At 40.1% G+C, this 104,964-nt stretch overlaps 3 protein-coding genes across 5 annotated transcripts; all 3 read left to right on the forward strand.

Annotated features, from left to right (window-relative positions):
- The first annotated feature begins 18,142 nt into the window (after positions 1–18,142).
- On the forward strand, positions 18,143–24,084 carry CNEP1R1 (CTD nuclear envelope phosphatase 1 regulatory subunit 1). 2 transcript variants are annotated; one of them, XR_014226779.1, is made up of 7 exons: positions 18,143–18,252; positions 20,427–20,498; positions 21,833–21,906; positions 22,239–22,348; positions 22,483–22,537; positions 22,811–22,911; positions 23,336–24,084. XR_014226779.1 is itself a non-coding variant. In XM_082289853.1 (6 exons), exons 1-6 carry the CDS (start codon positions 18,228–18,230, stop codon positions 22,850–22,852), a joined length of 378 nt encoding a protein of 125 aa, XP_082145979.1. In that variant the 5' UTR covers positions 18,143–18,227; the 3' UTR covers positions 22,853–24,084. The 2 variants fall into 2 exon arrangements, 1 of the variants encoding a protein (XP_082145979.1); XM_082289853.1 differs by having other exon boundaries at positions 22,811–24,084.
- On the forward strand, positions 23,914–42,815 carry HEATR3 (HEAT repeat containing 3). Of its 2 annotated transcripts, XM_082289852.1 has the most exons (16): positions 23,914–24,011; positions 24,128–24,293; positions 25,982–26,154; positions 26,675–26,762; positions 27,610–27,722; positions 29,445–29,554; positions 30,331–30,471; positions 31,198–31,481; positions 31,742–31,832; positions 34,794–34,951; positions 35,969–36,051; positions 36,309–36,445; positions 39,139–39,227; positions 40,029–40,172; positions 40,275–40,451; positions 41,351–42,815. In XM_082289852.1, the coding sequence occupies exons 3-16, from the start codon at positions 26,003–26,005 to the stop codon at positions 41,468–41,470; spliced, it is 1,887 nt and encodes a 628-aa protein (XP_082145978.1). In that variant the 5' UTR covers positions 23,914–24,011; positions 24,128–24,293; positions 25,982–26,002; the 3' UTR covers positions 41,471–42,815. The 2 variants fall into 2 exon arrangements, with proteins under 2 accessions (XP_082145978.1, XP_082145977.1); XM_082289851.1 differs by lacking the exons at positions 23,914–24,011; positions 24,128–24,293 and adding an exon at positions 24,514–24,645.
- Positions 42,816–47,895: 5,080 nt separating this feature from the next.
- Positions 47,896–89,780, forward strand: TENT4B (terminal nucleotidyltransferase 4B). Its single transcript, XM_082289842.1, has 12 exons — positions 47,896–48,526; positions 68,896–69,019; positions 74,802–74,848; positions 77,599–77,719; positions 78,686–78,793; positions 80,759–80,887; positions 82,165–82,378; positions 82,689–82,815; positions 82,916–83,019; positions 84,706–84,893; positions 85,461–85,625; positions 86,867–89,780. Exons 1-12 carry the CDS (start codon positions 47,982–47,984, stop codon positions 87,044–87,046), a joined length of 2,052 nt encoding a protein of 683 aa, XP_082145968.1. The 5' UTR covers positions 47,896–47,981; the 3' UTR covers positions 87,047–89,780.
- Positions 89,781–104,964: the final 15,184 nt, after the last annotated feature.

Below are 104,964 nucleotides of genomic sequence, written 5' to 3' on the forward strand. Positions count from 1 at the left end.
TGAAGAGATATTAAGAAGCTGCTAAGACATCAAAGTAGCTTAAGTACTGTCAAGCCAACACTACATAATTTCATTCATAACAGACTTGAGAATGGAATTTTTCTTCCCTCTACACGTTCCACTTACCTCCCCAATATTGTTACACCCCATTAAACACTATAAAAGGATTATAAGGAAAAAGTACCAAAGAGGAAAATACCCAATAAAACATGTACTTTTACAAACATAAGTAGGAAGTTTACAACACACAAATGAGCCCAAAAGAAAGGATAAGAGATTTAGGCTTGCACCATTTATTCAGCCCACAAACCAAGAAAAACCAAGCACGTGAAAATTTCTTCACACAAGAGGAAACAGCATCCTGCCTGGTACCCATAGAACACTCTCATCTTTAGTAAAACTCATTAAAACAAAAAACCAAACTAAAAACACAGTAAAGAACTTATGCCCAACCCTATGTAGCACAGGTAACTACAAAAAAACAGTTTGAGAAAGAATGCAGAATTAGGAAATGCTTAAAAGAACAGTATCTAAAAGCATTAAAATAATTAATCCTCAAGCTTCCATCATCATGCACTCAGACACTAAAGCAACAGCCCTTATCACTCAGCAATTAACAAGCCAACCACTATTTGTTTTTTTCAATACATCTGTTGCAAAGACAATTTAGACAGTAAAGACAGTTTACTGCTGCCCTACCACAGTCTCCTTAGTCATGCTCTGCAGTTGGAAAACATGAGAAATCACCTTCATAAACCAATAACTCTTCTTTCTCAATGCCACAGCTCATGTGAGAGTTTGAAGGGGACTGAGCAGACACGTTTTCCCACAGCCCACCCAGGATTCATACTGTGCCTGGGCTCCACAAGGCACAGAAACAGCCCACTGCTTACACACAGCCTTTCAACAACAAGCATAAGCAAAACTGCTTTAACTGAAGCTTGCTTTTGCAGCTTGCAGATTACTTTAGACAAATGTATCATGAAGAAGATCTTACCTGCAGCAGGGTCCTCCTCCTGGCACACTGCAGCAGCAGGCAGCCTTCAAGGTGGAGTGGGTGAGCTGCCCACCCCTGGCAAAACACTCACCTGCCCATCACTGGCTGCCAGCTGGTGAGGCAGCAGGATAAAAAAAAGACAGGCAAAGGGAGCAGTGCACTTTCCTCCCCAGTCTGCAGTGGGTAGAGAGCATGCCACCTGCATTTTGTCCATGGAAATAAAAGGCAAAGTGAGGGCACTGGTTCCTCCCTCTTGGTTGGGTTGCAGCAGCTACAAGGCTCTCTGTGTCACTTTGATCTGCTCCAGCAGGAGACCAGCTTCAGATGCCTCTTTGCCCTCCATGTTTTGTGCTCAATTCCCAGGCTCCTGGTGAAGGGCTAGGAGTGAGAGCTGTTTTCCTCCTCAGCAGCTCCGACCATCAAGGTGCAGCACAGCTGCTAGCTGGGGAACTGGGCAGCCTCTGGCTTCCTTCACTCCTCGTCCTGCCTCTGTCAGGTGTATGGCACCAGGGCAAGCATCAGGCTGAGATGCAGCTAGGATGTTGGTACACTGCAAAAAAGTTCTAGGCTCCAAAACACACATTTTAAACAAGGAAGTCACTTTCTCCTGCGTTGGTTACTCAAAGTTTAGCAGGCCTTTGCAGAGGGACTACAGTTCAACAACATTTTCATTTAGTAGAGATACAATATTTGAGTTCAGAAGCAGGTCAGAATAGCACTGATGTTTGTCTGAAAAATATTTTAAATACAAGTTTTCTGTCAGAAAAGTAAATCCTGCTAAAGATGTAAGAGGGCAAGATGAGAAATACAGTGCCTTTAAAATATATCACCACGTGAGACCTGAGGAACTGTAAATCAATGGCACTACCAGCAATATGAAGAGCAGTCGATAATTCAAGCACTCTGGGCCGTATGTCAGCCTTAACTATAGATGAAAGTTATCTTTTCTTTTTCTACTTGATCACTGGAGCAGGGTTCTGGTTAAAATCTCATCTGGTATGTTTTCTTCTTGGTAAAACATGTTGTAGGCCTCAAGTGACTCCTGCCCAGCTAAGCAGTTCGGAAAACAAACAGCAGATTGATCAAAGGATGTGTTGAGAGTCATTTTCTGCCCACAGCAGCCCTCCTGTGGGCCCTGATGCCGGCCAGACTTCGGGTTTATTCCCATCCTAAGGTGTAACACAAAGGTTTGAAGAGAGACAATGGAGAAAGTTTGTCGTCTCCACCCCGGCCTCAGCCAGGCGGCTGTTCTGCACAGCCCCACACTCCACACACAGCCAGCGGCTCTGAGGGGAGCAGAGGCACCTCAACAAACTCACAGGTGACTCAAGAATGAGCAGCAAAAGCAGCCAAGTGGGAATTTGGTCTCTCTGCTTTCCACAAGGAGAGGTCTAAGGCTGTTTGTGTTGGAGCCCTCCCACTCCTGGGCAGAGGAGATGACCCCATGGCAGACAGCGCTGTGTGTCCACCTCCCTCACACCATGCCTCCACCATTGGGGCACTTCTTCCCCAAGGGAAGCACTGCCAGCTGTTCCAAAATGCAGTAGGACTTAAATATTTACTTGTTCAAGGCTCAGTTTACCTTTTCTTTCTCTTTACTCACCTGTACGGTGCTGCACATCACTTTCTTCTTCCACAATTCCTAGCACTGTGAATGTCTAAGGACCACTGCCCTTTTAAGCAATTTTAAAAGAGTACACCTCACCCAAACATCTCATCAAAGGACAAACAAGCATTTTTATTTATCTAATAATGATTAAGACTACAGTGAGAATCTGAAAATAGCAGGACAACAAAACAAGTACATACACTGCTCAGAAGTTTCCTCAGGAAAATAAATTCAAAGTTTACAATTCACTTAGATGATAACATTCTGCAAGGCTTGGGTTTGTCTGTTTGTTTGTTTGACTTGGCTGGTTTGTGTGGGATTTTTTTCTGTATTTAAATGATTGACGTTTCAAACATGATTTCCTTTGTTCACAGGTGTGCTGAGTTTAGTTTTACGCTAATTTCATGTCCAAACAGTTACTGAATTTAATCTAATTTCCTTGAAAAGTAAGCACCCACAGAAGTGCCCCACTTGTGTCCAAATGTAGGTATAAACTGGTTTTGCATTTTTTAGCGCCTTTAAATTGCCTATTCAGATGTGAAATCAGAGGCCCAAGCTGACTCCTAAAATGACATATTATTCCTTTTCTCTTTTACACGTCTCATTTCCATTCTTCACAGTGCAGGTATGTATGTCTTTCACTGTATTTCCTTGGGATACTTGGTTTTAGCACCTTCCTCAGGACACAGAAGGATTAGTGTTTACCAAGGTGCCACTCACAGCTGGAGGCCACTGCAGGGCCAGCCGGGCCCAATCAATCCCTGTGTGCCAGAGCAGCATCTCAACTTCCCACTCCCCGCCTTTGGAAAGAGAAATTCTACACCATGACAGCTAACTCTTTAGCAAAGTTCACCTCAAACCCTCAACCTCAAGTGTTAAAAAAGAAAAGCCCTTAAATGATACAAGTTATTACATTTAATCCCTTTGGGGGAAGTGGGGAATGATTTTGTGATTAAGGACCTACTGTGGGGCTCAAGAGAATTAGTTCAATTCCAGACTCTGAAACAAGCTTCCAGGTTCCCCTGGGAAAGCCTATGCAATCTTCTATCTCACATGGACACCAGCAGGGCAATTTATAAGTGTGTGCAGCCCTCAGACATTGTAGTACCAGCAGCTAAATAAATTCATAGTTAGGAGTTAGGTGAGGTTCAATAATTTTGAGGACTAGTTATCATCCAATGAGGGCACTACCATTAGACTATAACTTACCACAAATAATTCTTAAAAATTGATATTAGAGTCTTGAAAAATAGTAAGTTACATTATTACTTTCTTCTGGGCTGACAGGTAGTTCCTAAGGGTTTAGTTAATGTATCAATGAAAATGATGAATGAGTGAAAAAAGCTGCAAGATAAAAATAAATTGGCAGGTCGTACAGAAAGACACCACTTAGTTCTCAAGCACAGGACTATTTTCTATGGTTTGCACTGCAGAGAAATTTTGTTCCACTAAGATTTATAGCTGGTATTGCTTCTTGGCAAAAAAGTAAATTTATGAATTGATTTAATTCATAGAATGAACGAATTTAATAATGAAAAGTCATCTGACAACATGAGTTGTGATAGAGCAACTCCAGCAAGCACTATCGGAAAAACTTGATACTGAAGTCACTGTGTAACATTCTAGACAGTGAAATGCTCCACTACACAATGCACAGTGATGATATTAGACAGTCTGTCTTTCAAGAAGAACAAAAATGTTTAATTACTCTGATATACTAATAAGAACACATACTAGTCATGTTCTTTGCTGTTCACTACCAGTGGAAATTTTCTCCCACTATTATGAAAAACAGCTGTCACACTCCAGAAATATAGAGCAAAAGCTACTTCACATTTTTTAAGACATTCCAATAATTTTAAAATTTCACTCCTTTCTGAAAAGGTGCTGTGCCTATTATGGTTGCAAGTAATACTTATGATGTATTTAATGCATTACAGAAGTTGCTTTCAGTAACTTGACATATACTTGCCATACTTCTACACTATTTTCTGTATGAAAGTAATTGTCTCTCTCAGAAGTTGGAAAAATCCACATAAAATTTCAAGATCAGCATTGCTGGCATGTTTGTTTATGTTCAATCTATAAACGATATTTTAATCAAGTATTTTTGCAGAGCATCTGCCATTTATTTTGCATGTATTAAGTCCAAGTATACTTGGTATTTGCATAGTATGGATGTTAAAGATGTTTAAATCTGATATTTGATTGAATGTATGTAACTACAAATCAAGGCAGTTCTTCACATTAGCTTACTTGACTGCTTTTCTAACTACAATTATTTCAATTGTTTTCCTTAGTTTTCCCACTGTTTTAATTTTAATTTATAATGGAAATTAAAGCAGCTGAAAACACAAAAATACCCAATCCCAAGCATGTTAATGAGACTGATATAAAACTGCCAAACTGTTTCAAACTATCAGTTTACAGGCGAGCAGTTCGCACCAACAATTCTTGGTCAATCTCTTCACCTTCATCTCTCTAAGGTAAAATGCAGAAACAACTGAGGGACTTTCCATGAATTAAGAGAAATTCCATCCATCCTATGCAACATGCAGAGAAAGCCAGCCCATTCCTTTGGGTTTCCAGCCCAAAACCTGCCCATTCCAATCTGAATAGTCAGATGAAGTTCAAACCCAAGCTGAAATCGGTGGCAACTGTGTAAAACACACAACTTTATTCTGTGACTGCTTACAACTTCTAATTTAAAATTACAAAGGTACAACAGTGACATTCATGAACATTTGTTTTAATGGAAAAACCATTTTAAATTTTTCATTTCTCACAGGTGACAGAGGGTGTGATGGTGGTTACAGAACTTCCACTATTGCCAGTGCTGTCAGCAGTGTTCTCTTGGCTAAAGCTCCCTGTTGGTGCTGTACTGGTTTAACACAAATGGCTGTGACAAAATATAACAAATACTGTAAGACAGTTGTAGTTTCTATATTTGGTCATCCTCCCCACATCTGCTTACATCTAAAAATCAATCCCCTCTTTTATCAGTGAAAGGTTAATTGCCACCTCAGTGTTTCATTTTATTGTATTATCAAACCTAATGATTTGCTATAAACTTTGGTGTGTTCCATGTCCTTGTGGTGTCCCACCCTGAAAGGGAAAAAATCAGGCAGTTGCATGGATGCCCATGGTTGGACAGGAATGACAAAGATCAGAGGGACCACAAAAACTCACAAAGTTTTATTAGTAAATTAAATGCTTGGCATGAAAACTGGTTATTTAGTCCCTTCTAGTATAAACACACTGTGGTGGATTTTTGAATAAGGGGTAGAGAGGAAGGAAGGAAGGAAGGAAGGAATTCGGAAGGAAGGAAGGAAGGAAGGAATTCAGAAGGAAGGAAGGAAGGAAGGAATTTGGAAGGAAGGAATTCGGAAGGAAGGAAGGAAGGAAGGAATTTGGAAGGAAGGAATTCGGAAGGAATTCGGAAGGAATTCGGAAGGAAGGAAGGAAGGAAGGAAGGAAGGAAGGAAGGGAGGGAGGAAGGGAGGAAGGAAGGAAGGAAGGAAGGAAGGAAGGAAGGAAGGAAGGAAGGAAGGAAGGAAGGAAGGAAGGAAGGAAGGAAGGAAGGAAGGAAGGAAGGAAGGAAGGAAGGAAGGAAGGAAGGAAGGAAGGAAGGAAGGAAGGAAGGAAGGAAGGAAGGAAGGAAGGAAGGAAGGAAGGAAGGAAGGAAGGAAGGAAGGAAGAAAAGGAGTATCTAATTATTTTCCATGTAGAAACAGTACCTTTCAGGCTGACACAGGCTTGAAGAAAAATGGTTTTGTTTTCATTATTTAAATTCTATTAAGTTCTCCAGGTAGAAGAGATGTGTCATTGTCAGCATCAGGTTCTAACTAGAATTGATTTACAGTTATTAAACCAAACAGCTACAGGGCTTTGTCACTCACCTGGTGGCAAAAGGCCAGGTGTCCCTCCAAGCTGTCGCCATTTTGCAGGTTGATGTCAAGAACATCCCAGAAGTCCAAACCTTTTAGCAGGTGCTAAAAGAAGAGGTCAAGAATTATTCTTTGCATCTGACAGTCCTGTTTGGAAATAGTTTTTGCATTTTGTCAACTGTTTTGAAACAAACAGTAAAATCTACCTTTGCTTGCACAGGACACTCTTTTAACTGTGAGGGTCTAAAACCATCAGGCTTAAGAAATGTCTGAAAACAGGTAACTGAAAGCAGGTCTAGAAATGAGCACTGCAGCCAAAGCAGTGGCACCACACCCCTACAGCTGCAAACACCTTGGCCTCTCTCATTCAGTGTCCTACTTTGAAAGATGTAGAGGCGCTGAGCCACCAGTCCAACCCTCCTGTAGGTATTAACGACGGAGCACACTGACCTGCAGTGTTACTAATCATAGCATGAGCACACTACAAAGTCAAACTCTCTGATATTAATGTTAACCTGCACACACAAGTTAAAACAAACTGACAAATGAAGCGCAATTGGTATGAAAAGTTAAAGCCAGATTTTATTTCATGACAAACAGATGTCATCTGAGGCTGGTTCTAAGCAAGGATTTAATCCATGACCATAATGTAGGTCACTAGTTTTGATAGAGTTTGTGCCTAGTATTCATCCAAGGAATCAGACTCAGCACATCAATAGCTGTCAAGAGTGTACGTGTAGCTTCTTTTCACACCAGCATTTAATAAAAGAAAATAATCCCATTAAGCAGATGTTACAATATTTTTTGCTGACTTCCCCATCATTTTCAATCATTCAAGCAGTATTTAATTTACAACAAAACACTATACTCTAATCCTATGCATCCAAGAATATTCATGTTTAAAACCTGAACCGCCCTCACCGTTTCTGCTGCCCTTTTGGTTTCCCATGAGCTTCAGAAACTCAAAAGAATTGCAACCAACTTGGTAACTAAAAAAGAAAGCTTTGTAGAATGGGAAAAGTTCACAACAGGGGAGGAAAAAAAGCCTTTCTAAAATAGCCAGGTGTTCACCTCAACCCATACCAACTTCAAACAGATGCAAGGACAGTAGCTGAATCTGATTTCAGACTAAGGACATGAAAGATGAGCTTTATGTTCTTGTGCTTTTATAATGTTAGAACGAATTCATTTTTAGATAAAGAATAGTATACTCCCCTACTCTCCAATTCTTTCACATAAAATTTGCTCTGAAAATAGCATGGCTGAGTTCCACTCTTTCAAATATTATTTGATCACTGCCAAATATTTGCAAGTTCAGATTTTTCCATATCTCACCCATCTACTTGATTGCAGTTCATGTAGTATCTACTATGTTTTGTTCTACTTCTATGAGTAAATGTACTGTGGCAAGTGATCAAGTCAGTCATAGAAACAAAATTAATTACTTTGAAATACAAAACTGAAAGAGTGCTGGAAGAAGAACCCCTGACAGCCTTTCACCCAAATCAAGGCTTAACCTTAGGAAGGGATGACTGGCCTATGACAGCAATACTGCTTGGCAGCAGAGGAGTGAAGGTGTGCTTAAGGTGTGGATGGCAATGCTTGCCTGTGGCCTTGCATCCTCATCAGATTGTGTCTTCAGGTGAAGGATGAGTTTGTTCAATAAGGCTTAGTCTAAATGAACAGAAGTGGTGAGCAACTCTTCAAAAGAAATTAGGAGCACAAGTAGAAGCCTGCAAGAATATCACTATCCTCTTATCCCCTTATCACTCTCCCCTTATCACAAGGAGACCCAAGAATTTTCTGTAGAGTAGTTCTACAGACAAAATGACACAGATATTCCAAGTCTATAATTTACATGTGCGGTTGGGTGGGGACTTTTTTTGAGGTATTCTGCTGAATTTTAAACTTTTAAATCAAAATAAGTTTATGTACCACTATATTATTGAATCCTGTTAAACCAAGAGTTGCATTTTATTTTAATGGATAACTAACTGATGATTTTGATGATCAGTAACTTAAATGCATTTCTGCGTGCAATGCTATTACAACTTAAATCCTCAACAGCATTAGCAGATGATCAAACACTTTGCAACCATAACCTGTGAGAGAGCAATTCCCCATTAGGGACATGTGTATATGTCCTTAGAACATGTCTAATTTCGTGAAGAATATCTGCACATACTGCAGGATCCACATGTCCATTAATAGACACACCAGCATTTTTCACACAAGCCTATGATCTCTAGTGCCTATCACTTATTTACAGATTATTTCTTACATATATGTAAGCTTACATCAGATTTAAAAGATGCTCACAGTTGTATTTTAGAGGGAAAAAATTAATATCTTCTATTATCTCTCTTCTGGTAGTTGCAGGGTCTCTTTCTGGCTTCAACTCCAACCAATCCAAGTATTTTCCTGCTTGTAACAGAAATAAGTCTAATGTCCAGAGGCACACTGCACATCTCACAGTTCCCACTGTAGGCAGTCACCTACCAGATCAGCTGTCTTGTGTGAAACGCTGGTACACCCCTGTTGCTCACACTCAGAAAATCTGTTCCCAAAAGCTTTAACTATGAGAGCCAGTGCATCCTGCACAGGCACATTATGATGTACTACAGAGAAGAGAGAGATGGCTTTATCAAACTGGTGTTCTCATCGACTTTGCACTTCTCCAGACAGAAGGAAAAATAAAGCTGCTAAGTCTGTGCAATATAACAGAGTGAAATGTTTAAAGCCTTCAGTTCAGTATTGACACAGCACTCCTGTAGCTGCAGAGGTTAATTTTGATTTAGAACCAGTAAATGAACTTCATTTGAAATACAAATGAAAAGCTGTAATTTCTCCTTCCCACTGTCAAATCATTATTGATCAGTTTTAACTTTAGATCATGAATAAGATAAAGATTCCCAATTCCACACAAAGACTTTTACAAACATCTACACCCGAAATAATAGGATTTGTACAGATTTTTTTCTTAATTTCAGAGTATTTTTAACTGAAGAACAGGGCAGTTACTTTCGCTCCAGGAGAAACTGCATTTTTATTATTGTGTTCCTGATACATGAAAATATGTGAAATTTGTAAATTTACAATAAAAAGTTCTGAAACAAATAGAGACAAATCTCAAGAAGCATTTTTATTTATTTACATAGAATCAGCACAAGAAAATGAAATTATAACTATGCAGCTGCTATATAACTTCCTATCATTTAATTATTACATGTGAGTTTGTTACATGCATTTTATGCCATGTAAGCAGCAATCCAGGACAGACATTTAATAACTACATGTATTATGCATTATTAGAAATTAATTCAGGGAATTATTTCAAAGCTGTCTCATTTTAACTAGGTCAAATTCTGTTACCCAGAAGTGCAATGAATCTGTGTTTAAAATTTAAATGGGTTGAAAGAAATTTAAACTGCAGTTCTAAATTGGAGAATATTTTAAGCAACATCTCTCAACCAACCTAAACTTTCTCTGGACAGAATAATGAAGTCTGATTACAGGGCAAGAGGAAAATGCTGTGTTGAGCTGTTCAAGAATACAAAACAGTCATTTAACTCCTTGGAGTGCAGGTATAGATCTGACTTACGTGAGATATGTTATTTTCACCTCATGTTCATGTTCTTGTAAGTGATTGCCTGTAATTCTAGAATAATCCCCTGAAGAAAAGAGAAGCTGGTTATATAAAAGTCTGTGTCACTGTTTCCCATTGCTATGCTGTTGCCATCTTGTATGTGCCAGAAGCCACAAGTACCAAGTCCTATGCTGAGGTGTGAGAAACCCACAGAACAATGTATTCTTTTGATCAGAAACAGCTTCCACAAAATTGGGAAGTAATTGTGATTTCTATTTTAAGCTATGCAAAAAATTTTGTATTTGTTTTAGTAGGAAGCTGTAATATACATCAGGAAGATTTTTAGTTAATGATTCCTACTTGATCACATTTTAGTGCTAGAGTAAAAAACTATTAAAATTATTTATATTTATAATCGGATTCTATCTCATCACCCTAGTATAATGGGAAATATTCAGCTGAAAAGAATATTGTCTATTATGAACTATTACACTGACATTACTGTAATTTTGTGAGTAGCCTGGTTTTTTGCAAAAAAATACTGAAGATAGCACAAAAATTAAGACTACCAATACATACGTTCTGAGGATTGATGCTGAACACTATCCTTTAAGAATTTTACTGATAACTTGATTTTAGTCACTTAACTTGGAAGATTACATTTCTTAGCAATGTGGAGAGATGAAAGTCACAAATTCCATTTGGTTCACCAACAAAAATGTTTGTTAACATTGATCCTGAAATTATGAGTGGGACAGTAGATAGTCAAGGAAGAACTAATATTTTATATACTGGAATACACCTACTTTTTTAAGCAGTTCTAAAAGTGTTTCATCTACATAATAAAGCCACATATTTGGCTTAAAACAACTGAAAAGAAATTAATTTCTCAGCTTCGCTATTTAATTGTTTAAAAAAATTATAAGTCAATTTACAACCTGCTCCAATTATCCCACATGATCTTTGCATTTCAGACACATTAACCAACCCAGCTGAAGCAGCTGTAGTTCTATCTGGATTTCTGTGCCTAAACATTTCAATAGGTCACTAAACTGTGATAGTGGCAGAGAACTTCTAACTCTCATTTGAAGAGATTATGTACCACAACAAATGTGCAACACTCCATGCACCAAAACAGAGAATCTCTGGGGTAGTTCCAGTCATGACTATCAGAAGGAGATACATCAAATATGGAAGTCAGTGAAGAGGAAATGAATTAAATATTGCAAAAAATGTTGCCTCAGAGATGCATAAGAAATTTTAAAACTAGCTAGAAGTTTTAAGGTGATTCAGAAACATTAAATAGGCATGATCTTCAAACATTATCTACATATTTGCAGGGTCACACTTCTGAACTAGGTTATACCTACCTATGTAATTACCATCTCTGTAATAGAATTAGCCAAAAAACCCCCAACAAACCCTTAATAGAAACCTCCTTTTGCTCCTTGCTGGTGACAGCAATGACAGTCAGAAGGTGTCTCATTCTTTCTGCATCTTTTGGTAAAACTGCATATATAGCTTCTCTCTACAATCACCCCTAGTGCAGTCATCTGCAACCAAGTGAAAAATCAATTAAGGAGCAGCACAGACTGCAAAACTATATTAGAACATCACCAAGTTTCACTACTTTACTGTTTAACAATACTGCTAAAAATTATAAAAATAGTTCTTTAAAGCAAGGGGTTTTTCCCCTGCTTTTCTTTTTTCCTGAGGATATTTGTCACACATGCAAAAAATGCATAAGAAACATGGTTAAACTTGGCTGCAAACTTCTCAGAACTATTCTACTGAGAGCAGCCCATTCATCTATTCCAATCCACAGAGCATTACTTTTACAGCATTCTCTCCGAGACTTTCTTCCATTTTGATGCTGGGACTCAAATCTCACTCCAGGTGAAGGCAGTGAGACTAGGAAAAGCCACCAGCCTACAGCCAGACACTAGAGACTAACCAGGAATATTTCTCACTTGTGTTACAGAACATCTTTCCTAAATACTTTTAAATCCATGTTGAAAAAATACCCACAATAGACAGACACCAATGTAGGATTCATCAGAAATGAGCTTCCTTGCCTATCTCCAACATAAGCCACCTTCCAATTTTTTGGGGACCTGCAAAATATACACACAGCATACCAAAGGCCAAAAGGACAAGCATATTTATACAGTTCTATTCAGGCAATATTTGCATAATGAGTCTACATCACTATTTGGCTAAGCTACTATTATTACTAAAGACTATTAAATATGATTATTTGCTTAAGCTTCTCTTACCTTGATTTAAAGGTACAGTGAATTTTGTAAGGATTTCTACTAGAAAAGGTAAGAAATATGAGTTTGGGTATATGTTACCAGAAAAGACTTTTAAAAGGTAGACAAATCCAGACTGATAAAATAAGCATATTTAATAGATTTTCACTCTACATTTGTTTTGTAAAGAGTGTCATATCAACTAGAAGCAATGTACTATTTTTCCTTCACCACTCTTCATTAACAAACTCTAGGGAGATGTGAAAAGGTCAGATTTCCTTCTTTGGGTTTGCGTAAATTACTGAATGCCTTATAACACACTTAGAGCAGCTCAGTCAGCTCCTCCTGACATTGCTTAAATAAAATCTAAAGAAGTACAGTGACATCACAACAGTCACAGCAAAAATTTGCAGCCACAGTGGGACATTTTAAGCCAAACTTTCTGCTTACACAAGATGCTTCTAAAGCTTTTGCTACATCCATTTTTCCCTTAAGTAAAGAGGTACTGAAAAGTGTACAGCAGCAAGTGCCTTCATTAAGCATCAGCATCTAGAAGTAACTTTTGCATTAAGGAAATAGAAATTTAAGGGAAAATATAACCCCCTTTGCATTCCAGCTGGACCTCAGAGATCAGAGGGGCTGGGTGTGACCGGGCTTGATTTCTGCTTAGAACCAATTCAGTGCTATGGGTCTGGCTGAGTTCAGTAAGAACTTCCATGATTACAGATTCATAAATAGTACAGTTTATTGAAGCAACAGGAAAGTGGGTTCAGGATTGCCAGTTATAAGGGCACTAACAATGGATTTTGTTTTTTAAAGGTGCTGATAACCTGAGTACAAATAATTAAATATAAAGAATCCATTTGGGTTCTGTATTTATCTAGAAACAGTGTTTTTTCCTCAGAAGATGATTAACCAAAAACCTCACGGGAAATTATCTCCCACTTCTCTGGTATAGCTGCAATACTACAGAGAGAAAAGCAAGGGAAGTTTACTTAACAGAGGGATTGCCATGTTATTTCAGAATATGCCCTTCTAGAAGCAGGTATGGGATGGAGCTATGTGAGATAAAAGCTGTAACCAGATTTGTGTGCTTGTGGTTATTTTGCTGGTTTTTAATAAGAAGCACTTACTAGCCTGGAAGGGATGACTGCTCTGCAAAAGTAGTATCAAACTTTAACCCTACAGGACAAGCAGACAACTGAATGCAAACAACCCTCACAGCAGCTGCTGTGAATAGGATCTCAGGCTGAACAAACAAATGCCCAAAACCATGGTTGGAAACAACAAGAAATACAACAAGAAATACAGCATATCCTGGCAAGCCTGCAGTGTACATGGCTCATCATTTCAAAAGCCAACAAACCTCCTACTCCTGTGTCTGGCACAAGGCAGGCTGTGAGCAGAGCAGTTCAAACAAATGATTAGATGCCAGCTCTCAGGAAGCTGCCAGAGGAATGCAGCTGTTCCAGCACCACAACCTGTCCCACTGTGCTCTGCACCCATCACAGCTGCTGAGAACACCTAAGGGCTGCCCCACTCAGAGGTGGCAGCTGCCAGGCAGGGAGGGAGATGGGGACATACCCACAGGGAATGATCAGGCACACAGGAACAGTGGCCCCATCACCTCTCAAGGTCTGTCTGCCCACAGCACAGACATGACACGGCTACCTCCAAAAGAAATGAAACTAATCCAGCTTCTAGTCTTGGCTTCTCTACATTGTTAGTAACAAACAGTTTGGTTTTCCTAAGAGCCTGTATTGTTATGGTGCAATGTCTTTGGCATAAATCTAAGATTTCAAAGAAAAATGTCCTTGTTCTAAACATTTCACTTTCAACCTGAAAGTCAGTAAAAGAAGACAATGTTGTCACTCTATTTTCATACCAGAAGTGACATTTGAAGGACTAAAGCAGTCTGAAAACAAAGGAAAATCAGATTAATACATCTGTTCCCTGACAGCTTTTAGAAAACCAAATACAATGTGTAGGAGAACATAGGGAATAAGAGGCTGAGAAGACTACTGGGGATTTAAATGGGAAGGACTAGAAAATGGAAAAGCTGAATACATATGGTTCAAGACTGAGCCAGAATCCATATCCTAATTTTAAAAAGTGACAAAAAAGTGAACAAGAAGTTGATGAGGGAGTTTCTTGTGCTAAGTGTAAGTAAATTTGGCAGAAAATAAATCCCCTTGCATTCCAGTTGGTCCTCAGTTATCAGAGGGGCTCGGAGTGGCAGGGCCTAATTTCTGAGTAAAAGCCAATTCAGCACAGTAAGTAAGTAACAGAAATGCACAGCCAGTTCAGCAGTACAAGTTCATAAGAAGTATCATGGTCTGATTCACAAATAGAAAATTACTGAAACATCAGAAATGCAGATTCTTATTGGTTTGCTGGCAGCGATTCGATTTCTCGCTCAGAAACTGATGTGCCTCTCGTGTGACAAATGTGTAAAGAAAAACAATACGCTAAATAAGGAATTAAGTTATCCTGAATGAAAGAAGTCTGTCTTCTGAAGTGTTATGACTGTGAAGTTTTACCACCCCTGCTGTAAGTACCTAGAAGTATATAAAAACCTCACTCCAGTTGCAGAAAAAGAGCAAAGGAACACAAATTAGCTTTTCAGACTACCAAAATTCAAACAGTTATAGCCTCTCTCTTATATAAACCATAACTTATATTCAGTGTGGCAGAACAAGTTTCATACTACAATTCTAAGAAGTGAAAATGAATCTTCTATTACATCAAGCCACACAAACAAAATCTGTATTTCTACACTGTACTTATATTGTGTAGAGATGATCCTCTGGACTTCGTTCAGATGTCTTACAAAAGGCATTCTCTTTTCTACAGAATATGCATCTTCCAGGATAAACTTTAAAATATTTTCTATAGGCCTGCTACAAAAAAAAAAAAAAAAAAAAAAAAAAAAAAAAAAAAAAAGTAATGGAGTTTTCTGATCAGATTTTTTTGTTGTTGTTGTCTAAACCAAGAAGTCCTGAATATGGATCCTCTGGCAGAAAAACCCCAGCACTACTGTAGATAAGTAAAAGACTTTTCAGAGAAAATGAGATAGAATAAAGAAAAAAAGGACAGTCTCTTGATAAGATTTAAGCATTTAAACACTATCCTTGTATCATTAAATGCAAGTTAGGATTATACTCTTCAAACTTGGAAGGCAGTTACTACAGTAAACAGATTTATAAAAATACAGGATTAGTAAATTCAAAAATCCTGAATATGCAACAGCCTTAAACATCACCACAGTATCTCTGAAATAACATGTTGCCTCAAGAGGGAGGGATTGTTCAGAGGAAAATGAGTAGGAGAAAGGATACGTAGACTAAAAAATGCAGAAGGCTGGAAAAGCAATCAAACTAAGAAACAAGTGACCCATCCTAATTATCTCTGATAGCAGATGCTGCCAACAGATGCTCTCACATTATGTTCCAAGTACAGCTGTGAGAACCAGAAATAGATACTAAAAATGCTAAACCCAGGAAAATGCATCCCTTGCACCTTCGAGAAGAGATACTTGAGGTAGCACTCTAAACTGGCAAAGCATGGTTCTTCCAATCACCTCAGCATTGTGAAGCAATCCAAATGTACACTGAGCCCTTTTCCTTAAGCTGTTAATTTTAAGGCTTCACAGGCGTTGGCAGAAAAAGGTATCAAGGATTATTAACCGATGCACTAACCCTAAGAAACAGTTTATTCAAGTTATAGTTGTAGTGTGATGACAGTTACATTGTCTTGCCTCATTTATCTTGGCCAGTCAACAGAATTGTACAGAAGGCAGTAAAATCTATTTGGGGGAAAAAAACAACCCAAAACATTTTTAACTGTCCAAGAAGCTTTACATTAGAAACAATAAAAGAATTATAATTTACTTAAGTATCTCAAGGGTTATAGCTCTTGCAATTTTTTTTCCTAATGTAGGTTCAGCCTCTAAGTGTCACAAATCATCAAAGTTTGAATAAAAAAGAGCTTTACGAGATCTGTATCTGTTCAGATATAAACCTAATAGCTGGAGCAACATAAAAGACCAGAGGAGATCTGTACATCAGCAAGCTCACAGAAGTATAAATAGCCTAATACAAATTACAACTTTCTGATCCTTTCAGGATACTGGAAATCTACAAGGGCTATGCAGAGAACTGCACATTTCAGAGCAGCATCCAGTTTCTTGGGGTCTGATTAATTTAAGGTTCTACAAACTGCAAGAGTACAGTTTTAGTAACGAAGAAAACATCTACTTCGCACACTCTGGTCTTTTGGTTCAGTGAAACACTCCAGTGCTAGCATCTGTTATAGTCTTTGTCAACAGCCAGAAAAAACACCACTGAGGTGTTCAGCCTTTCCACATAGCAGACATAATTCCAACCACCAACAAGAAACATTAGTGTTTCTTCTAGTTTTTACACTGGCAAAACTGGTGTAAACTAACTAGGCAAAACTATGAGCTGGACTCGAACACTATTAAGAAAATAATAGGCCATCACTTACATTCAATGAGCCATCACCAAAGCAAAAGTAATGTATGAATTTCTAGAAAACACAATTTTTTGTAATTATGCTTAAACCAATGACAGCAAAATTACTATAAATCATATTTTCATGATTTCTCTAGGTTCCTTTTAAGAAACAGAAGGAGAGAAATTACACCACATTCCAACTCCTGAGAGCACTGCAGCTCCTCTGCTTTAAGCAACACAAAATTCTTACTGGACTACAAAATGCAATCCAGGCTCCAGTACCAGTTAGCTGAAAACAGATGGCAGTGCAGAGAGCCCGGGTCCCTGGAGAGCTCACTAATCGTGTCACTCGGTAACTCAGAAAGCTTTCATTTAGAAAACAGACCAGTTCAGTTACCTCTGCAGCCCAGCTGGGCCAGCAGCAGGCAGGGCTGTGGGGTTATGATGGCTGATCCCTGTATGTTCAATGGGACACTTAAAACGGGCAAAGAAACCCGACCTTTCAGCACCAGTTTTGGATGGCCACTATTTCAGCAGCTGCCATCCAGTACACGATTGCTACCACTGGAGCACAGCCGGGACGAGCAGCGCTACCACTGGCAGCACAGCAGGGACACCATCACTGTTGCTGTCCCTATCCAAAGGCCATCCCTCTGGTGCCACACCGCTCCTGCGGCAATAAACCCAAGGGACGAAGGGTAAGGGGTGATGTGTGGAAACACCTGGCACCCCTTCTCCTAACACAGATACAGACCGCACACCCAGAGGCAGATGGTCTTCATGGCCCAGTGCCATCCTCCTGAATAGAAACCCCGATGAACTGAAATTGCTTGTGTAGGATATTCAGCCTACTGCTTGTGCTTGTAGCTTGCCTGGCCCTACTGGGGAGATCATAGGTCAGTCTTAGTGGACCTGTTTTCAAAAGCAGCCTTTAAATCTGTGCCCTGAAATGCTCTCACAAGCAGCCGGGTGAGCAGCCTGGCTGTGCCGGAGCGCTGTCTGGTGACTGCAAGTGGGAGGGGTGTAGAAAAGCCTCCAAGTGAACAAGCCTAGAAGTTGACCCTGGGCTGTCTGGAAGGAATAATATTGTATCTTTTCTAGCTTTTATTTTCTGCCGAGACGCTTATATTGAACAGCTCCCTCAAGTCATGCGAGAGTCTTAGGACGCGCAAAAAAAAGAAAAAAACCCGCGAAGCTGCTGTTCAATAAATAAAGGTCAACACGCCGCCCTGAGCCGGCCGGCCGCGCCCCTTCCCTGCCGGTAGCCAATGCGAGGCGCGCTTGCTGCGGGCGGCGCGGCGGGCGAGTAGCGCGGGGCGTTGTTGCGGGGCCGGGCCGGCGGGGCGGTGCGCGGGGCCGCGGGGGAACGGCCCGTGCTCGGTGCTCCGCCCGGTGCGCGCCGCTCCGCCCGCCCGCCCGCCATGAACTCCCTGGACCAGGCTGAGGGTGAGTGCGGCCGCTCGGAGCGAGCCCGGAGCTGCTTCTTCGGCGAGCCGGGAGCTGCCGGCTCTGCGCCCGGGCTGCCCGAGCGCGCTGCCCCATCCCTGTGGAGCGGGACGAAGCGGCCGCGGGAGGCCTCGGCTCCCTCTGCACCGCGCTCCCGGCGCTCCTCCTCGGCCCAGACAGGCGAGCTGGGGCGGGGTTCCGGGGCCACCTCGGCGTCCCGCGCTCGGGGCGGGCTGCGCTGCTCCCCGGCCGGCCCGGAGAGCAGGGCCCGCGGGAGGGCCTGTGCTGAGGGGCTGCTGCCTGCCCTGGGAGAAGGGAGTGCTTGCGGTTCCTTTCGGTGCCGCTGCTCGGCTGTAGCTGATGAAAATCATCTTGTGCTCTGGGAGCTCCTTCCCCGCTCAGGGTTTTTTGCGTGAGACGCGTTTCTTTCAGCTCTTGAGCCCCACTAGGCGTTACACTGTGCCAGGGCTCCTCTTGCGTTTGAAGAACGCGACCTCAAATAGCCGCTTCTTGTCTGGAGACACTTGATGGTTTGCGTTACTAGTTCTTTGAAGTTACAGCTTACAGGATGTCAGAACCCTGAAAGGAGTTTGTAGTGTCCAAAGACTGGTAGAGATTTTAAAAATGCACCTGTGTTTCGGAATTAGCAGGTGTTTTGTAGCTGGTACTAGAAGTAGGCAACGTCGACAGAAAGCGATAGTCCGGCGTTGTCACGGCTTTGTTGCTGTGCTTGTACAAGCTGAGGGATCCCAGAAGCGTGCCCTGCTAGTCGCAGCTGCCAAAGGGATCAACTCAGAGAAGGTTCTCAGAATGTGCGTAGCTGAAAATAAGTTAAAACTTCAATTTTCTTTTTTTCTGGAAAGAGTTTTTTTCATTTTTTGTTTCAGTGATATCTGCGTTACATGAATGTTTTCTTGAGAGCTTTGTTGTCAATAGCCTGATTTAATGCCTTCAGGGTGCTGTTTCTCAAAGAGCAGGTTTTTATATGGTGCCTTGTGTTCCCCCTCTCGTTTCAGTGACTAGTTGGAGGGGCTTGTGCTAGTCAGGGAACTGTTAATTAGCTGTAATTGCCGGCAGTGGTTTAACTTCCCCAGAAGGGAAGTGGAGGACAGGCCATTAACTACTGTGTTCTTGGCAGTAATTAAGACTAGTTAGCTGTTCTGTGGCTGAAGTCAAGATATAGTAATCTTCCCCCATAAATTCACCTGCAAACCACTTAGGAATAAATTCACAGTTTAGAAGACTGCTTTTGTAGTGATCATAATAGATTTATTTCTTCTAAGCTTATTCTTCATTTGCTTTATTGTGATAACTAATATAGTAATAGTTGGAAGTTGAAGTTCCACATTGATACTGATGGAGACTTTAGCTGAAAGTTAAGTTGATCCTAACTGAAACTTAACTCTAGGTAGAATTCTAGTTTTGACTGGAATGTTGTCAGATATTGACCTTGTTGAACAGAAGTGTAAATCTAACCTGGACTTAAGGTGAAACAGCTCCTTGGAGACAATTAGGAGTATCAACTTGAAATGGATTTAGCAGTAATTTCAGTGGAAAAACCATGGGAAAATGATGGTAATAAGAAGAAAGATCTATCTAAAAAAAAGAAAGTTATTGGAGTAAGATTATTGGACTAGTGTTTGCTGTGGGATTTTTTGCGTATGTGTGTGCATATATATCATGACACACAAAGTTTCTACAAAACAAAGTAAACAAAGCCACATTACTACAAATAATTCCTTGAACAGAAGCAAATGGCCAACTTTTTAAAAAAAATTGCCATTATATTGATTATAGGACTTAATGGTTTCCTGATATACTTCAAAATGTGATACTTTCTTTCTGTTTTCAGAGGCAATTTAAGCTACTATAAATCTTAACTCAGTATTTACAAAGATGTCTGAAATAGTGTGATTTCTCAACTGTATTGATTTTTCTTTTTTGTAAGTGGGAATGTTTCTTGCATTTAGATTAACACTGTACTTTCTACCTGAAGTTGAGTAAAGCTACTATGACTGGGCTTTCATTGCATATAAATGATCATTGCATTGGTTTTCTCTGCCTGTTTAAGAATTGGGTGTGCATGGGGGAAAAGTGAATTCTTTTTATCTTCTACTTTGAAGTTTTACTAAGTAGATGAAGATCTAATTATGTTTGATATACATCCTCCCCAGATCTCAAAGCTTTTGAAAGAAGACTTACTGAATACATTGCATGTTTGCAACCAGCTACAGGACGTTGGAGAAGTAAGTTTGATGTTCAAAGCAATAAATAGGATTCTGTCTTTCAAGCTTGTTAGATTTACCAGTGTGTATCTTCTATTTAGGTTTGCCAAAGAAAAATGTGTATTTAGATTTGCTTTAAAATTTGTGGCACACATTCAAACACTCTGCAACAAGTTAATACAGGATAATAAACTAATACTTTAGCCAGAGTTAGAAAAATGAGGTTAAGATTGAATTGGCTCAAAGCTGAATTATTCTGGAAATAGCTGGAACAATAAGTTGTGCTTGTTGCTGTTTTATTCTGGTTTTTATTTTGTTGAAGTTTTTTTCTTCAAGGCTCAGACTTTCCAGACAGTTGTTACAATTATGTAAACTAAATATGATCAGGTGAGATAGTCCCTGTAAAACTGAAGGTGAAAAAGTTACAGCAGTGTGCCATAAAGGCAGCTGTTGTGACAGGAAAGTTTGAAGGAGAGGAAAAGGCAAAAAATACCACAGAAATGTTGCCAGCTTTGGGATTAGTACCCTGTGGTAGAAACACACAACTTTGTTTTGTTTTGAGACTTTGCTGGTTTTTACCCACTCAAAGAATACAGACTTTTTTAGAACACATAAAATAGTATCTTTTCTCCTGAGAGGTCAATTTTGAATGAAGAAACTGAAGGAATGGCTACTTAAAAAGCAAAACCACCACCTCAAACCCCTTTCTTTCTGAGCAATCAGGGTGCAAGCAAATATTTATTTGTAGTTCTGCTAAATTTGCACATGCCTGCTTTAGGAGTGCATTTGGCTTCCAAAATTGCTATTTTCTGTCAGTTATAATTTAAAAAAAATACTGGAAACTTTTAAGCATATTTAAATGAGGTTTGCATAACCTGTATTGTATTCAGTGACTCACGTTTTTTCCCAAACTGCTTGTTTTGTAATTCACATAAAAGAGGAACTTTCTATTTTAATTAGAATGGGGTGTGTAGCCAGTGTTAACTTTTTGTCCTGTTATCCTGAAAAGAAAGTATTTATATGATGTAGAGAAGAAGCTTTATGCTTTTGTTAGATCGTTTTCAACTTTCTTTTGAAAAGATAACTTTGGTTTCTTCAAAGGACTAGGATGTTTTTACTTGACAGAATTTAGATTTTCATATGTACTTTTTCTGTCCAGGAAGCTTGTACAGAATCCTTAGGGCTTCCCATATTAGAAGTTTCTTTGCATATTTTCATTTCTGCTTTCCAATTAGAAGCTTTTCCTCCTTCAGAAGTGAGAAAAGAAATATATGTTTGAGTTGCTGCTGAAAAATAAATGCGTTTAAATATGAGTGAGGTATACTGTTTGTGACTCTCATTCTTTTCTTCATCAGTGATTTTGATAGTGGTATCAGTCTGCACAGCAACTGGGGCTTGGAACTGGTTAATAGACCCAGAGACACAAAAGGTAAGGTCAGGCTAATGCCAAATGTGGTGTGTTCCATAGCTTGGTGCTGCAGTCAAGTGGTGTATTGAAAACTGAAAGGCTAAACATGGTTCTCACATGAAACTGGGAGATGATTTTTAGTAAAGCTCTCAAGCTGTCTGGAATTGTTGTGGAATGTGTCCTGGGATAATGTCTGCCAAAATACTGTACCCTGAATGCTTATCTAAAGAATTGTTCACAAGTACTTGGAAATGGCTAGGAGCAGTATTTTATTTTTAGTTAAGCGACCTAGGCAGTGACTTTCTGTGTGTTTTAGAAAGTATGCAGTGGGACTAATCTGATTTCTTTCCTAGGTATCATTTTTCACATCACTTTGGAATCACCCATTTTTCACAATTAGCTGTATTACCCTAATAGGCTTGTTCTTTGCTGGAATACATAAAAGAGTGGTGGCACCATCAATGTATCCTTTGATAATGTTTGTCAGGTTACAGGTGTAGTTACTGCAGTTGTTGAAGCCTATGCCAATACTGCTTTTTAATTGTTGCTTACTGTGTGTTCAAGTGTTAGCTGCTTTCCTTGACACAATCCACACAGTATAGCAGCCCGATGTCGAACTGTTCTGGCAGAATATAATATGTCCTGTGATGATGTAAGTGTTAGTGCTTCATTGCCTAAACCTTGTTTGTGTAAAAAAAAAAAAAAAAAAAAAAAAAAAAAAGGAAATAATTAAAAAAGACACAGAGTTTGTTTTTCTGAACAGCACTTGTATATACCTCAGCAAATTCTGTGTCTGTAAAACTGGAATGTGGAATACTTAGTACTGTTTTGTGTATTGTTTTGCACTCTCCATAACATTGAAGTGTAATTGTTTGGTTCAACTTTCAGGGTTTAAACTTTATTTATTTTGTTTTCTGTCTTGCAGACTGGAAAATTAATTTTGAAACCTAGGCCTCATGTTCAATAAGGGCTGTCTTCCTTCATTTTTTTCCACTGCCATGGAAACCAAAAATGACCTTTTTTAAGGTAGTATGACAGCAAAAAATCAAATGGGACTGGTTGTCACTGCCTGGGAGTAAAAGTCTTAACACAGTTGACAGTGAAAGTGTGCAATATTACTTTCTTGAATATTTATCCAAATTCTTTGTTATCATATTATCAGTGCTTTTGCTACTTCTGATTACCTCTTTTTCAGTATTTGTGTCACTTTTTTACTTCAGCTAGAACAGAACATACAGGTGAAGTATGTTAATTGGCAATGAAGTTGAACTTGAAAATGAAACCTCATTTGTGTTACATGTCTTTGTAAGCTATTGTAAATAGCAGATTGATGCCAATGTTCAGGAAAAAAGTAATACCTGGTCTGTGGATTTTCTTGTTCTCATGAAGAGTATTGAAAGGAATGTTTGCCATTCTCCTGATGTTTTATTAGCACACTTCCTCATTACAGCTGTCCTTGTCTCCTGGTCACTCTTTTTGGAACTGGTTTAAAGGCTCACAGGAAGACTGACTGTTTGTGCTGGAGAAAACTGGTCTTACTGTCTAAGAACTTCGCAAATACATCAAGGATCACATTTGTCAAGTTGTGTATATAGTGCACCAGCCACTTTCCTTGTGGTCATACGTAGTTCCTTGTTTGATCTGGTTCAAAACACTTAATTTTAAGATTTTAATTTTTTTAAAATTGTCTTAAATATGCTTGTATCTTCCCAGTTGTAAGGTTGTACTGTATCTAAAGTCCACCCAACCAGTCTGAGTGGATTTTTATGCTGTGATAGTCAGAATATGAAACTAGTATTGCAAATGTATAACTTCAGATTTGGGGAAGAAAATCTAGAGTGCCACAATAAAATAACAAGATTTGTTATTCAGAATGTTAACAACAAGGTGTGGATGATATATGCATAAAGTGTAACTTTTGAATAGCTAAAACTGTCGAGTTTTAAGAGTTTAAGTTGTTCAAGGTGCCTTTTTAAATGTTTTGGACTCTTTAAATTGACTCTAACTGCAAAGCTCTTGCAACTTCAGTAACCCCTACTACAGGGTAGACTGGCTTTTAAAGGCAGCCTATTGATGTAACTTTGTCGGTTGAAACTCCAAGAATTGTCTTCTGGATTTTTTTTCCAGTAAGTCTTCTGCCCATCCATTATTTTTAACTGCTGTATATTTTGTAGGTAAATGTGTATAAAATAAAATCTTTGTATAAACAGGTGTTATCTTCTTTTGTACTGTGCAAATACAGATCTCCACTGAACACAGAAGAACTTCAGAAAATACATAGCTGCACTCTGTAACTTTCATACCGGACCAACATTTCCTGTATTTGATGTGGTTCTTAAAATCTAAGATACTGACACCAGAGAGGAAACCCCTTCCAGGTTTCCATCCTCCAGGTCAATCCCGCCTCTGTAAGTGCCCTTAGAGGAAATTGTTTCTATTGATAATTATCTTGTTTGAGTTGTAGACCTGGGGAAGCATCCGCAGTAGGCGCGGTGTCCTCGCTCGGGTGGGATGCGAGGGTCGGAGCGCGGTTTGTCCGGCGGTGCGGCCGGGCTGCGGCAGGGCGGGGTGTGCGGAGCGGGGCGGGCGCGGCGCCTGCGCGGGGCCGCACACGTGGGCGCGCCGGCGCCGAGCGCAGCCATGGGCAAGAGCCGGGCGCGGCGGTTCCGCAGGGCGCCCCGAGCCCCCGCCGACCCCGCGCAGCAGCGCGACGGCGAGCGCGGCCCCGAGGAGGAGGCGGCGGCGGAGCTGCTGGAGAAGGTGCGCACGGGGCCGAGCGGCGGGCGCGGGCGGGCTCGGCGTGAGCCCCGCTGCGGACCGGGGCAACGGCGGGGGCTGCGGGTCCGGACGTGGGGGGGCGAGGCCTCGGCTTCCCCCGCGGCGGTGCCGGCGAGGGCCCGGGCGCGGTCCCGCCCCCGGCGGGAAGGAGCCGAGCGGCCGCGCAGGACCGCCCCTCCCTCCCCTCCCGCCGTGTCGCTCCCCCGGCGTCACGGCCGCGCGGCCCGGCGGGGCGGCACCGGCACCGCCCGCGCTCCGTGCAGGGCGGCGGAGCTCCGTGTCCCTCGTCCCTGCGGGGGTTGCCACGGAGTTCTTGCAGGGCTTGGGCTCGGTCTCCCCGTCCGGAGACTTCTACAGGTGGCCAGAGCCATGAGTCCAAGAGCCACACGTAAAGAGTAACCAGTAGAAAATGCTGAAGAAGACGGCTTGGCCACTTGTAGGCCATAGTCCTGGCTTAAATACTGCAGATGGAAGCTGGTGTAAACCTCCTTCTACAGGTGTGACTTAAGAATCAGAAGCAAAAATCCGTTTTCCTTTAAGTAATTAAATCCCCTTTGTTCACTTTGCCCAGCCGAATTCATTGAACAAATCACAGCTTGGTTATTCTTCTGGACTAACCTGTTTAGGAGAGAGAGGGGAAGAGAGAGTAAATAAAGGTACAGGTGAGGGTGAGCTGAGACACCTTTTTTAATGGAGGCAGGATCTGATGTTACCACTCTTCTGTTCTGCTGTTCAGCAGATGTTTATCTCTTCTGTTAGGTTTTCAACAAACTCTGTGACCTTCTACGATATGTGCTTCTGCTCTGTTATTATTTTTACAATTTGTAATTCTTGTATCTCACCTAAAACTCTGTTACAGCACAAGTGAACATTGTCTTGGGCACATAGAAAACATCTTGCTGTTAAGCAGGTGCTTTTAATCTAAAGGCTATAATGTTTTTTCTTATCTTTTGATTCTTCAACTTTTCTTTATGGTGGTATGTGTTGTGTCTGTGATACTTTGATGATATTTCCTCCCCACCACTTTTGTCCTTTTTTTAATACACGGTAATTGAGGTCTCACCATTGCCAGCTAGTGTCAAATCTGTGTCTGGACTATGGCTGTCTTGTTAAAAATATCCAGAATAGTATTTATCTAGTCATACAGTTAAGACACATAACCCAGGCAAGGATTTATAAACTTTCATGGAAATTAAAAGCTCTTGCTTCCATTCAGGAGCAGTAAAATAGGAGTGCTGGCCCTGATCAATCTTTTCACTCAGTATAACTTTCCAGCTCCCTTTACCCTCGCTGTGGTGTGTGCCCTGTGTCTCTGCAGCTGCAGCATCCGAGTGCTGAAATGAGAGAGTATGCCTGTGCCAGTATTTCCAAGCTGTTGCAGCAGAAGCACGTCATCCCAGCCTTTGTGCAGAGGGACGTGGTGCGCTGTTTGGGGCCATTGCTGATGGATCACAGTTTAGCTGTTCGGGAGACAGCTGCAGGAGCTCTCCGGTAAGCCCTTGTTACTGCGCAGGTAGAATGAGGGGATCCTGGCACCGGGGAGAAACAGTGGGGTTCTGCTGGTGGCAGCTGTGAACTTGAGTGCCAGCCTCTCTTGCTTTAATTCTGGTCTGGGTAGCTATGCCCATGTCAGCTGAAGTGTGTGGGACCGGGGCTCTTCTTGCTCTGTGAGCCTTTAATGTCAGGAGCAGGCTTTACACTAGAAACGTATGGCTTTATGAGGAAATATAGAGAACTTGAGTGCAGTTTGTATGACATTTTGTATCATGATGTTTTAGTACAGATAAGCTTTCTAGTTATGCTTGATGAGTAAATGAAAATAATTTTTTTTTTCTAACACCGAAGTTAGTGTTAGGGAGGTAGAAGACTAAAGCTACTAATTAAACAAATTGATTTTAAAACAAAAAGTACCATAACCTTTAGAGAAGAATATCAAATGCATGGGGTTTTTGAAACATTCTTGGAAAGTATTGTATCTCATCCAAAGCATTAATTTTTTTGGTTTCCCCAGAAATCTAAGCGCTTGTGGAGGATTTGATGTCTGTGATGATATGGTGACAAATGACATCATGACACCCCTGGTTGCACTTTTGAAAGAGGTGTGTATATTTTTATTTTGATTTTAAACCTGATCTAAGCATTGAATTATCCCATATACAAAACTAGTTCTATTTTTGTAGCTATTATTAAAATAAGATACTTGAAAGAATGTTTCAATAGGTTTAGTGGTACAAAAGTTATTCCAGAGATTTCTAACCACTACCTTCTGCCTCTTGGCCAGCTAACTTGTGTCCATGGTGAGGTTTGCTGCCTAGGATGATTTTTGAGTGAAAGTTCTGGAGATTTTGTGTTTGTAATGTCAGTCAAGACAAGTTTATTCTGTCAGTGAGAATCCAGGTCCTTTGTGTATGTTGCAACATTATTCTAGTAACGTTTTTTTCTGGTAAGCAGTTTTGTCTAAATGGATGTTTGGGTTTACAGTCGGGTAATTATTGTAGAATAACCCGTACTGAATTGGTATTCTTTGTTTGGTCCAGGTGTTGCACTGCAGTTTGGAAATTGCATTGAGTTCTCTTACCTGCTGTCTTTGTATGAGCAACCTTGTGCAATACCATCATTTTCTGTATGTTTCTTCTCCATTTTAAAATATGAGTAATGGCATTACTATAAAGCACAGTAAGGTATTAGCTGAATTAATCTTTGTGGTTAGAAAGAACTGTTGGCAACTGCAGACAGCCTATTAGCAAGAAACAGAACTTCCAAGTTGTAAAATTCCCAGGTATTTTTTTTTAGTTAGAAAGTTTTCATAGAGAAAGGAAACTAGTCAGGTTTTTTGGTAATAAACTCATGATGAGAGGATCTCTTCACTCACTGCTGCTAATATTTTAAAGTTTTTCTTCTCTTCGTGGCTTGTTTTCCAATCCTGGTTCTTTTGTTTGGTTGTAGTGCAGCACTGGACTAGATGCTAACCAGCTCTCTCCAAAGAAATGCAGAGGAATGAACAAAAATTATATTGAAGACATAGCCAATGAGGCTATTAATTTGCTGTGGAATATATGGTAAGTGCTGTGTAAACACTGGCATTTTAGCTAAATTAAATTGTTCCTGAAAAGGAGTGTGCTAATTGAGGCAGAAAAGAAGTTACTGTCCTGGCATGGGAAGATGCATTCATTTGCTGATTCTGATTGTGTTGCTCCTACCTGTACCTTGCTCTAATAATGGTGAGCCCTCATTTCATCTGAAATAAAAGTTTATCTTCTAGTGTAGATTTTTTTTTTTAAGTGAAGGATTCTAAAAGAGGGGTTGGTCATTAGTTTTAGAAGAGTAACAAATTTTTTTTCTACTGGTTCTTCATCCTGGGTTCTGATCCTGTTTTCTGAACATGTTCTGTCATACTCTGTTGTACAGTTTGGGTTGTGGCATCTTGAATTTATTTCCTGTAGATCCATATCATGGTACAAGAAATGGAGAAAATGAAATTCTGATCAGTGGACTCCAGTGCTCTAGGAATATGAGGAGTTTTTATACTAATCCCTCTGTCTGCAGGTCATCCCAAAAATTAACTGTTTGGGGCAACTGTCCCTTAGTTACTGAGGCACTGATAAAAATGTACTTATTATGTGAGAAAATAATGTAAATTGTTCTATTAGTAGTTTACATTGGAAGCATCAGGTGAAGGAAGAGAAATGGCAATACTGTTTATACAGAAATGACTATAAACATTGAAGTGATACAAATCTGTTCCAAAAGTTCTGCTTGAGCTTTGTGTTGTTTCTCTTCATTTTTTCCCATTATACACTTTGCATACAGGATTTTGTTCAGTGCTGTACAGTGCCGGAGTGGGAACTACCTCTGTGCCTGTGTGATATGGCTGCTGGCTTGAGGCCTTGTTTCTAAACTGGGATACTTATTTTTTAGGGATTAGAATCTAGAACAGCAGATAAACTGCTTGTTCAGCATCTTGCACAGAATGCATGACCCTTTGTAACTCTGACTCAACAATGTCGTGTGTTCATTTTTTTTTGGCTTTTGTAGTCAGTGCTTGAGAACAGGAAGTATGATCATTAAGTGTGAATGTAAATCACTTCTGGATTTTGAACTTTGTGGCAATGAATGTGAACTGCTTATTTTGTTGCTAAGTTTAGTACTGATAAAATTAGGGCTGGCATTGATGCTGAGACATAATATTTTCAAAAGTAAATTTTTGAAGACCCTTATAGCTAGTTAGCTCCTGTGCTTTTTTAGTTTGAATTAGGCTTATATCAATGTATCAGTTTAAAAGAGAGAGTAGCTGTGAGAACTTGAAGAAACACAAATCCCACTGTTAGATAGTGAAAGTAAATGCGTTTCTGAATGGTAAGAGCAGTCATTTTGTGGAGTGAGTGAATACTGATGTGAGAGGCAGTGGGTTTATGGGTGAAGTCTCCTGTGGCTGCAGGAAACCCTGGGCTGGCTTGCAGCCCACAGCTCTGAGCTGCCATTCACCCTCCAGCGGGAGACTGTAGTTAGGCTCCCAAATAACTTTGAACGCTCTGTGTAAGGAAGCAGCTGGCACAAGATAACTTTCCTCAAAAGTGTCCAGGGTTTTGCAGCTTCTCTTTCAGCATCTTGTATAGAGTTGATCATAACCTCAGTAATGAAGGATAGCTCTTTGACTAATGCATAATTCTTAGGTATTTTTTTTTAATGTGAGTAATAACAAGTATGGGGTGCTTAAAACGTTGCTATAGTATTTTTTTTTTTCCTGGAAAAGTGTTTGACTGATCTTTTTCATACATTAGTGAATGCAACAATACTGCCCTATACATATTCAATAAAGAAGGATGTCTGGAGGCTGTGTTACATTACATGAAGAAATTTGCCACAAATGTGGATCTGGCTATTTCAGTAGGTAAGTGGTGAAAAAGAAAAGAGAAGGGTTTAAAGATACCTTTTTTTTTTTTTTTTTTTTTTTTACTATATGAATGTAACACTGATATTACATTCATTGCATAATGGACCTGCTTTAGCATTGCTTAACTTTGCACTGAGTATAAGACTTTAAATCCATTTTTGAACAGCATGTAATGAAGAAGTTGACGTCTGTTGTGCTTGTTTTCAGTCCAAAGGAGAATAGCTTATTGGTGCTTACATGGGAAGAAAAATTTTGTGGGAAGAGGGCTTTAGAGGGAGGCTATGTTTTTCATTTTGTTTTCATGTTTTGGTAATGGAGGGTTTAATTTGTTGAGCAGAGGAGATAGTCCTTCTAAAAGAACCCCAAACAATTCCAATCACTTTCAACGTGGTTTTATCAGTATTATTGTTATTACAGGTTTATAATGGTGATACAGGTGTGTGTGCTTCCAACATTTTTTTATGTTATCCATTGTCAGTATACAATGGAGAAATTTAATTATGAGTAGCTGAAATTAATACAACCAATTCCATGGCTGATGTGGTATTGCCCTCACCTGTTTTATGTACAGGTTTGCCACAGAATGTCTTCTAATCCGAAACACAGCTTGTGAAGGACAGTGTCAGACCATTACAACATAATGCTGCATGACTTTTTTTTCCTGCGTTAGCATTTCATGACTCCAGCTTTCAGGAAGATAATGTTTTCTCATTAGCAGAGCAAAAGCTGCTATTGGGTTTGTTAATTATGTTTGCTCTTGTTGTTTGCTGCAGCAAACTGCTTGCAGGCAGTGACGGAAGATAATCCAGATCTTCTTTCTTCATTTAACGCTTCTGCACAACAAGTACTGGAAACAGTGATGTTGTGTCCAGAGAGCACCATGAAGCACATCCTTCTGAGAACACTGATAGCAGGTACAGTTCTCAAGGGGGTTCATTGCCTTGGGATGGGTAGCATGGCAGGTAAAGGAGGCTGGGAAGGACAGAAGGCTTAGTCTTCTCTGTTATGATCTGGACGTCTGATTGTCAAGGCCTGTACATATGGTTTGTGAGGTTATATCTACCTTTTGGAACTGCAAATAGGTATTTGCAACTAGTTTTAAAACTCCTAAATGCTTGATTCTGATTTCAGCCCCTGCTCAGTGTGATAGCCCACTTTAACTGCTCATTTGGTTTTCAACAATGAAATGAATCAGTAAGTGGTACAGGAGTTGTTTTGATCTTAATAGGTGTAGATTTTTTTACCTCAGATTCTCCACCTTGAATTTTTGTTACCTCAGATGCTTATCTATGATGATTTTTGATGCTGGAGTGTAATAAATTAATTTTGAGAATCCTTAGAAAATTATTCTTGCAAGTGGATTTATTGTCTCAGGTGCAGAGTGACACCAAGGTCACTCCACATAAATATTCTGTAAATACTGACTCGAGCTTAAGATGTGGGCATAACAATTCTTACAGATGAATATATGAAATGTTATAAAAAAATACAAATCTGTAGAGAAAAGACTTGAACATTTGTAGTGAATGTAAGCACTGAGTATTTTAAGTAGTGGAGGCTGTGTCCTTACAAAATGGCTATTACAGAGCTGGGAATTGAGCACTTTAATAATTTATATAATTTGGTTATGTCATATTTAGGCACTATCTGGAATATAAAGGATACCATTCCACCAGGCAGCCTGGGAAGCACGGTTAATGCAATCCTGAAGATATTTTCAGAATCATTGGCAATAGATGCTGGTGAAACAATTATTCATATGAATGAAGCTGAAAAAAACAGGTTAAAATTTGCTGTGGAAGCAGAAGCTGAGGAAAACATGAATGATATTACAGAAAACTGTGTTTTGAGTGAAGATGATAACATGGAAGAAATACCAAAAGGAAAACTCAGAAGAGAAAATGACGTTTCGGATTTACTTCCGGTAAGTGTGGCTGCTGGCTTTTGGACAACTTTAGTGCAAGTGGCATTCCTCGAGAATAAAATTTCCTCTGGAACATTCAACAAAAAGATGGTAGATAACACCACTTGGATTTGTGTTTTGGATTTTTTTTTCAAGTTTGGGTGTAGACTGAGAAGAGGAAATGACTGGACTGTATTTTTAACTGACAGCTTGGATACTTTAAATGGCTCTTAAATGTTGTTTTCCAAAATCAAATTTGGTTCATGTTTTTAATTTTTTAGTCTGATAAGTGGGAACTGAAAGAAGTGACAGCTTTACTGACGGCTCAGCAGACTGCTCTGGAAATCATTGTTAATATGTGCTGCAGTGAAGGTTTGTAGGAGTCTTGTTCATTGCAAGTGTTGTGGTGTGTTTTGTTTCTGATTAGATCACATTTAGTTTGTTGTTTGGTCATCTGGGTTTTTGAGGGTGAACGCCCGTGGGCATGTTGTCCCTGATATCCTCATCTGGGGACAGAGTAGGTTGTCATTTCTATATCTAATTTAAGTGGTTTTTTCCTTCATTTAAGTGGCTTATGTTGCTTAATTTATTTTTTTTTTATGATACTGCATGTTTCAACATTTAAGAACAAACAAAAAAGCACTCATACCTAGAGATATTTCTTAAAGTGTTACGGCAAAATCTTTGTTCAGTTAGAGTGTGGTCTGACTGTTCTTTTGATGCAAGACGTGTGCCAATCTGATTGCAGGATGGGGGCATCAATTTTTTTAAACCAGATAAATCTTGTAGCTTTGATTTAGTTTTAGTAATACAAGTGTTGCAAAATTAGGAGTAGGGACAGCTTTTGCATGCAATTCTGGCAACAATGTAGATCTAGGCTTCCAGAGTTCTGCCTTTATGAGCTTTTTAGGAGGAGGAGGGAAAGAGAGGCTGTTACTTGGAGGGGAGTAGGGTATAGATATTCTGTATCTTTTATGAACTCTGAAACTCAGTTGTGATCGCTTTTCTTCTAATCTTCAGGAAAACAAATGAGAGATTATCAAATTCTATTTTAAAAAGCCAACAAACAAACTAGACTAATCCCCTAAACCTTCCAAAACCTTAAAATTTTGATTGCTATTATAGTATTAGCCTTATGCAGGAGTAGCTGTGTAGAAAGTAACTGAGTAAGACTTTCAGGTTCTAATAAAATCCACAGTAATACCCAGTTATTCCCAATGGTGACTTTTTTTCTCTTACAGCACAAGGAAATTCTGCACCTAGTGTATGAAGCTCCTTTCATAACTGCATTTCTCATCTAATGAGCTGTAATTCATAAGCTTTCCCCTTTAATTGGAAAATCTCTTGTGGATAAGCTGCATATTCTGCCATTCACTCAGTGTAATGTAAGATTGATTGTGTTGTATTTCACTACAGTATTTTACCCATTCATGGGCAGACAGAAACAGTCTCTAGAAATTAGGAGATTCCAGAGGCAGCTGTTCATTTAATTTTCAAATTATTTGAGGACTAAAATAGCTTTAGCCATTATGCTGAGTTCATAAAAACACTCAGCTTGCAACAGAACTGAGAGAAATAACCAGGCTGGCAAGAGATGTGTTTTACTGAACACTGCCCAGTGTTTGGGAAGAAGCAGAGTGCTCCCCTTTGATGGGCACCTGGACAAGAAGTCAAGAGACTCCACCACTGCTGTCCAGTCTGTAGTTCTTGGGTTACCAGTGCTAGGTGAGATGGGATTGCTGCTGGAAGTGCCTCTCTGTTTCCCAGAACATTACAAGGAGCCTGATCATAGTTATGGGCCAGTGTTCTAGATCCCAGTTCCTGCTCTGCCCTGTTCACTCTCTGTCAACATATGACAACTGCTGTCTTTGTTGCTGGATTGCAATGTCAGCTCTTATTGTTATCAGTTAGGTTTCAAGGGATATTTTTTGCTTTCTTTGTTTTCTAAAGATGCAAAAGGAATTTTTTTAGAAGAGGCAAGAGACTGAAAGGGGGATGACTGCTTTGTTTTCATGTTTCTTGCTGCAATGATTTGGTAAAGCATGAAAGACAACCATTTTCTCATGCAAAGGCTATTAACACCAGCATTATGGCTGTAGAATTAATTGGCTATTACCATAAGGTAACAGAAGATGCCTGTGTGGTCAAGTTGCCACATTTTGATGAGTTACTTTGCATCAGATAAACCACAGCCATCACCTTCAAATAAATTCTTAAACTTGCACAGTACAAGTGAAATGCGCTCATTTGGATCTTTCTTGCTGTATTTTTAGTGAATTTACCTTTTGCCACAGAAGTGTGTGGCTGTTCCTGTAGTTACTACAGGACCTACATCTCATGAGAACCTGTGTTGTCAGACAAAATTACTTGGGGGTGAATATGATATTTTTTTGTCACAATAGTTAAATATCCTGACCTATGTACACAGAGCTTTCATCTGTTAGATAGGAGGATCAGTCCAACTTGTAGACTTAGGACTTGGGTAAACACTAGTTAAAATGTAACCAGATTTAAAGAAACTTCAGATAAATGAGTGTGAACTCTGTGGATGTAGATATATGGGTTTAAATATAAATTACGATGATTGTAGTTTGTGCTTGTCAGCCCAAGTCTCCCTTTAGCTGTGGACAGATGATTCACTTTACAGTGATCCCCTTTCACCATATCTGCCCGTACAGATCTGCTAGTAGAATAAGTCATGCAAGTATAGCCTAGTTCAGGTTTAAGATTATAAACCTAGTTTAATTTGTGTGAACTATGTTGCCTGAAATGACTATCAGAGTTTGTTTGGCTTTCTTTGCTGTCATCATTTCTTTTCAACTAGCCTTGCTGTGGAGATAGTAACATCTTCATCCAGCCCAGTTACTGCCCAGGCAGAGGACATCTGTCTGTGGCCTCAGTATTACCAGAGGAAACAATTGCCTTAAACTGACTGCAGTTAGTAAATAAGTGAAGTTAAACTGGTGTATTTGCATGCTAGAATCAACCTCAGAAAGTGAAATGGTACAATGCAACTTAATATCTTAGTAAATCTTTATGAAATGTTTATTCTATACCTTTTTTTGATATTTTCAAACAATGCATTGTTAATATCAGAGATTAACATGCCCACGTATGAAGAATATTTGTGTCTCAGTGAATATAAAATATTTTTTAATAAAATATTTAGAAATGTGGCTTAATGGCACTTGGTTTGTGAGGAGCTTGTTAGAGCCCAAGAGCTTCAAGATTGCTAATCCAAGAAGTGGAGGAGCCATGTTCATTTGGGAAGTAGGATACCTGTTGCATGAGGGCTATTATGTTACATTTACAAGTCTTGTCATGTGTTCTCAGATCCTTCCGATGACGAGTGGGAGGAGCTCTCCAGCAGTGATGAGAGTGACTTGTTCATGGAAAACTCATACAACGAGGGGAGTGGGCTGCTGCTGTCACCCCTGTGCCTCTCTGATGAGGTTAACTCAGCATTTCTGAACAACCTCATTCCAAAGAAGGTATTGTCTTCTATTTTATTTCCAGCACATGGTACAGTCCGTGCCCTTGTTCCTGCTTTCTATCCCAGGTTAGGCAAACAAATTATCCCAATTGACCTTGAGGAATGGAGTATTTTTTAAAATGAGTTTGGCCCCACTTTTTTGGCCTAGAGGTGGTACATCTTTGCATGACCTAAATAATTTCCTCATGTAAGTGGGAATAGAGGGGTCATGTGTGTCAAAAATCTGGTAGGGGTTTTTTTTCATTTTTTTTTTTTTCCCCAAATACAAATGTTGTTATTCCTTGATTTGGACATGAAAAAGATTACCCGTAGAAAGAAAGGAAACTTGGCTGAAGCATGACAGCCAGGTTTCCATATTAGCTAAATGAGGTGGAAGTAACATTTATGAATGGCAGCAGTCAGCACTGAAAAAGTGAAAGTTCCTCTCCCCCTGTTTTATAAAAAGTGTCTGAAATACAGTATTTAGCACTGACAGGAAATTAGATGTTTTTGTTTCAGAGTTGTTTTGCTCATTTTTATTTGGGGTTGTAAAGGTGAAGTTTGAATTATTTGAATCAGTTACTGTGCTAGTTCAGCAGCATTGTAGAATTCTCACCTAAGACATCAAGGTGCAAGGTGAAAACTTTGAAGGCTTTTTGTACTTAATAGTCAGAGTTTCATGGCACGGCCTTCCAGACTTGCAGCTATCTGCAAATCCTGTAGCAGAATCCAGAAGAAGAAAGAGCTAAATAAGAAAGAATAGCAGAGACCTAGAAAATGACCTGTTGTTAGTGCAGCTAAACACTTAAAATATGCTATGCTAAATCCAGTGTATAATTACACCATTTAAGTAATTGAGGAAAATTCTGGCATTTTTAGCAGGTGAGATATTTGCTATCTGGAAAGCTTTTAAATACGTAGTTTGAAGTATCTGTTTGACATTAAGCTAAAATTTCAGTCTTCCCTCTGAACACGTTATTAAAAAAAAAGGAAAAAAAAGGCTTTATTGCTAAACCTTTCTTTTTCCCCTCCTCAGATTCTTGAAAAAACTGCTTTTCCGAACAGTGTTGCTCTAGACATCTGTATGCACAATCCGTCTTGGAAACCTTTAATTAAAAAGTAGGCATTTCATTGTCTCTCTTACTATTTTTCATGTATATTCAGTTGTTTTCAAACTCTTAGAAGGATTGTCCATCCTTGGACTACTCTTAAGATCTGGAAACTGGCAGATCTGATACATGATTTTGAATAAAGAGATACAAATGTTTTTGTGAACTGCACACCAGATCACAGCCTTATTAAATTCAAGATTCTTCTTTATATTTCAGCATGTATTTTCAAGAATACCTGCTCAGTGTGCTTTTTGTTTGTTTCAGACTGAATACAGTGCAGTGTAGAGCTTTAACATGTCTTCAGAGCATTTTGTTGGTGTCAGATTTGGATTGTCTTGGGGGAGCTTCAGCACTTCAGTCCCTTGCACAGCATCTCTCACAGCTGATCTTTCCTAAAACAGGTGAGATGTTTAGTGGAGGGGACTTGCTTGATGCCATTTGCTGATCAGCTAGATATAAGGTAGCCATGTATGTTATTATGTTCTAACGCTGTTTATTACTAATTTTATCCCTCTGGTCCTTCAGAATAAGGATAGTGGATGTTGGCAATGTACTGACATCACATTGTATCCTGTTAAGATGTGTTTATCCCATTAAGATGTGTTTATCCACACATGCACATGTTTATGCACCTTGAGCAAGTCTGCCTGTAATGCAAGAATCTGCTTCACATTTGGGTCTATGCAGGAAGTCACTTAGAGGATAAACACTGCCTTGTTGGGAGACCAGAACTGTTTGCTTGATCATATTTGTGATAATAGCAGTTTTTCATCAATTAGACTAGCCATGAAGAAGATGGGAGATTTTCTTTTTAAATGTCCTAACTAGCCTAAGGAGATGTGAAAACAAAAGATGTCTAGCACAGTCTTTCACATCATTTTTTTTCTAGTAATCTTACCAAATTATGGCAAAGGCGGTTGTTGCAAAAATCTCAAGAATGTCCATGCTTGTTACAGTAGGAAAGAGAGCAGCCACCTTGTCCCCAGGACATACTTTATGCTTATGATGGCTTAGCTTTATTGGAAATATATTTGTAGTAAGAAAGTGTGCGAAGTTTTTATGACTAAATATTAAAGCTGCTCAGCTTCCTGTTCTGGCTGTGGTTCAATTTCAACAGAAGGTAATAAATTTAATTTTTCTAAAAATACTATTTTAGAATATATTTTATATATATATATATATATATATATATATATATATATGAGATATCTATTAGATCTGTATTTAGGCTCTGGAATGGGCTGCCCAGGGAGACTGTGCAACCACCGTCCCTGGGGGTGTTTAAGGAAAGACTGGATGTGGCACTCAGTGCCAGGGTCTGGTCAACACAGCGGTGATCAGTCACAGGCTGGACTCGATCTGAGAGGTCTTTTCCAACCTCATAGACTCTGTGATACATCCTGGTAAACACTAGAATGTATCCACGGTAGCTCATCCAAGGTGCATTATTTCATAGAGATAATACTGTGAAGGTTTCCCCATACATCTGCTAGCAGAGTGTTATTGGATCATCTATACAGCAGTTAGCATTTCCAGCTACTTTCTGTGATCCTATACATGAGAGCAGCATCAATGTCCATAACCCTGTTGGATCATGTATGCTATGATCTCTCTGTTACTGACATGAGAGAAGCTGAACCGGAATTTAAAAAAAAAAAAAACAGGCGAGAAAACCCTGCCTGGTTCCAAACTGAGGATGTGGGTCCCTGACAGGCTGTTTCATTCAGACTATTCTGATAATCTTTGTTTTAAGGTCAGTGGTGATGGGTTTACAAAAAATAAGAGATTCTTAGAGCCTGTAAGAGCTGCCAACTCGCAAAACTGTCAGAAAACATTTTCCCTAAGACAGTTCTGTTGAAGTCTGGCATATGTGTGGCTTTGTCATTTCTTGTCTCTTAGAAGCTCAAGAAGTTCAGTTTCCTTCCCTTCCTTCAAGTGTCTTCATTTGTAGCCACAGATGCAGCTTATGTAGTTCTCTGCTGTGGTGTATAAAATGACACTGCATTAGTGCTTTAAAATGCATTTGCCTGCAAAACACACTTTTTTCTCACTTGCCTTTAAAGACGTGATCAGTCTATGGCAGTATTATTACTGAGAGTGCAGTGTGTGGAAAACTAAAATGCTGAAATGAAAATACCTATGAAAACATATGCAAGGAAGTTCACATAAAACATGTCTCATGCTTGAAGAGAGGAATTCCAAGATTTTGGGTCTACATGTTATGCTTTGTAATAGTCAGAAAGGTCTCCGATGAAGCTAGAGAAGTTGCTATCTGAAGACAGCTAAGGCTGCTAAAATTAATTTAATGGCACAGGCCCATTTTTCAATGTTTAAATGCTATGTAATGAAAACTGCCAGATAGAGTTGATAACATATCAACATGGTTAGAAGGAATTCTGTGGTTTACAGGGTAAAAAAGAGGCATAAAGATCTGATTGTTTACATGAGAAAGGAGGAGATGTGCATAAATCAAGAAGTTTTGCATCTGGAGTGGTCCAGAAAGTAAACATATTAGAGGAAAATAAAAAGCCTCAAGAAATGCAGAACACAGATTGAAGGTGATGGCTGCTACCGATGAGTTTGTAGTTAAACAGAATAATGCAGTGTTTGAGTCATACATTCCTGAAATGTTATTAAACCACCGGAAAACATGCTCTTTATATGAATTGGAAAGAGTCCAGTGTTTCGGGTGTCTGAAAAGCTTGCTTAAGAAGGCAGAAGAAAGGAGGTAAAGTATGCAGTCAGCTTCTGTATTTTTCTCAGTTCCTGTATTATGGCCTCCCTGTCATACCAGTGTTCAGCTGCTGTTCTGGTGACAGTGGCTGGTACTGTCCATTAGGTCACACAAGTGTCTCAACCAGGGATGTGCCTGAAAATGAGGCCCAGCTGTGTTCTAACCTCCAGAGCAGTTAATGCTGAATTCAAACAAATCACTATGGTTACAACCTACATAGACCAGTCTCTGAAAATCTAGCTTTTCCTGTTGTGGTCGTACCTGGAGGAACAGTTAAGGGATTAAGGAATTTATTTCTTTGCTTCCTGTGTCCCTCATCTTACTGTTAAACTTCTGGCTCTGGGTTCTATTCTTTGACAGAACTCCCTACAGACACAGAATTCCTGGAAGCTGTAACCAGTGCTTTGAGGGCTCTCCTACAAACAATGGCATCAAAGAACATCTCCCAGGTAAAAGCTTTCAAACTCAAATGCTCTGGTAGGCTCAAATCCCTATGAGATTGAGCTGGAAAGTTTTTGAAATGAAACAATATAAATTTAATTCAAAATTTCAGCAGTTGTGAACACTGGAAGAACAGATTTAATAGCATTACCTGTGGTTTTTCATGGACCTTACAGGAATATTTTTTTATATATCTCCTCCTCAAGATGTAAACAGATTAAAGGTATTTCAAACCAGAATAGCGATAGGCCACGGGTATCTTTAGGAGATAGCTATAATGACAAATACTTAGAAAATTAGCACCTAGAAATGTGGATTCTTTATTTCCTGATGTCACCTAGTTGAAGCCGGTGGTCCTTCTTGAATCTTGGTTGTACATGAATTAGTGAGCTGAATACAGGAATGAAGCATAATAGTTTGTTATTCAAGACACAAAACTAGTTAGTCTGCTAGTCCTTTCTGGTCTTAAACTGAAAACTGAGCTTCTATGCTGTAAGTTGTGAAGAGTTGGAAGCAACTATTGAGCTAGGTAAATTTGTGAAAATCTCAGAACTTTTCCTTCAACTTCCTGTCAGCTTTGGTTATGTTTTGGAAGAAACACCTTAAATTGAACAGGAGAGTTTACTTGCCTTCTTGGTAATTGCATTTTCAGAATTCATATAGTTTTCATAATCTAGGACTCTGTTTCTCTGTTAAGAATTTGCCTGTGTTCTGTAAAAGCACGGTGTCTAAATGTCATATTTCAAAACTTTCATGAAAATGTAATGGTGTCTCTTTCTTTCCTTCCCTCCTTTCCCCTTGCTGACCAGTGTATGACTCCTGAGCAGCTATTGGCTTTGTGTGAGGCTGGTATTCAAAGCAGCAATGCCAGTGTTAGAGTGAACGTGGTGAGCATCCTTGGAATTTTTGGCAGTGTCCTGGCAAAAGGACAAGATACAGCTGAAACACTGAAGGTGAAAAAGCAAACTTTGCATTGCAAGCTTAAAAGAATTGTGATATTTCTTTCAATTTTCTTTAGAATTGCTGGAAAAATCAATTCTTCTTTCTTATTTCAGATGATTGGAAAATTTCTTCTTGAGGTTGCTATGAAGGAATCTTCTCTTGTGGTAGCAGGGGAAGCCTTGGACGCACTTTTTGATGTATTTGCAGATGGTAAAGAAGCAGAAAAGGCGGCGTTACAGATAAAGTTGCTTCCAACTCTGAAGGAATTTCAGCCAGTGTTCAGAATGAGGGTAGGCATCAAGGGCAGCTAGCTCAGGGTCTCAGCACATGATGTGGGTTAAAGCTTTGAGTGTAGGGGTCCTAGAAGAGATAATTAATTTATAATGTGACATTAAAAAAGGTGTTTGATTTTCTGATATTCCACTTTAGAGGAAAGCAAACACACTTACCTTAAAGTTCATGGAAGTGTCAAGGTAACAGTGCAGCACCTACATTGCAACATCTGCATTACACCATCAGTATTACTAATGTCCAAATCACTTTATGGTTCTGAAACAGTTGTAAAAAATATCCTGCAGATGTCTCTGGAGTTGGGAGAGAAGTCCTTTCTGAAGTTACATTGACATCTTTGGTTTTTAACTTGTAGTTGCGGTTGGATGTTTTTGTTCCGTTCTTGGTTAATTAAAACAGTTCATGTATCCTGTATTTTCAAGAATAACAAGGCTGGTATTCTAAACTGTAATTTTAAGTATATCCTTGTCTTAAATAGAGAATGACCTTCCACACGTCGTTTATTTGGTCAGATGCAGCCTGAGGAGTGACTTTCATAGTCTAAAAGCTAAGCACTGTACACACAAAGTACTTACCTGATGGTGCTTCAGTTGTTTCGTTAAATGTGCAAGGTTTTCCATATGAGAAGCCACAGAAAAAAAGTGTATGTCACAGATTTTTGAATGAAATAACATGCCATTAGTCTGGTTTTAGGCAGCAGTGTATTACAGCAAATTGACTTGCAGAAATAATTGCTAAGCTCCACATGTGTACATGGGAACGAACACCTTGGAGCTCTCACAAGCCATGGGTAGCGTATCTTTATAGAAGACCTATACACAGAGTTTCAATAAACTTGAGGTGCTCTAATAGCAGAAACATCTCCATTAATAACCCATGTATTCTTTTGGTTTCACAGATGCGAAAAGAAGGCAAAGGACAATATAGTACAGATCAACTGTGTGTTCTTGACAATGTGAAGATGAATTTGAGAAGATTCATTGCATATCAGGAGACATTAGGGAAAACCCCAACTTGAAGCATCGAGGAACTTTTAAGGTTTTCCTTATTGAGTAATGTTTTCAAAAAATACAACTGTTTTGAACTTCCAAACATTACTGAGCAGAGCAGTTTCACTTTGATATTAATGCTACATTTTATAACATTCAGTATTTTTATACTTTCGGGTTGATGCAATATGAAAGACATATCAGCATAAAAAACCCCGTAGTGTACCCTGATATTGTTGGGAGTGGTAAGAAGGTGCTCTTTAGGTCCTGAGGTCTGTATGTAGCACCACTGTCCTTGTCTAGATATCTTCGTGTACCCTGGCAGAAAACTACACTTGCATGAAAAAGTAATTTAGAAAATATTCTTGGTCATGTGACAGATTGAAAAAAAAAAGTAAAAGCTCAAGATATATTTCAGGGAATTGAGCAGTGGGAAAATGTTAATATTTGCTATTTGCTCTTACCTGTTCCTAGAATTGCACAGGCACTTGTGGCAGACTTCCCAACAGAAGTGTGTGACAAATGTGTAGATTGCTGTCAGCACTTGATCTGTTATTTCATGAGGCTCATGAGGAGAAAATTTTCAGATTCATTTATGATAAATTCAGTATGATAGCTTTTTTGCTGTGAAAGTCAGTGTAAGCAAGATAGTACGCCTAGACACAGCTCCCTGTCTTTATTTTGATTGGTATTTCTGAAAATTAAGTCTCCTATTTTAGTCTTCCTCATAATTCTACATCAGGACGAGTTTGAATTCAGGGAAGTGGTAAACCTAACAAAGTATTTTTTATACTGAGGTATTACCTGAAGTAAATTTGTATTTGCTTACAATACCTTTTGCAAAAATATGTGATGGAGATTTTTAAGCTGTAAAATACAGAAACTATTTTTTAAAAATATCATTGATTCATGGAAATTGCATGTGAACTTCCATATATCAAAAGCTTTGGTCTTGTTTCTGTGACTGAGATCCTCTCATAAACATTTTTCAAGAAAAAACCACACAACCAAACGCAAAAGCATTTTGTTTTTCTGGTTTTTGAAGTGGGAGGTTTTTTCTCCTCTCTCTCAATGTGCTGCCTTAGCTCAGGCATCCAGTTTTTAGCAAAATTTTTCCCATGATAAAAGCATGGAACTTAAAAAGACCAAATTTGCTTGGTTTGTTAGATTTCGGTCTCTAAGATTGGAAAGTAGACTTGAGAACTGACTGGTAACTTGCAAATGACTGACTTTCTGAAATCCTGACGTGGTATCTTGTCAAATGCAAGAGAAAGTGAAAGATGAGTTTAAGCAGCTGTACTGCCTGGAAGTGCTGTTATTGCTGTTACTTTACAGGAGTCAGATGAAATATGTGATGTGATGCCTGCCAGTGAAATGAGCGAGAGGGTGGGGTTGGGAGGGCTCAAGGGCCATTGAGGCTGGTCTGGAGAAATCCCGAAGTCGTGAGCATGGAGTGGTTGCAGGGTTATCCAGGGATTTGGCAGGGCAGGCAGTGAAGAGGTCTGGAGCGTAACAGCTGAAGAAAGGTGGATTATGGCATAATACCCTACAGTGTGGGGATTTTAGTCCTAGTGTTAGCTATACTTGCTGTACACTGCTGTACACTATTCGCCTGATGAAAGGTATTAGTATTTGTTTGGAGCACTTAAAGGACTTCGATGTGGGAAGTTCTGCTCTCATTTTCTGGATGCTACATTGAATTGCAGGATGTTCTGGATTGGAAAGGATCTCTGGAGGTTTTAGTCTAGTCCCCTGATCAAAGCAGGGCTAACTTGGGAGGCAAGTTGGGCTAGGCCTTGAACATCTCCCAGAATGGAAATTCTATAACTCTGGACAGCCTTTTCCAGGGCTTGACTGCCCTCGCTGGAAACACATTTTTTTCCCTTTTCCCCTTGTGCCTTGTAGGACTTCTCTGCTGCAAAATGTGCCCCTTGTCCTCTTTGACTGCACACCACCAAGAAGAGTCTGGCTCCATCTCATAACCCCCACTTGGTAGCGGAAAACAGCAATTGTATTTTCTTCTTCTCCAGGCCAAATAAACCCTGCTTCCTCAGCTGTTCCTTGTACGTCTTCTCACCCTCCAACTATCTTAGTGGCCTTCTGCTTGACCTGCTCTACTGTGTCTTGTACAGAGGGCCCAAAACTGGACACAGTACTCCAGATGTGATCTCCTAGGTGCTGAATAGAGGGAAGTAATTGATTTTCTTGTCCTGCTGGCCATGCTCCTGCCAATGCAGCATGTTGTTTTAGCTGTTGTTACTGCAAGGGTGCAGTTGGTGACTCCAACTTACTGTCCACCAGAACCCTTTGGTCCTTGTCTCCAAAGCTGTTCTTTGGTCATTCAGTCAAGAGCACTGTTCCAAGTGTAGGACTTCACATTTTACAAGTGTAACACCCAGAATCTGTTTCCTGGGGACTGCCAGAAAACCAAAGTATTTTTTTCATGTTTTTCTTTTAGGTTGATAATGAAAGAAACATTTCATCTACAAATATAAATCTGAAAGTTGCAGATAAATATACAGAAGATAGGGCATCCACTAGAAAACATGGTTTTCTTAATATAATCAATTAGACCCTTTTTTTTTCTTCAAGTTAAAAAACAGACTGACATTTAGATCTTAAACTATTCTGGCAATAGGAATGCACAGATTATTTTTTTGCTATGCACTGATGAGCTAAATGTCTTGAAAAATATTTTCATAATGAGATTGGTGCATAGTACAAACCATATCATTTAAAGAAGAATATGAATGCATCTATAGAAGACAAGGCAAGTTGTGAGTGATTTAAAGAAGTGTCAGATCGGGGACTAAAACCAGATGAGATACACAGGTACAAAAGAACTAAGCTATAAGATTGGGGCTACAGAAGTTGTTCTGACACAACTAAGGACAATTAAGGCAGCAGCAGAAGTGATGATAATGTTCAAATTAAATGTTTTGGGGGCTCTTTGAACACTGGTTTATTTAATAGGTCTAGGGCATGCTTCAGACAAAGACAAGATCCTTTGCAGCCTACAAAGGGGAAGACGGATCTTGGTACTTTGAGGGTGGCAGAAATTGGACTGATGTAGACTGTGTAGCATAAGTAAATAGATACTAAATAGATGTAAGTGATCTTCATCACTTAATCTAATCATACAGATAAGACTGGTACCAAAACAGGTATCTGAATTTGGTTGCTTATTCTGGTCACTGAGGCATCATCTGTCTGCTTCAGTCAAAACCCACAATCCTTGGAAAGTATGGATTGCTGCTTTACTTGTGTCCCTGTCTGATACTGAGCACAACAGACTGGCTCTGAGTTGAGCTGTAATACCAAAATTGGTGCTGAATTTACCTTGGTCTGTGGTGTCAAGGAAAGACTGCAAAGGGGGCTGTGGGTCCCCTGCCCTGTTCAGAACCACTGGCATTTTCTGCTGCCTTGGTCTCTGCAGCTTGCAAAATGTTGAATTCCCAGCTGTGGAAATAAGGAATTATCATTTGTGTGTTTTTTTCTCTATGAAAAGAAAGAAGTGGCAAGATTTAAATGTGCGTTTGTTGTGAGGTGTTTTTTATACATTGTGCCTTGACATTCAGAAGCAGAAGATGGCTGTATACCACAGTCAAGTCAATAGTTTAACTCTTTGGGGTTTATGGGCTTTTTTTTTTTTTTTTTTTAAAGACTGTCTTCTTAGAGGATCAAGAATGACTTCAACCAGTACTACTTGGCTTGGTTTGATATTTGTATTTTGAGAGACAAATACAAAAAAAAATGAGAGCACAGTAAAATTATAAAATGAGAACTGCACTGGAGAACAAATGAATTTTAAACTAGTTTGTAGTTTAAGTATTATAAATGAAATTCATATATTGTAGAATGTTAACATAAAACAACCAACAAAAAATGCCCATAAACTCAAGTCCTGTTTCCTTAGTAAGGGAATTTCAATAAAAACATTCCCGATGATTGGATAGAAACATCTAGCCTTACATTTACTGTTGCAAATTCCAATTCAGGCAATGGTAGTGGTAATTGAAAATAACGTAATTGTTCCTTTCTGGCACAGGTGACTTAAGCAAACAATCTATATATAGTTTGTGCTGGACAAGCTGTTAAGATATATAACTTTAAGATAATTGGCAAAATCTGAGGTCTCTGACAGATACAGCAGATAAAGGAACTTGAAGTTTTTCCACCAGGGCTGACACACGGTGAGCCATTCTGTTTGACGAAGCTTTTTGTAAGTTTCTTGCCTCTGTGAGAGGCATTTTGTCAAACATAGACATAATTCAGTGGCCACATAGAGCATAGTTTGAGGCTTGCACACCTGAGGATATAGGAAGGTGCTTTTTTCTTTTGAATCTGGGTGTCAGGAACTCCTTGCGCCACTGTTACATTATGGGTTTAAGTCCAACTGCTTGGGAACTGAACTAAGATCCCTGTAATAATCTGTGTGCTGTTGAAATGATTGTGGCTGCTGCGTGTTCTCAGCACAATGAGGGTCCTGATGCAGCCCTGGCGTTGCGGGGTGCTCGCATAAATCCCTGCACCACACTGAAAGGTGTGTTGGGCTTTCAGTCAACCTTCTCCCGGTTTTGTGTTCCTGCTGTGATAAAAATCCCATTGTGAATTGTCTTCTTTCTCCTCTGACATGTGAATCCTTTTTTTAATTTTTAAGGAATATTGCATTGGCCTCTTTGCTCCTCTCCACCCCTTCAAATGGAGAGTGAAAAGCACTTCCAGAACTTAATGGATGAATGGCTGATTCAGCTAGTAAAGCATGATGTTTCCAAATAACCTTTTCTGGGAAGTTCTCTTTTTAGTAAATAATAGAGTTAAAATTCAAAGCAGTGATTAAAGAAACCAAATTGACCATAATAAAGTGTGGGTTTTGTTTGTTTTTTATGCCACCCGGGCATACTCGCTAATCTAAAGCATTGTGTTACTACACCACCTCTGTCGTGTCCTGGCTGTATTTGCTTGGGACCAGGGTTGTTACTGAGGAATCCTGTAAATTAATAAACCTCAGTCCTATAGAAAACTTGTTTGTGTTTATGTGCTATGAGTATACACTAAATCATGGATTTTTTCAGAATTAGCTTTATTAAAAAAGAAAACAAATCAGTTGTTTTCATGTTACTTTTACCTCCTTAAGGGTAATGCGAAATCTTTTATTTGACTTGCAGTTTTCTTTGTTGCTTTTTAAAAAGCAGTTCATTAATTGAAACATTTCTATTTGCATTTGTGATGTGCAGGGAATATCATTTAAACCCATCTTGTTACCTTTTCCTGCTATGCTTATAATTCTCAGAATAACTGAAGAATGTGGGGTTTGGAAAATAGGGTTATTCATAGTGGTTATTCCCCAATTCCAAGACATGTTCAGGTCCCACCGGTTTCTACTTGGCTTTCGGTAGTAGCTTTCAGTCCTAATTTTCGAAGCAATTAAGTTTGTCAAGCTCCAGATTTCACCCTCTTGCTGTGGTTCATTTTCTCTTGGTCAGTGCAGATCAGACATGCTGTGTGACACAGCACAGAGGAGTGTTGAGGACAGTATGTTCTGCTCTGGGATGGTGGGGAGAAGCCAGAACTTCAGTCTTCAGTTGTCACCAGGAAATGGTGCTAAGTCTTCTTCTTCGCAAACTGTTCACAGAATGCTTGAAGTTGGAATGCGACTTTTTAATTCTAAACCCTCCACCTCCAGCTTCCTAAAGAGAAATCATCTCCCATGCAATTCTGAAAGTGGGGGAAGCAGTAGGCCCTTCATGCAGAGTGCTGGAAACTTTGTAGCTGATATTAAAGATGTTTTAAGGCTGTACTATGAAAATACTAAAAATAAAACTGAGTCTAACAAGAACTGGTACTACTTAGTGTTGCTGTTTGGGGTATTGTGTATGTGATGTATTTTTCCATCTGCAGAAAAGGCTGCACCTAGGCTGCCTTTGCCCCTCCTTTGGTGCGGAATAAAAGACAGGAAGACCCTGAACTTCCTAGACGCCTCCCCACAAGAGTTTTAGGGGGGTGCAGCGGCGGCTGTCGGTGTGCGGACAGGGGGACGCCGGCCCGGGTCTCCCCGCACCTCTCTCTCCCTGTGCCCGAGCCGCAGCCCGGCGCGCTGGCAGCAGCGGGGCCGGAGTCACGGCCGCTCGGGCACCCGCGGGGCCGGTGCGAGGGTTCGGCCCTCGGAGCGCGGCTGTTGCCCCGTGCGGCGCGGGGGCGCCGGCGGCGGCTGTGCCGGGACGGGACCGCCGAGCCCGGGCCCCGCTTCGCGCCCCGGCCCGGGGGCAGCGCGGGGGCGCCGGGGGAGCGACCGGGGCGCCGCCACCCCCCGTGCTGCGCGCGGCCCGCGTGCCGGCGGCTCGAGCGGCCCGGCCCCGCCTCGCCGCGCTCGCCAGGAGGGGCGGGGGCTGTGGAGCGACGGCGGCAGCAGCGAGCAGGCAGGCGCGGAGCTGCCCTTCCATAGGAGCCGCCATTAGCGCTGGGACCCGCTGACAGGGTCTCGGCGGCGGCGGCCGGCGCGGCGCGGGGAGCGGATCAGCCGGGGTGGGTCCCCGTTTGATGGATCCCCGGATAGCCTGGTTCCAGCCAGAGCAGCTCGGCCCCTCGAACCGCCTGTGGATGCAGATCTGGGAGACCACGCAGGGGGTCCGCAACCTCTACTTCCAGCAGCAGCAGCAGCAGGAGCAGCAGCAGCAACAGCAGCAGCAGCAGCAGCAGAGCGCCCCCGCCGCGGCCGGCCCGGCCTCCCCGCCCGGCATGTACCGCGCCCCCCGCGCCGACCCCCCGCCCGACTTCCTGCCGCTCGAAAGCGCCAACAACCCGCACAGCCGCGGGCACCGCCAGGCCTCGCCGCCCCCGGGGGCCGCCGCCTGGGCCCGGCCCGCGCGGGGGGCGCCGCCCGCCGCCGCCGCCGCCGCCGCCGCCAGCAACAAGAGGAAGCGCGACAACAAGGCCAGCACCTTCGGGCTCAACTACAGCCTGCTGCTGGGCCGCGCCCCCGCCCCGGCCGACGAGCCGGCCGCCCGCGCCCAGCCCGGCCTAGCCGAGCCGCTCTACACCGGCACCCCCTGGAAGAAGAGGAACTACAGCCAGGGAGTCGTGGGGTGAGCGTCCGCGGGGTGGGCGAGGGGGGTGCCGGGCTCGGCCCCGCTCGGCCTCCGGAGGAGAAGGAGGAGGAGGCGGGGGCCGAGGTCCTTCTCCGCCCCGGGGCCGCACGCCGGGGGCCGCTGGGCCGCGGCACCTCGGGCGCGGCGCGGGCCCGGCGGGTGGCGCAGGGAGCCGGGCCGGGTCCGCGGGGCTGGGCAGGGGCGGCGGGCGGTGGGTGCCGGGCTGTCGCTGCCCGGCCGTGGTGACTGACAGCTGCGCCTCGCCGGTGCTCGAGCGGCCTGTGCGGGGCAGCCCCTGCGCCGAGCGTCCCGCCCGCCGGGGCGGTGGCTCCGCGGGGCCGGGGCCACACGCGTGCGGCGGCGGTGCCCGTGTGCATGCTGATGGAGCAAGGCACGCCTATCCGCAGGGACGGGAGCCCCGCCGGCCCTCCGCTGTCACCGCCCGTGCGCGTGTTACACGCTGCCGGCCGGTGCCGCCGGGCTCCTCGGACACAGCGTTCCGCTGTCAGCGCCGCTGTGCGCGGGGTTCTCGCTGCTGTAGCGCCGGGTGCTGCCCTCGCTGCTCCCGCACGTGCGGCGGCGCCGGGGCAGGCACAGGGCCGGGGCAGGCACAGGGCCGGGGCAGGCACAGGGCCGGGGCAGGCACAGGGCCGGGGCAGGCACAGGGCCGGGGCAGGCACAGGGCCGGGGCAGGCACAGGGCCGGGGCAGGCACAGGGCCGGCACGCCTGCCCTCCGCCGCACTGTCAAGCTCATCTCTAATGCTTTGGGCTGCCTGCGGAACAAATGCGTGGTAGGGACTAGAACTTAAAAAAACCAATAATCATCTCTTGGTGTTAAAAGAAAGCGCACAGACTAGGTCATTTCCCGGGGTGTGTATTTTCTGAGACGTGACAAGAGAAGGTGTGCAGGCAGGCAGGCACCTGCTCTCAGAAATAAACTTCCATGCATGGATAGTGTGCAGTGGGTTTTAGTGTCGGGTTTTTAATGGTTGTCATGGATCTCTGATTGTGGAATGCGTATGCTGATCTGAATATTTTGTCCTTAGTGTTTTTGTGTTAGCTTAGGTCTCATCAGTTCACATTGCACGAGTCCGTGGAGATGGAAGGCAGGCAATCATCTACCTTCTGTTTACCTGAAAACTGGTTTGAGCCCTCCCCTTTTTTTAAACACAGTGGCTTTTGATATGGGTGATGCCCTGGATAAAGACCATTTGGTAACTTCTGTGGATTTTTTTTTTTTTTTTTGTAAAGTTCACGCTTTTCAAAACATAACCTTTGCCTTGAACCCTCCAGGGTCTAGATGACGGAGGTGTATGGTAAAAGTTGAAAGCCTGGCAGAGCTCGTTTTAGAAATCAGTAGTGATTGAGTTGCATGAGTTTTTGTGTGCTCAGCTTGTACCTAAGGGTCCTTCAGCCATCTCACACAGGAAAGCATCAACCTCTTTGCCTTCTGAAATTGCTGTTCTGTAAGATTTGTCATAATGACTATTCAAATTTGATGGTCGTTTTGGAAGGCAAGTTCTAACCTCTGGCTCCCTGTTTTCTTGCCAGCTCCTATGTTACCTTTACTGCTGGGGTTATAATAATTCATAAAGTGACACTGCAGAAGTATGCTATTTTAAGTGTTCTAGTCACCGTACCTTGGAACTTTCTGCAACTTTCTTCACACAACTTTAAAGTATTGTGTGTAGAACATACCAAGTACTGAATTTTTGTTAAGTTAGTTTTTGGACTCTGGTTATATTCTGCCTTGTAACTTATTTACTTGAAGGCTAAGGAACATTTTTAGAAGTGCTTTACTCTCTCTGTGTCTTGTAAATATGTAAATTTTTTTCTGTATTGAAGATACAGGGTGAAAAAGGGTAAGTTTCAACAAGACAGTAATAGTAATAATAATGGGGTGAAAAAAGAGTGAGCTTCAGCAAGAGATTAGTAACAATAATAACAACAACTGTGCCAAAGTATTCTAAGTGTTGCTAGAGTTAAATTTTGGTGGTATCTGTTTCAAACTCCAAGTGGTAGCCCCTTGTGGACTTTTTTTTTAACAGTATCAAGACATACTCAGGTGTCTCAGTCTGCCTGTGTATTGACTGTCTAGTTTGTGGCATATGTTGACGTGATGCTGAGCTTCTGTTTTAGCTATTTCCTTTATTCAAAGCACAGTAAGGTAGAGTGTCTCTAAAATACACTCCTACGTTGCTTTTCCTAAATTACGGAAGTTTGCTTTTGAAAGCTATAAAAAGTTTTAAGAGGCTGTTGGCTAACAATTTGAGTGAAAAATTGTGGAAACAATTTCTAAAAGGACCTGAAGCTTCCTAGGAAAGCCTAGACAATGCCTAGGTGCTGTGAAGGTTGCAGTGGGACTGACTGACTGCTGGCAAGGCCAGGTGAAGCCTCCTGTGCCTGCAGTGTGACCTGAGATGCTGCCTTTGCTCCCGACTGCAAGCTTCTCTTGAATAACTGTGTTCTAAGGCATCTGTCTGCATCTGGAGACACAGGGCAGTAAGGATGGATAGAGAGTTTTGTAACCTAGCAAATGAGGTTGCTAAACTAAGTATTTTAAATTCATTATTTCCAATGTAAATTTCCAAAATCGTGTTGAGTAGTTCTAGCAGTTACTGGGAAAAAAAAAAAGATACCAGCATTGCTATTGTATCATTACTCGTGTGTTAACAGGTATCTTTTTCTTCTCTGATTGTTACTAAGCAAATTGTGAAAAAGTAGTAATGGCTCTCAGTGCTTTTCCCTATATACCACCCTGTAATTTTGTTAAGTTAATCACTTTAAACTTTGACTCTTTGGAACACAACAGAGTTGTGGAACAGTCCCACTTTTAGAAAGATGTGACCAGATTTGTTGGCAAGCACAACTGAAAGCTGACATATGGCATTCATATTTCCAGTGCAAGGATGTCACTTGTGTGGATGGCTGTGCAAAACCAGCTCTGAATATGCAATTCTATTGATCAGCTGCCTGGAAAACCAGTCCAATAATTTTTTGCTAGTTGAACAGATTATGTAAACACATAACAGTGTGTAACTCGCTGTCGAAAGATTTAGGTAAGGTAAATGTTGAAATAGAGATTTTGATTAAAAGCTAGGTAGCTGTTCAGTCAAATCTTGATATTTTTTCTTCTAAGTTAATGCTATGTACACATATAAAGAGGTAATCAAATAATTAAAAAATAACCCACAACAGTATTGGGTTTGGTTTCAAGATAGATTTTTTACAAAGTATGTACAATATTTCCTGACATTTACCTGTGCTGAAATACAGACATTCAGCACAAGGGAGTTTTTGCTCCCTTGGAGTTAATGGTGCTGTTGTGTACATTGTATTCTGGCCTCTCTTTAATATTTTTCCTTAGTCCAAATTCTCAGACTTGCAGTTTTATTAATAATGCAGGTGTTTGTATGACAGGTACTCTGCTTTGTTGTGGCACTCTTAACTTGGTGGCTTGTGAAATATCACTGTAAATCAATTTCATAGTGCTGCCTGCAAGTTGCTTTGCACTAGTCAGAGTCAGCTTCCATGTCTTCCATCCTCTGGGGACTGTCATCAGACAGTAGTTCTGAAAAGAACAGATAATGCAGAAAATGAATGAAAAGTTTCACAGCATGACTATGATGTTACTGTTGAGTTAATATATACCTTTAAGGAGTTAAATTTGGTTTGCCCTGGCAGGGTAGTTAGTAGCAAAACTCAAGGATGTAGGAGGATGTGTGGGTTGGGGGTTTTGGATGGGATTCTCTGTGTGTCTGGGTCCCAAGGGCAGCAGTAAATAATGTTAGTAGTGTCACAATTAGAAAGGAAGAAAAAGTATTTGGGATACTGAAATGGCTATTTTACAGCTTTCACCACGTTCAGATTGAGCCTGGCTAAAAGGTGACAAAAGAACTGCTGAAACAAGAAGCCTTAAGTGCAACAAAACCCAAAAATAAAGACTTGCACTTAAGTTTGGCCTATTTATTGTAAGTTTCTGTGATTCTTGTGCCAAAGGAAAGAGCCCAGTGCTACGCAGTTCCTAGGAAGGAGTTGTGGATTTGGGGACTGTGTAGGGAGCTGTTTTCACAGTAATCTGCATCTGAAGGCAAGAACCCAGTTGATGTGTGAGTTTAAGGAGGTAAATTTGTGATGTGTACTGCTGAGGAGAAACATGGATTAGATAGAAAACTGCATTTTGAAATAGTGAATGCACATGTTTTGACGTACTGATGGAAACTTTGCCATGAAAGGGAGAGCATCCTGTGACCCCCACAGGAGGAGGATGCACACACTCCCATGCTGCTGAACTGATTGGCACAGACTTGAGCAGATTTCTGCTTATTTAATGTAAGGGTTCCCAGCATGTTGCCCAGGATTACAGAGGGTACCGTGAAATAAAAGCATAACTACTTTAGGGAAAGAAATAGCTTAAAGCCATAAGTCTTTGCTACAGAAATTCCATTATGAGTTTTTGATGCGAAGTTTGTCAGCTTCTCAGGTCTTTTAGTCTCATTTTTGAAAGAAGTAAAGTGCATTAAGGCAGACACAAACCCCTTGTCCCAGGTGTGAGCTGACCAGAGGACATGGAGCCACATTAAAGTGGCTCTCTGCCTGTGACCCTGCATGTCCTTAGCTGTGTTTGCTCGGACTCTTGTGTGGTATCAGCCATGGGAGCAGGATTTCCATGAGGGCTGGAGCACAAACAGAAAGAGCTGAGTGTAGTGTGAACAGAGCAAGTCTGGGAACCTCCAGCAAAACATCAAACCAGCCTGAATGCCTGACTTAGGGAAATCTGATAAAATCCTAATCAGTTGTGTTGGTTTTCATCATAAACTCTTAAGTGCTTAAATAAAATGCAGGGTTGGTGCTTGATTTACTGTTATATTACTTGATACAAATGCTTAGTGTAGGTGAAACAAACACCTTTGTGCACAGGCTTCTGATTTCTGGTGAAACAAGGAGGCATGTGCGTGACTGCTTCATGCATCCTCTGTTAGAGTATAGTTGCATGTGTTTTGGATTTGGTGAACTCACATATATTAAAACATAGGCTGCAGATGAATTCACTGTGCACATCACATGTAAAAAGGAGTTACTTGGAAAAATCTGTAGACACAAATCTGCTTGGTTCCTGAAAAAGCCTCCTAGAGCAGTACTCTGTCCTCACTCTGTAGCTGCGTATGCTGGCTGTGAGGTAGAAGTGCAGGGATGTGACTGGAGTGCAGATCCTTTTCTTGTACCTGTCTGATGAGATCCACTGTCACTCTCTGTCTCGTCCTGAGTCATGCCACAGCACCATCCTGGCAGTACCCTTGTGACAGCTTGTGCAGCTCTTGAAGGCAGTCAGCTGGGTTTTATGGATGTGAAACCGGATATTTTCCCACAGCCTCCTGTGGTAAGAAATTACTTCTTTTGGAAGGGCTGGGAGAGAGAAACAGGTTTACTAGGGATGAAGATGCTGGACTAAAGGCAGTTTGATAAAGCCTTTAAGAAATACATGGTGAATATTATATAACAGTATTATTTGAGGTTGCAGGGTTTTGGAATAGGACCAACTTTTTGGCATGTTTTGTTTAAACAGTTTAAGGAAGACTTCAGAGGCTGCTGATTTCTACGTGTGCAAGGAGACAGCGTGTAAATGTACTCTTATGAACTGTTCTGTTTTCTCAGATTCATATCTTCTGTTTGGGACTTGGATACCTATTTACCTTGGAGTGGCTATATAAGGAACAGAAGTGTGGCAGACTTTTTTTGGTAGATGGATTACTATATTAAGTAATAGGAAGAGTGTGTCATTCCCTCTTGTGTGCTTGCTGATTCCCAAGAGCTGCTGTGTGTTTCACGTAGCAGTATGCATTGAAGAAAGAGGATCTGTTCACCCTGAATCTTTATTAGTATTATATTAAACCATGTTGGGGTCGTAGCTCTTATTTTTCAGTTGTCAAACTGTTGGCATGAGGTCAGTTTCAGGAAGCCTGGTATCATATTGTCAGTCCTAGGAAACACAGATAGATGGAGACCTGTATCATGACAGCACATTATTGCTCTTTTCTCACCTTCAATTTTTTTTCTGCCATCTCCATATTATACTTTGTTCCTGGGCCATTTCTAATAATTTATTTAAAATTGGAATGTAAAGTCTGTTTTTCACTTTGGAAACTTTTAAATGTGGTTTTCAGAAGTTGTGTGCATGGCTTTACTATGAAAATGATAGAATAGGCAATAATAGAAATACTTAGTATTTCTTTTTTAATTGATCTCGTCATGTGAGGATTCTGAACACATTTTTCAATACGGTGTACATGCTCCCAAAATCATGCATATGCCAAAATTTCAGAGATGGCTGTTGCTTCAAAGCTTTTTGTTTATGTTGTATGTGATGTAAAACAGTGGTTTGTATGCTCTTCTTGCTGGATGTTGGAACTGGCAGCAGGAGCAGAATGCGGCCTAGAGCCAGCTTAGGTGTTGTATTGAGGGAGGGAGGTGTGCTGGTAGCGATAGAGCAACACAACCAGTGAAATCTTGCATAATACATATTAGAAACAAATAAATGCTATTGCTGTTCTTAGTGTGCAGTTGGAATGTTAATTTATTATTTGAACATGCTGGGAATTCTTAAATTATGAGTGTTTGTCTTTTTTAATTATCTTTTCAGATGAACTGCCAAAGAGTGTTTAAGATGTCATGAGTATTTGAGTCTTACTTTCTGTGCCTTTGCCTAGAAATGAGGGTTAAAGGAAATATTTCTATAAGCCAGAAGAGGAGAGGAAAACTGGTGAACTCGGTATGGGCTTCAGATGTTTTTCCTCGGCTGCAAATAGCTATAGCAGGAGCAATTTGAACTTTAATCATTTTGTAACTTTAAGCAATAGGTAACACAGCAGGAATTTTTTCTGGCAATACTACGAATGTAGGATATCAAAACAAGAGACAGACATGAATCAAGGGAGCAGAACTCTTGTTTATAGGTTTGTACAAAACTCTCTCCTACAGCTCACTAGAGCCAGTATAAATCTTTCCAGTAACTTTGTATTGGTGATACTGGTGTGTTGTATCATAGTCGTACCATCAATGTATTGCTGCATTCAGTACAGGTCTCCTGATACTGCGTGTCCCTGATGGTTGTCTTCCTGACCCTTAAAGTTGTGTCACAAAATCTGTGTGAGACTGAGCCACACTGATTGTGTCCCTCGGGGCTGCCAAGCTCTCAGGGTGGCTGGGAGGGCAGCTCTAGCGCAGCAGCTCAGTGTGAGGGTGAACTGGCTGCCTGACCGAGGCTGGGGTTGTCTTATGCTGGGATGCAACATTTGTTAATTTTCTTCCTCCCATGGTGACAATTAAGATTATTTGGCAGCCCTCATTCCAGATCAGCCTCTCTGATGGCCTCATAACATCCTCTTATGGTATGAGATCTACATCTGAATTATTCAATGTTGATGTTCAGTGAAAGAGGCACAGTCTTGCTACAATTGCTTGACAAGGCTTTTTAGTGTGGAATTCTGCATCACCATACTGTATTGCATACATTGTGCAGGGGTTTTTTGCATTGCATTTTTTAGGACTTTTACTGGAAAACAATGGTAGCAGAGGTGTCGGATCATAGTGTTTGTGCACCTCTGCTCTACTGTCTTGTCGGTGTGATCTCTTACGGGAGAAGTAGCAAACACAATATTCAAGATGTTAAGACAGTGTGAAGGAAATAGCATTGTTATTCTACAAGTAATAGAGTATAACAAGGGACAAATTCAAACATTAAAGTCCTCTAGAAACTTCCAAATCAGGGAAATGAGGGTAGTATTCTAGGATAAGTGAGAGGTGTATAGATGAGTAGCTACATTGGCCTATCACCTTCACTCAGTGTAGATTTACTTTCAGTTACATTCGGGTGCACCCATTGAAAGTATCACGTGCTTTCTTGCAATTACTTTGTTTATGGATGCAGTAACACCTGAAAGAACTTGCATTAACCTGTCACAAATACCGACTGTAGATAAGCCCTTCTTTTAATGTCCTCTAAGATACAGCATGTGGGAATATTGTGCTGTAGTTTGAGTGATGACTAAGGTGTTGATCTTACTATTATGTGTCAGTGTGTATAGTCTGAAGACAGGGAGTCCTTAATCAAAGCTTGTTGACCCTGTCTGACCTCTTGATGCTGTGTTTAAGCTAGACTGAGGAAGTGTGATAACTTACTTTCTTAGGCTTTCTTAATTCTCACTCTGTTAATTTTAGAGCTGTTCACTTCCTATGTTACTTCAGGAACAGCTGATTTTTTTCCTGTGTGCTACAAAAAGTAAGTGGTTTTTGTTCTGGTTTTGAGGGTTTTTTTGGTTTGCTTCGTTTCAACAGGGTTGTTATAAAAAGTATACTCCTTTATATACATTTGCATTCCTCCCCCTTATCCCTCAGTAAGATTTTGGCTTTAATCTAAAGTATGCATATAGTTTCTGAAAGTGGTGTGAAGGACTTGTGCCTTGAATCTGGCTTTATCTCTTATGTATTCAGAGGCACTCGTGGCTGGCAAGCTTTCCACAGCTGCCAGTTAAAGTATTGAGTTTAAACACAGTGTGGTGAAGGAACTGTCTTGATCTGAATAATGGCCATGATTGCAGATCACAGTCTCAGGTTACATTATTGAGTCAGGCTGAAAAAATTAAGTCCTAAGGTTAATTTTATTTAATTTTTGCTTTGTTCTGTCACACTCATGCTGATTCAACTCATATGTTTGAGGATCTATATACTCAGCTTTCTGGTGTGCTGCGGACTCAGTATCTTATGCTCATTCATCCATGGGGAATGACTACTGTAGTAGTCATACTTGGCAGGTACCCACATGAGAAAATTTTCATGTTGATTTTTGCCTTGAAGACCTAGTTTGTTATTGAGTTACGCAGCTTCTTTACACGTACCTCTGCTTCCAACATCAGGTGGAAGAGAAGTTTGCCTCATCAAGCTGTTAGATTACTTCTTATGGGGATAGTTTTTGAGATGAGGCAGAAAGGACAGTACAGTCCTGCTTCTTTTGTAATTACATTGTACATAATTTGCATTGTTCTTCAATCTGAATTTGAACTAACCAGTGGTCTTTTGAAGCTGCTGTTGCTACAACCTGGACTAATGTGACAGGGCGTACAGCTGGTAAAAGAGAAAGTTTCAATGGCAATAAGTAACAGTGTCAGCTCCTGGCATAGAAGTACCTAGGAGTAAAGAAGAGATTAACTGTATTAACAAACTTCCTCCCTTGTTTTTTGTGCGGTGTGGTATTTGCCTGCAGGCAGTAAGTCACTGAACATTATATGTTGGAATAGTTCACTTCAGCCTTTGCTCCTCTGAAGCAAACCTGCTTCAGGCATGCTGAAACGTGCTTTTTCAGTTGCTATTGATTCTGCAGTTTGTGAGCTCACAGTGATCCTCTTAAACCTCTCACAACTGGTCACTGCTACATCTTCTACTCATGTTTTGGGTACACAAGACACTTTTATGTAATCTTCAAATTATTTTTAGAGACTGATTCCAGCAAGTGACTTGGATGAATCTTGAGTGTGTTTCTGAGAGCTCTGCACTGCCTCTCACTCTGTATTTGCTACTTCTGTTGGAAGACTCTGCACAAATACGTCAGTGCACATGTGGATGGTGTGAGGAGGTGTGCCATGCCAGGGATGCCCCATCCTGGAGTGGGTTCCAGTAGCCACCTTTGTGATATTAGGTCTTTGTCAGACCGTTAAAAGTCCCCCTTTTCCCATCACGTGCTGATTCTTCTATCTTTATGTCCAAGCAAAACCCAGTAACTGAGGTAGATGTGTGAAGTCTTTCCTAAGTCATCTTTCAGTATGGGTTGGTCTTTTAACATTTTGGCCTCGTGGGAAGTATTTCTGTGCAGTATTTTCTAGCATTTTCTTCTCATTTTTGTATGGGTAGTTTTCTGACGTATATACTAGCTGAAGCTTCAGGGGGAATAAAGAAGATAAACCCCATGATTGGATCCACAGGTTTAGTCAGAGACCAGCTTCTCCAGATACTTGGAAGGATGAGATCTGTCACCTACATTGGAGGAAGAAGCATTTTTTGTAGTTCCTGACATGGAAGTTGCTAAGTGTGCATCTCTATCACTGAGCTGATAGAGGTGAGCACAGGAAGCATTCTTCTGTGATCTGCTTAGGCAGTGTCCTTTTTTGATTGTTATGGTTTGTAGCTTTCTATCCTGGGATGATAACCAGAGCAAATGGTGGCTGTTGACTCCAAAAAACTTTGCAGTGTTACTGCTCCCAGCCCATGGTGTTTCTGGTACCTGTGCATCCTGCCTTGCAAGCAAGAGTATCTGAGCACAAGACAACAAATCAGAACATGAACAAATAGTTTCCAATATATACCTTTAAGGGACCATAATACTACATCATGAGTCCTATGATGAATACACTGTTTAATCTGAACATAGTTCACTGTGCACACCCCTACTGTAAAGATAGCAATTCATCCAAGTAAAAAGTTACCCGAAATGTTCCTTGTACCTTTGCCATAGTATGTGTGATTGTTCCTCGTCCTTCAAAGTGCATCCACTGCAGTTGCTTTTAAGCATTTGAAAGTGAGTGGGAGAACTACATCTGTGATTTCAGTTTTGGCTGGGTATGACAGCAGTGCATCTAAACTTGTATTAGTACTGGAGCAAAGTATCACCAAAGTGAACTAACAAGTAATAAATGGGTGATAAACTGGTTTCAAAACAGGTAACTTGGGGTCACTCTCCATTTTGCTCAAGGAATAGAAATTTAAGCTGCAAACTCAACCTTGCAGTTTTAACTGTAATTGCTAACTTCAAATATTTTCGTAAGAAGTTTTGAATACTTCTGATATAGGAAATGTAGCAAGGTAACTTGGGGCTCAGTTTTGTATTCCTTGAATGTTCCCAAATGCTGTGCAAAAGTCCCTCCTCTAAAAAAAAAAAAAACACCAACCAAAAAACGCTGCTCAAAAGACTGTGAATATGAGAAGATGCTGGAAAGCCTTGGGAATCTGCCTTGACTTTCCAGATGGCATACTGGCACTTCACATTTAATTTGAAAATGTTCTTATTCTGGAGCTGAAAAGTTATTAACAAACTGCAGCTATGGCTAGTTATTTGACTTAATATTTTTTTATTAAATTCTTTTCAGTTTGATCCCGTGTTCCTGAAGGAGAGGTGTTCAGTTTTATTCTGTTCTTGGTTCTCCTGCCTACTGAGCAGGTTTGCTGCACAGATGGATGTGCAGAGGGTTTCTGGAGTGAGCACAGCATGCTCGGGATGCGTAACTGATCTGTGGGAACAAGTGTGGCAGCAGCACCAGCCACCGGTGGGAACACAGACCTCAAACAGCCTTTTGTCTTGGCTTTGACATGAACAGTGAAAGCCTGGCATCGTGGTAGTGTCCTTTCCTTCTTAGGGACTGGTGTGGGCTTGTTTGGAGTCAACATTTGAAAGTGTAAATCTGCTTTGATAGAAGGAGACAGGAGTCAATAATTACATTGCTCTGTGTTCTTTCATTTAACTGATCTTTCAAGTCAAGTAATTTATCAAGTCATAAACAAGAATATTTGCCAGGCAGAACCTGCTGTGTGTGTGGAAGTAGAGTTTTCTCCACTCTGTTCTGTATGAGAAAACCTTGTGCAAGGCTTGCCGGGCTTCATGTTGGGTGACCTGCTGCCATACCCATGGTGGCAAAGGTCTGTGTTGCAGGTTTTTTCTCCCATAAGAGTTTTCAGGTGGAGACTTTTTTCCCAAGCCCGTTATCCGTCAGAAGTGCTCATCAGTCTCCTGGGAGAGTGTTAGTCTTGCCTCTGCCCAGGTAGTATGTGGTGCCAGTTATCAGAAGGTCACAGATTGTTTGTTTATTTGATAGTATTTACTACACTAACAAAATAGGAGCAATATACTAGAGCCGTATAAAGATCTGTGCTCCCTGGCTTTATGGAGACAGAAAGGCAGATTACCTGACCTGCTGTTTCCTTCTGGCTTGGTTTAATAGTAACATCACTGGTGTGATTTGCAGAACTGGTGCAACAGACCTTTATTTGTTTTAAAACTCTCTGCTCGTCCCTGTTGTTCTGGGTCAGAGCTATTAGTGTGCTACAGTAATTTAGTAGCTTTAGATTTTGTTACAGCTCTAACACAAACCCAAATATTGCTGTTTTACTTGGAAAGTTCAGCTAATATTAAATGAACTACTGTTGATACTGATAGTTACTTTTACTTGTTAAACTCTTGTTTTAAAGCAAACTTATAAATTGTTGTTTGGTCTATTTGAGTGTTTTTTTAAGCAAAGGGAATCGGCAGGCTGAGGAATTACTAATTCCCCACTTCAACTTCTCTGTGGTTTTAGTTGTTTGGAAATTTACCTGAAGTTGTAATTACAGAATATACAAAGTGAATGCTAATAGTTGCACTTTAAGGTTTCTTAAAGATATGTATCTGTATTTTAAACGATGAGGTTGTAAACTGCATGGTTAGTCTGTATGTGCAACTGTTCCAGCAGACTAACACTTTCTTTAGCAAGTGAGCTAAAGAAAAACCTTGTGGCTGTCTTCTATAGGAGATGCCAGAATTACTGCTGTGTTTCAAGATAATTAGATATTACTGGAGTTGAACTCCTTGTCATTATGAAATAAATCAGCTTCTTCACATTGCTGCTCTTCCCACTTTGATTTTCCTGTACAAAACCTTCTTCTCCTGCTTCATTTTTGTGTTCTGTTTGCTTGTTTCAGATCAGTTGAGGCAGCAGTTTCTTTCTTTTTTTTTTTCACTCTTCTGTTAGCAAAATTCATCTTCCATCACCTGAGGGAAGAGAAGCAACAGACTCTCACAGCACTTGCTTACAGAGGTGGGAAGGAGGGATGATATGTAGATACTTTCCAGGGAAGAAATAGAAGGTTATTCTCACACACACAGTGATTCAGCTAGATTGTTTTTATGTACAGTGTGATTAAAAAAAAAAAAAAAAAGGCAGTGGGAACTACGGGTATTTCTCAAAACAGTCCTTCCAGTTGGCATTTGATGTTTTTGCTGGAAGTGCTGCAAAAATAGAGAGCAAGACTCAGCGTGCATATGGCATGGATTTAAAAGCCAGTGGATTAGTTGCAGAGTTACACTTCAAATCACTCATTGATAGGACTAATTCAAGCATTTGATTTATAATTAAAGTTCAGTAGGATTTTTCCACCTCTTGAAAGACAAATTTCTGTAGAAAAAATTCTAATACATCAGAGTGTATTTTAGGAAGGCAAAGCACATAATGAAATTTATAAACACACAAAAAATGCTCACTTTTACCTTGATAGGAAAAGAGTTGATTACATTACTTCTTGACTAAAGAATATGCTTGGGAATTTTAGTTGGAACTAGCTCGAATCAGTTTGAAGAAGAGAGCACTCATACTGATTGAAACAAAGGATCTATAAAATAAATACAAAACTGGAAAGATAGAGATACCAGTTTAAATAGTTAAAAAGAGCTGTACACATTTCTTCTTTGTCCAGTGTTTTAATGTCTCTACTACACTGCTGTTTCCATAAAGCAATGCTATTTTAGTGCCTTTTATGATGCAGTTAAACCCATAAATTAATGTAAAATACAGAACATAGGTGAAAAAAACTACATTAATTTGAGGGATTTGGGGGCAGTGGGTGTTGACTGGGAGGAAGAAATAGGCTTTCAAAAATTTGCAGAGGATAGAAAGTGTAGGTCTTGTTGTGTAAATTTAGTGGCTTTTTTTTTTTCTCCACAGCTTTTGAAGAAATGTGCATAATCAGTCCACCAGAATTGGTGGAAGGTAACAAACTATCTCCATGTTTTCAAACTCAGTATCAGCATGATCAGATTAACCCCAAAAGACATTAGTCCTGAAAACAAGATCAGGGTTCCTGAATCATTTACGTATTAGTGGAAATTTTGCTCTCCCTTGGTCCTAAAAGGCAATTCTGTGAATTACTCAGTAGACTACAAATATTAGTTAGAAAGGTCAGGCTGTTCTTGGGTAAGCCCTGAAAGCTGCCCAGAGGTGGTTGCCAGACGTGGTTTTCTGGGTGTTGCTATGCCCATTGAAGGAGTTCTGCTTGCATCTTTTTGCCTCTTACCATCTGGGGGGGACTCAGTGGGTGAGGGCTCCTCCTTGGGCTCCCCACAGCTCTGAAGAGTGGATGCTTTACCAGAGCTGATAAAGGTGGTGGGATTTAGCTTGGCTAACTTTGCCCTGGATGGATTAGGGTGGTTTGTGTAATCCTGTTATAAGACCCTGTCTCTGGGAAGCCAGGCAGTGGTAACAAACACCTGGTCTATAATGGATGGGGACAGATATAAATCTCATTTTCCTAGCTGTCTGCAAAGGGAAATTCTCCATTTGCACCTTAAGACAGTGTTTATACAGTGGATATCCTGATTTTTGGTGATGTTTAGCAATCATATGGCAGTGGAATACCTGTTTTTTTTCTGCATGTCTGTTTTTAGGTAAACTGTGAAAAAGTGGTCTGTGAAGCTGTAATTCAAATGGGTGAACTGAAGAAAAAAATGTGTGATATCAAAAACCCGTCTCCTTAAGCTTCCCTGGTTTTGTCAGGTTGCTATTATGGACGTGTTTTGGGATGTTTGATTTTAAAGCTCCCATAAGGGCATATGTGTCTCAAAATATGATTACTATGTGACCTGTAATATATTGATATGGTTCAGTAACTAAGGATATAAAAATTGATGGTCAAAGTCACTGAGGCTTTTGAAAATTGTTTCCTTTATTATGCAGAATTTTATTTTCTTATGAGGATTGATGTGTCAGTCACCATGAAACTTAAGTGCCTATTAAATCACCTGCAAATGCAGTTAAGTGGTTTTTTTTCAGTAACTTAAGCCAGCAAATATTAAAAGGATTTGTCTGCCCAGGTGGTAGGGAAAGGACCACAGCAGATGCTTCATATTTACAGTTCCCTTCAGGACTCTAATGTTTGGTTTCGCTTGAGTTTGTAGGTGGGAAAATAACTTGTGATCTTTACAGTGTCTGCTGTTGTTCCTACTTTATTATTCAACACATGTAGAAATTTAGAAATTATTTTATTAAGCTTATGGAAGATCAGTGTTAAAATTGAAGGTTAATTTAGGAAGATGTTGAATTCCCCAATACACCTGTGAGGGGGAGAGTGAAGATTGGGCTCTCTGTGTCTTTCCTTTACCTTAGTACAATTGTTGTTCAAAACTATTTCAAAACCAAGTAGGTCATGAATGGTAGGGGTTCAAACTGAAGTTTTTCTCTCTCCTGTGCAATGCTAGCTTTCCTTTTGGGAATGAAGGGATGGATGCAGTTTGGATTCTTAAGTATTGATGCTTTCAGTGGCTAAAATACCTCAGGTTCCTCCTTCACATTCTTCTCCAAAGACAATTATAATCCTGAAATTCTACAGTATTTCTCTTTGTTTCCTTTGATTTTTTTTTTTTTTTAAAGCCCAGAGGAGACTTCAGATGGTAGGGGCAACTAAACACTGTCCTTTAGGAATTATTTATCCAAAGAAAACTCAGGTACAAAAGGCTTGTTTAGTGCTGCAGGGCTATGTTGCAAATGTCCCTTAAACTCTTAAAGTTTAAAGCATAGTTTGGGAAGGTGAAAGTCACCTGTGTGTTCATTGCTTACTTCAGCCCACCATCCACAGAGTTTCTAAATAATTTAGATTTTCATCATTCTGCAAACAAAACTTCCATCAGAAAATCCTGCCAAAACCAAACTGTAGTGCACGAGCACTAGATGGTTTTTTTGAGTATAATTGATATCCGCTGTTTTAAATTATCTTCAATGATGTTGCTAATAGCCTTTTGTGTGCAAAGGAATATATATGCCTAAGGCAGAGAAGCTCTTTGGGATGGGTGAGCAGAATTTTGAACAGCTGGAGTAGAAGCCATGGGTAACACCCTGATGAGAGAAATCAGAACATGCATGCCTGCGTAATTTCTCCTGTGAAATGAAGAATAAAGAAGAGCCAAAGAAGAGTGGAAGTATAGCACAATTCCAGAATGACAAAAGCAGGAATTTTTTCAATTAAACCCAATTTTTCTGGTTAGTATAATATGGTGTGTTGACCCACAAAGCAGCACTTAACTGCTATCCTTTATAAAGCAAAACAGGTCAGAATGATCTTGACCTTGCTGGCTGCTCTGCTTTAGCAGGACTGGGTTTTGCTGCTCAGCTGCTCAGGACAGTGGGGGCCAAGGGAATGGCCCCACCTGGGGCAGCCATTGGTGTGCCTGTCAAGCCCTGGACACTGGTTTGATCACACTGGCTTCCTCCAAGCTGCCAAAATTTGTGAGGACAGTGGGCTACTCATTTATTCTGCATCAGGATCTGAGTGCAGGGAAGTGACACTTGTATCTCCAGTTGTGTTTCATACTGTGCCGTGCCTCCCAGTGTCACTCTTGGTTCCAGTTCTGAACTTGCAGCAGGAGAGAGGTGTGCTGGTTTAGGTGTCGGTAGCTGAAGTGTACAGTCAAGTGTATGTGCTTGGCCACATTACCTGTGTGCTCTGCATATCAAACAGAAATGACATTTTGTTCATACGTGATTATTTTTTAATTGATTGCCAGACGTGTAGCAAGATTCATACTCCAGAATAACAACGTCTTATGTAAAGGAGCTTGAGTTTCTTGAGTTGCACATTTAGAGCCCACAAATTGTGCTACAAAATAAAGTAAGGTGTGATCAAACTAAAAAAGTTATGTAATGCACTGTGTTCTATAGTACTTGCACCTCACAAAAGCTGCGACTTATCACCTAAAAGACTTGAATCTCACAGTCTTGTGTTCCTCTTGGGGCTATTCAGTAATGTTACCATGGGAAATCATTTTTGTGATTACAACTTTTGCAGCCACAGTTTATTTTTAATGATGTATCACTGTCCTCAGGTGAACATGAAATTAAATTGAGTGGCTTCTCTATAATTCTGTTCTCTCTGTGAAATTCTGATGGAATCAGCTTACCAGACTTGAAAAGAGGTGTGATGGAGGTAGAACTTTGTTTTAAAACCTGTTTAGAGAAAGTGTGAGAGACCTCTTTATTTTTCCTTTCCCCATGTGTTAAGATTTCCTAACGTACAGGACAAAGACCCCTTGTTTACTCTTATTTACTGTAAAAAAAGGCAAACTAATGCTCTTATGCATTGTAGAGGATTCTCTCCATGCATCCTAAGTGTGTTTTGGGTGTTGGAATGCTTCAGTGACTATGAAGCCAAACGAAATACCTTTCTGTAGTGAAATCAGGTTTATTACAGTGTACCTGCCTTCTATAAACAAGTCTCCTTTTAAAGACTTTTATCTGAAATAACTGATGAATGTAATGGTATTAAATAATTAAATAATAAAATACTGTTATGATGCCAAAAAGAACATCTCAGTCTCTTTGATCTTCATTTTGGCTAAATATAGAAAATTTCACTAGAGACTTTTGTAAACAGACTCCATTAATCCTAACAAATTGTTTTGAAAAGCAGAGACTATAATAGATGGTGATTAAGGCAGCGAGTAACCTTGAGTTTTGATTTTCAATACAGCATGAGTTAACTCCACATTAATTGGAGTCATGCCTCTAAGTCATGTTGTACTGCTCTGAAATCCATGTGTCCCTGCTTCTGTTTGTCTTGGCTTTAATTAATCATTCCCTTATTTCTTGACAGCAGCCTGTTATTGGGCAGGGAAATATGGATCCAGGTGTAGTCTCGAGCCCCTATAGCTTCTGCCTGCCTTCTGCACACCGTGGCTCTGTGCAGCACAGGAGGTCCTGGCAGTGTGCAGTCTTGCAGCAGATGAAACACAGATATGTTTCATTCAACACAGTACTATTTCCAACTGGAGTGCTGATGAGAACTCTCTCTAGTAGTCTTTAAGCCTTTCTTCTATCATTGAAAAAGTTCAGATTTCATTTTTTTCTACGTGTTTACTAACATTCTGTGCATCTGTAATGTAAGTTTGTGTGTTTGCAGGTAACTTAATTTTTTATTTTGTCACAAAGCTTTTCATGACTACCTAAGAATAAGAGGGATCCCATTCAAAGAAATGCAGACATCTGTTATTTTTGTTTAGAAAAAGAAATACTTATGTTTCTGACAACACATCATTATTTTATGTGGTTCTAAAGAATGCACCAATTGTAATAATTATCTGGATTAAGAGTGTCAGTGGAGTTAATAAAGAGCCGTGCCCTGAGAACTGCAGTGTCTGTATGGCTTGGCTCTCTGTGCACTTTAGGGACCTCTTTCTTGATTGCCTTGTTCTTTCAAAGTTCCCTGATGGGACAGGGCAACAATTAATTCCCATAAAGCACAAGCCTGGGAGCAGCTGGGCCCACTAATGATGGACAGTATGGATTTGTGCTGTGCCACACATGAGTTTCTCCCCAGGGATACTCCCTTGGTATCATCGCAGCATGTCTCATGCCATTCAGTGCCCTCAGACAACGTGCTGTTGCTCCTTGTGGCTCACAGTACATGTGGGCATTCAGTCCTTGCTGAAAACACTGCTCTGGGGCAAATAATGTGCCTTGTGGATGTAACTGGTCTGCTCCAGCTAGTCCAGAAGAGGAGAGGCAGAAATAGGGCTATGTACCCCCTAAAGACAGACCTGACTCCCAGGTCTTCCTGTAAGTAAGCTGGTTCACCAAATTACAGTTGAAAAATAATTTCTATTTTCAGGAGTTTAATTATTGGGGTTTTGCCCATTTTCCTTGTTGCTTCTGGTTTTGAAAGCTAGATTGGTGGTCAAGCATGTGGAAACTAAATTAGTGATTCAGTACATGTGACTGGCAGTGAGGACAGAGAGTGAACTTGGTCATTGGAGTGCTCAACCTGTCCTTTATCACATACTTCTCACCTGAATCCAGTAGTTGAACTGGAAAGATAACTGTAAGAAAGTTTAAATGCCAACACATGGAATAGCAGTGAAGAGTAGAAGTACTGGAGACGGCTGAGAAGCTGAAGGCAGAGTAGTCAGTGTGGTGTAAGGTGTAAGTGGTGGTTTGGAATGTGCACATTAACTCCAGGGTGTATGCTTCCAAGGAAAAGCAAGAAAGCAGCTGCAGGAGGAGGTAAGAGATGTCCTCTGTCAGAGGAATCTTTCTCTTAGCTTTATCTATATAGAGAGTTGTGGCGGTGGCCGCCACAAGCTGCCAGGCTTTTGTGACTGTTCCCGAAACTTGGTGGTGGAGGGAGAGAAGCTTGTGGTGTTTGTAACTCTGCAGTATTGGGAGAACTTAACGCAGGTGGTTTGAGTTCTTTCCCTGCTCTGACTCTCTTGAACACAACTGTCAGATATTTCAATCAGTTTCGTTGACACCTGTATACAGCTTCCAGTTACTAACACTTGATTTATTTAAGTGTGTGTGCAGTAGGGAAGTATTCGATTCCCCATCTCAGCTAAGGGCTTGGTCTTAATAAATTGATCTCTTTTGGTGGTCCCTCAGAGCTTTAATGAAAGATGCAGTTGCACTTGGTAACTAGAAACGATCCATTCTTAAAAGATAACTAGCTATTACTATAATGGTCATTGAAGGAAATAAACGAAATTAGTTATTCTGTGGCTGGAAATGCATTATTAGTCAAGTTGATGATGTTTATGATACTACAGAAGCACAGAATTTTGTAGCACTTTATGAAGACATTTTTATTTCAGCTCTCATCATAGGCAAGCTAAACATAACTTACTGACAATGTGAAACACATATAATATGGTAAATTATACATGGGTTAACTGTCTGTCAGTCATTTATTCTTCTGAGCAAATGCTGCTGCGTGTGTACTACTTATTTTCTGGGGTTATGGGGGGAGACTACATTTTTAGTTTATGTGACTTCTATAAGCAGTAAAAGAAGGAGTTTTTCTAGCTCTAGTACTGGCACAATTACTGTCAACTTTTGCAAGCGTGGTACTGAATACATACAGACTGCTGCGTGAAACTCCCTGCCTGGTGCCAAGGGGCTGACAAGGAAGTGTTGGCTAAAAACCTCCTGTTTAAATTTTTGTGAAGTGTGTACTCAGAGCTACAGCTGCGTTCATAGTTGGAGACTGAACCATTTCTGTGTTATGCTGGCATTAAAATAGCATGTGACTTTCAATGTGAATTGAAGGCACTTGGATTTAGGTTTGCTTCCATGCTTTTAGCAAATGAAGCGCAGTATTGACCTGTTGGCATAAGAAGCTAATGTGGATCTAAGTGTTACAAAGTGTTGTGAATGTGTTGTTTTTTTTTTTGCATGCTGCTCTAAAATTGCCCTTTAACAAAATTGGGAACTAGGAGCTTAAAAAGCATTTTTGGTTAGAATAGTTGCTATTTCATTTGCATGCAGAGATTTTTCTGAGTTTTTGTTCCTTCTTTTTTTTTTTTCTTTCTTAGTCTTCATGAAGAAATCATTGACTTCTATAAGTATATGTCTCCCAGACCTGAAGAAGAGAGAATGCGGATGGAAGTGGTGACCAGAATAGAAAATGTTATCAAAGAGCTCTGGCCTAATGCAGATGTGAGTAGGACCCTGTTTTATTTGTTAATATGTAAAAGCAACATTTTGTGCCTGTTTACTTTATGAAGTATTGAATATTGCATGTAATAAATGAGGGCCAGTTATCCACAAAGGTGATTAACTGGTAATTTATTAAAAGAAAAGAGAACAAAACAAACAGACCAGGTGGAAGAACCCAGGAGGGGGAGTAGCCCTCTCCTCTTAACCCAGCAGCGGGAGGACCTCGCGGTGACAGGTTTCGTTCTCAAGAGGACTTCACTGTGAGAGGCTCAAAGCCAGGCAGGACATGTACTCAGGGGAACACCGCCTTTTATGCTCTCTTTCAGTCCTTCTGATTGGTCAGTCCGCAGGGTTGCCGCTTAGCGGCTCAGTTCATTGGCTTAGGTTTCCCGCTTCTCAGGTGATGATTGGCTCGTCGCTAGGTCCCGCCCTCTCCCCCACGGTGCGTCGAGTGATTGGTGCAAGGTCCGGGTTGGAGGGAGGCTGGTGATTGGTGGGTGCGATGTCATCGCGATGGCGCTTAGGGACCTTCCATACTCCATATCACCACCTCCTCCTGGCCTCTTTAGATCACCTGCAGTCTTTTGAAACAAAGGGCTTCCAACTCTGTTCAACAGTCTGAGCAGCATAACTTCATACAACCCAAATCATAACATTCAACTATCCTACCTAACACCTGTACAACCCGAATTAGGATGCATCAAACTGCCTGAACGGGAACAACTCCTGTAACATTGCAAGTGCTGTTTATTTTTCCATGTTAAACATAAGAAGACTTCTGTTGAAATGAGAGAGGTGATCTTTCTTTCTCAATACAGGTTAACATTTTCCATCACACATAGGACCAAAGACAAGTTAGTCCTGTTGTAGTCAAAGAAAAGTCATAAGGTGTGGTAATGTTCAGTCTCATGAATATTTATTTGATAAAATGAATGGGAGCATATCAGACATGCGTGCATGTATTGTGTTAAAAAAAAAATCTTCTGAAACTCCTGTCTTTAGTAGTAGGGCTTTTAGTCCAAAGAATTGTAATCCTGAATAAGTTTGTTAAGGTGGTGTACCAGCAATGTCACATTACATAGCCCATGGTATTTTTAATGGGCAGTTAAACTAAACTGATATATTTTACAAATTAAAAAAAAAAAACAGGAGTCTCTGTATAGGAAGAAACAAGCCTGTAGACCTGTGTGCTGAGCTTGTAATCTGTAATGCCTCTTTCCACTGATGATGGGTTTTTGCTAGTACATACTCATGCAAAACAAGAGTTTCTCCTATGCAAAGCTGTGGTTTTTTTGATAAAGGTTAGATTAAAGAGAAGACGGGGAAGTTGAGTTTACAAGTCAATATGGTTTTATGGGCACATAGTTGGGTTTCTGGCATAACTGAATCTAGTTTAGTTGTATTCTTCTACTAATATGGTGTCCATTTCCAGAATGTAAATTTCTAGCTGTAGTCATCTATTTATAGATACAGTAGCTGAAAATTTGGGCTTGTTAGCCAGAACAGGAAACCAGATTCAGGCAGCAGAATCTCTAGTATAAGGAATGCTCTTTGATCCTGCCACAGTAAAGATAGTGTTTTGACATGAGTGACTTAAATCCACTGCTCATTTCAAATCTTAACCTGTTTTTTTGGAATGTGTTTTTAGAAATTAGCAGGATATGACAGAATGTGAATTCTGTACAAGCTCTGTGTGTGTGTGGGGGGGTTTGTGTGTAAAATATACTCACATTTTCAAAGTGATTATTTTTATGGACAATGTATCAGTGAGCATCATATGGAAGGAGCACTCTCCACTCGGTGTTTACTGCCTTTGCACAGCTGGAGGGAGGTGGTTGAGTCATTACTCCACATATCTGGCAATTTTCTGTTTGAGCAAACCCAGCAACCTTTCCATGGGAACTGTGTAAGAGAGCAGCATGTGTCACAGGTGTTGTACAGCTCTCCTCTACCCCAGTGAAACAGCCAGGTAGACCTTAATCAAGAGCAGGAGTTGTAGGGAACAGTGTGGGTATGAAACAGTGCATGCTGTGATACACCCTGCCAGTGCCTTGGAGGAGAGGATTTCACCAAAACCACTGATTGCTTCAGCCTAGAAATGTTGCTATTTCCTAGGCAAGTTTGTGTGCTGTAAACTTAACTAGTCTAATGGGGTGAATGGATTTATTACCAGGCTATCTCTCTTTTTTGCCACTAGCACTTTGAATGGGGCACAAGAACATACTGCTTCCAGAGATACTCTATAGGACAGGCTTGATCTGTAAGTCTTTTGTATTAAGAATAACTTTTTACATACATATCTAGAGGGGTGTGTGTGTATATAGGACTCTTTGCATCCTTGAGAAAACAGTCTGTCTTTAAGCTGCTGAAAGCTGTTTGTAGCCACAAGGTATTGAAGGAGGGGAAGCATATTGCAAGCCCTTCCACAAGAGACAGCTGACCACTGGGCTTAGCTGTAACGTGACCGAGAGGAAGCACACACTGTGTAGTTGGAAAACTGAAGTTCACTTTTCAATTAGTGCCAGTTAAAACTGGCAGGACTGTCTTTCTCCGCTGTGCTTGAAAATGTTGGAGAGTGAGAGTGTGCCAGCTCCTTTTTCTCGAGTCAATAACGGTTCTTCAAAGCCCAACTGCATTTTGTCTGCAGTTGTTACGTTGAGGAAGAATTCTCCTTTTGTATGTCTTTCCGTTTTCTCGAGGCTAAAAGGGAACTGAATGGTGACAACAGCATTACTGTGATGTTATTTTTCTAAAACTTGCTTTGCCAGATCAGCTTGGGAACTGAACTGCTGAACTCAACTGTGTTCAACTTGGACAGTCTCTTGTAATTTTTCAGTCCTTTGAGTTAATCACTAACTTTTTGAAAATCTGTGTTGGTTTAGCTACTTCTAAGATTCAAGTTTTGAGTACATGCTCTGAGAAGGTGGAGTGTTATCTGGTCCAATGTCCTCAGCTCTAGCTGTAGTGTAAAGTGATGAGTTAATGTTTAAGCTGTTCATTTTGAGTCGTCGATGCAGCCAAACCAGCTAAAATAAACTTGGAAGTTAAACATACACATTTAGTTAGTAGTTTCTCGCTAAACACATAGGTAAGGCGTAAAAAATATATATAAATATATGAAAATCAGGTACCAACAAAAGGAAAATAAGGCTTCATGAATCTAAGTGTACAGAGAACATACATGTGGAATGTGCCTGAGCAAGTCCTTTTTTTCCCTCTCCCCTGTTCCACTTAGGAAAAGGCTGAAAAAGCAGATGGAGGGGGGGTAAAACTAGGTATCCTACACTGTTACTTTATTTATAGAAGTTAGCAATTGTGTCATTTGCTCTCTTTCTCAAGGGAATGTGCTTAGAAGGAAACATTCCTAGTAAGTGAGAATAGTTCTTGGCATCAGCAAGTCTCTGACCATAAGAAACATTTTAATTATGCTGAAACCAAACAACCCAAAGCATTTAAATGAAAACATTTTAAGACAAAGATTTTTGACCGGTTCAATATGAAAATTTCGCTATTAAACAAATAAGTATTTACACAGTGGAATTTAGGATACATTTGTCTTGTTGTCCTCAGCTTCATGTCCATGTGACCTCATAGATCTGAAAAGAGCGAATGTTGCATACTTCACACACTTCAGTTATGAAAATACTATGATTGGGAATGGAAGTAGAAAGATGAACTCTATTTAGTTTAACAAACTTCAGAAAGTTCTACTGAAAGATGTAGAAGAAAGGGAAACTAAGTTGGCTGTGGAGAGATTTTTTTGTTCTGTTTTGATGGAGGAATTTTGGTACCAAAAATTTACCAAGCTTTTATGGGTTTCCAGGTTCTGATGTGCTTTGTGAGCATGTATTTGGACACATACTGTAATTAAAACTCCTTCAGGAACTTCAGAATTTAATGTGAACAAGTTCACAGAAATGTGGGATAAACAGTTACAATAACATAGAGGAGTGGGAGTCATTACTATGAAGACTAAATTTATCTTATGAGTGCAAATGCAGATCTCTGTCCACAAACAATAAAAGCATGATTGGCAGTGTTAGCACACCACAAAAACTAATGTGCATGTCTCAAGTCATAATAGTGTCTGGTGTTTGGGGTGCTTTAAATACATGCATGGCTACAGAACTTCAACAGTTTAAATTCCAAATTGATAATAAATCAAAATCCTTTGAAGTTTGTGTTCTGATTTCCCCACTCTTCTGTCTTTCCAGTTTTTGTAAGAGAGTGGTTGAAGTGTGGGTGTGGGTTTCTTCTGTAATAGTTCAGTGTTTCTCATACTCCAGATTATTGTACAAGAGCAGATGTTGTCTCATTCCTTTTGGTAAAGGTCATATATGTTGTATCAGTAAGTTTATGAATACTTTCAGGGTTGTTTATTCAGTAAAGGCTCTCTTTGCTGTTCAGCTGAACACACTATTTTGTTTGATAATGTGAAAGCACATTTAGTTTTTTCCTAACCCATCAGTGTTTGTTTTATTGTGCAAAAGCACTTTTCTGGTGTTTTTGGTGCCCAAGTGAATCCTGGTTTGACTGAACCCAGTTTCATAGAGGGTACTTTTATTAATCTTGGATTAAAAATAGTGATAATTATTAGTAGTACATTCTTAGCTTTTTGATGCCTTTATGCTTTAGTACAGTATTGATGCTTGTGCTGTGGCACCTCTCACAGTCTTTGCCAGTTTGATAAGCTATGAACTTCCAACATTAAATTGTGTATGTACTTTTCACTGGGCAATGGGGTGAGGGTCTAAGAGGAGTGAAGTGATAAAAAATAATCAAGAAGAAGCACTAAATTACTTCTTAGTCTACTAAGTATTAAGGCACTTGCAAAACATCATCCTTTCCTGTCTCCCCCTTTTACTTATCCTGAAGGGGAAAAAAAGTAAAAAGTGGGTCACTTGACATACAAATAGGTGGCAATCAAGCTGGCATATGAGACTCATTAAAGCAGAATACTCAAGTCTGTATAAGGTGGCTCCAGGAAACACATCAGAAGAGTGGTTGAAAATTAGCCCAAATGTGTAGATATTTTTACTTTGAAGTCTCACCAACCCCCCTTTGAGACTCAACTCATGAGTCCAGCCTCCCTGTGAGGCTTGGCTAAGTAATGAGAGTGTGGTTTTGGACAGCTTACAGGGGAAACCTGATAATTTACACCTCCAGCGCTAGTAAAAATCCAGCATAATAAAGTAATTCTCTGGGATGTGAAATTTATGAAACTTTTTTGTTTGTTGTTGAAGCAGAAATAGACAGAGTAGTGCTACTTGCTTTGTAATTCAGAAAAAAAAATGGGTCATGATAGGATTGTTTTTTTTTTTTAAAGTATGCAAGTAATGGAAATACATGAAACTTCAAAAATGCTTAAATACTGAGGGGTATACTCTGAGATGTGAAAACAAAAAGCAAATTAAACTGATACTGTTTCTCTTAAATGTTCTGTCATCATTAAGCATTTCAAAGTCTTGGGTTCTAGGTTTTTGACAAATTTAGTCATGGGATCAATTTTTACATTGCAAAGCAGTTTTTTTAATAGAAAAGTCAAAGTTATTAATGTTTCATGAGTAAAAACAATGAGGATCATCTCTTTTAAATACATTGAAGATGTGTATGTTTCAACAGAAGTGTTCAGTACCTGTTAGCAATACCAAAATCTACCAATGGAGGGTAGCAGTAGCCAGCCTTTACAAGCAGCTTAATAGATTTCTTTGTCTTCTGAAGCCTGAAAATTTTCTTATTTCTTCCTATATGTTTTCTTATATATCCTTTTTTTGTGTTTCAGGTGCAGATATTTGGAAGTTTTAAAACTGGTTTATATCTGCCTACAAGGTTAGTAATTCTTCAGTGTAAATTCCACACAAGAGAAAAGTGACTTGTTGGACCTGTAACCGTGGGGTTATTTATCTACTCTCCTAGGATCTATTACTTGTGTCAATACTTGTTATGCTAAGAAAGTGTTAAGCTATTAGTTCTCTGCAAATACAGAAATACAATAAATAAGACTAGTGACTGTAACATGTGTCTATATAGATCTTGCATGTATCAGTAAAAGGATCTGAATTACCATGTGGTCAAAAAAAGGCAAAGGATTTCGCTTCATTAATACCAAGAGAAGATGCTGACCCTAAAAGAAAAGCTAAATTTTATCTCCACAGACAACTAAACTGAAACCTTTAACGTTACACTGTTAATGTTAGTGCTGTAGAGAAAATATGACATGCAGAATTAGCTTTTTTCTTTCAGTCTTCTTTTGTGAAATCTGTACAATAGCCAACATCTACCTTTTCCAAATTTATTGCTAGTTTTCATAAAGAGTCTCTACTCAGTGACACTGGCATCTTCTGTGTAGAAATTGTATTTATCACAACTAAATGGAAATGGAGTGAAAGGCTTAAATGGCTGCAGGGGATGAACACATTTAAATAGCATAAATCTGAGGATAACATTTGAGCTGAGTTCCATACTTTGGGGACAGGAGGACATCTAGTACTGACTGCAGGTGATGGATATCCTTGTCATTATTTCATGTTTCTTTGTAAAACAAAGAACCTGACAGATGCTTTAGTACCTGCTTTAGTTTCAGGAGTTTTAAGGAAGTCTAATTTCTCAGTTTCTATTTGTAAAGCCAGAAGTGAGGTATACAAATACTCATTGTTTTCACATTTGGCCTCATTCCTGGCCTTTTAAAATTTTATTTTAAATAGGCTTAATTAAATTTGATTTGATGCTGGTAATGCTACAGAGATATTCCTAGCCACTTGATGGATGCTGTACTATATTTGCTTGATTGTTTTGAAACAGATGTAACAAAAATGCTTTTCTATTGCAATATGCTGCCTTTCCTGAGTATTTGTTTCAGGTGAGGTTTTGGGGGAGAAAAAATGCAGATACTTCAAATACAATACATAAACCCACAGGAAACCTTCCTGTGGCAATGCATGCCAAACTTTTAAAATAGTCATCATTTGTGTGTTGGTCATTAATTCACTGTTGCCTTCTATCAAAGCTTCCCTTCACCTTAGGTTTTCCTTACCTCTCAGTAACTGTGTAATTTGTTTAGGTTTCAGGCTTTGGTATTCAGAAGGACCTGAAGTGTGTTCTTAATGCTGTTGGGATTTGCTTTGTATCCATTTACTTAAGCTGCTGTTGAAGGTTTGGGCACACAGTTGTTTTGCTGCTGGATCTCTGCATCCTTTTGAAGGCAGTATTTATGCTCAAGGTGGCAACAGAGCTGCTTTTTCTCTCTCAGTGTGCATCAGAAAAATCTCTCTTGTTTTTAACTGTCAGCAGTGAGTTTAACACTAATTTAGTTTAGAAATGTCCAGCAGCAATTCCTGCTCTCCAAGCCAGTTTTGAACACAGTATTCTGAAAGCAGCCAAGTGCTGCCTGTCCTTGTCAGCCCAATGGTCTGTGGCTGAACTGCTGCTGCTTGGCAGGAGACAGCTCATCTAATGCACATGTAGTTTCTTTGGGATTGTTAAAGTAGTGGTGTTTGTCAACCAGCAGACCTGTACAATCTGTTGCAGGGGGAAGTATTTTAAGCTTTTTTGTGTTTTCTGTTGTGCACTTTTCCATATCACTGAAGTATCCTGCTAGCATAACTATAGGGTTACACGCTCACCTCCTTCATGTTCCCAGCCAAGCAGGGAAATCAAAGAACTTGGGAAGCAAAGAGGAAGAAGCTCAGGACCTCACAGTAGCCCTCACTGGCTTCAGATGTGACACCAGCCACCTTTTGAGTTTGAGTTCAGGGATTGAATTAGGGTGTCAGCTCCTTGTGTAGTGAAATGAATATGTGTGTGCATAGGGAGGAAGTGTAGTGGGATGGAGACACCTCTTCAAGGAGCTGAGTTAATGAGTGAACTTAATTAGATGGCTTGATCTTACTTAATAGCTTGTTGCTTCCTGAAGTCAAAGTTGCCATGTTTTCTTCTCCCTTTCCTTGCTCCCTGTTCTTGGCACTACAGGACAGAAACTTACCCTGTGCCCTCTCGTGCTCTGATCATCCAGAAAACCAACTTAGAGATGCAAAGAGGCAGGAAATTACCCCAGAATATTCTGGGGGTTCTTTAAAAGGGGAGTGAAGAAGGTTTCTGCCAGACCCATTAATAGGTTGAACTGATTTGCTGTGGAACAAAGGAGGAGACAGGGTCATGCATCTGGGAGTAGAGGACAGGAAACAGGACTTTTCCTTTTGGTGTCAGGCTGTTAAATTGACATTCCTGATTAATACAGCCCAAAGGTGGTGATTCACAACAAGTTAGTTTCTTGCTCTGAATCACTCCAGAGAAGCTGATCCCTCTCTGCTCACAGTGTGGCCTGAGGAGACTAATCTTAGGCTTTGCAGCCTAATTGATTTGTGTTTATCTGTCCTCTCCCCTAGGTAACCTGAAATGTTCTGTATTTCCCCAAGTGTAAGAGTTCATGTCCAACCATTTCCTTGGAAAAATCAGAGTAAATTATTTGGTTAAGTTATGTTCTGTCAGCTTTATTCTAGTTATGTATAGATGTCATTTGTTTGTATTTTAAGTGTATTGGTCTTTAAATTTGAATAAATCTATTTTTTTTTCTGTTTCAGTGATATTGATTTAGTTGTGTTTGGAAAATGGGAGACATTACCTCTTTGGACCCTGGAAGAAGCTCTTAGAAAGCACAATGTAGCAGATGAAAACTCAGTAAAGGTTTTAGATAAAGCAACTGTAAGTTTGGGGGAAGAGGGTATTTCCTTGTTGAAAGCTAAATTTCTAATCAAAGAAAGATGTTGGTTAAAAGAATGAATTTTCATAAGCAGAAACTATTTTGTATATTAAATTTGAAATAGAAGAAATAGATTTTTTCTTATTTAGTATGATTTTGATTGCTAGTGCAATAACAAAAGCATTTTTTCTACTGTGGAAATTGTCTGATATTTCATATGTTGCTTTTAAGAGAGATTGGACTAGTCAGTGTTGTGCACTGATGTGTTTAAACTAGTGAATTTCTGGACTGAGTTTTTACATAAGTAAATAATTTTTCTTTTTGCAAGTAAGCAGGTATAATCAATTTTCACATAGAAGTACTAAGTACAGTCTAAATAGGTAGTGGTATGTCTTGCACAGAATAGATTAATTCCATTATAATTGCATAACTTTTGCTAATTGTAAGAGTATGTAAGAATACTGGGGTATCTAAGTCACAGCTGTTATTAGGAGAGAGCTCCACTCAGATGGAGCTATATCAGAGTGCCCTCCATATCTTGTACTTCTTGATTGAAGTTCATTTTGGTGAGGAAGTGATGACCCCAGTGACATGAGTTTTGTCATTTCTGATGTCTCCAGGGCCGTTTCTCTGTTTCTCCAGTGTTTGTCTCCCTCTGGTGTCTGTGGTCCCCACCAGAGCTGAGCTGCTGCACCAGCAACTCGCCCAAACCAATCCAAAAAGAATCACCGGGAAGGTGAAGCATTAAGTTCTGCTCAGCAGAACACTAAATTGAAAATAGCATTTATGAGTTAGAAAAGCAAAGTTTATGTAAACAGATCAGCAAGTAGAGTGAGTCCTGATTTCACTAGCTACCTCCTCTCTATAAATTCATGAAACATTTCAGTTTTACTGGTGCATATAAGTTATAAATGAAACAAAGTGTGTCTTGGAAATCTGTATTGACTTAATGTGTCTTTCTTTTGCAGGTACCTATTATTAAACTGACAGATTCCTTCACTGAAGTAAAAGTTGATATAAGCTTTAATGTACAGAACGGGGTTAAAGCAGCCCAGCTCATCAAAGATTTTATCAAGGTTAGGCAACACTATCATAGAACTACATGCTGAGTATTTGATAACTTAATTTTATTTTCTATTTTACTTTGACTGCATCCTTACTAGACATACACTTTTACTCTGTTATTTTTTGTTGTCTAATAAGGCTGAGGCATGTCCTTAAGTTTTAGATATATTGCCTTAAAAGGCATGAACATAAGAATAAAATATGGAGCAGTTTTAATAGTACAATGGTTAAGGAAATTGCATTAATCCCTGTCTTAAGTGTTCTGCTCTTTTAACTGTAGTTCATAGAACTGTGTACTTCTGAATTTCAAGATGGGAGATAGTCTTCTCATGAAAGCCAGAAGGCATTTTTGAGTGTGAAAGAATAAAAAAAGCTTTTGTGTGTTCCCATTGCCTGGGCTACTTGTGACCCTTTGACCTTGGGTCAGGGGGTGAGAGGGGTCTGTGCCCCAGGGGTGCAGCAGGGGCAAGGCTGCAGCCCTGTGGCACCCCCAGCACAAAGAGCAGAGCAGGTCTGGTGACAGTAGCTGGGGTCAGCTCCCAGTCTGGCCAATGCCTGGCAGACAAGTGCCCAGTGAGGATGTTGAGACTGTGGTTAGGACCAGGATTAGGGTCAGGATTAGCACCAGTGTGGGGCAACGTGGCTCAGGCAGACAGCACAGGGAACAGCTGAGGTGGGAAGCAGCACTTCCAGCAAGGCTTCTCACATGGTGCTTTCCCACAGGGCTGTTTTCCCAGCAGCCTGAGCCCAGGCTGTGCAGCTGTGCCACACCACAGCTGGCCTTGAGCTTGGGCAGCTAGGGAAGAGGTGGCACAGGTGTCTGTGCTGCTGTGGAGGGTCCTTTGTTTGACTTGGAGAAAACTTGGTGTGTTCTTGCCAAGTGACTTCATTGGTGTTCTTGAAGCACCCTCTATAAAACACTTGTGGGGCAATCTCTTGGGTCTTATTTTGTCCCACATAACTTTCAATATCTAACTGAGGTGTCATATTTGGTATTAGGCTTGGAAAGGCCTCTTTCTCTTCATCCAGGTTATTTAGGAAGTCTGAGGCAGTTGGCGCCTTAGTTAAGGGTATGCAGTTTTCTGAGAAAAATTCCGTCTTTCTGTTTTGGTATATACTGATATTCAACACTTCAGCTTGTAACAGGAAATTCTTAGTAGTTTCAAAATTTCAGTTGAGTAGTTAGGGATCTTCAGTTAAATAGGGCTTCCAATACTCACTGTAAGGCTCATGCAGAGAGGTTCTTAGCAAAATTCTTCTTTCCCTTTAATCTTTTTGTAGTCATGGACATCATGACCCACATCTCATCTGTGACACTAAGGAACTTTTTGGCTGTGTTGATAAAAGCAGTGATATTATTGAGCCTCTTTGCCCCTCCCCTGTGGGGGGTGTACAGAGTGCAGGCATAGCCCAGCCTCCACTGCTGTCCAAAAGGTCTGTGTTCTCCACACCTCTTAGGGGAATCCATGCAGATAAACCTATTAAAGGACCAGTTACCCAAAGGTATTTCATTCATTTGAAAATGTTACCTGGGTGTAGTAATTTTGAAGGGCTTTCTTTAACTAAGGGCATCCAAAGTACTTGCAGGACAGAAATCTCAGTACACTTTGAGCTGCCCCTCAGTTGGAGCAAGAAAGTTCTGTTACAGATGCCAATATCTCCGTAGTTCTTCCTTTGCTATACTTCTCACTTGTATGAGAAAAGCAAGTGTATTTATATGTTCAAACCAAATAGTTCCGATTTTATGATGTAGTAACTTTTTTTTGTTATTAATATCTGCCACCAGAGTCAAACAGGTAAAATACCTGTGTTGATCACAGGCAGGGCACTTGGCTTCTCCCTGTCACTAAAAATGATAGGTTAGAATTATACTTAGCTTTAAGACTGAATATAAAACAGACATTTCAATATGCTCTCTCAGCATCCATTGTATGCTCACATCACAGTATTGTAACAGCTTTGTTTTTCTCTTTCAGAAATATCCTGTGTTACCATTTCTAGTTTTAGTATTGAAACAGTTCCTGTTGCAGAGGGACCTTAATGAAGTATTTACAGGTGGAATTGGTTCTTATAGTCTCTTTTTAATGGCTGTCAGTTTCCTTCAGGTAAGTTCAATGGAATCTATCAATGCCGTTGGTGCATAAGGACATCACCTTAAGAAAGAATTTGATCCACCCTTAAATTTAACTATTTAAGCCATCATGTTTATGGGTTTGCACACCCTTTTCATTTAAAATTAGAAATGTCCTGCTTGTCTTCTGTTCTTTCTCTGATGATAATCCTTTTGGTATGAAAGGTGTTTGGAACATCTGTTGGTGTACCAGTGCCAGGCACTGATACATATGCTATTGATACATATGATATGACATATGTCATTCATGGTAAAACAGCTTGAATATTGGGTAACTTACTTGGAACAAGTTCCATAAGGTTGGTGTTAGCTGCAGTTGTCCTTTATAACACTTGATCTCCAGGTCATATATCCTGTATGTGCTTCAACAAATGCAGTGGAATCTGGATTCTCTGGGTTTCTAAGCTGATACCAAACAAACATGTTTTACAACTTTCTCTTAAATCTAATAGAACAAAATGCATGAGCTAAATCTATATTGTTGTGCTTGGGGCCGGAAAATACTGGACAAATATGAAGTGGCTGATTTCTGGCTGTATCAGCCCTGTTCTTTTTCCTCAACTAAATGTTACCTATAACTGTGTTTGCAAGTGTATGTCCATACTACTCTAAAACTTGAGCCTGGGACTGGATCTTGGTGTTTGCTGAGTGCCTTTGCAGTTCCCTGCTGAGCACAAAAGAAATTAAGGCAACAGGCATATAGTTTAAAAGCAAAATCTCTCCCAACCCCATTTTTTTCTTATATTGAGTAACAGCATTTCCATTTGCTCATTAAAAAAAAAAAAAAAAAAAGTCAGGTTTCCTCTCTGTTACGATTCTGAGCTGGTTTTGTTCACAGTCTCTCAGGCTGCTTACTTAACAGCAGAGGGGGTCCTATATATAGCTGTGCACATGGGAAGCCTGTATTTGTATTGCAGACCCAGTTTTGTGAGGTGCAAATATCTGCATAATATTTTAACCTGGCAAAAACCCTGCCATTAGTGCTGGAATTTCACTAATTGGACTTAAAGTTAAAATGCAAAAAGATTAGTGCTTGACAGCCTTTTTTTTAAGAGATAATTATTGTATAAAAGTTGTTGCAGCATCTTAAAGCTGCAAAACTGCTTAATCAAGGGAAAATACTATGTTTAGACATATTTGCTTTATGTTATATTATTTATTACTGTATTTAGACATGTTTTCTGTGAAAAAGAGAAAGCACTTTAAACTTGAAGTCTTAAAAAATTATTTTTTTTTCTCTCTTCTTAATAGCTGCATCCCAGGGAAGATGCCTGTATGCCCAATGCCAACTATGGTGTTCTTTTAATAGAGTTTTTTGAATTATATGGACGTCACTTCAATTATCTGAAGACTGGAATCCGAATAAAGGATGGTGGCTCTTACGTTGCCAAGGATGAAGTGCAGAAAAGCATGTTGGATGGCTACAGACCATCAATGCTGTACATCGAGGATCCCTTACAGCCAGGTACCCTCAGAAACCAAAATGGAATAACAGTACTTAAATGTGTGATAGATGCAGTGCAGGATTTTTTTTTTTCTTTGTTTATTGTACTTTTACCCAGAGAATTGCTGGTTTGGACTTCTGTACATGTAAATAGCTATAGATCTTTTAAGCTCTTTCAAATATTTATGCTTTATGCTAATCCTGTCCTACAAGAGGTGATTGCAGTTAGCTGGGACTTAAGGGCAATTTTTAAAAGAGATTACTGTTTCCTGCCTGAAAGGTGATAACCACAGTTTCAACCTTACTCATTTATTTGTATTCTTATTTTAAGGTAATGATGTTGGGAGGAGTTCCTATGGTGCCATGCAAGTGAAGCAGGCTTTTGATTATGCCTATGTTGTTCTGAGCCATGCAGTTTCCCCAATAGCTAAATATTATCCTAACAACGAAACAGAAAGGTAAAGTCTCTGATTCTAAATCTCAGACATTCATTGCTTGTATTTTTCTGTGTCTAAAAATTAATTGTGGTGATGGTTTTGTTTTTTTCCTGGTTTGCAGTATATTAGGGCGAATAATTAGAGTAACACAAGAAGTGGCCACATACAGAGACTGGATATCCAAGCAGTGGGGAATGCAAAGCAGGACAGAATCTTCATGTAATGGTGAGTTTTGACTCAGCAGGGCTGAGGGGGGAAACTTCCTTCACAACTTGATTGTATAGATTTTGTTGTTCCTTTTGCCTCACATAAGGCAATGTGTGCATCTTAATAGCAAGTTCCTTTTTTGTTCAGTATTCTTGTCTTTTCATCCAGAAAAGTCAGATTTGTACAAGAGTAAAACGGCCCATCTTTATTGTACTGCAATAGATTTGGTCAGTAGAGAGGTCTGTAAAGAGTGCTGCCTTCCAAAAGGAGACTTTGGAAAAACTTCCAATTTAATTTACTGCATTGTCACTGTCACATTTCCTTTGTCCTTCAAATGTGGACAAGGATTTAAAAAGAATTACTGGGCATTCTAGTTTAAATCTGAATTCTTAACTTCTGTGGTTTTATTCTTCAATTAAAGTCTAACATACCGTATGTGTACGGAAGCACTACTTAAACCAGGATTCACTATGTAAGTGGAATAAGTATTTTAAACAGGAAAGTCCTGAAACATCAACTATGTTTCTTGTTTTGAATAAATGGAAGCACACAAAATCTAGCCAGAGAACTTGACGACAATGCCAATGCCCTTTTGAATCACCTTTAATCCATTGCCCATCTTCTGACTTCAGCAGTCAGTTGCCACCCTCTCTTGGTGCAGGTGTATCTGCTGTCTGGAAGTTTTCAAACTAAAATTAATTTTAATACTCTGCAATTAATTTTCGAATTATGCCTATCAGAAGTGTTCTCTTGTTAGCGATTAATCAGAGAAGATGTTGCAACTACCCATTCTTTTGGCTAGGTTGAGATTTTGTTTGCTTGTTTTTAGAACCTGTGTTAGTGATTTGTCAGCTGAATGTGCTCTGTGCCATTCGTGCTGTCAGCCTGCAGGCCCTGGTGGCCCTGCTGTCCGTGGGAATGGCAGACAGCCGGTGCTCAGTTCCAGGAGCTCCCATCACCTCCCTTTTAGCTGCCTACATGCAAATACAGCTGGTGGGGCAACACATGGACATTATGTGAATCTCTAACTCCTGAGTGTCTTATTTGAGATAAAACAGCAATCAAAAAAAGAAAAATAACCCTGTATGAGGAAGGTAATGGTGACAGTTACAGTGGTTGTCATGTTGATATAGTTTAGATTTAAGTTCCAATTCTTTTTTTTTTTTTTTTTTAAGGCAGAGCTTAGTGAGATATGAGAGTTCTTGTATCTTGAATTTTCAATGTAGGAAATCATACAAAGCAATGAGGCTTACTTGGCGTTCTTCTGATACTAGCAGCTCCAGCAGAAGAAAAATGGGAGTTGCTGAGTATTGGGCATATAGGAACAGAATTTAAACCTATGTATTTGATTGCTGTTGAAGTGTGGCATGAAGCAATCTGCAGCAGCACATCTGAACTTTGTTACTGCCTTCTTCCATGTCTTCTGTCCCTAATTTCCAACTTGAACCATGGGCAATGCTCTGTGCATTAGTGAATCCTTTCAGGAAGCCACCACCCATCTGGGAGGTGCTGGCCTGCAGTGCACACACACGGATGCGCTCTCGTGTGTCTGCATGGATTTAGGGTGTGGATGTGTGCAGATGTCTGTGCATGTCCTGTGGGATGTAACATGTATTACATATCTTAGGGGGTATATTAAAAAACCCCAAGGCAACATATTTTTGCAGTTTATGTGTGGTGATGTTTCTGTTTTGTTTTTATTAGGTAATGGAGTAACCTTGATAGTAGATACTCAGCAGCTGGACAAATGCAACAATAATCTTGCTGAAGAGAATGAAGCACTGGGAAAGCCTAGGAATAAAACTTCAGAAACACTTAGTAAACATTCTTCAAATTCTTCATCAGGTCCTTTATCATCATCATCATCCACACTGTCCAGCTCTAGTGATGTAGTAAGTACTGGAGGTTTTCTGACTTAGCTTTTTAAAATTTCTTCAGGGTTTTTCTCTTCTGATTTATATTGTCACAGAATACATTTTGGAAGCTCACAGTCCTAGTCAGTTAATTCATCCAGAATCCTAACTTGCATAAGATGCAAACTCTTATGCAATTTCGACACATGTAAGTTGCAGTGTGTTTTTGATACAATACATGTAGAAAGTGACTGTAGTAGATACAAAGTTCCACAGCCCTCTTTCCTCTGGGAAAACTGTATTTCAAAAACAAATCAGACTGGTAGTTCTAAGCCACATGCTTTAAAAAACAAACAGACCTAAAGCTTGAAAAAAATTTGTTTGGGAATTCTATTTAAAAAACAAAAGGCAAATCTCAAAACCAAAATCACACATTTTTAAATCTGTTTACTCGATAAGAATTCTGGATTGAAAGAATTTTAATATCTAGTAAAATAAACAAGTTTTCAATTTTGTCCATTGTTAGCTTTCTTTTTAAAGGAAAACTCACTTTTAGAAAAACTCACTCTTAAGAAAAACTCACTAATCCTTTACATTTTCCTGAAGGATTCTGATGGAACACCTTGCAAAACCTCTAAACAGTTGAGTTGTCGTCAGTCTACCACAAACAGAGTGGGGTCACAAGAAGTGTCACTGGAATCCTCCCAGTCAAGTGGGAAAACACAAAATAGCCAAACAGCCAATACATCCAGCAACACGAACAAATCTCAGGTTTGTGAAATGTTTGAAACAACAACTGTGTAGATTATTTGAATATTACACATATCCCTCATGGAAGGGTAACTTGTTCTGGAAAGGGAACACTGCATTTTTCACCTCCCTTTTGCCCCACTAAAAAGCTTCCAGCACTGATTGTATCTAAAGCCACCTTGTTCTCTGTTTTAGCTTGCGCAGATGAATTTGCAACCGTGGCTTTCCCAGCTTTAAAATAGATGAAATTGGTCTGACTTTATTTTGGGACACCAAATTTTCCAGAGGGGTATAGCTGTGTTGCACCCATTTCCTCTTTTGAAAAAAGCACGTCAGTCCAGTTTTAATTGCAAAATTTGAGAAATTAGGTGTGCCTACACTCAGTGAAAAGCAGTTAGCAAAAATGTATGTTTAAAACTCTGACTGGCTGCTCTTTTAGCTGGTGATAACTTGTTGATCTGTCTTCCACTAAGGGAGGTGAAGATTCTTTGCTGATACGTGACATTCCCCCTCATTTTCTCCTATAGACAAACATCTTTATGATGACACCCATCAGAACTTATGCATTTAGGAGATTTCCCACATTGATGAATGCTTCTATGGCAACTCAGTATTCTGGAAACATTATATGCCTCTATATACAATATACTCTGGATATATGCAGTCTAAATTCTTCCACTTTTTCAAAATTTAGAACTTTTATGTTTGAAACATAGTCCAGAACCCTCTGGAATACTATTCCTGAAAATAATTCTGAAGTCATGCCTCTTATTTGCTGATGATCTGTCTTCTAACAAGACAATTCACACACTAGGCCTTGGCTATGCCATGAATGTGTGTTTGTGTTATTGGGCAGAACTAATTCCAGGCTGGAATGTGCAGGTGCACGATCTGACATACCCTACATCTCTGAAAAGATGTGGCATAAGATTAGTCCTGGATGAGATTTGAGCAATCTTCCTCTATTGTCTTGGATTATGGACGTTTCTGTAAAACACCTTTATCCTTTCCAAAATTCTAAGTGCTCTGCTCTTTTCTCTGGACTCATTTTGGGGCCAGAGATGAATATTTGTTTGCAAACACCCAAGTGGGAGATTGGCAGTGCTGTGCTGCTGTCTCAGCAATGACCAGGCTTCCTTTGCCGAAGCAAGTTTTTCAGTTGTGCTGTTTTCAGAAGTCACCATGCTCGTTTTCCAGAAGCAGCGATGTGTGATTGCAATGCTTTATTCCCATGGATTTACCATGTTCTCTTTCTTCCACAGCATGGATCTGCACGGTTATTTCGCTCTTCTAACAAAGGCTTCCAAGGTCCAACAAACTCAAGCCACGGTACCTCAGTCACAAACAAACAACACCAAGGCAGCAAATCACACCATCAGTTTTTCCACGGCAAAAAGAGGAAACACAAGAGGGATGCAGCTCTGTCAGACCTTTGTAGATAGTTGCCTACTTTATGACTGTTCTTCTGTGTGCAATGATCTCATGCTACAGGATAGTTTGATAGTGACTCCTTGGATCTCTTCTGGAGCTTCAGACTGTTCAGACATAGATTAGCAACTGCATTTTTTTTTCCCAGCTCGCCACGGAACGGAACATGAAGATTGATCACTGCAAAAAAAAAAAAAAAAAGGAAAAAAAAAAAGAAAAAAAAGGAAAAAAAGGAAAAAATAATTTTTTAAAAAGAGGAAAAAGGCTGCTCATTTGATAAGTCATATGCTACAACAGGGTCATTTAGGATATAAAAGCTTGAATGTAAAATAAATGTATTTCCCATCAGCTCATGCTGACCTGTAGAGATAGTACTCAGTGTGTCTAGGGGGTGGTAACAAACAAATAAAACACAAAAAAATAGGAAAAAAAAGGCAAAAAATTGTATTTTGAGGGAAACCCAGCCTTTAAAGGTGAAAGTAATTTGTGCATGATTTTTTAATTATTTTTGCATATACTTACCATTTTATTGTGTATATATAGATGACCATATAGGAAAACTGACATTTGTAATAGTGGATTTGTTAATACTTTTTACATAACATTACTGTTTAAATTGTAAACATAAATTTTTCTCAGGATTAGTTTGGAAAATAATCTGAATTGTCATCTTAACATCCATATAAAGAGACTAGTTATATTGCTCAGAATTTCTTTTCTTGGCATTTGGAAGATCTAATAGAACTTTTGATCTGCAAAAGCTGTTCCTCTGAAAGAAAGGTTTATGGTGGCAAATGAAGATTTTCATTTGTATAAAGTGTACATGTACTTTGTGTAGACACTGAGCTTGTCATCTCTGAGAAGTAACCTTCACCTTGTTTTCTAGAGTGCCATCATTTCAGGCAATGGGGTTTTATAGTTGCATCCTTCTCTTCCTCCCCTTAGTGGTCTCTCCTCGACCCTTCCTTCTTTTTTTTAAAGAAACAACATAAGGCCACTCGGGGTTTTTTTGTTTGATTGATGGTGGTGATTGTTTTCTTTTTTTTGGTTTTAAAAAAACAAAACAACAAAACTCAGTTTGTTACAGACGTTTGCATTCCTGGGCTGCTTTAATCCCATGCCTCCTTGTTTGTGCCTTTCCTCCCCCTTCCAGGTCTGGGTTTTTTTGTCTTTTATATTTTTGCTAACTCCTGTAGGAGGATGATAACTGTTGAAGCTTTAAGTAAATTTTACAATTAAAGTATTTTTTTCTCACTCCCCTCTTAGGCATTTTTATATTTACACTTAATTACTAAAAACAAAACAAACCAATTTCAAATAGTGAAATATACTTTGTATTGCCTTAACGACCCAAACCTTTCGTATCTCATAATACTTCTTCATTGACCTAGTTCTCATTTCATTGAAACTCCACATGTGTGTGGTTCAGTCACATCACAAGTCTAGGTTGCAGTACCTTTGATGCCATGAATGCGAATGAAATGTAAAATTGCACTCACAGGCATAGTTTGGAACAGGAGTTGGGACACTTCAGTGGTAGAGAGTTAAGTGGCATTTACTTTCACATATTTCTGTAAAGAGGAAAGTCTGTACTTGGCGTATGTGGCTGTATTAAATGCAGCAGTTCTGAGATGATGCTTTTATAAAAAGTACTGTTAGCTTTGAGAAACTTTTTATATACATTTACAGAATACTACAGACCAACCTGACCTTCATGGGCGCTAATGAGTGCAATGATTTTTAAAGTAAAATGAGACCAGAACTGATGTCATCACTTAAATTAATAAACATTTTCAATGTGTTAAAGTGTTTTACTTCAAAAAGGAAAAGATATATATATTCCAAAAATACAGAAAGTCATAACATGTACTCCAACACTAAGCTTAAGTGATGTTAATTTGACAATTTTTTTTTTTAATTTTTAGAGTCATATTTTAATTTGATCAGATAATTTTATCAAGATGTTCAGCTTTTCTTCATAGAAACTAGTAAAAGTTGTACCACATTATGCATAATCACTATTTATTTTGTTTTAGATTATTGTGAATGTGTAGACTTATGTTCACCGCTTAGGGAACAATTATTTATAAATTATATTAATCCAGTATTGTTAGCTGCTATTAGCAAAACTGTTCCAAAACTTAATACTTGCAAAGATCTGTATCGCATTTACCACACTGAAGTGTTTTTAAAAGAATCACCCTCATTGTTGAAAGCAAGTGTACTCCTAGGGTGCAGATATTAGTGTTCCAATAAGCATGTGATAATTTTAAGGTGGTGGTAGCGGGAAGATAATCTTGATTCCATTGGGAATCTTAGGTTTGCCTCAATTTATGGTTTTCATAAATTTAATGGAAAATAGCTTTTCCTGGACTGCTCAAGTTTCTTTTTGGTAAACAGTATCTTTCTAAAAGAAAAAAAAAAAAGAAAAAAAAAAGAAAAAAAAAAAGCATGAAGGAAAAATTGAGGTATTTTACATTGCCTCAAATGACCAGCATTGTATTCATAAAATACTGTATATCTTGCAAAACTTTATTTAAACGGAACAGTTGAACTGTTCGTTTTTCAATCTGAAGTAAAATACTTTCAAGACCTTTTAGTTTGCCTGCTCATTTGTCTTGTACATTTCATCTCTGTATTTGACTCAAGTCTAATTCCTTTTTGAGTTTCAATACTTTTGTGAAGATTTTGTGAATATATGAAAAAAATAAATGTTTAATCTAACTACTGCAGTTTATCAGCATTCTTGACACCCTGTCTTCCCCTTCACAGCACTGTGGAAAGAGTTACTCGAGTAACATTTTTCGTACTGTCGGGGTCCTTCCCCAGTTGAGTCCTGGGCCCTCTGCTTGGAGTTTGGAAGCTGATTTTGTTCAGGAGGCCCTGGTCTGCTGTTTTTGCTTTCAAGAGAGCTGGAGCAGAGTCTGTAAGCCCGAAAATAAATGGAAGAATATACACATGTAAAGGTTTCTTTATGTATGGTTTTTGTCTAATTTTCATCCTCAAATACACAGGAAACTTGTGGAAGGATCCGTTGTCTTCTGAACTTGGCTTTGGGGTGGTGTTGCAGCAGCAGGGGGTTTGTGTAGAACTATGCAAGAGTTAATTGGATTTGCTTCCAGCTAAACTCCATGTTCAGCAATTCCTGAAGTGTGGCTGATGTTACTGAAGTGTGTTCTTGTTGATGTCTTCCCTTCGGAGATGTGCACATACTGCAAGTTCTGGTAGTCTTTCTTCCCTGACCATTGGAAATAGATAAATAACCTGAAATGTTTATGTATCTTCCTGTTTGGCATGAAATTGATTTGCTGAGAATCTTAATTGAAAAGAAAATTGATCAAATGGTGTTTAAAGATCTGTGTATTTGTTAATTGTCAGTCATTCTCCCTTGTGGCAGAAAAGAAGCTGAAATGTAAGTAAATCTTCCTTCTGAGACAAGACTTGATTCTGTTTCCTCAGAATTTACAGCTCAGGTTTTTAAATACTGAAAACCAAGCTTGTTATCTTTAGAAAATAATAGTAGTCCAGTGGCTGGTGGCAACTTTTTTAATGTACTTTTAAAATGGACTTTTTCCATTTTATATCTGGAGTCACCATGAGTGTATCCTAAATATAATGTGAGCAGCTGGTTAGAAAATAGTCTCCAACTTTATTTCTTAAAGAGTAAAAGCTATAGGAGATAAAGTGTGTAATTACTTGAGAAGGGAGTATATTTACCTATTTAGAGGCTGTAGCAAAAAATAAATTCAATTGTTCCAGCTACTGTTAAAGGGCAAAAAGTGATTATTCTGCTGATTCCTAGAACTCAATTCTTCTGCTTAACAATGCAAAATAATATTCTAATAATCAAGTTTAGTGTGTCTTAAAACTTCATCTTGAAAGTGCAGGTTTTGAGAGCTTTATATTCTACTTAATTTGTAGTGTTTTCACAAGTTTTCCTCAAAAATGTTTTCTGAGTGCAGTGACCTAAGTGTAAGTGTGTCTTGACTCTATTTCCAGGAGCCATCTACTGGCAGTTCTGACAGATACATTATTCATGATTTCATCTACAAGTTGAAAACAGCTTTGCTGTTCTCGTGATGCTTAATTTCATCATGGCTGTAGATTTTCCTTTTGACAAAGTGCTCTTAGGCTCTTCCCCGAAGTAATTTGCTCTGAGCCTAATGAACTAACCTTCAAAGTTGATTGTTAGGATGTTTGAGATGATCCCAGGGAAAGAAATATCCAACACCAAGAATCCTTTGCAAGTTACTTAATGTCCTGACTAACACAGGAATTAAAATTGGAATGGCTTTGTTGAGTCTTTACAAGCCCAAAGTTTCTGTCAAATATCTGCTTGAAAATAGAAAGTGCCAGAAAGTGTCTGTTACTTGGGCATGGTAATGCTAGATAATATACATTTCAGATTACTCTAAAATTTAGATCAGTTATTTTAAAAAGCTTTGATTTTAATTGTTTGTATATTTAGTGGTTGGCCCACCATGATCATTTTGTAAATCTGTGAACTCAAAAAACTCCAAAAAGTATAAGTGTGGTGCGTTTGTTGGGCACCTTGGCCATGCTGTTCCATGGGCCTTTCTTTTGGCAATAGCCAGCTAAGAGATGGCCTATTCCCATTTGCTCCTTCCCTGTAGCAGGGCAGGATATGGATGAAACCAGGCAGGAATAAGATTGTGAATTTTATTTTGCTGTAAGTTAATTACTGAAAGCTGATGGGATTCTGAAAATCATTTAGGTACACACAGAAGTAGGGGAAGATGAAAAATCTTACCCTCTGCATAAAAGCCATTTGGAGGAATGGCATCTTTCTGCTTCCAAGATGCATGAAAGTGAGGTGCTGTGTGTCCCCTTGCTCAGGCATTACCTGTGGGATACGAATGACCTCAGCAATGAATCTCTTGAAGGTGTCTCTGCTCTGCGGCAGGTCTAAATAGCTTTTCACATTTGAAACTTGCTGCACTGAGTTTCCTAATCCTTTTTCAACTGAGCCCACCCTTTGTTTTTTTGGTGCTAAATGTGACATTTATCAAATCCTGTCCAACAGGTTATAGTGAAGCACAAAGGGGATTCAGATTGTTAGTGCTTTAAGAAGCGAATTTTCTGCTGCTACAGCAGCTCTTTAAAGGAAAATAGACCCAAACCCCCATTGATTAAGCAGGCTGAAGTAGGAATGTGTCCCCCTGCCCTCACATATCCACATTTGAAGCTAGTTTCTGTGTAAATTATTTGACAATCTAATGTTGGGATGTGAGGCTGAGTTTTTTAGTCCTTCTGTATAATGAAGTCCTACTTTCCCATAGTGCAAAACTCTGCCAGAAAAAAATACTTGACTGTGCAAGAGCTGGCTTGTAAAGAATGCATTTCTGTGGTGAGAAATCTGAGGAACCATGAGTGCAGATTTGGTGAGTGCTTTGCCTATTTAAAATAAATAAAATGCTCTTGTGTGGGTATATAAAATGACTTTTGCTTCTGTATGAAGCAATGTTTGACTCTTGAGCTTAAAGATCATTAAGCAATCAAATGCTTCTGAATAGGTATTAGTGAAACTAATCTGTGCTCTCGGCTGCATTTTCCCAGGTCTAAAGTTCAGTTGTTGTGCTAGATTTGATGACAGTGAAATCTGAAAATAATCCTGGTTCAAATTGCTCGTTTATGCTGCCTGGCAATGTAACACAAAAATATCTGTGCTGAACTTAAAGCTCCCATCTTAAAAAAAAAAAACCAAAATCCTCAAACAAATCCATCTTGCTGGTCTGTACACAACAGATTATTGCAGGAGTGTGAAGAAATATTTTTCTTACAAAAAGACATGATGTGGTTTAGGCTAAATGTGCATTAATTGTTACTGTTTTAATTTCCCTCCTCCTGTGACCTATTTCCAAACAGGACTTTTGTTCATTCTTACAGTAACTAGGAGACTGATTAAGGCTGGTTTGAGTTTTTTCCCTCTTCACCATAGTGGATCTTGAATCAAGCTCCTTTGTGGTTGTCTGGTAATCAGTATGAAAAGACATTCTCAGTCAGAAAAATCAATGGCTAACCCAACAGCAGGTAGAAATCTTTCATATTGTCTTCATGATTGCTTTTCCTTTTCAAAATTTTTTGCAGTGCACAGGAGGAATAACTTATAAAATAATGTACTTATTTCTATAAGATCCTTTTCATCCCGAAGTCTCTTACTAAACCGATGTTATGATATCAACTTTTATCCATAAAGCACAATTGCTGAAAATTTCGAGTATGTCTGACCTGCAGTGTGTGCCACCTACTGAATCACTTCTGTGCAGTGTCTAAGCCACCAACTCCAACTACAAAAGGTAGTTTGAAGGCTCCTGCTTTATAATATTGTTTGTATGCAGACAGTAGCACCTTCAGGTAGTGGTAACTACCCACAGAATCCCACTAATCTAAGGGTAGAGCTGAGAAAACTGAATTTTGTTGCAAAGTAATATTGGCACAATGTTAGTAGGGTGAAAAGCCAAGGTGGTAGAGCAATCCTGGCTCCAAGAAAAGGCTACCCTGGCCTCTCTGTTGTGCAAAGGGGCAGCTTTGGCTCGGGCAGAGACCACACTGCCCTGGCCCTGCTCTCCCTACACCAAGTGCTTTTAGCACTTGGCACTTGGACTTTTAAGTCAGTACTTCTGAACTCTTCAGAACAAAGTCACATGACGGTCTGTCAAAAGCAGAACAAACTTCTTGGAGAGTACAGGCAAATACAGTTGTTGGGAATCTGGAAGCTGAGGCATTAAGTGAAAAAGAAGGAATCCAATCTTTGCAGTTAGACTGAGCGCTGGTCTGATAACTTTATCTTGCATGGACAGTCTGATTTTTAAAGGAACAAACCAAAGCAACACCTAAATCTTCAAGTGCATTACTGCACTTTATTTCTATTGAATAAAGTGATATTTTAGGTTACCATTTTAGAGGAGTATTTTTGAAGGAAAAGCAATAGAAAACAATAACAAGTCATGAAATAATGCAGTTCTATAGTTTCTGTATTATGTATTTATTTTTCTAATTCTCACACTTAGACATAAAAAACTGTCCACAAAAAAACAGTAGTTGTGAACTGTAATTACTGTATGGGTACATTTGTGAGAGTCTTAATGTTCTGGTGCTGCTTAGTGAGGGGAAACTGTAATATTGTGATGAGCTGCTGAAACACTAAAAGGACATAAATTAGAACTGATGTTTGTTTCTTGGACGTCATTATTGGAAAGTTATTCATTTTCATTTCTTCTTTAGCGTCTTCATCAGTGTCTCAGTTTTTACAGGCTTTTCCTACCTTTGTGCCTCATCTGGCCTGTGTAGCACATCACAGCTGTCCTGTATCCCAAACTGGCTGCTGGCCTTCCTTGAGATTAAATTTTATGAGCTGGATGGATCATTTCTAAAGACAGAGAGTATCCATTTTGGATACAGTCCTGTTATAAGCTAGCCAGGTTTCTTCCCAGTTCAGTAGTCTATCCACATGGAAAAAATTTATTGTAATGCCAGCACAACTGACTACGATGTGGACATGCTAAAGCACCAGACAATCCTTACCTCATGAAACTAATCACTGCCCAGATGATTTCAGTTAATAATGTGTTGTACTGAAAAGAAGTGTAGTGACGATGAGTATAATTTTAAGTTTACTATATCAATAAATTCTAAGATTTTATTGCAAAGGAGAGAAACCTTTGCTGTTGGAGATTTCAGGTTACTGTTTTGCTTTACTCTAAGAATTGTGACAGCCTGTTTTTTTTTAATTTAAGGGGAGTTCTTCCACTGATGTCAGTGACAGCAGGCAGGACTCTGTGATTTCAGTATAGTAAGAAGCTAAAGTATTTTCCACCATAGTCCCTCTCAGCTTTGGCACAGTTATTATATTGTTTTCTTTGAAAATACCAACTACTTGGAAGAGAACACACTCCATTTCTCAGCATAAAGGAAAATAAAGAGTGGGTTATGTTTTTACTTTGTATTCTCTCTTTTATAATCCCCATTGTGGTCTAAATAAACTAATCTTCAAGGAATGAGTTACTTTCGTTAGCTCAGTGAGATAATATGAAAGTCTACATCCTCAGGTAACAGAAATAATTTTTTCTTCATTGGTTTCACTGTATTAGGGCTACATTGATTTAATCAGATGAAGTTTGTCCACACACTTTTAAAATTGATTTGTAACAGGATTGGGGTAGTTTTTGGCTTGGTTTTCTTTTAGTAAATCCATATTTCCTAGTGGGTTCTTTTAGAACTTTGTGTTCTAGAATTGTATTCTAATTTATGTAAGAGCATTTTCTCCTAGTTAAATACATGGTCCATTTGTTCCTTACTGATTTTTCCAAAGTATTCTTCTTTTCTTTCCAGTATACCCTCCTAGCTACTAATGCAGAGATACTGAAAGTGCAAATTGAAAACAGTTAGCTAAATAGTTTCATCACTTACTGTGAACATAAAATGATCTGTTCTTTTCTGTGTTCTTTCAATCAATAACATCTTCCATTTTGTGACAAACTCCACCTGCAGTGTTAGGGCACCTAATAGGGAAACGGTCTTCCTTTCATTTTTTTTCTTTTCTTGTGTAACTTACCAATTAATAAAAAGAGTGACTCTTCAATAAAGACCATCTAACAGTTTGCTAGGAAGCCACAGACCAGATTGTCTGTCATTGTTGAGAGTAATTAAATTTCTAGAAGAAAACGTTCCATTTTAGTACAGGTCAACTTGAGTATACAGGAAGATTTAAAACCCAGTCTGATCTATAGCCCTTGGTTCGGTACAAATTACACCTGCAAGTACAAGTAAAAAGTTTTAAGCAATTAACCAGGCACTGATTTTCCAAGGAATAATGCGTTTTCTTGTTCTGGAGATAGAATCTTAAGCATGAACAGGAGAGGAGATGCAGGCGTTTTTTTGGTTGTCAATCCAAGAAGTCAAACAAAACCTCCTAGCCCAGGCACTGGAGCTGGAGGTGGTGGGACTTGTATTCCTAAGTCCTTCAGTTCCTCTAGGAAACACTGCATAAGCTCCTCAGTCACACCCTTCTTTGCGTTGTTGGTACCTTCCCTAATTATTGTTTTCCAGTGCTGTGAGCTTCAAGTTTTCTTTGGAGAAATTACTGTTGTCCCACTGACTTGAATGAAATCTGGAATGCTAGAAAACATGATTGTCTTTCCAAGTCAGCCAAGAGTCTTTGACAACTTTAAAACAAATAACAAATAGGATGAGAGACCTGAATAGCTTTTCATGTCCTTAAAGAAACATGTATGACATCTATTGCTCTGTTTACAGAAAGCAACAAATTATTCCCCAAAGTTTGTTCAATTGATCCAGGAGCCAAAAATGCAAACCACGTAACAGCAGTGAAACTCTGCCTCCTCTTTAGCCAGGCTGATGCAGTGAGGTGCTCCTGCGTTTAGCAGCATAAACCTAATGGTCTTCAGCAATTGATTCTAATATTGTCCTGTAAATGAGGGTGACAGCAATGTAGCAGCTCAAAATAATGTCTTACTATATCCTTCCTAAGCATGTTGTGCCTAGGACGTTGAGATTGTTCTATTATTAGATATCTCTACAGGAAATAGCAAATAATTTACTCAAGTTGTTTGTCTCGTTCTCTAAATTGATCAGTGGCCAAAGAGAGTGGAGTGTGTGCAGATGCACACTGGTAAATAGATGCTAAATCTCATCCAAAACAAACAAGCAAACAATATTCTAATAAATACTTCCTACAGCAGAGTTCATTAAAAACAACATTTTATTTCTGGCTTTCTGAATCAGAATGATGAAACTAGTGAAGAAAAGCAGAAATTAAGGTTGTCGGGGTCACTGTTTCTGCGCATGTGAGGAACTACAAAAAGGCAGTATGGTGAAGCACGCTACCCTACATGCTGTGGTGTTGCAGGACATCAAAGGAGCATTTAAAAGGAATGAACATATTAAAAGTCTGTCTGCTAATTTTACAAGTCCAACTTAACATATTGTGCTACTTTATATAATGTCTAACCCACAAACCGTCTGCTCTATATTAATTTTCAAATTTTTCCTAAAGGTTTAAAGAATATTTTCTGAGGTTATAACTATATTTCTGATTTGCTTTTGTCACATGTTTATTTGGTCAGCAACCATCCTCTGAGTCCTAACTGACTCATTTATGGGAGCCACTGAAAATCTGAATGTTGAAACATTTTGCAAACAAAATTATTTAGAACCAAATGCTGTCATCCCCTTTACTACTATGAATAGTACAAGCATGCACAGACTGAAGGCAGGTTCAACCCACGGTGACTTATTAAGAGAAAAATGTAAACCCCTCAGATGAGAACCATACTTGAAGTTTACTATGTTTTTCTATCTCTGCTTCTTTTAAAAATAGTGATCTTTCTCTGTTTCGTAATGATTCATGGCCCTGGGTACTATGGCAATTTCCAGTGAAGCACACATCTGAATTGTACAAAACAGACTCCTGTAATGCTCTATAACTTACTTTGCAACTACATTTGTTTAAAACATCCTATCTACAAACACTTTAAACAAAAAACTAAAAATTTTATTTTATTAGATTTTTATCAGCAAATATGTTGCATTTTAACCAAATCTCTAAAACTATTTATGGTACAGTTGTCCAGTTCAATCTTGAGAAAGTTTTAGATTTCTGTGTTTAATACTCTGACTTTATACACTCAAGATGTACATATAATTTTAGAACTGTTGAATATTTTTCTAAGCAAGAGCTTGAAAACAATAATGGTTGCTTGTCTGTGAAGAACACTTTCACAGAAACAAATACAACCCTAGGAATTGCTGTATTCCAATCTGGACACTTCAGATGGACCTCCAATGAAGGGCTACATTTCCACAGTATCCCACATTTGCAGCTACCACGTGTGTATAGGAAATTTATTTTAGATCAATTTACCGGGGCAAAAAGATAAGTCACTAAAAGCACAGGTGAGATACTGTCACTCTTCTCACACAGGACAGATCCTTGTGCTTGGGTGGTGGCGTTGAGCAGGCTCCCAGCAGTGCCAGGTGCTCTCCAGTAAGGGGTGGTAACATCTGCTTGTGAGAACCAGCCCTGCCTGTGCTTCAGCTGCCAGCGCTGAGAGAAACATTAGCTGCACAAAAAAGAATGGGGGAAGTCTGTATGTAACATATGCAGGAGGCAGGGAACTGGATATTAATTTCCATAATTTGGGGTTTTTTTCCTTTTCTATCCTTTTTTTTTTGGGCTAAAAATATGTTACAGTAATTGCTCATAGTTTAAGAGTAATCTGCACAACAGTGTACATAAAGCACTTGGAATGCTTTGGAGCTGCTGCCATTAAAAAACCCCTACAATGTCAGTCATGTTGAATCATGCAGGAATTTTGGATCTTACTCTGAGATAGCAAATATTTTTTGTGGGTATACAGAAATGATGTTAAGCAATCTGTGTACTCGGAAGGTCCACAAAATTTTGATGAAGTGATAAATTGAGTCCATCTGTTCTGAAACTACTCCATTTATGATCTCAGCAGAACAATGTATTTTCCATTTCCTGCAGTTTTAAAATCTTGTTATCTAATCCAACTTCCAGTGAAGACAGTTCTTTTTAACAATCATTTTACTGGAAGATCCTTCTCCTCTCCCCTAAGAAATGGTCTGAATAGCCTGTGCACTGCTTCCATCTAAATGTGCCTATAATTTCCAATGCTTTTGGACACTACATCCAAAACAGGAACGGGAAGACCAAGGTATGATTAGGTACCATGCTCAAGACTGCACATGAAAGTATTGCAGGGCAGGGTTCAGAGGAGCAGAGTCCAGTTCACTTGCTGCGCAGTCCTGTGCCTCAGGTACGTAACCACTTCTCCAGCTGTGTGCCTTATCTACTGTCTCACATTGCTGAAGCTGGATTTAAATTCCTTTCCAAAATTCCCAGCCCTAACAGCCTGAAATCATCCTAATGGCTGGGCAGTCCCAGACAGCACAGCCTTTCCTATTTTCCCGCTAATATTGGAACAGGAGCTTAGAGAGTCACATAAAGCTGTCGTGCCTGTGGTGTGTGCACTGAGCTGCTGCTCCCTCTGAGAGTCAATTCAAGCACATCACTTGGGCCTACTGAGAGTGGGAAGCACCAGCTGGCTGGCAGGACACAAATACAAATTGTATTTAGTTACTAAGGCATTATTGCAGTAATGGGACGTCCATGGATGACTAACACGTGGTTGTAGCTGCATGTAGCTGGGCACATGCCTGCCTGCCATGGGCTGTGTGCGGTTGCCAGTGACTAACAGCTCACCAGATAAGCTTACTCCAAAAAATCCATGGAAATCAGCATTTCTTTCTGTTGCCTCCAGTGAGCTTTGCATCAGACTTGATGTGTGGTAGAGCCAGGCTGGGTCTGAGTTAGTGGCCATATGCTCAAGGCTTGATGCTCTGAGGAATCACTGCCAGCCTAGCGAAACTCCCACAGAGCAGTCTCGGGGACTCAAGCCAATGGAGCGATGGGACCCCGGTGCCGTGGGGCGGCTGCAGCCATGGTCAGGACCCTCGGGTACAGCTGGTCAGGTCCCTTGTCCCCGGGTGCAGCCTGGCTGTGACGAGGTTGGGAGTCCTGCCAGATCCACCACAGTAGTGGCCAGAAGTAAAAAAGCTGGCTGTAAACTTTTGTATTTTTCAGAGTCCTGGGCAGAAGTTTGTTTCCACCGCTGTACAGTGTGAACGCTGGTGGGGGGACACACGGAACCCCCGAGCTGTGCGGGACGGGGTGCTGCAGACCCGGAGCAGGGCAGAGCTGAGGGGGAGCCCCCGGAGGTGCCGCCGGCGCTCCCCGTGCCGAGGAGAGGCACAGGCAGAGGCACAGGCAGAGGCAGAGGCAGAGGCAGAGGCACAGGCAGAGGCACAGGCAGAGGCAGAGGCAGAGGCAGAGGCACAGGCACAGGCACAGGCAGAGGCACAGGCACAGGCAGAAGCACAGGCAGAAGCACAGGCAGAAGCACAGGCACAGGCAGAAGCACAGGCAGAGGCACAGGCAGAGGCACAGGCACAGGCAGAGGCACAGGCAGAGGCACAGGCAGAGGCACAGGCAGAGGCAGAGGCAGGAGGGGCGATGCCGCCGCGGTCCCGCCCTCGCCGCGCCGGGGAGGCTCCGCGGGCCCCAGAGACACCTCGGGCGGCGGCAGCAGGAGGAGGAGGAGGAGCAGCAGCAGCAGCAGCAGCAGAAGAAGGGCCCAGTCCCGGTCCCGGTCCCAGCCCCGGTCCCAGCCCCAGCAGGAGCTGAAGCCCTGCCCCGCTGCTGTTCCGCCGGCCGCAGGTGAGAGACCGCCCTGGGAGGGGAGATGCCCTGGGAGGGTGAGGGCTCGGGGTCGCGCTGCGCGGAGCACGGCGGCAAGAGTCGAGGGCTCGATGAGTTTCCCGTGTAATGGTTATTTACTACCTCGTGTGACACCACTTGATACACTTGGGAACGGCGAAAAAGCGTTGGGGCCCATAAACTTCTTCTCCAAGTTTATTTTGCTCAGAAAAGGCGGATTTGGTAAAGCTGCGAGGCCTGAGCACTGGTTCATGAATGGAGAAGTTTGGGGTTGTCTTTTGCACTCAAAAGCCAAAAGCTGGCTGCTTCTTACTAGAGTGTATTTTGGATCCTTTTTGGATTGCACTTTTTTAGCACAATAGGGCTTTAAACTGCTGAAGGAGGTACTTAAATACCAGAGCGTGCTTGAAATATCAGCAGAAGTTTGGTTTGTGTCTTTTTTTACTGCTGAATAGGTAAGTTATTTCTAATCTCCATGGGATGTGTTACGGCATTTTTATAACCACTGGTAATAAAGGGGTTGAAATGCTTTAAAACATATAGAACAGCATTGGACCACTATTGCTGGGATCTGATGTTTGCCAGTGGCAGATGAAGGATCAGGAACGGGGCATATCATCAGCAATGACCCAGGACCATACTCAAGTCTGTTAAGCCTGAGACTTCTGTCATAAGCAGTAAGGATGTGGTCAGCACAAGTGCTGAGAACTGGGCAGAGACACTTTGAAACCTTTTTGGAGACACAAAGTAAATATGCGGTGTAATGTTTGAGTTTGGTTCAGCATAGAAGTCTGTTTTTCTCCTGTCAGATGTGTTCTATTTCATCTGTATTACTGGGAGCCTGACACGCTTGGTTGTGCCCCAAGACCCTGCTGTGATAAGTGCTGTGCAAATACAAGGTGGGGAAAATCCCCACAAGTGTACCTAAAAACTTTGGATTTGATTCTGAAGTGGTTGAGATTTATTACAGGGAATAAAGCTTCTGGACACAGCAATATGAAAATTTCTTCTTAGTGGGAAATAGGATGTAAATGTACCTGCATTAGTGACCTTACTGTTTTCTGCTAAGATTCACGATGGAAGGGTTGGAGCGGGGTGGGGGGGTGTGGGGGTTTTTTTGTTAATAGAAGAGAGGGACCTGGGAACTTCTAAAAGGAGCTCACCTTAAAAAAAAAAATAAAAGAAAAAAAAATATATATATGAACTTGTTTATGTCTAAAAAGGAAAAGTACTATAAAGAAATTCTGTAGCTATTATATATTTTAAAGGCTAATAAGAATAATTTCCTATACTATTTTTATGCAAGCAGCATTCCAGGAGAGAAAGAGAAAAATTCCAGAAGGGTTTAATGTTTGTGTCAGAAGTAAATAAATAAAGAATGGGGAGTGGTTGTTGTATGTGTTGGAGGGGTTTCATTGTTTGTTTACGTATCCTGATCTTTCAAATGTTGAAGTACTGATCTGGACAGTTTTTTATGATCCGCTATAGGTGGAGAAAGAATGTGTTGAGGTGTGATACAGTGCACTCATGGTATATTTGTGTCTATGGTGAATTAAGTACTTCTGAAAAAAGTGTTCACTGGAGTGGGTGACATTAAAACCAGTATTTGCCAAAGTCGCCACACCCTGACAGTTTCCCCTATCCAGAAGTGTGGAACAGAAACAGTGGGGTACATGCAATACCTCTCTGAAAACAGTAAGCCAATACGGATTTCTAATGGCCATTATAGCGTGTTGTTTTTGCTTCCAGAAGCCATTAGGATCAGCAATTAGGGTCATTGGGGGTTCTTGTAAAGCAGCCATTAAACTGCTTAAATTTTTTCTTAATGAAACTAATGTCAACACCATTAAGAGTAAACAAAGGAGAGACTTCATTCCCTAATGTATGTGGGTATTTATGTTCTCAGGGCTTGTGCTAAGTGAAAGAGCAGGTGCTGGTTGAGAGCTAATTAGTTTAAGGTGTAAGCCAAAAACGATGATCACTGTTTTCTGTTAAGGTGGGTGTTTGTGTAATTGCTAGTTGCTCTTAGGTTAAAAAAAGAAAAATAAATAAAAAAGAAAAAGGCAGTATTCGCCATGCAATTACAATAAAATCTCTAAATTGAAATCTTAGATTTATTCTTGCGCTACACCATTGACTTGGGTTTAATGCTGCAGAATTTATCAAAATCACTTGTTCTGATTTTAACTTACTATGAAGACTGTAAAGCATAGGGTGAAATACTTCACCCGGTGATTGCTCCCTCAGTCTTAGAGTTTGTGTTGAAGCTATGTTTTATCTTTCTGAAAAAGGATCCAGACTACCTGGATTTGTTTCAGATTAATAAAATGTAATGGTCAAACTGCACTCAGCATGTGCAAAGCTTCTGTATTGCAAGTGTCATTTGGGATTTTTCTGTATAGAAATACTTTTTCGTGTAAATCGAGGAGTGTTTTATTGTCCTAGGAAGTCAGCCTGGGAGCTGAGGTGTGTAGGTGCAGCTGGGCAGGAGTGGGATGTGCTGTGGGTGCCATGGGAGGGTCAGTGGCACTGGGGAGCCTTGGCCCCTGCGCTGCCACTCGCTGCTCTCTGCTGTTCTTTGGCTCTCTCTGGCAAACAGCTGAGCTCACAAGCAGCTCCAAAGACTTGGGCGCACTGCTAAAGAGTTACAGATCTTCCTTAAATCAACAAGGCTTTTCAGATGAAAGTTGGGACCTGGCTGAGCCAAAGATCTCTCTTTTCTTCCCTAATAAAACCCAGCCAATATTCAAATTTAAAGCGCCATTCGAGGAGCTAACCTGAATACCACATAAAGAGAGAGATAATCTATTAAACTAACATCTGCAAAGTTTCAAGATGATTATTTGCTAAACTGACAGGATGTTACAGTGTGAAATAGTTTGTAAGCACTGTGTAGTTAGATCATCTTGTATTACAATAAGGAAGTGCAACTTCTTCCTCAGGCCATTACAGCAGACTTCATGAAGAGTCTGTCTTGTGTTTGCTAAAAAAATGAATTTTATATTTTACATTTTGAGAACAGTAAACACATCAATCTCAGATTTTCTCCTACTCTGACTTACAAAACCACAACATTTTCACCTGGAAAAAAGATGCTGTCTTAAATTAGGAATTTTACAACACTCTTATCTCATAATAAAAATCACTATCATTGTTATCTCCAGAGACTTGGAAATCACTTCAAGTAACTGTTGTTGTTTGTCTTTCACCTCTAACACCATCCTATCTTCCTGAGGCTCCTCAAGTAGGATCCAGGCTCTGTCTTGTGGTGCTGAGCAACAGGGTAATCCATATATGCAGGCAAGGGGGCAAGCAATACATTGGATCTTCCCTTTGGAAGTGTTTTTCTTTGCTTAATAATAACATATGATAGCATAAATAAGCTGTAGTGAAATTTCCTGCATGCCATGTGTAGGTTGCTACTGCTGAATGTTACCTTTTCAGAGTTAGTAAAGTTAAGGTGTAAAAGGTGGAATGATTTTGTCTAGGTTACTCAAAGATAAACAGCAGAATTTAAGTAGAACCTGGGGCTGTTGTTCCTTTTCTAACCAAAGCATTGCTTTACCTCACTACCTTGGAATTATGACATGTGTCAAAATGTGCCCTTCAAACAGCTTTGTTTTGTGTAGTCTCTTTTCAGTAGCACTTTTATAAAAAATAAACAAACATCTTCCCCTGTAGCAGCCAAGCTGCTGGTTTGATTTTTACAGCACAGGCCCTACAGTTCAGAGGCTTCAGGTCTGTTTGCATTAAAGAAGAAACAAAGTAAAAGCTGTCTGTCCTGTGGCAGCAGGGCTGTATACACTGCTTTTCCTAAGCGCTTCCTTCACAGCTAATGGCCAAAACGTTCCTCTCTTAACAGCTGTTCTGTAATCCTCTTTTCAGCAATAAAAGTAGCTTCTGGTCTGTAATTAGAGAGAAGGAACCAACAGGGTGTGTTTAACTTCTGTCTCTGGGCACAAAACTAAAGTGAATAAATAATGATTCTAGTTAAAAACAGAAATAACAAAGATTACCAAGGCTGCAACTGGCATAAGTCAGAGAAAGGTGACAAGTCTTTCTGAGCAGAGCTGGCTGTTTCTGGCAGCTTCTCCCTCCAGTGCCCCAGTGCTCCGTGTGTGCTTTGTTCACTGCAGTGTCTGTGTGTTTGCTCTGCTCAGGTTGCTGCTGGGGCCTGCTGGCAAAGATAATTGAAGGAGGTAATTTTCAGGCTCATTCTCCAGTGTCCTGCATCGCTTAAGAGTAGTGGCAGGGCTTTGTCCCACCTTCTGTTCTGTGGGATGCAGAGACAAGTGCTGTTTGACATGCAAGTTCTCATTCAGCCCACAACGAAAGGAACGTATTTTTCTGAGGTGTTCAGCAAGAATAGCAATAAATTCTCTTTTTTTTGATAATGCTGCCTTGTAAATGGCTTGTTATAAAGCCCCAAGCATAGTCTCATAATAGAATCAATACAAAAATGCTTTAAAGGGCTTTGACAAAGTTGTCAGATCTTGAGACTGCATACTTTATTTCAAGGAAGGAGACAACATAGTAAGTGTTTTATAGGTAGACAAATGTAGAAATAGTTTACCTGTGACTATGTAATTTTGGGTTTAGGTTGCTACTTTTCACTCCATGGATTTTTGTTATGACTAATAATAATGAGTT

This window comes from Coloeus monedula, assembly GCF_965178545.1.
Source record: "Coloeus monedula genome assembly, chromosome: 13".
In the NCBI taxonomy this organism is placed as follows: domain Eukaryota; kingdom Metazoa; phylum Chordata; class Aves; order Passeriformes; family Corvidae; genus Coloeus; species Coloeus monedula.

Excerpts from the sequence above, each read along its gene's own strand:
- TENT4B (XM_082289842.1), top strand. The coding sequence starts at position 47,982 with ATGGATCCCCGGATAGCCTGGTTCCAGCCAGAGCAGCTCGGCCCCTCG. Across the intron at positions 69,020-74,801 it reads AGCTCTGGCCTAATGCAGAT|GTGCAGATATTTGGAAGTTT; the intron begins GTGAGTAGGACC and ends TTTGTGTTTCAG. Across the intron at positions 77,720-78,685 it reads AGGTTTTAGATAAAGCAACT|GTACCTATTATTAAACTGAC; the intron begins GTAAGTTTGGGG and ends TTTCTTTTGCAG.
- CNEP1R1 (XM_082289853.1), top strand. The coding sequence starts at position 18,228 with ATGAACTCCCTGGACCAGGCTGAGG. Across the intron at positions 20,499-21,832 it reads AGCTACAGGACGTTGGAGAA|TGATTTTGATAGTGGTATCA; the intron begins GTAAGTTTGATG and ends TTTCTTCATCAG. Across the intron at positions 22,349-22,482 it reads AGAGTGGTGGCACCATCAAT|TATAGCAGCCCGATGTCGAA; the intron begins GTATCCTTTGAT and ends CAATCCACACAG.
- HEATR3 (XM_082289851.1), top strand. The coding sequence starts at position 24,526 with ATGGGCAAGAGCCGGGCGCGGCGGTTCCGCAGGGCGCCCCGAGCCCCC. Across the intron at positions 31,482-31,741 it reads ACGTTTCGGATTTACTTCCG|TCTGATAAGTGGGAACTGAA; the intron begins GTAAGTGTGGCT and ends TTAATTTTTTAG. Across the intron at positions 40,452-41,350 it reads AGCCAGTGTTCAGAATGAGG|ATGCGAAAAGAAGGCAAAGG; the intron begins GTAGGCATCAAG and ends TTGGTTTCACAG.